We start from the raw sequence: 139,087 nt of genomic DNA, 5'->3' as shown, positions 1-139,087 counted from the left end.
CATCAAAACTTGGCCATCATGCCGGGATTTCACCACGCGTTCTCGTGGCCAACAACCGATAGCCGTAACAGACGGCGGGGAGAAGAGCCAATGCCTCTGGTATTTTGACCATCGTTTTCTCTTTTAGCGTAATGACTCGGCCTTTTGCCAGTTTATTTTGTTCTTGTTTTCGCCTTGCTAATTGTTGGCACTTTGTTTTAATCTTTTTCATGTCTCTTTTGCCGTTTTTTCATGCAGGCGCCATTACTTCTCGTCGTTCGCTTTTGTTGCCTATTGGTGTCATCTGCTCTTCGCGTTGCTTGCTGTTGTTTGCGCGCGCAGGGGACGAGAGAGGTGCTCATGCTTCTGATTCCTCACTTTTTATGTGCTTTTTCGGCGGCGGTGAGAACACGTGTCACACTTCTTTGAGATGATTGTAGTGTATATCCTGGAGAAATCTCTCAATGTAGGTGGTCGGCCGCATCACGGGATCTTGGGTACAGGATATATATTATGCTGATTTGACGAATCAATACAGAGTTCGTAGTCAGCGCCCGCTCTGAGGTATGTGTTTCCTTTGTGTCCTCGTCTGGTTGCGATGGGTCAACATTTCTAAGCAATGAACCAACTAGCCCAGACCAGAATCCTCATTCATTGTGTGGCTCCGCGATTATGGTTGGGAGTCCAACGTCTCGCAATGCTTTGCGTGCGCCAACAAGTAGGAGAGAGATAGACAGATGGGGTTGTTGAAAAAGGTTGGCTCGTGGCCTAACGGAGGGCTGGGTGTGATACACTATGGAAGCCTCGCTTGGCAACCTACACAGTGAGTCATGTGCTTTTTTCGCGCCACTTTGCGGCCGAACCCAGTTCTCACAGTCACCGTCCTGGGGTGAGGCTTTCCACGCACTGTCTCAGCGCCTCGCACTGCCACACGAGATGCTGCGAACTCGGGGTCACTTCAAAGCCACACGCGTAGCACTTCACTGCCGGCGGAGAATGCGGGTTGGCATGGACGTTGCGTTGCCGTTGCCACTTCCGAAACGCCACTATGTCATCTGTCACGGCGTAGACATCACTTGCCAAGGAGGATGACACAGCGCCAGAAAAGGAGCTAAGGCGCCTAGGACGTGTAAGCAGACTGCACAATTTGCTACTAACATCTGGTTGGAAGCCGACGTGCTACACTAAAAGCGGTTACGCTAAAGACGCTGGAAACGCTGTGACAAACTAACACACACCCAGTTCTCTTTTATGCGCGGCCTCTACCTGCCGTCTTTACCACGTATCACATTTTCTGCAGACATTCGTAAAGAGACGAAACGAAAACGCATACAAATTTCCGTAAATCGAAGAGTTATCGAAAAAATTCGAACAAAAAATTGCAACGAGAGAGAGAATGATGAACGGAAAGGCAGGGAGGATAAATGGGCTACGCCCAGTATATTACCCTACGAACTTCGCTACTCTATACAAGGCAGCGAAGAAGTGAAGATCTTCAAAGCTTAGGAAACTTTGGGAGCCTGGATAATGAGCCTGCTTGTGACGTGGCCCAGGTACCCAGGCTGCGGGGTAGCGGCTAAGTACCTGGCGGTGTTGCGCTAGCTTGCTAAATTTCTCCTTTTTGTTTGTGCCTGCTTGCTCCTGTTCCAGGGTGATTGGGCGCGGGACGACAGCTTAATGTCTACTTTTACTCCCGGCCAGGAGTTTTCCCCTTGGTCGGCATCTCTTCCTCAAGACCAGCTCCCAATTGATCTCTTTTTCTGCAGTGGTGTTTCAAGCATTCCGGTCGCTTTAGTGCCTTCCGATGCAGGCGCTATTCGACTGAACAACCCGGAGGCAGTACAGGCGGCTCTTCAATCCACATCGAAGCACTTCATGCGCACTACTGATGTCCGGCAGTTCGGCAGGGGTGGTAATTTGTGCAGGTCACCGGATAAGGACTGTATTGAATACCTGAAGTGTACGTCCTTCGCCGACCAACCGGTGAGCGCATTCATTCCGCCTCATCTCGAGTGTTCCAAGGGCTTGGTACGAGGGGTCGACTCTCGACTGACCCCTTTGGAAACGCTTCAGAACCTCTCGCCTGCAGGAGTGATTGCTGTCCATCGATGCAGCAGGCTGGTTGACGGAGTAAAAATTCCTACGGAGTCCGTCATTGCAATATTTGCAGGAATACTCTGCCCTTCAGAGATTATGGTGTAGCCATTGGTATTTCGAGTCGATGTCTTTAACTCTCCGCCCCTTCAGTTTCAAAACTGCTGGCGATTTGGCCACAGCGGCAAAACCTGCAAATCGGTCTTACGCTGCTGTGCTTGTGGGGAAGGTCATTGCAGAGAGGAATGTCCCGAACAGCAAGAGAAATGTTGATTGTGTAGTGGTGCTCACCCTGCTGATTCGCTTGACTGTCCTGCACAAGCACAAGAAGTTCAGGTGCTCTATCTTATAGACAAGCGCAGATGCACGTGGAGAGAAGCTTTTGCCGCAGTCAAGGAGAGAGCCCCAGGCTACACTAGTGTGGTCGCCAAATGCCAACCCATAATGGATGCCAGTTGGTCCCAGGCTATTGCAGCGGCAGTTGAGAAAGCTGTGGCAAATGCAATGGATCGCATTATGGAAACCGTTTCCACGTGCATTTCGCAGGTAATAGCTACCCAGATGACCAATATGCTACAGGTGCCCAACGCTCCGCTCTTGCCTTCTTTGGCTTCGGAAGCTGCTCCTCCTTCTGTGGTAATCAATTCCGCTCTACAGGGCCAAAAACAATGTGAGCAATAAAAGACCTTTCAGGCCTCTCCTCCGAACAGCGTTATAGACGCATCCTCTATAGACTGTGTGGGTCTCCTTTTAATATTGCAGGTCCATCTTGCCCCTAGTCAAACACAAAGAAAAGTAACCCAAGTCAAGATCCTAAGACCAGGATTCTAGAAAAGGCAGTCGCGGCTGCGCACTCCCGCCAAGATAGGGTTCTTAAGTGTACTCCAGTGGAATTGCTGATCTATATTCTCAGCTGCAACAGATTTAAATTTCCTATGCAATCAGCTTCTACCAGATTTAGTTGCATTACAGGAAACATGGTTAACTACAAATTTCAATCATCATCTCAAGAATTACCGTCCGTTGTGGCTTCACCGGTCATCACGAGGGGGAAGGTTGTTAGTGCTCATCTCTACAAAGTTTTGCCAGAGGGCATGCATTTCTTTCCAATATGTGGACAATGAAAGTGAAATCCCTGCCGTTGACCTCAGTGTCCCAGGTCAACAGCCCTTTACGGTTTCTAATGCATATTTCCCGTCTGGTGCGCATATTTCGCGACTCGGCCCCTTGACTCAGTCATGTCTAGTAGCCGTTCTCAGGTTTTATTACTTGGTGAGACTTCAATTCGCACCATGTGACGTGGGGGTTTAGAACAGACAGCTTTGGTTCTAGACTATTTTATTGGGCCTCTGACAACAACTTGATCTGCAACTATTCCGGATTGCCTACATTTGTTCGGAGTCAATGCCGCTCTGCCTTGGATTTAACTTTTTCCTCCCCAGGAGTCTCTGTTATGTCTTGGGCGCCTGTTGACTGTGCAACAAACAGTGATCATCTACCGATTTGTTTCAAGTTTGTGTGTAAATTAACTCTTCCTGAGCAGCATCAGCGCACGTTAATAAATTACAGTTGCTTTAAAGACACTCTAAAATCAGCTCTCCAAATCACTTCAGACCCTTGCGCTGAGACAAGTGCCGAAAGCAAGGCTACAGATCTATGTTCAGTATTGGACCATGCAAGGCAAAAGTCTGAATTTTTGGTTAATAGAACCAATGGTGCAATCGCGTACAATTGGTGAAATGCTGAGTGCACGCGTGCATATAGACGACGGAAAGCATCTTGGAAGAAACTTGTCATCAATCATTGCCCAGAAAATTGGTTGGATTATAAGTATGTTCCAGCAACATTTAAGCGTACTGTCGCCCGTGCACAGGAGGAGTATAATGCAAATCATTATGATTTCCTTTCGCAATCAGGAAATAAATGAGCTTTGTTTAATATCATGAGGCGCAACAAGGTTATTCCATGAGATGTCAACATTGAATCCTTCGTTCAGTCCCCTGCTGACGTCGCAAAGGCCTTAGAGGATATTGCGTGTGGCCTAGAGCTTCGCTTTACATCTGCTCTACTCTCTCCTCCTATATTCACATGCACCTCAAGTGATTTCTCTGAGGTCTCTATGCCTGAGCTGTCGCAAATTGTTCTGCGCTTATCCCCAGTGGCTCCTGGCCCCGATAAGGTAACTTCATCTATGATCAAAATTTTGTTCAATGAATGTCGTGGAGACCTGTTGGCTCTAGTTAACCATTCTATTAAAGGTCCTTGGATACCGCATGAGTGGCGTCTTGCTGAAATAGTTCCATTGCTTAAAAAGCAAGGGGAGGGCTTAACTTTAGAAAACATGCGCTCTATTTCATTAACATCGAACCAAGTGAAATTGGTGGAAAGGGTTCTTCTCAGCCGTGTCATGTCATTCATTTCGGAAAATGCTCTCTTGAATCCGTGTCAAATTTGTTTCAGGCCGGGTTGTTCAATTGTGTGTGCTCAAACTGACCTAGAGAGTCGTTTAAATTAGAACGCAATAGAAAACAGTTTGCTGCACTTGTCACATTGGATAGAAGTAAGGTATACGACAGCGTTGAGCACTCGACTCTGTTACTCAGATTACAGGAACTCAACTTCCCAAGCTATTTTCTAGTCTGGATTTCTGCTTTTTTGGAAAATAGAGAATTTTATTGCTGCCAAAATGGTGTTTCCTCAAGGAGATTTCAACAGACAAGAGCTGTACAGCAATGATCAGTTCTCTCACCTGTACTTTTTACCATTTTTCTGAGCTCAATTGCATGCATCCAAAATGTGAAAACTTCTATGTACGCCAACGATATTGCATTTTTCCATAAGCAGGTGACATTCACACTCTTTATCCAACCCTGCAAAATTACCTCAATGTTCTTGACAACTGGTTATGAAGAATTTATCTGTCCCTCAATGTGAAGAAATGCGCATTGTTAGTATTTATCTGTCTGGTCCATAGAAATAACATAATTCCTCAAGTTCAGACAGTGATGTATCTCGGAGTAATATACGACTCTACTCTATCCTGGCGGCCACACATTGAGCAAGTTTCTGCAAAAGGAGTTCGGACCATTGGCATCCTGCGCAGGCTTTGTAGTGCTAGGTCAGGCAGCGTATTTGCCCATCCTAGTCGATACACGCATAGCCTCAACCCAGGCTTCCCTACGCTGTCACGTGACATTTTATGTTTAAATGTTTTACTGCAAGCGCCATGCTAATATAATAATTAAGCGAGAAATACATTTAGTAATTGCACATATGAACTAAAAGTGCAAAAGCCTTCAAAGAAATTGTGACGTTGCCCATGACGACGCTCGCGCATATGAACGCTACAAAATGTAAATGGCGACGCCCAGGAAGGAGGACTTACGCGGTGAGCTCTTACAAGAATGACAGTACGAGAAGTCGAGTTATTGCGCCGAGGGAACTCTACTAATTGCGGGCCTAACGTTGCCGCAATATACATCCTGCATATTCAGCAAGGTCACTGCTGTGCTAGGTTTTAATGCATGGAAAGCATTTAACACTTTCATTTTCGCTTACGCAGTGTGCGTATTTACATTCCCCTACATTTTACCAGCCGAACGCCGTTCGACCATGGGGCTCGATGATAAAAAGAACAGCGTGTTAGACAAAAAGATAGCCCCAAGAGAGTCAATAAAAGTGTGTATTGACAATGCTTGGTGCGTTCGCATGGCAGCACAGCACAGCACACTGAGCATTCATTCTACGCTGCAGGGTATTGCGGACGTGGTATAGTCTGGAAGCTTGTATTTATCACTCTGCTTTTTAAATTGATCCTCCTTTCACCTAGCGCCTCAAGAATTGCTGGTGCAGTCGTATAACTACCAAGGAGAGCTGTACAGTTCTCACATAAGCTTCAAATAAAAATTTTTGCTGGTCCCTTCCTGAAGCTTCCGTGAAAGCGGCATAGCTTTCCTTAGAACACATTGGACCGCACTGCTTGTATGTCCTCCCCTCAGGGTGTCAAGGTCTTCAAGGCAGCACAACGCTCCCAGCTTTTCCCCTGACATAATTCATACACTGTACTTACATATGGTGTTCTTTACACTCTTCCATTAATATTTTCCACTACGTTTATTATGCGTACCAGGGTTCCATACGGAACTGCCCAATATGATCCTTGCTGCATGTGTCACTGTGTTAGTTAATACAGTCACATAGTGTCATGTTTCCAACAAGTAGTATCCACGTCATGCGTGAGTGTGACATTCGAAGTTGCAATGCCTTACTGCTGCACCTGCTAGGATACCTCTGTAGCTCGAGGGTCAATTCCTAGTTAGATATCTGTTGGGACAACTGTTGTCAGTGTCGGTTCATTATGCGGGCTGAAAAGCGCTGTCGGAGTTCCCACATCACTGAATAGCCTTATGAGGTAGTTAGTGACTTGCCATCATTTTGAGCTTTCCAGCATTCTGTGCAAGCAGCGTGCACTAGCACCAAGGCCAATCCATGGCTGTGTGCTAAACACCATAGCCTTTCTTACATGCCTGAAAATAAAACATAATACAATGACAAAGAAACACCTCACATTAATGTGAGCACGCGTGGAGCATTGATCGACTGCCAAAGGAATGACCACCAGATGCACGTTTTATCAAGAAAACAGCAAGCAACACAGCAGAGACAGGATATAACAATGAAAGGAGAAAGAAGGGTGTTGAAGAACTAATTGGTTATGCCATCTGCTTCTGCTTCAAGCGTAGTAGTTTGTTAGAACCCAGGTTAGTTTTTTCAATCAGTCCAGAATTTTCCTTTCCCCCTTTCAGAGTTGCCAGTTATAAAGTAAATTTGCAGTGTAAACACTGGATGTAATCTTAAGGAAGCCTTTTGTATAAAATCGACATGAATTGAGGTAATGTGCAAAATAAGGCAGAGCACTATGATAAACGCCAACGAAAATGCCAGTTAGCTCAGTTTGTAGAGAAACTCTTGTGATGAGACGGACGGTGGTCCAGTGTTCGAACCTGGACCAGGACGAATTTTCAACTGCGAAGTTTCTGTTGAAGCTGTGTACCTTTTCTTTGTAGCTGTAAGGCTAAGCTTGTGTAGATGATAATGGGTAATCACTCCCTTATTATAAACCTATTCCATCTTGGGGGATTCCCCTAAACTTAGGAGCTGAAAACACAAAGAATTAAGGGTAGTAAATGGCTGGAGAATTGTGCACTGCATACACAATAGTTACAACTTGAGTTGCTTTTAATAGTGTCATTGAGAACCAGGAATAGAAAATTCCATGATGTGGATAAAAAAAAGCAGGAAAATTCAAAGGCATTTCACTGCAGATTGCAAAAAAGCACTACATTGCTTATACTATGCCATTTTAAATTACCTTTTATAGGTTTATTGCTAGTGGAAGTAAAGTAGTGGAAGTAAAGGTTCCTATGTGATGGACTAGGAATTTATTCCTCCACGTAAATGGCCACATCGCAGCTAAGTAAGCTCAAAGACCACATGTGTGGCATGGTGCTAACATTAGTGTGCCTTATTACCCTGAATAATTTCACACGGACGCGAACTGCACAACAAACGGCTACGGCATACAGCAATATTGAGAAGATCCGAGCATTATACTGTGCTGCACGAGTGCAGCAGCCGAGCAGCATACGAGCCCCGCCGCGGTGGCTCAGTGGTTAGGGCGCTCGACTACTGATCCGGAGTTCCCGGGTTCGAACCCGACCGCGGCGGCTGCGTTTTTATGGAGGAAAAACGCTAAGGCGCCCGTGTGCTGTGCGATGTCAGTGCACGTTAAAGATCCCCAGGTGGTCGAAATTATTCCGGAGCCCTCCACTACGGCACCTCTTCTTCCTTTCTTCTTTCACTCCCTCCTTTATCCCTTCCCTTACGGCGCGGTTCAGGTGTCCAACGATATATGAGACATATACTGAGCCATTTCCTTTCTCCCAAAAAACCAACCAACCAACCAGCATACGATTGCCCCAAAGTACATGAACACACACACCAGACCTGACGTGGTCAAAAGGTCACGGTGCAGTGATGTTTAAGGTAAAATTAGATTCATGGAATAGTGACACCAACCAGAATATAATAATTATAATAAGTTCTAATTTGGCACAAATGAGGATGATTCAAAGAAAAGTTTCTTTAACACACTGGGATGGTGTATGGCAGGCTATTCGAACCCATAGCATCAGCCCATATACTCTTGCACCCACCTTACAAACGGTTTTCTAGAATCACACCATCATAATGACATTGAACAGTGATCCGGCCTCGCGACCTTCACCTTCTACAGGTTTGAACATGTTGAAAACAGGCGGAGATACAGGCTCGGTGGCATGCTGAGGACATGCAAAGAAAGACAGCCGTCAACAAACAGACAGATCAGGCAACGCCGTTGCAAAACGCAATTGGCTATAAGAGGTGGGACAGTGGTTTATATCGTTTGGGAACAAGAACTACCAACAGGACTTTCAGACGCATGGAAAGGGGACAACAAATTAAAGTGATCATGCTGAGTACACCTTACAGCTCACGTCAGAGTAGTTAACCGCTCATGCAGCAGTCCTTTTCTTCCCTAAACTTGCAGTCTACACAACTACCACCGACAAAGGACACGGCTGACAAGATAGGGATGGCATCGACATTTACGAAACTGGAGTTATTGGCTGCTACAGAAGAAGCAAGTGGGAGAACTACAGCAGCACATGGCTGTTTTCCTCAGGACGTCCCTAAGAACTTAGAAGGAGACACTATTGATGGCCTTCTGGGTGTAATAAATGAGGTTTGGGAAGTAGAGGAAATTCCACTAGACTGGAAACTATCAGTCGTGGTCCCAATACAAAACACTGCAAAACGTCCCACAAGCAAATTATAATTATGGCTCATCTTGGCTGTGCACCGATCATAGTGGTTGGAAAACGAGCAAAAATACCGTGCAGAACAAACTGGGTTCCTATCGAGCCTAGGCACAGAAACTGATTTGGCTATACTGATTGAGGAAATCATTTTGCGTCGCATTATAGACACCTTGTGTGCACTGTGGCAGCTACGAAAGTATTGAAGGCATACGAAAATGTGTCACATGCTAAGATCTTTGAGACCGTGAAAGATGTGGGTCTTCTCTACAGGTCATCTAGGTAGTACATAACCTGCTTAAGGAAAGGGCATTATCGAGCTAAATGGACAAGAAATCGGTAATAGGCCTGAACTAGAGTGCCACAAGGTTCAGTTTTAAACCTCTTACTTTTGAACATGACGTTTATACTATTGGCATGAAAATGAGTTGAAATGCCACAGGTTCAGTTCATGAATTATGCAGACGATGTCACAATTTAGTTTAACCATAAGCATCTTGAGATACAAAACCTGCATCTACAAAAGGCCTTAAAGACACAGGAAGAGTATGACCGCTAAGCAGGCCTGGAAGCCACCACAAAAGTAAAGTTACATTCATGCGGCTAACAAAAATGAATAAAAGCAATTGACAACTAAAAGATTTCGAAATGAAGCACTACAAGAGGCAGACGTGCTGACAGTCCCTGGGCTAGACATTCATAAGTATGGCAAAGGAACACAATGGCGCCATAAGATGTAAATGGCCACAGCGATTTCTGTACACTTGACCAAACGCATATTGCCTAGGGAAGCAGGAGCCTGAACAGAGATGGCTAGCTGTTTTGTACGATCGGTGTTTCAACCCTGGATACTATATCAGGCTCAGTTATAATGACTAAGGGGACAGTGGGTGGCATTGGAAACAATAAACAAGAATGAAATGCAAGCCATCATGGCCTTGCCGAAAATTACCCATCCCAATGCTCCAGAAATATGCACAGCTTAACACATTGGCTGAACTAGTTGAACAGCTAGAGGCAGCAAGAAATATAAAGCGAAAGGACGTTATACCAATAGCGTTCGCGTACAATGAGGTGACAGTTCAAACAGTGATGATGGCAGACCCCCCTCTACCTCATCCATGGGAATACATGACCATAACGACGGACAAGACAAGTAAATGTTGTCACAAAGAGAAGCCAACAACCCGACCTCTGGTTGATGTATGTCCGGGAACATGCATAGCATATAAGGATGTGCTGGTCATAGAAGAAGGAGGTAGATCAGTTTGTTCGTTGCAATAGCAATGTCGTCACAATAAGGGCACTGCAATTTTTGGTCACTCCTTGACGTTATCCACCAATTCGACGGCTTCCAGCGGATGTTTGGCTTACATGGCTTTAACATCCCAAAGTGGCTTAGGCTATGAAGGATGCTGTAGTGAAAGGCTCTAGAAATTCCGACCACCTGGGGTTCTTTAGCATGCACTGACATCGCACAGTACACGGGCTTCTAGAATTTCACCTCCATCGAAATTCGACCGCCGCGGCTGGGAACGAACCCGCGTCTTTCGAGTCAGCAGCCGAGCGTCATAACCACTGAGCCACCGCAGCGGCTGAATGAGGTAGAACAGCACTTACTAGCCCAACGCACACACAGCCGAACATGCATTGCAAATACATATCGGGCCATCCAGACCCACTTATCATAGAGCTCTCTCAGCGTGAAATGCTGTGAAGGCCATGAATAACATAGTGCCTATAACAGAAGCCCACGTTTACGTAGACTCCTTAGCGGCCTTAAAACAACTAAAAAGAGTGACGAGTACACTAAGCGTAACTCACAAGATACGTGCTCTCAATAAGCAAACAAAGAAATGCATCCAGGTGCTGAGGTGATGACAATGTTGACCAGAGGACAGCAGACACAGTTACACACCAAGTCCCGAACACTAATGAATTCCCTGCCAGCTTCCCTTTTAATGCAAGAGCATTAAGGCTCCCGTTCTGCAGAAAATCAGGTGGCGGCATTGTGAGTGAAAAATCCCCGGAGAAGAAGCCTAGGCGGGCCACCTAATTCACGTGACCGTGTGGTGTCATCACAATCGGCCCAGTGAATTGTGAGCAAACTGACCACATGGCAGGTGGCAGTTAATGATTGGTTGTTTGGGAAGAGCATCCTGGGTCGCACAAGCCCCGCCGGTGCAGCACTTGCCATCATAGGGCTGTTTGTCCGTGTGTTGAGTGCTTTCTTCCCTATGTGAATGTCTTTTTTTGTGCTGCAGTTATATCCAAGCTAAGAAACCAACTTACCCGAAAGCTCATTTTACTAAATCACCAGGAGTGGTATGAGGACCCCCAGGGATCTATGAACGTAAAGTAGAGAACGAGCAATTCCGCATATATCAGCATTAACCCATTTACGCTATTGCATCACACCCTTAAGACGCAATTTTTTGATGCCCGCTCTGTTATTCCCATCTTAACATCCCTTATAAGGAAAGGTACATGTGCAGTGATTCCTGTGTGCACTTTCTTCCTCCCTAACAACTTAGAAAGATCAGAGAAGGTGTCCCTTAGAAGGATAACGGCTGGGGCAGCGCTTCCCCTGCCCCGAAGTGTTCCACGCCACCCGCAGAGGTGGATATTATCCACTTGCTGTGGACCTGTGCAAGGACAAGGGCTTCAAGGATGCATATATTACAGGACGTGCGACTTACAGCCACAAATAATAATAATTGGTTTTTTGGGGAAAGGAAATGGCGCAGTATCTGTCTCATATATCGTTGGACACCTGAACCGCGCCGTAAGGGAAGGGATAAGGAAAGGAGTGAAAGTAGGAAGAAGGAGGTGCCGTAGTGGAGGGCTCCGGAATAATTTCGACCACCTGGGGATCTTTAACGTGCACTGACATCGCACAGCACACGGGCGCCTTAGCATTTTTCCTCCATAAAAATGCAGCCGCCGCGGTCGGGTTCGAGCCCAGGAACTCCGGATCAGTAGTCGAGCACCCTAACCACTAAGCCACCGCGGTGGGGCACAGCCACAAAGGAGAAAGAGTTCTTCAAGTGGCTGACGGACAATAATAAGAGCTGGAGCCTGCTCAGGATCCTGAATGAAAATAGCCTACACGACTTTTATGGTACACAGACTGCCAAAATTATGCATTATGGTAAGTGTTCGAATAAAAGAAATGCCAACAGTGATATGACGTTCTTCAGTTACCATCAATGCTGTGCTTCCACCACTGTCAATGTTTTGAGTTTTGAATGCTCGTTTTGTGCCAAGTTGCGGAGGTAAAGTTAGCAGTTATGATTACAGTGGTCAAGCGTTAATGAGTCGAAGCTTTTAGTCATTTCCATCACAGTTTCATACACCTTATAGTTATTAATTAGCATGATATGCACGCCTAGCAATCCTACTGGGCCAAGTTTCAATCGATTTCATCTTAGCCTGCAGCAATGCCAACAGTTTTTTTAATTATAATACCCTCAGGGTCAAAATACACAGCAGAGTGAGGGGACTGCCTTAAATCGGGTTAGTATTTTGAAATCTCACTGGGCATGACCGTAATACGCTATGAAGATTATTTCTACCATGGCAGGTCCCGGAGAGGCAGAAGCTTTTCATTCAAACCGTCAGTTCGTTTACGTTTGTCAATGTCCGTCAATCGCACCGCCACACAACACTACGAGAAAGACGTTTATTCGCTCGCTGTGAACTAAAATTTCCGCAGGTACAGAAAATGCATCGCTTACGAAGCGTCTTATTTTCTAGCGGCTGTACGCTAGACTCACCTTGGCGGTGCGATGCATTCCGTTTTCCGTTTGCACATATAGCAATGCGAGTCATCGCCCAACCTTCACGATTACATCCATGGTATACGTCGTCGTCGACTTACGCTGACTCCAATCAGCTCCACCCCGATAAGATTTACAAACCGAAAGAGAATAAGCTGCAACATTGTCATTCGTCTGCCACAGACAGTACATTTACAACGGCTGCAGTGAAAGTCTCCGCTTCCTTCCAACACGTCGAAAGCATGCTCGCTTCTGCACAGCTTGGCTCCTTCTTCTTATTCCCACGCGGGGGGATTGGCCAAGGTGTAGTTGAATAAACAAAGAAGTTTCCAGAGAAGATGACGACAAAATTGTAGCACCAATCATGAATTTTGAAAAATCAATGAATAAAAATAACAGAACAATATTGACAGTTAAATAACAGACAGCATTTTGGTGGAAAAAAGAAGAGCTCGTAGAACTTTAAAATGATTAGCACATCAACCTACCAGTTGCAATTATGTAATCGTGGAGAAACCCACAAATAGAACCCAATGCAAATCCCTTGGCGTTCACACCAAACGATAATAATACTGGCAAAGATAAAGGGAGCCCTAACCTGGAGAGAGGGACCTCCAGGTAAATCTTCTCTGAAGTGCGAACTTTGGGCAGTAGAGGAGAAAATGGTCTAAAGATTCAACTTTCCCACATGCGTCACATAGGTTTGTCGGTTTCAACCCACACCTGCATAGATATAAATTCAAACTTGGAATCCTGCACCGCAACCGCGTCATTGTTACCTCACACAGCCTGGATTTACACGAACGGACGTCCCAATTATATGCTAAGTGCTGATAGTGGTATTTAGTAAAGGATCTCGTAACCTGACTGATATATGTAGGAACCGCTGAAACCTGGAAATCGCCAGCAGGCTGAAATTCGGGACGGGATGTGTCACTGACCCGTCAAGAGCCGACCTTGCTAAGTAATCAGCCACCTCATCTGAATGAATACCTGCATGGCCAGGAACCCAGACAAAACGGACCACCTTCAAAGTGCATGGGACAAAAAATCGCAGGATACGGCTCAAAAAATCTTCTTGTGAAGTGTCAACGAAGACTAACACTGACAAACAATCAGCGGGAATAATAACATGAGACACATGGCATGGAATTTTGTGAAGGGCCATTCCAAGAGCCAAAAGTTCCGCAAGAATATAGGAATATAATCTGGGATGCGGACCGAATAGCTCCATGCCAAATCCTGCGAAAAGATGCCAACTGCAGCTTTTTGGCAGTTGACGGAGGCATCGGTAGCAAGCACCGTATGATGGGGGTATTCCTCTATGTGATCCGAGAGAATACCGTTTAAAATGTTTGCGGGCATGTGTTTCGCATGAGATGGGAAGATGTGGTCGAAATGGAATTCCACTGCTGCCGGCGTGTCATCAACCCACTGCAAAGAACTGAGATCAACACCAATCGGTGTTAAAAGGTTCTGCGTTAACATAATTTGTGGCATTTGATACCGGGGCCAATGATGAGAAAAGAATAAGGCCGGCTGAGACACAAAGATAGGAGTACTGATATCAGTCACTGGGTCCATAGACCTGAGGAAAGTTCGCACCGTGAGTATTTGAAAACCGGAAGTTAGGTCAGGGATACGGGCTTCCAGATAAAGCAGGACGTTTGAAACTGATTTTGGGATACCAAGGCAGAGGCGGAGAGCGCGCCTTTCCAGTAAGATTAAGGGTTGAATCTAGTAGCTTGCGCTACCAGAGAACAGAATGCAACCAAATTCAAGTATAGGTCTTACGTAGGCTTTGTATAGTAACAATAACGTGTCGCGGCGCATCCCAAACTTTGTATTGGCGATTCTTGCCTGCCGGCCTAGAGCGCGTTCTCCTTTAAACGCATTGTTCTTTATATTAAGGCTCCAATCTATTGCTGGGTGACAAGTAACACCCAGATATTTTACGGATTCCACTTGTGGAATCTGGAGAGAGCGATGGACTAATGAAATGTGCAGAGGCCTGTCTGGAGGAAATACCAAAACTCCGCATTTGTCTACATTCGGGGATAAATTAATACCCTGCAACCATACTCCAAGAATATCCAAATATCACTGCAGAATGTGGTAAAGGGAGTGGATATCTCTGGCCGAGGCGAAAAAAGCTATGTCATCTGCACACACAAAAACTGTTATATCAGGACGAATGGGAATGCCACTGACCAAAATATTAAAAAGCAGAGGGGATAGCACCGATCCTTGCGGCACACCTCTTGATTGATAATATGCATTTGAACATAGGGTTCCCTCGGCGCAGTAAAAGAATCTGTCCTTCAGAAATTCAGATATCCACGCATAAATGTAGGTTGGAGGATGTAACTGAGCGAGTCCGTTAAGTAAAATAGTATGCTCTACACTGTCAAAGGCCTTTGCTACATCAAGAGTGACCAAAGCTGAAACTTCTGCGTAGCGAGAGCCGGATTCTGCTCTCTAGATCCACATGCGCGGACCATATAGAGCATCCACGACGAAAGCCAATCTGGGCTGAGCTGAGACCGTTGATGTCATGAACATGTTTTGTGAGGCGACTGTGCACTATTCTTTCTATTAATTTGACTAAATTTGAAGTCAGCACAATTGGCCGAATATTATCTAAGACGTATCCTTTTCCTACATCTTTCATTAATAAAATAATTTTCGCCGTCTTCCAAATGCTTGGAATCCGTGCATTTTCCAGAGAAGCATTGACCATATCTAAGAGGGCGCTTGTAAACTCCTGGGCTAAAATTTTAATAATACCAAAAGTGACACCATCTGGTCCAGGAGCTGCAGGATGCAACCTTGCCAGGACTGAGAGGAGCTCTGATGCGTCAACCTCGGTATAATCCGAAGAGGGTGAAAATGTGCACAAAGGGACGTTTCTCTGCGTCTAAAAGCGTAACGCCAATCCCTGAGCAATACACTCCAGGCTCTCCTGAGCCTTTTTTGGTGATAACACTGTTGAACTAGTGAGAAGAGGGACGGCATAACTCTTGTTACATTCCATGAATCTATACAGGGCTTTCCGATGACGAGGATTTGAAAGATATGTGTTTAAATTTTGGTTGTACTCCACCTTGGCTTTTGCAAGTGTTCTTTTCAAAAATGCAGAGAAGAATTTGTAATTTAATCAATTAGCCGGACTCTGGTTGCAGGACAGCCTCTTCCAGGCCGCTTTTCTGCGACGATAGGCCTTCTCACATTCTTCTGTCCACCAAGGAGACGGCTGTTTATTAGAGGCTGCTGCGGGCACAGCGAATATTGAGTGGTCTATTGCATTTTGCAAAAATGAAACCGTCTGCTGAGCTCTGTCATCCCGGCTTGTATTAACTATAGAGGCAAGTGAGGCGGACATCAGATTTTTTAAAATATTGTGGTTGACAAATTTATGGGTTACACAACTAGTTTTAAGAGGAGATAACCAGATAGTGAAAGTTATAGGAAAGTGATCACTAGACGTACCCGAATCCTCTGTCGACCAGTCACATCTAGCCTACCTGCTGATAATGTTAAGTCAATGGCTGAGCGAGCAACCCCTCGCATAAAGGTTATTTCTCTAGAATTGCAGCAGCGTACAGCACTTGCAGACAGCCACGACCAGAGAAGCTGGCCACAGGAATCAGTACGACTGCCCCAGTCACTATGGTGAGAATTAAAATCTCCTGCGATGACTGCACTGTTCGTGCCAGTCACCAAGCTGTCTAAACAGTCTGTCCTGTGTACACCTAAAGGAAAATAGACATTAGCAATTGTAATATCAGCACAATGCGGAAATTAAATTTTGATCGCTAAAAGCTCGCAGTCAGGGAGAAGAATTTTCTTCGAGATAGATGCCTGATGACATAAATTTTTAGATAGCATGGTTACCAATCCACCTCCCCTGCCAACATTTCGATGTGACCTGAAAGCTCGAAAGTTTCTCATTGAAAATGATTTATACGGTGATAACCACGTTTCTTGTAAAAGTACAATATCAGGCTTATGCTTGTGAATAAGTATGTCTAGATCTGGAAGAGAAGACAACAAAACGGAACGGCAATTCCATTGGAACACTTTGATACCTGCCATGATTATTGACCAATTGAAGTTGCCTAAACCGCCTTTTTAAGGATATCAACATGGGGATGAAGTTTGTGTGGTCCCTTTTTAGCCTTCATCTGTGGAGAACTAGAATTATATGGTGATGAGGAAGCACGGCGCTTCTGCGTAGGGCACGACATTTCGACATCTGTTGTGCAGATGTCACTGCGACATTCACTGCTAGGTACAGAGATATTAGGTGGGACCTGGGGAGCATCAGAAGGTGATGTAGAGCGGCTAGCACTAGCTGCAGAAGCTGAAACAGATGCAGACGTTGCTGCCAGGACGGGTGTTGATGGTGACGCAGACTGAACTGCAACAAACTGAACCAACGCCTCAGAGAAAGTGTTTAGCATTCGCTCAACCACATTATTAAGAGCTTTTTATACTATGGTCACAATTGAGGCAGTCAAGTTGGACTCAATGTCCCCAACAGAAGCGCGCACACGACTAGCATATGAATCTTTTGTCCTGTTAAGAACAGCGTAAGCATCGGCTCTTGAGCACCGCTTCTCTTTGATAATGTCCAACAAGCTACGCTCTTCACTACGTTTTGCGCAGTTGGCATCATCAGCTGAGTGACTGTTGCTGCAGAGGCAACAATGAGGCTGCTCTGAGGTGCAGTTATCAGCAGAATGACCTTTTCCACATAAACGGCAGCGGGCCTCCGACTTGCATGCTTTTCCGCTATGCCCGAACCGCCAACAGTTGGCGTATTGAAGAGAGCGGGGTTCTAGAGGGTCCACACGGTATACAATCGGCCAGATTTTTAGTTCAGCAGGGCAGGAAGAGCCAGCGAAAGTTGTTATTACTGACTCAGTAGCAACACGCGAGCCGTTTACCTCTCTACTGCAGCGGTAGACTGAAAGGACCCCAACGCCTGCATCCTGAAATTCCTGTAGAATTTCTTGCGGGGACGATGCTCGGTCGACACCTCATACGATACCCGTGACACATGCAAGCTGTTCGGGAATGAATGCTTTCACCGGCAGCGAGCTGAAAATTTTGCACTTAAGCAAGTCTGCAACACAAGCGATGTCCGAGGACTTGCACACAATTCCTCGACGGAAAATTTTGCACTTAAGCAAGTCTGCAACACAAGCGATGTCCGAGGACTTGCACACAATTCCTCGACGGCCAAATGGACGCACTTCAGAGATCTGCAGGTATTGGGCAGTCAATGATCTTAGTTCCTGTTGAATTAGTTTGGGCGTTTTCATTTTGATCGCACCCTGACCGATTGGGACGATAGCCACGGGAATCGCATCAATGCCATTTTTGTGGAAGGACTCAAGTGGCAGGCTTTGGGCTGGCAAGCTGGCAAACCAAGCTGCCGACCCTCCACCGGGGGGGTCTACGACATCTCTCAGCAAAACGCACTCTCAGGTTCACATGAACTGCGTCTTAACCTACGCCTTGGCCAAAACCCCCCAACGCAGTACGGGCTCACCAAGGATGAACAAGCCGGAACCACCAGAAGATGCAGAAAACAGCAGCGGCCAGCAAGAACACGTCAGCACCTCATTCGTCAGCACGCTTCTTCCCCTTTTTTTCTTTTTTTCCTTCCCGTTGGCTCCTTAATTTTGGCACTTCCAAAAAAAGCCAGCACTGTCAGCGCGTCGAAAACACGACCACAACGTAACACCTGCACACATAAACGAAACGGACACGCGCAAACTGCATAGTCGCGTTCGACGCTTCAATGTTTGTAAACAAACATAGGATTGGATTGGATTGGATTTTGGGGCTTATCTTTCTATAACGGGCGAACCTTACATCAAAGTCCTAGCCAACTTTGAGACGCTACGGCGCAGTCTGTCCCGCCGTGTCGTCACCACCACCTATCATTTGAGCCTATTGCAATTTTCAAGGCGGCGTTTTGTTATTTCGACCGCCGTGGCCTTTGAAACGGCTTCTTGCTCGTTCACCTCGCCGTCGGCCGCGCTGCCCTCTGTCGGCTGACCTGAGTCGAAAGGGTGCTGATGATGATCGCAGCCCCAAAGCGCTTGCGGTATATTCGGCGCGGCGTTTGAAAAGGTTTGCGCCGGTGCAGCCGACGCAAGCCGACGCAATTTTTTATTTCGCTTAAATTGCTTTTTTTTAATAACAATGATCTCCCAGCATTTTTAGATATTTATATCATCAACAGCAACCGCACACTACAATGCAAAGGACAAAGGCCCTCTGAATATATTTATGCGTTCAATCTGCACACAATTAAACAATGTCTAAAATAAAATCTCTACTCCCACTGGCAAGAAAGAAGTTAAAAATATACTTCAAAGATCACAAAGTATTACTCTCTACTCTATAAAACAGCAAGTGCTAACGAAACCGAAACAAAATTTGGCGCGCTGCGCAAACCGAGTACAAAGAGGTGTGGCGAATAGATTGAGGTTCTGGCCCTTTTGGGTTGTGTACTCGGCGAGCAAGGAAGGTATTTCCACGTGGTCTTGACAACAGCTGTCGCAAGTTGTGCCAAAATCTTCGTTTGTGAACTGAGCCGCCGAATCCACTGCTGCTGTGCAGCGCGACGCATGGAAGTGCGGGGCTAATCTGCTTGCGCGTCGTCGCAAGCTCTTGCTGCAAACAGCCAGATTTTTTGAAAGGTTATAGTGTGACCAATAGCAAGATGCCGGGAAGTATTACATTCAAGTGCCAAGAGGACGTCGAGTCACCTACCGCTGATGTAAAGGTGCTGCGCTGCAACTTGCCCGACGCGGCGGCAGCAGAGGAGTGGATGCGTAATCACAGTTGTTTGAGGATCGCACGAGATCGTCAAAGAACTCAGCCAAGATCAAAACCTGATTCCTTCTGATGCCATCGGTTTCTCCGTAGACGTTGAGGAGCTTTAATACTCCGTACCGCACGATGAATTGCTTAGATCAGTGAGACAGTTGATTGAAGAGACGGGAGATGTGTCTTTTCGTAATTTATCAGGTGTCTGCAGTTATAACTTTTTAACGCTTTTAGAATTTTATCTTCAAACAACGGCCATCAATTTTAATGATCGTTTTTATACCCAAAAGGCTGGCATTTGCATTGGTTCATCAGTAGCTCCCATACTTTGTGACATCTATCTTAGTTTTGTTGATAAGCGCGTTAACAATTCACTAAGGGGCCTTCATGTTAAAAGAATTTTTAGATATGTCGATGATTACTTGGTGATTCTTGACAATTCGCATATTTCATCCTTTGACGACGCAGTTGCAGAAATTATCACTGCTTTTAAAGCTGCAGCAAGAGGTTTAAAATTCACGTACCAACTTCCCTGCGCTCACGACATGCAGTTTTTAGACCTCAGAATTACTTTCAGCAGGAACCACATATGTTGGAAATATAACCCTAGGTCACTAAAGTCCCTTCTCCCTTTTAACAGCCCTCATTCAAAGATAATTAAACGCGGAATCGCCATGAACTGTATCAATGCTGCCCTAGAAAAAACTTGCCCGCATCAAATGACCGATAGTGTCAATCAGCAAGTCGAGCGGCTACGCATGTCCGGCTTTTCTGATGATGGTATTTCAGCTGTCTGTGAGACAGCTGCCACCATGCAAGCTGAGACACCATGCAAGCTGTCAAAAATTTGCCCAATGATAACGAGAAAGAAGAAGGCGCCGTGCAGTATTAAGCACGTCACAAAGTTCACAAGATGTGTAACGAAGGTGGTTTATAGCATTCCTCCTACGTGTAAAAAAGTGTACATTGGCCAAACAGCGCGTTGTTTTAATGAAAGAGCGCTAGAACACTTCAATCTTGTAAAAGATTGTATCAGCGGCCATCTTGCCGTACACTGCCGGTCGTGCAAATGCAAACCTGTGTTTAAGAAGGCGTAGTTTCTGGGTCACGCCAAGGACAAGCTTCAGCGTGAAATTATCAAAGCCTTTTTTTATTAGGAAAGCCGGTGACAATTGCGTCAGCACGCCTTCACTGCTGGAGAATGAAATGGCTTTTTTGGATGATTGTGATTAGGTTTCACCTCATGATAACTGAATGTATTTAAACGTCGAGCTTTTTCAAATAAAATCAGTTGGAAGTGCAGCACAGTCCTGTCTTGTTTGTTCCTTGTCTTCTGTGTGCGTTTTATTCATGCTGCGAAACTTGTCTCCATTATGTAATCACAGCACTGACACCAACACAGCATGGGTAGTGGACAACGTCCGAACAAAGTGCACAAGGTAAGGCATGTTCTGTCCTGTCGTGCACGTGCAAGTGCGCCAGTAGTAAAACGGAGCGCACACGGGAAAATTGCCCTGCTCCGTCCGGACCGCTCATACGGCCGATGTGCCACAAGCTTTTTTTCTCGACTCCCATCAATTTTGGTGCAGTTGCACGTGGCGCACATCTAAGGAATGATATATGCACGGACTGTGCCATGGAGAGAAATGAAAAACTGCCTCTGGTGTTTTATTTGCTTAATTGACTTTTCCCACGGATACACAACAATTTAAGACTCAAGTATATCACAACAGGAATTAGATTACTGGAGAGGTTACCGAGGTAAAATTCTCACACAATTACAATTGCAGGTAAAAGGGAAGCATTGTCTCCAAACAAGATTTCACGTGACTCTCACCACATCTTGAATGCGAGAGCTAGCAGAAACTCTCTGATATGTAAGGCAATCAGGAACAAGGAGGAGTACTTGTTACTAGAGCTGAGACAATTGACTGCACGCACCCGAAAACTTTATTCGAAAAACCATTCGTCACCAAAAATCTCACAAGCTCCCAGAACTCAGCAAATGAACCCAAACCCACCACAAAAACACGTCAGTACCCTTTCTTACTGTCAGAGGTACCAGCAAGATCACCACACTATTCTAAAAAAAAAAGGCTTGTCAGTCACCCGCAAACCAACAAACACTTTGTCGCATTCCCTCACTCTAACTATAAAGACCACCCACAAATAGAAAGAGCTGTAGGTGTTGTCTAAAAAACTACACACTTAATGATGTGAAAGTCGGGCTGGCGTGTTTTAATGTGCAGTAATGAAACGAGGTTACCGCTTATAAACATGGGACATATGCGCCAAAATTGCTTGTCACACTTCCTGACGAGATACCACTAGCTGCCTTTCCCATGCGTTACAATTCGACAAACCGAGATAGTGCTTTCGCTGGAAGGGTTGTCATAGCAAACGAATGAGTGCCATAGGTATGAACACGAGGTATGCAGTATATATTGGAAGGGTAAAATAGAATATTGTGTGATGTCATGCTGTCATCGCTGGAAGCACAGAGTGGGTCATGTTGTTACAGTCAACAGAGTTTCACGGGAACGCCTACTTGCAATTAAAGGGACAGAGGTGAACCCAACATTTGGTGAACCCCTTCCAATTTTTGTTCATGTTAAAAATGATTTTCTGTGCTTTGTGGCTACGATGATATTTGTGCAGTAGTAGATACATAATAATTGCTGAGGATACTGAATTTAAAAGTGTAGCTTTTTTTTCAGTCATTTGATTCAAACTATATACTGATGCCCACTTTTAGGGAGTCTGGCAATAATTTATCAGGGGAGGAGTAGCCTTGTTTCAAAGTCATATTACAAAAAAAATGGGGGGAGCACCACACTATTGCAGTCTGCTTTCAAAGACAGCTGGAGGCACTGATACCTATATTTCATTTTTTTTAACTTTTACAGCTTATCAAAGCTCACTTTTCAGCAAAAGTACTTTTTTTTTGTCAACAGAATGCGCTAATTCTTTGATACAGGCTTTCCATTTGTCCTCAGTTCCCTTTCAGCAATGCAATTTTGCATTTGCAAGATGTAATTCCACAAAGTGTGGCGGTGCCACCATTCCCACCACAACAAATCAGTATCGCAACGCAACCTCAGGTGCCCAGCAAAAGTGGACATAAAAATAAAGAAGGTAAATCAGAACACAAAAAGAAACGATCTCTTCCTCTGGAGGGAGACACCTCTTCCTGCCGTCATCAAGCTATCGTACAGCCATAATCACAGCACTGAATCGGCAGATGCGCTGAGATCGCTGCACCCAAGCCCAGAAACAAAGGCAGAGTTTCTGGCCTTTTTTGAAGCTGGCATGTCACCATGCGATGCCATCCGCCACCACGAATGTCTGCTTGCGGATAAACCAAACGGGCCAATGCTTCTCGCAAGCGGGATGACAAACCCTAGCAAGAACTCTGTCTACCATTGGCATGGCAACCGGAGCACTGAGAAGTACGGCCCACACACAAACCCAGTTATAAAGCTGGAAGAAATGACTACAAGTTACGCAGCCCTGGGTAAGCACCCTGTTCGCTGATTACTTACACGTACGTGTTCAACAGTGCTGCCTAAGCTTTTTCGCCACTGTTCTCCAGAAAATCATTTCAACAAGTAGCTGGTGCCTACACGGTACTGTATTAAGTGCAAGGCAATTTTGGTACGGACGGGTTAATAAGGTGCTCTGGAATGGGACAATTTTTTGGGGGGGTTCATTTGAATCATGTATTTTTCGGAATTTTTTTGGTCGAAAAGATGGTGTACAGTGTGGTTTTCCGATGTAAACTTTTTCACTTGGGAGGGGGGAGAGGGCGTCACCCTCTTAAATCTGCACCAGCATTTTGTCCTTATGATCACTAACATCATGACTCACCCTTACAGAAACCAATTAACAGAGGTAAAAGACAGGACATAAAAAACAGGTCTTGTAGAGCTGTTATTTAGTGTCTGACCTTGCCTGCCAAATTGGCCCAAACCACCACACTTCTCACAGTAACTGACTGCTTCTCAACGTTCATATTGTGGGCAAAAGTTGTTGCTAGAGATGCTGACAACAAAAAATGTTGCAGGACTAGTTGGCGATGCATATTTTCTGAAAAATTAATTAAGCGCTACTCTTGCCATGTCTTGCTGTGTGCGCATGTGAAAAGAGTAGCACTGAATTATACTTCTAGAAAAGGAGCTGACAAGCTCTTGGCAGCTGCTGACCACCCAGAATACAGCACGAAGGAAACCAGGAGCATAGTTAAAGAATTCTAGAAAGGCTGCAAAGTAGACAGAAACAGAGAACACAGAGGAGTGGTATAATTGCATTGTAAGCTGGTGATATGGTGGGAGCAGAACAGCCAACATTACGACAATATGGTCAGAAAATAAGGTTCTCAGCAGATGCAAGACGATTGAGTGCAACGTTACCAGTGAGCACTGACATAAAAAATTAAGTGCTCGTGCAGCAAGTCTTATTTAAAATGCCAAAGATGTCATTTGCATCGTTTAATGCTACTCACAAGCTGTGCGACTGTCTCATCTTAAGACTATTGGTAAGCAATGAGGGAAATAAATGCAAACAATGTGTATTGCATAAAAGATGTTTTGCTTCAAATGCTAACCATCAGATGTCACAGAAAGCACCTTGGGTGCAATCCACACGGATTATAATTTACCTAGAATCATTCTCCATATATCATCAATCTCATTCGGTCAAGTTGAAACTTAATGATGATGATGATGATGATAGTAATGATGGTATCTTACCAGTACTCACCGACGGGGCAGAAACGAGGAGGCTTACGAAAAGAGTTCGGCTTAAGTTAAGGACAAGTTTGCTTAGTTCGGTATATTTCATTGGCAACAGGGTGAAAAAAAACATAACAGAACAAATGAACTCGAGACTGCACTTTTATTCTCTTAGCTGTTTTCAACAATATTCATGCATGCTCCTCTGGAAATTGTGCTACTAAAAATATCGAGAAGCAGTGAAATGTGGATTCCTACGCAAAGAAACACAAGTTCACCTCGTCATGCATAGCTTTTTACTCTTTTCTTAAAAAGCAAACAAAGTGATAGTTGTCTTCGCAGAAATTTTGCATTGCGTTTCATAGTATTGTTACGTGCTTTGCACGCACGGGGGTTTATTCAAAGAGGGGACCGGTCGAAGCAGGATGGAAGCAGGAAGCCTAGCAGCGTCCTTCAGCTCTCTCTTTTTCTTCCTCTTTCTCCGCGGGTCAGTCCTTCATCTTCTGCTTCTTCCGTCGAGTGGTTTAGTGGTGACCGTGCAGCGTTATTCCGTGGTGTCGGTGGTGAACCTTTGGTTCCACTTGGTGTGTGTGCTTCGGATGTTGTTATTGGTGGTCTAACGTTTAGAACAGAATTCGCAGTGCTACCACGGTCAACGCATGATGTGATTCTTGGGATTGATTTTCTGCAAGAGTGTGGTGCAACTTTAGACTGTCGTACGGGAGAAGTTGCTTTGAATTCTTCGTTACTTTCAGCTCTTGTGGATAACTCGACACCGGATTTTGGAGCATTTGCGGTGGAAGAAGATACTATTGTACCAGCTTTCTCTGCAGCATTCGTGCGGGTTTCCTCTATTCACAATCAGTGCGAATCTTTTGAAGCTGTGGTAGAGCCTACGACACTCGCCTGCTCTAAGAGTATCGTCGTGCCTCGTTGCGTCGTTCCCGTGGTGAGAGGCCGTACCGAGCTGTGGACAGTGAACCACTCTGAAGAGCCAGCTGTGTTGCCCCGGGGCCTCAAACTCGCCCGTTTCGAGGAAGGTGTGTCAGGTTTCGTCGCGGCGTTAACCAACTCTGTCAGTGAGCAGCACGTGAAAAGAGATATGGAGACCCAAGTTAAGGCTATGATTAATCAGGCTCTTTCCCCAACCGAGCGTCGCACTCTAGTGGAACTCCTTCTGAAACACGTGTTCGTGTTCGACTTTGCCAAAGACGATTCAACACCACCGCCTACCAGTCGTATTCATCACACGATCAACACCGGCTCCGCACCTCCTATACGCCAGAAGCCCTATCGAGTCTCAGCCACTGAACGTAAGTTAATAGATGACCAAGTTCAAGAGATGCTAAAGCGAGGCATAATTCGAGAATCCTCCAGTCCTTGGGCGGCTCCAGTTATCCTTGTTAAGAAAAAAGATGGCACATGGAGGTTCTGTGTTGACTACCGTCGCTTAAATACGGCCACGAAGAAGGACGTCTACCCGCTTCCACGTATAGATGACGCAATTGATTGTCTGCACTCCGCTTCATACTTTTCTTCTATTGATTTGAGATCCGGCTACTGGCAAATCCCCGTGCACGCTGCAGATAGGGAAAAAACGGCATTCATTACACCAGACGGACTTTACGAGTTCAACGTTATGCCTTTCGGATTATGTAATGCACCTGCAACATTCGAGCGGTTCATGGATACAATCCTGCGTGGCCTCAAGTGGCAAATTTGTTTATGTTATCTGGACGACGTTGTAATTTTTGGCAAAACGTTTAGTGAGCACAACCGCCGTCTGGATATTGTGCTTGATTGCATGGAACGAGCTGGCCTTATCCTCAATTCCAAGAAATGTCATTTTGGGAACCGTGAAACAATTGTTCTTGGTCATTTAGTTGATAAAGAAGGTGTTCGACCAGATCCAAAGAAAATTGAAGCTGTCAAAAGTTTTACGGTGCCTCAATCAGTGAAAGAGCTGCAGAGTTTTTTAGGGCTCTGCTCGTACTTTCGACGCTTTATAGCTAGGTTTGCGGACATCGCTTACCCACTCACGTGTTTGCTGCATAAAGATGCACCGTTCAATTGGACCAGCGAATGTGACGCAGCTTTCCGGCATCTGAAATTTCTTTTGACCTCGGGCCCCATCCTACGCCACTTCTGCCCATCTGCACCAATTGAAGTGCACACTTATGCAAGTGGTATCGGTATCGGCGCTGTACTTATACAACGCCATGGTCACGATCAGCACGTGGTAGCATATGCCAGCCGTTCGTTGAGTAAGAGCGAAAGAAATTACACGGTTACTGAGCAAGAATGTCTCGCCGTTGTTTTCGCTGTACAGCGCTTCCGCTCTTATCTGTACGGGAATGCTTTCACCGTCGTGACCGACCACCACTCGCTTTGCTGGCTAGTGAGTCTTCGTGACCCCTGTGGCCGGCTTGCTCGATGGGCTTTGCGCCTACAAGAATTTAATTTCACTGTTGTGCATAAAAGCGGCCGTAAACACTCAGATGCCGATTGTCTTTCCCGTTTGCCGCTTCTAACGACTGAGGACGACGCAGACAACTTTGATGAATACTTGTCGTCACTTTCACAAGCCTTCCCCGATCTTCAAGTTTTTCGAACTGAGCAACGCAAGGACCAAACATTAACCTCTTTGTTTGATGCCGCTCAAGATTCTGTAAAGAATACTTTTTGCGTTCCCGACGGTTTGCTTTATAAGAAGAATTTCGCTTCTGGAGGAGCACGCATGCTTCTTGTCGTACCCGAAAGCCTACGCATCACAGTTCTTGAAATGATGCACGACGACGCCACGTCTGGGCACTTGGGAGTGACACGCACACTCCACCGCACACAACAACGATTTTACTGGCCTAACATGCGTTCAACCATCCAGCACTATGTAGCCAGCTGTGTGCAATGCCAGCGCTTTCAGCTGCCGACTTCAAGTCCACCGGGCAAATTGCGGCCAATCACATCTCCAACAGCCCCGTTTGAGCAAGTTGGCATTGACCTCCTTGGACCTTTCCCACGATCCTCTAAAGGAAATCGATGGATTCTTGTGTGCGTAGACCACTTAACCCGTTATTGTGAGACAGCCGCGATACCAGTTGCTACTGCGTCTGAAGTATCTAACTTCTTACTTCGATTCGTCATTCTTCGCACGGCCCTCCTGCAGTTCTCATTAGCGACCGTGGACGTCAATTTACAGCGGACGTTGTTGAAGAACTCCTCCGCCTCAGCAGCTGCAGTTTTCGCCACTCCACGCCATATCATCCCCAAACGAACGGTGTGGTAGAACGCACTAATCGTACGCTCACCACCATGCTTGCCATGTACGTCGCTGCAGATCATAAGGACTGGGATGGCGTACTCCCGTTCATCACTCATGCGTACAACACCGCGCAACATGAGACAACTGGCTACAGCCCCTTTTACCTGCTCTATGCTCGCTCGCCCCGCTGCGGCCTTGACACCATGCTACCATTTTTCATCCACGATGAACCTTCTCTTGCGACCACACTCTGCAGAGCTGAAGAAGCTCGCCAGCTTGCCCGCGTTCGAATTTTATCTTCGCAAGAGCGTTCCAAGAACCGCTACGACGTCCAACACCAAGAAGTTTCTTATTTTCCTGGTGACATTGTGTGGTTGTGGACCCCTCTACGCAAGCGTGGTCTGTGTCAGAAACTGCTATCCCACTACACTGGACCATTTGTTGTGTTGGAGTGCATAAGTGACGTTAATTACGTTATAGCACGACTAACTGCTAGTGGTCGACGGTCACGCCAATCTCAGGTGGTGCATGTAGCTCGCCTCAAGCGATTCCATCCCAGACGGTCTGTTTAACTCGCCCGACGGGCATCGTCTGCGAGGAGGGAAATGTAACGTGCTTCCACAGAACCTCGACGGAAGAAGCAGAAGATGAAGGACTGACCCGCGGAGAAAGAGGAAGAAAAAGAGAGAGCTGAAGGACGCTGCTAGGCTTCCTGCTTCCATCCTGCTTCGACCGGTCCCCTCTTTGAATAAATTTGAATAAACCCCCGTGCGTGCAAAGCACGTAACAGTATGATACCTGAACATTTCAAATAAGATAATGTGTGCACTGATTATGCAGGCATTGATGTCCACACGACAACGAAAGACGACTACTGGGCAGTGGTCATCGCAACACCAATTATGCGTCGAATGCAGGACATGGGTTCGGCGCAAAGCATAATTTTTGTGGGCTCCACGGCGTCTTGCGATTCGACCAAAACCACAATCACAGTGCTGCTGGCACCAACAAAGGCAGGTGCAGTGCCGATTGTAGTACTCCTCCACAGTGCCCAGAACACTGAAGGCTACAGCCTGGCCTTCTCTCTACTGAAGCAGCACTATCCATCATGCTTCGGAAACAGAAAGGTATGATAATGTGCAGAACTAAATAGAATGCTTGTGCTTCTTCGAGTGACATGCTTCTTACAAGAATGACCTAGCTCTGTGTTGGTAAACTACTTTTGAGAACAACATATTTGCATGGTCTTTCGGTTTGGTTTGGCTTATGGGGTTTAACGTCCCAAAGCAACTCAGGCTATGAGAGACGCCGTAGTGAAGGACTTCGGAAATTTCGACCACCTGGGGTTCTTTAACGTGCACTGACATCGCACAGCACACGGGCCTCTAGAATTTCGCCTCCATCGAAATTCGACCACCGCGGCCGGGATCGAACCCGCGTCTTTCGGGCCAGCAGCCTAGCGCCATAACCACTCAGCCACCGCGGCAGCCTTCATTTTTTCTTTGGTCGTACTAGTCAGACAGCAAGTCCACAGATTTTAAATAGACTGAAGGCTGAATTTTTAAGGCCAATTTTTGTTGTGCACAACAGAAAACTTAGCGTCCAAAGTGCCTGATTCCACAATGGTTTTGTAACAGAGAGCGGAGAAGATTTTTAGCAAGAATTTTTCCAGTGGATGGGCCCATTTTTATGTATCCCGGCGCTAAAAACCATGGTCAGCAAACACAATAGCAATTCCACACTGTCAAAAGTGATGCACAGAAACAAATATTGTTGTAACCACCAGACAGTATTAGACATCTTTAGTACAGAGTAGCGTCTTAGTTTAGACACCCAGAACTATCACAAAACAGTGCCATATGCCTCGTTAACGACAGTTTTTAGCCTTTATTACGGTGTCATCTAGTAACAAAATCTCAAAGTCCTTCATTAGCAACGCGAAGGAAGAATTGCTTTTCATCAAACGCTGTATTGAAGAGAGTGCAAATTACAATAAAATATGACAAACGTTGCTGAAAGGAAAACACTCTGCACTTCAAAATTCTATAACTTTAGACAAGGTGGTCTCAAGTATACAACACATTTAATGCACAAAATTCATGCTTTTTTCACAGGGCATGTTCTGTCTGTGTGCAGTGCTATTAACGGACACATAATGGTCTGCAGCGTGTGTTTATAAATGTTCAGTATATATGCGGCACCCTTCATTTTGATTTTATTTTTTCCCACATTGGACAGGTAAAAATTGGCCGATATTCTTTTTCCTTGAATTCGGATAGAAATCAGTTTATGCAGCGAAATGTTCCATAACTTCGGATTTTTTAGGATATTTTCTGCTGCAAGACAATTCACCATTTGGACATAACATGGTGTATTATTGGTAATTATTATCACAAACAATATGGAACTGAAAGTTACAGTAAAAATTTCACTAGTCAGATTTTTTTGCTCATTTATTACAATTAGAATTTATTACCATTCCCATAGTGGCACTTCCAGATTCATGTAAGGCCTGCCTCCTTCTGTACAGTGCTAAAACAGTAATTCAACATTGCTGAAACCATGTTTAACCCGTAAGAGACCTGAGCAGGATGTCAGTGTCGTTAGTATTTTTGCAATGATGGCAGTAAGATGCCTGGCTAGTATTTATGTTTTGGATGCTGACTTGGGCGTCTTTTCTAACTTGTCCTCAAATTAAGCGGAACCATGAATAAAGAGTATTGAAAAAGGTTTTCAGACTGCAGAAAATTGAAGAATAATATCTAGAATAAGTGCAAGATATCTGCTAATTTTCCTGCGGTGTCTTCAGTTTTGTGCGCTAGAAAACTATGTTCGCTGAAAGATGCAGTGTGAGGTAGAAATCGAATTAAGTCCAATTTTTAAGGAATTTGTTTAGAGTGCAAGAGTAAGGTGAAATTGATTTTACCTAAAAATGAAGGGCCTTATGTATTTGTGACCCGACATACCATATCATACAGTGTGTACATAGTTGCATAGGAAGGTGGAAGATTTAGTTGATGAAATAGATACCCGAGATAGACACGTGCTCCTATAATATTTTCATAACAAAAACTGAAGAGGAAACCTCTGGTAACTGCTGAGCAAAACCAAAACTGCACTCTTGAGCTGGGTGATGCAGAAGGAGGCTATTAGAAGGAGGCTACGAAGAGAGGGAAGGTGCATGCATTTCTACAGAAGTCTCGTCCAGTAATTATGGATGTGACATCATGTTTCCTTTTTAAGTTTAATTTGCAAGAAAATGGATCTCAGAGTGGTTCCTCAGTAGAAGCTTTTTCTTTGATCGACTACATCAATATCCTGATCCGCTCCCCTTAATTCATAGATACAAAAGGTTAGTGTTTATGACACTAGCAATCCCTGTGTCTCAACTAATATGAGAGCAGCTGTTGTGATGACAGTGCACATGCTTACAGTGTCATGTTCACTGCTGAACTTCAAGCCTTGCATATGTAGAATAAAAACTTGGTATGGTTCTGTCATCTAAAGTAAAAAAAAGCTTTAGATGTACACAATAAAGGCTTGTTTTACCGCACACAGCGTTTTTGTGCTTGGAGATAAGGTGGCAACATTCCTTTTTTGAGTCAACAAAGCACTGGCAGTGAACTTTGTGTGTGACATGCAAGTTGGGGGGAATTTCTGATCTTTTGGTACATGTATTTTACAGGCCCCGGCTGTGTTCATGACGGACAATTCCCGGCCAGAAAAGGACGCCCTTCATGCAACGTGGCCATCAGCGCACCAGCTGTTATGTCATTTTCATGTTCTGCAAGCAGAGTGGCGCTGGCTGACGTCGACACCAAGCAATGTGACCAATGACAAGCGCCAACAGTTCGTGGCAGCTTTCCAGAAGGTATGGAAGTTTTGCACAAGGTAGTAGTTATCAAGGTATCATGCTTGGAATACGGATTTGTACTTTATGTTTAACACTGCACACATCAAGCCATGCAGTCTGTTTGGAAAATAATGTATACTTAGGAGCTGGACTTTTTGGTTTAAGCCGAGGAAAAAACCGATAAAAGCACGCTAATATCAGTTTTCGAAATTCCATTTTAACCGAAAGAGGTCAGTATTTCCTATCTGTAATGCCTCAACAGCCCTGATAGCAACAAAATCAATAAATAAATAAATAAATAAATAAATAAATAAATAAATAAATATTTCTGGCATGCAAGCCATGGCTCGTTTAATGTGGGTTACATTCAGTCAAAGTTAAAAATAACCAAGCAGGGAAGTCAGGGGCATGATGCGACGATGGCACTGCTGGATAAGCAGCGCAGTTTTGTGATTTGAGGTACTGCTCTGCTAGCTTACACGCCTCTGCAGACCTGGAAGCATCATCTCTTCGCCATCTTCTAGCTAAGCATTCTTTGTTCACTATCATCACCTGCTTAGAGAAGTTAGCTAAGCATTCGGTCAGTTAGTCAGTAAGGTAGGTCAGCCAGTCCTTGGCTACTCTAGTGAGTACATCCTGACCATACAGAACAAACATGCACACTAACAGGGAGCCATACGAGTGCTCTCATGGGATGCACAGTGGACAGTAACCTTTAGCTATATATATATAATTTATACGGACTTTATATTCAAGAAGTCTGCGGTGGGGATAGGGTTGCCGCAGCTGGCACAGGAACGGGTGAACAGGAGATATATGGGAGAGGTCTTTGTCCTGCAGTGGGCGTAGTCAGGCTGATGATCATGATGGTGCAGAGTTCACCTCTTCAACATGGCGACAGTTATAATTATTCGCAATCTGATTTCAGGTTCTCTATGCAGTCAGCAAGGATGAGCTCGAGGCAGCCAAAGAGGAACTTGTGACCACCTGCCACGAGAGCTACATCAAGCGAGTTCCACGTTCCTTGATCAGGAGGAGGAGTGGGTGCTTTTCCATCGTCAGGGCATTGTCACAAGGGGGCATAATATAAACAATTTCTCGGAAGCCTCTACAAGAATACTAAAGGACATTGTCCTGAGCAGGACCAAGGCATACAATGCTGTGGCCCTTGTCGAAAGCATCACGACAACATGGGAGAAGTACTTTGAAACAAAACTTCTCCGGCATGCCCACCAAAGACAAAATCTACATCGAACCACTTGTGAGCAGTTCCAGAAGTTCCAGCAGTTCCAGCTCCAGAAAATGCCAGAAGTGCCGAAAGAAGACATCACTCCAAAAGGAGAGAATCTCTTCTCCGTTCCAAGTTCTTATAGAACTCACTACTATGAAGTCAATGCTGATGTTGGTCTGTGCAGCTGTTGGGCAGGCAGCCAAGATGCTTTCTGCAAGCATCAAGCAGTTGTGCTAAAGGCCTTTGGTGGCGTTTTCCCAAACAGCCCGCAGCTGACAACTGCAGACTGCATTCTTCTGGCACAGCTGGCACTTGGAGACAGATGCCCTCCCCAAGCCTTCTTTGCATGCCTGCAAACAGCCCAGCAAGTAGAAATGCCCCCTCCTCCTATCAAAGCAGCAGATGATCACGATTACAGCCAAAACAGCCAAGCGTGCACATCCAGTGACCAGCTTCTGATGGAGGGGGAGCAAGACCATTGCGAGGCGCCAGAATCACAAGACGAAGCTGGTGTTGTCAGTGGCCAGCTTTTATCAGGAGCGGCTCCATGCAGCACAACTCATGAGGTATATTGGGGTACTTTTTACACCTCATACAATGCTTGCATCACATGTGGCAAGTGAGACATGCGAAATGCAATGATGAAAAGGCTTGCATGCTTGAAAATGGTACCACAGCAGTGGCCTAGTGGTTTGTGGATCCACCTCGCATGCGAGAGGTGCGGGGTTCGAGCATCAGTGCCATCGGGCAGCCACCGGTTATACAGCGCATACAAGTTTGGGTGAAATGCTTAAGAAATGGGTTTTTGACCCCACCTTGACATGGTGAAAACACCTTATGCCAGGGCGCTCTTTAGCCAAAGCCGTCCTTGAGCCGTAAAAATTCATCATCATCACTTTGAAAACGTTAGGTGCCTTTTATACAAATCACAAAGGTTAATACTTCGTGATAATGTCCCTTGTTGGTACAGCTAAATATGTAAGCACTGAATGAGTATTCAGTTCTATTCAAATATTAAGCAGAAATGTGAGGAGGCATGCAAGGCCCTGGAGCAGGCTGTACGCAAGGTCCACGCATTAGCCAATTGGAGCCCTTCTTATCTGTCGCTGGTGAATGACTTGGCTGCTGGAGTGAAAAGTGTCAGTACCAGCAGCGGTGCATACGCACTGATGCTTCGGCTAAAGGCAGCAGCTCGAGTGAACAGGAGAAGTGGCAGAAAGTTAAAGGTTCAGCCAACAAGCCTGGCACGCCGGCGACCTGGACCCACAAGAGGTTCAAGGCGTGTCCCTGCTGGTCGGCCACCCAAAACAGCAGCAAGCAAGAAGGCGAAACGTGGCCACGCATTAAGCAGAAATGTGCACGACAATGTGTCGAGTGTAAGGCTACATTAGATGGATACTTCAGTATGTGACGTGCTGCATAATTTGTCGCACTGACAAAGACACATGTAGCACGATAAGACAACACACATTGTGCATTTTTCATCTTAACTTACTTAAATGGTGCAATGCTTAATTTTTATGTTCAGGAAGACAAGCACGGAAAGAAAACGGATGACACACACACTTTTGTGCACAGTGTGCGAGTCTTATTTTATTTTAGTTCGCATTCTTCCAGGAAAAAAATTCAGTAGTTCCCCATTTACCAAAGATAAGGTGGCTTATGTTTATGGGGGTTTAACGTCCCGAAGCGACTCAGACTATGAGGGACGCCGTAGTGAAGTGCTCCAGAAATTTTGACCACCTGGGGTTCTTTAATGTGCACTAACATCACACAGTACACGGGCCTCTAGAATTTAATAAAATAAATCAATACAATTTAGTCTCCATCTAAATTCGACCGCTGCGGCCGGGATCAAACCCACGTCTTTCAGGTCAGTAGCCGAGCACCATAACCACTAAGTCAGCATGCCGGACAACAGCTAAGATGAAGAATACACAATGTGTGTTGCCTGCACTCATGCTGTATGTGTGTTCTTCACTGCAACAAATTATGCAGCACACCATTTACAGACGTCAATATCAAAACCAACTTGCTCCGCTGAACCTTCCTTCCACCGAATCCTTCCATGATGACATTACCTCGGACAAGATTTTCACCGAAGAGTACAGTACAAGACATACAAGGGCTGACAAGCCATTACTATGCACAGCCTACGCACTTCGTAACATCTGGTGGAGGTGCTGGGTGGCCTTCCATGTACCCGACACCCCCTTCAAGCCGTGACGCCAGCACTCTGCGCTTCACACCCGAGGACGAGCCAGCAGCTCACTGAGCCAGCCGACGTCTCCAGGGAGAGCAGCCTGAGTTCGGGACCCTGCCGAACCACACCAGACAGCGAAAAGACGCTGCTACGAGCACCGGAACCTCGCCGAAGATATCGACATCAATCATACTCTAACAGCTGCGGGCGCTGCAAACTTTCAATGGATACCTAGCCGAAGACCCTGAAGAATGGTTGGACTAATTGAGCGCATGGCATCATTCAACATCATTCAGCATCTCTAACAAGTGGGATGATGGTGCAAAAATTTGACACGTATTTTTCTCACTGAGGGCTCAGCAAGTACATGGTACGAAAACCACGAGTCGTCCCCAACGGCATGAGAGCTATTCAAAAAGGAACATTTGAAAGCATTCACCACTGTCGTGAGGAAAGAAAGAGCCGATCGACTCCTCGAGTCCTGGATCCAGCTTCAGAATGAGCTCCCCACTCAAGAATGGGCGCGGCGCTGCAGGAGTACGAGCGCCTAACTGATGCCCCCCCCCCCCCCCCCTCCCCTACGGACCCTGCCCGCCCTGGCCAGCTGCCTCGGAGATACAGCGAGACATCGTCGGCATCGCGGGAAAGCGGAGCACACCCCTCTGCGCTGTGCAGCAGCTGACCAGAGCCGTCATACACGAGGAACTCCGGGACTACCTCCTCGTGTATACAGACGGCTCAGTGGTCAGAGACAGCTGCTCCCTCGCAGCGGCGGCCACCATCCCCGCCCTGCGGCTGCACAGCCAGACGCACGCAGCATTCCTGGGCTCGTCCACCACCGCAGAACTGCTCGGACTGCAGCTCGGGGTGGACCTGTTGCTCACAATCTCCCCCCCGCCACCCAGGAGTGCTCTGCTGTGTGACTCCCGCTCCGCCCTCACCCGCCTGCAGTGCAACGGCCGTGGCACACCACTCGTGCGAGCCATCCGCTCCGGCATCGCGCGGCTCGCGCAACAAGGATGCGTTGTGCGGGCCCAGTGGGTGCCAGGCCACTGCGGCATTGCGGGCAACGAAGAGGCCGACAATCTCGCGACCGCCGCACACCAGCTGCCAGCCAGTGACCACCCCCTCTCGCTGGAGGATGTGCGTGCGGTGATCCAGGAACATCTCCGACAGCAGCACCCGGACCCGCGCATCGCCGGAGGTGAGCGCATACCCAGCCTCAACGGCTGCCGTGCCCTTTCGCGGCAGCAACGCGCAATGATCCTCCGCGCGCGCGTTGGTTGCGTGTGGCCCGAGGTACGACGGGTGCGACACGGAATCGCGACGAGTGATGTGTGTGATGGATGCGGTGCAGTGGAGACAATGGAGCACCTATTCCTACGCTGCACCGCGTTCGCTGACGCTCGTCGCGATATGCTCGCGGCCTACAGAGCGCTGGGCATCTTCCCGGACTCGCTCGAGACGCTCCTGTGGCCGCAAGGCAGTGCGCGCACCCGCGAGCGAACCTTGGTGAGCCTCTGTGTATTTCTCGAACAGGCGGGCTTGACGTCCCGCCTGTTCTGCGCCAGGTAGTACAGTGCTGTGACTGAACGCTTCGTGTGTGCTACCTCGGACGCTCTAACAGCTGGGCGCCCCACACCAGCTGTTGTGTGCAAAGTGCGGCGCGCGTGTGACCATTGACTGCCGAGTTTCCCGTCATCAGCACACGCGCGCCGCGAAGACAACTGACTTTTTGACTGTTTGTGTAAATAATGTATATAGTATATTTATTTTGCATTTAAAGTGTTCACTTTTAAAGTTTTTATGCAGTGTACATCTATTTTATGTAGTGTACTATTTACCTCCCCCCATGTCTTTCTTCTGTCCCCTCACCTCTTTTATTTCATTTCTCCCACCTGCCTGCTATCCTTTCTTTCCGCTGCCCCAGCTCAGGTGCCGCCGCACGTGATGGCAGATGCCGGGGCTAGCAAAAATCTTTTACCTTCCTTTTATGTTATTTTAAATAAACCACTACTACTACTACTACGTCTGCGGTTACGTCGAAGAGATGAAGCGCCTCTTTCGCCGCGCCAACCCTGCGATGACTGAGGAAAAGAAAGTTCAGTTTTTAATGCGCGGCGTAAAAGAAGAACTCTTTGGCAGCCTCGTCTGCCAGCCGCCAAAAACAGTCGACGAATTCATGCAAGAAGCCTGCACGATCGAGAAGACCCTCAACGCCCGGGCTCGGCAGTACAACCGCCCTTCTTCTGTCTGTGCAATGAGTCCGGACACGACGACCACCAACAGCGACAGCTTGCGGAAAGTTATCCGCGAAATCGTCCACAAGGAGCTAAGACGACAGCTGCCATCCTCCAAACAGGGTCCACCTGCTTCAAAGGAGCGGAGCTGAGACGACCGTGACCGAAAGGAACAGAAGCGTTTTTTTTTATTATGAAGATGAAGCGCAGCTGCGTGAGAGGCGTAGCTTCACGCGAACTTGCAAATGATGATGACATCTTCATCTGTCGACGAAGAAGTTCCCGCATCCTGCCCGGCCCAAAACGATACTAGGTAACCTCCGAGCGGTACAGGAGCTGGACGGGACGATTGACTATAGTCCTCGATGGTGATAGATCGCACCCACAGTGAAAGTCTTCAATTCTTGCAAGGAACCAGAGATGTCTCGGATGTTGTTGTTCACCAAGAACCACTATTGTCCCAGGCTTCAACAGGTCGGGGTGCTTCACATGGTTTGTTGCAAAGTTTCTGAGCGCTCAGGTAGTACTCCTTTGCCCGTCGTGGCCAAAAACTTGCAGCTGGTCTTCCCGCTCTTGCCAAAGCCTTATCAGTTTGCCTGAAAAATTCGGTAGATATGACGCAAGAAAGGGCGGAAGCGCCGTCCGCCTTCGACCCACTAAAAACAGGCCGGCGACAGCGGATAAGGCTCATCAACGTCACTAAAGGCGCATATCAGGGGCCGAGAATTGATTATCGCCTCAATTTCGGTGAGAACCAAGCTCTGTTCAGTATGACTGGTTAGATGCCTGCCCAACATTTTTTTAGAGACGTTTTCACTGGTCATATGAGTATTTCGTAGCATCTGCTCCACCAGGGAGCATTTGGGCAGTTCAACTTCCATCGAACGTTATGAGCTACGAAGTATGCGTGAACATCAATATGTTGAATTATCCCCCACAGTTTCTTTTAGCGCTTTAGCCTATCTCACGAACATTCGTGCATTGTCGTTGTACATTGTGTCACAGGGCCCACGTTGAGAAACTAAACTTAGCATGGCGTACAGGAAGTTCTCTAATGTCATATCTCCTCTCCAACAAGTTCCAAATGTACAGCTCTTGTTACGGCACATGTAAATAGCGTGAAGTACACGCTCTCATGGCCATCATGCTTGATGTACAAAGGTCCAACAAAGTCGACTCCTGTCTCAAGGAAAGGGGAAGACTTGTTGATTAGTGCCTACAAATATGGCACACAAGCGACTTTTGCCAAGCGTGCAAGGAGGGTTTGGTGGTTTTAAGCAAACTGGCCAAAACTAATGCCAACTTGGGTCCAAAGCTCGAACCTATTTTTACTGCAGTACAATGATAATTACATTTCTTTGAAAAAGAGCATCACAACCACCATATCAAAGCACAGTAAAGAATGCCCAGAAGTTGTTGTGTCTTGTATAAGCAAAATATCAAATATGCTGTAATTCTGTTCGTGTTTGTTTAAAACGAAAATAATGCTGCTCGCTGCCAGGGGCTAAGTTGCTGCTGTACTTTTTGTAAATATTTATAAATACGCCATCCTTCACGTAACATCATTAGGTAAAGGTGTGGCGTAACCTTATGAAACATGTAACTGTTCACTGCCTACCTCAATGCATGAAGATACCACACGAGCAAGAACACCTTCCGCATATGATCCATGCCAGTCATGGATCACCCTTTGCCACCTCTGTGTTCTTAAGACATCTTGCAGCACGGCCGATGTAAACGTGCCAGATTGCAAAAACACTTTCCGCATATGATTTATACCAGCGATGGATTACTTTTCCACCTCTGTGATATTAAGACACCTTGCAGCACGGACGATGTAAACGTACCAGATTGTATCAGCCTGTATGAATGTCTGAATGCACATAATAGACGGGACCCAATCGTCATGCTCACCATCACCATCTTCTACTGCAAAGATGTGCAGGTTTTGTAAGGCACTCACAAGCCTCAACTGATCACCTGGAACAGATTCGCAGGGAAACTCTGCGACCTCTCTGGAAAGACCATTAGTTAGCAGCTTGCTTCCAAGAGTGACCTTTGCACCTTGCACTTCCACCAACAATGTTATGTAAAGAACGGTGTTTTTACAAGTATTTACAAGCAACAAAACAAGCACACTGCCAACTGAGCACCTAGCAGTGAGTAGTGCAGAGCACGAGGACAGTCTTTGTTGTCTTTGTTTACCTTGTACTTGAGGCACTGTTTTCATAGGTGACAAGGTAATGACTATACTTTGTGTTACTTTTCTTTTTTTTTGGTTGCAGCCACATTAACAATATGACACACTGTGTCATGAGCAGTGTGACTCAAAGCATGTCATGCTGGATTACTGTTGTTGAGCTTCATTTGTGATGACCACTTCCTGTATCACTTTTTACTTGCAAGCGATCTACTTTCAGTGACACATTCCCGTCAGGCACTAGTATTCTGTCAACATAGCTACAACTCATAAGACAAAGAGTAATTGAGAGTTAGCGTACGCACTGTTCACTTCGTTTTGTCCCTGTTTCTCAAGAGCTACAAGATTCGTCATGTCTAACAGGGATAAGTGGTGTATATTAGCCTTTTCTGCTTTGAACTGTCATTCCAGGTTTTGTTAAATGCCTTGTGCCCAATAGTCTGCAATACATCAAGGAAGGAAGGTAAAAAATTATGACTTCCATTGCTAAACTAAACTGGTGTTGCTATTTCTCGTCACCACATTTCAAGTACTTCTTTTACGCCCCCTTTTCTTTAACTTCACTGCTGGACTGTCTCGCATTTTCTTGAGAACTTTCTGTTCATTGCCTTACCCTCCAAGACACTGAATTATGTTGCGGCTTATAGTGTACTATTACTATCATGTGCTGTGGCAATTCGTAAAGCTTGCAAAGGGTGACTGACATCAGTAATAACCCTGCAACAAATACTGCTAAGTGCCAACCTTTGCCTTTGTTCTTCTGACATTAAACCCACGTTGCTGACGACATGAATGTTTACCTTCCTTCACGTCCTAGCAAGCGTTTGCTAGTAAATGTTTGGTTTATGGGGGTTTAACGTCCCAAAGCGACTCAGGCTATGAGAGACGCCGTAGTGAAAGGCTCCGGAAATTTCGACCACCTGGGGTTCTTTAACGTGCACTGACATCGCACAGCACACGGGCCTCTAGAATTTCGCCTCCATCGAAACTCGACCACCGCGGCCGGGGTCGAACCAGCATCTTTCAGGCCAGCAGCCGAGCGCCATAACCGCTCAGCCACAGCGGCGCTGGTAAATGTCTTCAACATGGCCCACCTCAGCAGCAGTGCTATTCACCTATTATATCTGCAGCAAAATGATTTTGGAATGCAAAACGTGCTCTGCAATTAGAAAGATAGATATTCTTTATTCAGACAACAAGGTCTCTTGTGCAGGGGCAAAAGGCAGATGTGATCTACCTGACGGGGCCCAAGCAACCGTCGCACAGCTCAGAATAGGCAGCAAAAGAAACAAGAACTTCATGCACTTATTACATTCTAGAGTGCTTTCTGGCAACACTTTCTGCTGCTGCAGCATTTGCTCCCTTTTGTGCTCTTTTTTTATTTGCGTTGTAACAAATAAATCTGCCAATCTTTACTTTCACGTTTAATTTTGCAGTCGCACAGTGCTCCATGTGGTCTTCGATGTCTTTTGCGTTCTCACAAATAAATCTCAGAAATGGGGTGCTTGTTTTTATTTGCATTTATGTGGCCTTCTGTGGCATAGAATGAAAGAGACATGGAAACAGTTGCCAAAGCAATACTGGTGGTTGCATTTCATTGCTTTCATATTTGGTCACACATGTGGAATACAGCACACAGCTAGCCATATGCTAAATAGCTCGCTCTAGCCTTGCATTGCACTGGAGCTGCTTTTGCAGAAAGCAGCCATGCTAAGTTTTTACAAAGTGACGCCTTGTCATTGTAAGCACGTGTAACTGACAATATTTATAAATTCCTGCGTGGCAATTACAGCAACAAAAAAAAATTGACGCGGCTAACATTTTACCTTCCCCTTGAGCTTGTCTGCATTTGCTCATTATGGATAGTAGGCATTACCTACAAACAGTACATAGCACTTTCAAGTTTCAACTAAATTTTTATTTTTATATTATTTAGAGTAAGTTAGAGGGATGTTTTTACGACACTAGAGAACGTAAACGGCGATCCAGATGAATTAAGGGGCTCAGTCCTTGATAAGGTACAGTAACTATCATCCGTTATCCCAACGCCAAGATCACAAATACGTGCATTGTATTAGCGAAAATGTAGATATTAAGCGCCCCTCCATTGCATCAAAAACTAGCAAAGCAGTACGCTTGCTGTTATGCAGCTACGTCAGGCTCGCGAGCGGGACTTTTCACGGAGCAATAAGTCCAATTCTCGTACTGTGATTCTTGCAGGAGCTCACCTGTTCATGTCTTGTAGTCAGTAACAAGGGTAACTAGAACAACTTTGAAGAGAGAGTGCGCAAACATGGGCAGCGAGATAGCCGCCCAGATGGGCACTCTGCTGTTATGCAGGCATTCTTGAGGCAGCGTCAGGCTCGCGAGTTAATGCGGGTAACTCTTAGCACAACTTTGAAAAGAGACGGCGTAAACTCGGTGCGAGGTAGCCGCCCTGATGGGCACTCTGTGGACGCCGCCATTTTTATTTCGTGTGCGCTCGGTCACTGGCTCGGCAACGTGACCCTACCATGACCATTTCTTTCAAAACTGCCATTTTGGCTCATAATGTGCAATTACTAAACGGATTTCTCGCTTGGTTATTATACTATTGGCGGCGCTTGCAGCAAAACATTTAAACATAAAATGTCACGTGAAAGCGTATGGAAGCCTGGGTTGAGGCTATGCGTGTATCGACTAGGATGGGAAAATACGCGGTCAGGCATGAGAAGGCATACACTTCTGATGATTTATGAAATGTACGTCCACCCAATTTTGGTGTTCGGGTGCGTTTTATTCTCAGGAGCTTCCGCCTATAAACTTCGCCCTCTTATGCTCTTGGAGCGTGAGGCACTGCGCCTCTGTCTAGGGCTTCCAAAATATGTCGCCAATGCTGCTCTGCACCTTGAGGCGGAAATCCCATCGTTATCAGCTAGGTTTCGCCTTTTAACAGTTCAAATATTTTTAAAATTGTGCGAATCACCTCTTCACGCCTCCAGCATAAATTTCTTGGTCAACCTTCCGCCTTTTTTAGTGTCGGCTGGTCTCGTTTTCGTACTCCGCAGATATGTTACGTGCAGTCCCTCTTTGATCCCATAAAGATTCATTTCACAGATGCCCGCCAATTGTATAACAACTCATCGTCAGTCCAGGTTGAATCCGATGACATTTTCCCATCGAATGCAAAGCTGCAGCCCTTTCCGCTTCTTCAAGGCTCTGGCTTCTTCTGCCAACCTGTGCATATACAGTTGCGGTGAGGTTAGGCAGCTACACAATATTTCAGGAATTTGCTGCCTCGGTTTTTACATCATTTCCCGAATATCAGCATCTTCTGCATCCTTGGAGTAGCAAAGACTGGCGCTCGCGCAGACTAGAGGTATCTTTCACGCGTTTGCGTTGCCAGGTTCCCCTTCTAAATTTCTACCTTCACAGATCTGGCCTCGCGGCTTCCCAGTTGTGCCCTTTTTGTGCCGAACCTGAGACAATAGATCACTTCCTCCTGTTCTGGCGTCGTTTCTCTATTTGAGGAAGCGTCTTTTGCAAATTCCATTTCATCAAATGGGTTTGCCTGTGTCCTACGCGGTTGTTCTTTTCATTGGCGCTTCTTTGCTTGGACGAAGCGACAGGAGTGTGCGCTCTGCTGTGCAAAATTTCCTTCAAGAAAAACAGCGACTCCCATTCTAATTTTTTTCCCGCCCTCAGTCAGTACGACATTGAAACATTACAGGCATTGTATACTATTATGCACATTAAGCCAATGTCCCGTCCTTGATCTCTAAGTTAACAGGACCCATGTCCTTGCGTCTTCAAATCTATCAGCCTACATACAATTACCACTCCTTTTCCCGTCAAAACTTTCCTGTATCCAACAATTAACCGCCTGTGTCTTGACCACTCCCCCGCAGTGGGTATGTGCCATCAATGTCTGAGGCCTACCTACCTACCTAAATGCACTGGAGTTTTTGAACAGAGCACTTCGGTGCTTGGTCACAAAGGCTGCGGTCAAAAAATTTTTCCTTCCCGTTCACGAGCCCTCTTTAACTAGTGCTATCTTATTAGTTCACAACATCGTTCAGAACTTCGTGGGGACAGCTGGAAAACCGCACCGCGCTGTTATGCGTGAAAAAAGACATCTAAGGCAAGAGATTCACACGCCTCGAGTTGGACACAATAAACTTTAAGTCGCATCGCGGAATAGCGCTAGGTATATTTCATTGATTTCTTGGAAATGGCCGCTGCCACCTCATCAGGCCCAGCTTAGTCTTCGGTGTGACACCCGGTCTAGAGGTTTAACTTGGTGGGACATGTACAAAAAATTAACTGCCGTTGCGTCTTAGCTCCGAAAACAGGTTCGTTATAAGCGGGCTGTTGTGAAGTCAGCGTAGGTTGTAGTGATCACTTCATTGTCGGCCGACCAGCACCAATAAATATTTCCTGCTACGACGATCAATATTCTCCGTAAAAGTGGCGGTGAAGGATATAATGCCCATCTAGAGTCGTATGTTTCATTCGGCCTTCTTACAAGTAAAGAGCAGTTTGGCCGAGTAGGCCAAGCCCGAAGTGATCACCATACTGAGTGTGACTGTTCATGCGCAGGGCAGTCGCAGAACTCAGCCGGGCGGAATCATTGTTACGCTTGCTTCACGACCGTCTTCTGTTTTTTCCGTATTTTGACGCGCTGAATTTCTTCGTAAAGTTTATAAATTTTTGTCATTCTGTAGATAGAGCGTCACCTCACTTGTCAACACCGCTTAGAACAGAAAACTTCCCTAAACATTTCTTCTTGCAGCATAGACCTATGTTTCACATTGCGCTGCCGAACTATGCCTCGACAGCGTGGTTTGGATTGTTTTAATATCAACGCATAAACTCAGTTTGCCTTGGACACGGAGGGCAAAGGCCGCACGTGCACCAGCGGAGCCTCGTTTGAGCTGCTTGAGTCCGGTGAATACACCTTGTAGGTGTGGTACACGCTGCCCAGGATAGAGATCTGCAAACCAGAGAGCGCAGGAAAATGTGAATGACACGCTTTGAAATTGCACTGCACAGACGCTGGCTAAAAACGGTTCTGTATTCTTAAAGTAACAGTATAATTTCAGGTCTGTCCGTTTCCCTCAGGAAGGTTTCCAGACCCATCATATAGTGTGGTTCGAAAAAGCGTGCTTGTAGATAATGGCAGCAGAGCATATAATTACTCCATGTATATATACAGAGACTAAAACTGGAAGAAGCAGAAATTAATTAACAAAAGAACAAACTTTGCGCAGCTTTACTCATCGACCTGACGGGTTAGAGCCTAAGTAGAACCGCGTTACATGCTAAGCATGAAGCCCCAGCTCAGACTGAGCTGGACTCCGTTAGTTCAGTCATCAGAATTCCGGCATGCACACAAGTCCATCAAAAAATGCCAGCCAGTAAGAGGAAGCCGCCACCACGACCCTTCACTCATCGTGTTTTAAATGGCAGCAGCACGAGGTGCGTGTTAAAAACACCGTTTACCTCATCTTTCATCCTGTCGCGCGCTGGTAAATGCCCCTTTCCAGACTTTTCAGGCTTCCCGCCTTTCCAATTGCTGTACGATTGAGCCACTTGACTCGGAAGGTATAAAGCGTCGATTGTGTCGCCTGCGGAGACTGTATGTACCCGAAGACGAAACTAACAAACCAGCTGAGCGCGTCGCTCAGGCCGATGAAGAGCGGGCGAGCGCTATTGGGCGTTAAATACCGAAATCGGCGAGGGGCGCTGAGCGGCCAGCTCAGCACGAAAAATGTAAGCGGGTGGTAGCGGCAGCACGAAAAGCACCAAAAGCAGCAAAGGAATGCAAGTGCGCTGTCCAGCTATAGGAACAGCGGCTGACTGGGAAGGTCCTCAAGCCGCGAAGGCAGACATGGAGACCACGCATGCACTCTACCTAACTCGTAGAAGAGAAACGGCCGAAGACTGGAGACGTTCAGCAGTCCATAAGCGTGGCCACCACCCGAGGGCGGCTATTAGCATTTATGAGTGGTCTTAAAGTGCTCTGAGCACCTCCAGCAATGAATTCCACGAGACAGGCTGCACATGTTTATGAAGATTCCTAATACTATTACGCCATGGGAAGGAGACTTCCATATATACCATTGCCCAGAAAACCGAGACGTTCGCGCCAATTCCCACCTGCAGCGGCAGGAGGAAAACCAGCTACAACTTAGTATCGTTGCAGTGGCAAAGGTATCGAGCTGAAAAAACCTAATCCCTTAGCAGGATTCGAGCCACCGCCGGCGATGACAAAGCAGCTGCGTTTCTCGATGACTCAGAGAATTCGGCCACCGCCACAGTCAGGCGCGCTGCGTGCCTATCAATGATTTATTAATTTTTAAACATATCAAGTCTCCTTCAATCGCCAAATGCGCTAAAGCAGTTGAAAACGAAACTAACTAGAGTTCCTTCTCCTGGCTGGACCACAGCAAGATTCACTTTTGGTCAGCGATCACGGATAGTTTTAGACATCGTCATCAGCGTCTAGAGTTTGAATCAAATGGTGGGAACAGCATTATTCATAATAACTGTAATTTTTGAGTAATAAATGCGTCTACTGCTGCTAAGAACAAAAATGTGATTGAGCTGTCCTCAGTGTCTATTTAAGGACAGGATTCATGATCAGGTCATCCACGCAGTTGTGCGTATGCCTGAGATGGACGCTGGAGCTGATTACAGCGCAGCGCCCACACCTGTCCAACGTGGCCACCACACCTCGATTCCTTCGGAAGGTGCTGGAGAACCTCTTCGTAGAGTTGAGTTCTCGGTGTTCATCAGCACACATAGAAAACGCGCGCCACGTCTTGTTTTGACCAACAATACTTTCTTGGGCGCAATAAAGGTGCCTCGAAAATATTTTAGTTAGCATGCGCCTGAAGACTATATACCAATGCGAAGCAGCCGATTTAGCGGCGGTCGGGTAGCTGCGCGTGCGGCGCCCGCCTGTGTCGCGGCCTTTTGATTCCTCAGGAAGTTACCTTCGAGCAGTGTTAACAGCAGTCATGTGACTACCTTGGGGGTCGCAGTCAGCACTCCGGTGCCTCTGAACCTCACTTCGTACGACTCAGCACGCGTTTCCCCGTTCGCGTGTCCATGCTATACCCGGGAAGGCGGTGCTAAGCAAGTGCAGTGAAATCAATACTAGGCATAAGCATCTGTGACAGAGGTGGCAGATATAGTCCAAAATTATCACGAAATTAACGCCAGCACCGTAGAACTGCTGTATCCATATATAAGCGCCGTCCTAATTGTCGCGCCTTGTCCTTCGTGCACTTGTGCTATCCATACTGCAGGAACACTAACTTACCCGGGCATAGAACCCTTCGCATAAAACGGCCGGCTGATGTTACTTTGTGATAATACACCGTTCGCTCTACGCGTCAGCCGGAAACCGCTTAAGTATTCGCTCATACGTTGTTAGCTGTGTTCACTATAGACATTACTTCTTTACTGCGCACATACAAAAGCGGTGATGTTCATAAAGTTCACGTACAGTGAGCTCTGCAAACTGAATTCTCACGCTGACGACCGGCCGGGAGCACGTCTCTATTGCTTTAGCTGTGAACTTTCAGTCAAATACTCTCAGTGGAACTAAGTACAACAAGGAAAATTGTATTTAGTTGCCGGTCAGTCAAAGGCAACATTTCTTTATCATGCTACTTTGCACGCGCTTTGCGTCGTATGAGAAGGCGAATCGCACCTTCCGCATGACAAAAAATAAGTGGTTGCTTTTGCACCTTCTGTTCCAAAAGCTTGTGTCTGGGTTGAGAGCTGAACGGGTGCTCTCAGCAAACTGCTCATGCACATATAGTGCACACAGAGTGATCAGTGTGTGGTACTCATGCTGCTAAACCTCTGCAGTTTAGGCCAGCTGCTTACCATGGCGCACACTTTGAAATTCACCAAGCCAGTGCGTGAACACTTGCTGCTGCTTGTTTTCCCAACTATATACTATGCTTGCTACGTACGCCTGTTGCGTTTTCGGAACTGCAGTTTTCGCAACGTACGCTAACGCTTGGCGTTACCCTACATGCCTGCTGTGCTAAGAAACACTCAGCTTCGCACCTACTGAATCTCTCATCACTGCCACTTGTCTCTATAGCGCCAGAGCTGACTATCATCACATCTTTCTGAATTGTTCGAAGAACTCAAGCCCCGTGGCAAGGATGAGAATATTAGGAGCGGTGGGAAGCTGCTCTGCGCAGCTCGTTGTCGGAGTTAGAGCTTCGGACAGTGGGCTGGGCCCGGACGGTCGGAAAGGACTGGCCCATCTAGAGCCGCCCGAGGACCCGTCCTCATCCTGCTTCCTCCCCCCCCCCCCCCGCCTCCCTTACCTGATTCTCTCATGAATCAACAAAGGTGTTTACCTACCTCTTGGAATTGCGCTGGGGCTGATACGCTCCAACATAGTGCGACTATGTATGCTGCTAGTTTGTAAAATGGCACATATTTTTTTTTCTTTCCGTGCTGACTGCAGTCGCATGACCCATTTTTTTGAAGCTACGCGGCGAAAAAGGTAGCCGCGTCTGCGACGCTCAACTTGGCTGGCCTCACCTGAAACGGTCGTCAGGGCTAGGCAGAGCGCATAGAAATGCACCTCTTTCCCGCGGAAGCTAAAGTCCACTTGCAAGGGCAAGACTCACCCGCAGTGCTGTCGCCACGAACATAAAGGGTGGGGAGGCTCGAAACGCTTCGTTTGCGTCATACTGCAAAAGAGGAATGGGTGAAGCTTGAAATCACTCGTTGCGGTACGCAGCAGGAAAACAGTAATATACCCTACAGTAGGAAGCAACTTAATAAAGAACAGCAGTTGTTAACATTGGGTCACACTCCGCGTCGTACTGTATTACACCGCTGTCCAATCACATTCCTACACGAAATCAACTTTCTAATGTTTGGCTATATTAAACAAGCCAGGTATCAGAATTCCAGAGCTTATAACTTTTTTCTCCTGAATAGCTTCTTGTTTAGGTGACAGGAGAAATTTTAACTTAGGACTACGTTTTTGTCGTGGAGGAATTCTGTGCACCGGTCCTAAATGTGGGCGGAGCTGCACTGCAGACTTACGTTGTATCCGACAATAGCATTTCCATGCAGGCTACAAAACAGTAAAAAAACACAAGACATGTTGTAATATTGCAGTTAAAAGCACAGAAAGCAGGTCGTTGTCGGCGGCTACGCTCCTCCTCCGCCGCCCCATCCCCTCTTGTCTTACTGGTACAGGTAACTCGAGGGCATACAGTATACAGTAAACCTCTGGAAATGTTAGCTACCAGTTAATATGGGGGGGGGGGGGGGGAATCTGTTGGCAGTATATCAAGAAAGTAAACAAGTGTATACGGCACCTACCAAACTAACCTTTCTTTTAGTCGACAACGTGCACAGATCTTTCTCAGAGCTCAGCTCATCCTGAAGCGCTACTAAGGTGCAAGGGGAGCGAATTGCAACGCACCGCAGTGTTTACAACCGAATATGTTACCCTGTTCCAGGCTACTGACCTCGTGCTGTTTTCTTCCCGCTCACCAAAGCGTAGCCTTAAAACTACGCCCCAACAGAGGCTGCGTTAGGCCGAACGGGCCATTTTTAGCGCTCTCTGCCACACGTGGCTCTGCATCGCCTTCCTGGGCGAAAACGTGCGCATCACTTTCATAAGCACGTTTACGCGCCATATGCGGCTGCGCGTCACAGTGAAAGTAAACAAAGCCCAAAACGTCCACAGAACTCCACAGGCATGATCGCGAAAAGCCTTGAGGACAGCGCGCTGAACCAGCGCTGAAACCTGCTTTCGAGCCTGTCTGGACATCCTCTGAACACCGCTCGGTACGAGGCCTAAATCATGTGAAGACCCAGCACTGCAGTCCGTCCGGAATTCTCCAGAGGAGCCAGAACAGCACGGACCTCCTGCTGACGTCTGGTAATTCCCGTCAAGCGATATGCGACGCGACTCTTCTAGAAAAAGCTAAGGATGTGTTGTCGCACTGCCGGTAAATGCAGTGTGCGTCATGGTCATGGGGCCATTCACCCTAGCGATACTGTAGTGGCGTCCCACGCAATATCGAACAAAGGGTGGCTGGTCGACCTCTTAAATTTATTTGACATTTTTGTACATTGTTTCATGATGACTGGAAAGAAGAGATCCGCAATCGGTTTTGCCCCCCCCAAATTATCTTCGAAGCACCCGAAATTATGAACAGAGGCTTGCGCCACGGGACCTACGTTCTAGGGTTAGCGTGCATTTCTTAATGACGGCAACTCATGGGGAGCTGTCGCCTTGCTTATCAAGTGGCATCAGGACTGCGCTTATGCCTATCAGGCTGCAATACAAAAATTTAGGCTCTTTTGGTCCCCGCGGCAGCCTCGCCCATCACGGGACCGCAAAGGCGCTGAAACCACGAGGCGGAATGAAAGCATCGCCAATGATGTTTAGGTTCTCCTCGATGTTCTCTGTTCTGGCGCCAAGCTCACCCTCAGCGTGCCGACAACGGAAGCTATAAGCATTCCATGCTTAAAAAAGTTCTCTGAAAAATATGCCGGTCGCACAGTCAAGGTGACGTATCGGGAAACTCAGCTGAAGAAAGGCGCTCCTTGTGCGCGCAGTCGATCGAAAGCTTTCGGCAATCCTCGGCATCATCTACGACACCCCGGGAACGTTGTCAAATCTCGCTCTCCTCCCATCAATGTTCGGAAAATAGGAGATTAAAAAAATGGCTGTGGTTAAACCTGGAGTGACGCGATAGCTACATCTGGCCGAGTGGAACTCGCTCAGTCGAATCACAAAATCTTTCGCCGCTCCGTTTCGCTGGGCGTTCCTTTTTCATCTTCGTCCCGCTTGACGCGGCGCATGCACACAGCTGGTGCAGCTAGGTTTCGCTGGATCGCCGCGCCGCCGGCAGCAGCTGCTCCGCACCACGTGACCAACCACGTGACCAGGGGTGGCCACGCTGAAGGCTCGAAGAGGTGGCGTAATGTATTACAAAATTTGCTGTTGTGATTCTTTGGATAATCTTTTATATTTACTCAATAGAATGTAATGTTTCTATTAGATCTGTATGGAATTTTTGTGCAGAGTTTCAATAACTAATTGGCCACCGCGTTGTTATAGAAACACAGCTAATGTCCTTTAAAAGAAACACTGTAATGACTTGCTTTAGAAACTCCTTGGAGAGTCTGTTTATAAACCCTTTTGAGTACACTGGTTTCATTGTAATGTGCTCCTTTTGGATCTTTATATAATTTGGGTACAGTGTTTCTATAACTAATTGGCCACCGCATGTTTATAGGAATACGGCTAGTGTCCTTTAAAAGAAATTCTCTAATGACTTGCTTTAGAAACTCCTTGAGAAATTGTTTAGACACCGTTTTGAGTGAACTGCTTTTATTATAATGTGCTGCTTTTGAATGTGTATAGAATTTGGGTACAGTGTTTCAATAACTAATTGCCCATCGCATTGTTATAGGGACACGGCTAATATCCTTTATAAGAAACACCATAACAACTCTATTTTGAAACTAGTTAAAGGAATTTTATTTCAATCCATTTGAATGCATTCATTTCATTGCAATGTGATCTATTTGTTTCTGCATAAGATTTGAGTAATGAGTTCCAATAACGAAATGGCCGTCATATTACTACAGAGCTCAGCTAGTGGGTTTCAAGAGATGCACTGTAATGACTTTTCAGAAAGCTCTTCGGGAGTTATTTAGGAATGATCTTTCACACTCTTTTTGTTGCAGCGTGTTGCTTTAGAATCTGCAAAAAAATTCTGTAAGCCATTTGGCCACAGCATTGCTATGGAATGGGGTTACACATTGATCTCTATTTCCTGGTGGGAAGGAAAACAGCCCATAAGTGCATGATGTAACAACTGTTAATGCTGTAAGCATGCAAGAAATACACAGCAACAACACGCCATATGCAATCAAGTAACTTTATTTCACTTAGCAAGTTTTACAGTAACTTATGGATTTAAAGATTGCAGCCCCTAGAGGGCCTTAGTAATTTGCAACAATTATGATGAAAATTGGGAGGAGGTGTGGCACATGAGCAGTATCAGCACATTTTATTTTGGGAAAATTAATTTTAGATTAAAATTATTTTCCAAGCCACATGTGCAACAAAGATCACATCTGAAAGCGAGCATGTTTTCATGAAAAAAAACAGCGGAGTACCGACTCAAATACTGCCTAGTGTTCCCCCTTGAATACCTCTTAGTATAAGCCTGCCTTAATTTCGATACATTTATGCCCTACATAAGATGCAAATACTAGTTGGAGCCACAGCATAAGGCTAGCTGCATGTTCATTCTATGAGAATTAAGTTAAAAAGCATTATGTGCCTTTATGTAGCATTCTGAAAGGATATCACTTAAAGCTGTCCAAGGACTGTGAGCATAATAAAGAAGTGAACATGATCAAGGAATCAATTGTTTTGAAGAGAAAATGCGAGATCTGTGCAGTCTTAAACTGACCTGTTAATGAAAGAATATAGACACTTAATTTTGGTGGCATGTTTTCTTCTCTACAATGATGCAGAAGACACTACTATGCATGAATCACCAGGTGGTATAATTTATAAGTGAATTTTTCTGTCATGCTGTTTCTGTTTTGACAGCTGAACAATGAATGTGACGTTAAACTGCTTATAGCCTTCTGCACCTAAGGAATGAAAAAACAGCATATCGCTGACATTTGTTGTCATTCCGGCTGTTGAGACCGGCTGCCTTTAGCATCGCATTGAATTAAAATGACAAAGAAACGATTATGTCGCAGTTTCTGTATGTCTCCCGTAACCTATAAGCATACTTTGATGTCACTGTCATTGTTCGGATGTTGAACCCAAAACAGCATGAGAAAAATAGGCGATTATCAATTATTTAGCGGTCTTACCAGAATACCACATGGTATTATACATGGAATTATTGTATCCATGTATAATAATGCCTTATGCATCATTACATAGCAGAAAACATTCCCTCATACCTTAGGTGTCTGTACTCCATTAAGCAGCAGGAATAAGAGCAATACACAAAATACAAGAATGAGCAAAAGAAAGAGTACAATATTCATTTCTACTCTACATGATTGAAAATCATCTCATGAGAATGCAAATTTCAAGGAGTGCTTAATATCTGATTCTGAGCAGTAATGAGCCAGTTAACCCTCATGCATATTACTGTTTACAAAAGCGTGCGCATTGGTTGGCATTTCAGTTCCGACTGGTTCGCACTGCCTCCTAATAACCACAAAAAATTGTACACTAAATCCGTGACTCTGCCCAACAAAAGGACTGGTTTCTTTTATTGCCTATATGTCACTTGTCTTTTCCTGCACTGCTTTGCATGTACAGCTTGGTCCACCCATATGGGATAGAGAGCGATTAGAATAGGATGCTGTAGAGTTGGCTGTTCGACAGTCCTTACTGTGAATAAGCTGTGAATGTCATCTGTTACAGTCCCCTTTCTTCACTCAACTGCTGCTGCCAACATGCAAATAATTTTGCACCTATGCACATGCTTTCCCGAGCTGTGTTTAAGTGTTGCCTGGATTCACAATAGGCAGGTTGCTTCTAACAATCTAAGATCATCAAAAGCAGGCTGCCAAATTCAAGGTATGATGTGCTGTAGTAATAAAGTGAACAAAAATAAAAATAAGAAAAGCCATATCCGGTTTAGAGGAGAAAACCAATCTGTTTCATGTTCGTTGCATTCTTTTATAGTAAATAGTAAGGAGGATAAACGCGCTGGGATAATAAAAACCAACTCAAAGCCTACACTTGACACATGCAAACGCTTTATGTGAGGTTTGTCTTTCTAACCATGCTTGTGTAAACATATTTAGTTTGTAATTCAGATGTTTTCATTGATTGCATTATTCTGAAAATAAAAATTGGCCACAGGAGGCAGTTCATGCGGCACTTCCAGCTACTCTTTAGTTGTGATCTTCATTGTGCATATCCCGCAGTAAAATACTTCAATTGCATAGACACCAGTATTTTTATCATAAATTGTACTGATCACTTGCAGTAAACCGATGATGTGACCTGGCTGCCAGATTATGAGGTGCGTTGTTCTTGTCTGTGCCGAGATGAGGAGGTATCAGGTAGGCGCCACCCATGCTTGCCAGTCTGAAGTACCCAGATGTCTGCGTATAGGCCAAAGAAAAAAAAATCTGTCAGTGAGACCGAGCACGCAACTGCTTTCACACTAATGCAAACACAAGCAACAATCAGATCAGTATGTTTAAGCAGCAGCACTCTGGTAATATAGCTTTGAAAAGATTGCTAGCAGCACAATACAGAGAGTACGACTTCAAAATAAATGCAATGTACCCTTAGAAAAGAACTGTAAACACCATCCAGCTCTAACTGATACCCCTGCCATATTGAACTATTTCATGACAATGAATAGTACCATTACATTAGCCTTTAACAATACTCTTCTGATACATAAAATATTTATTGCCGTTATAATGCATGACATTGAAAATCACTTGTTTTTAGAGAATTAATTCACCTTCTGTGTTTTACAAGTGACCGTTTAATTGTAGTAAGAAAATTATGGCCGGTGAAAGCTGTGAGAACAGCTGTCACTCAACCTCCATAGCTCATAGGCAGCACAGAGCATCTACATCTGGGTCTCTCAGACTGGTGCCTCAAACACAGTAATTGCACTTACTAAACATCTGACAAGAAAGTGATGCCATCGACTCCGTTTGTTAGGGAGGTGAGCACTTCAACAATTCATAAATGCTGCTTCATTTAGAAAACACGCTTTCATGCTCCAATAATGCTGAGTTAATACTGCTGAAATAGTTGTAAAAAGATAATAGATGTATTAACAATGTCAAATTACTTTTCAAACTGCTAACACGTATAATCCTTTACCTGCATTTAAATAACTCCATTCAGTTAAAGGCATATTAAAAACTCACGATATCCTAGCACTCTCATAGTGAGATGAATAAAGCATTGGTTCAGTTGCTGCAGAAAAGGAATGAAATTACAGCCAGGTGAATAAATCAGCGCCAATACCACAGACATGACAAAACACAATGTAAAATAGTAAGCTTTTCACAGCACGACACTACAACGCGAGTGGAAGCTCCAATTACACATCTCGGCGAAATTTAAGCGCCAGTACCTCTCTCATTGAACAACTCAGTCGAAAGTGCACATGTCACCATTGAATACATAAAGTCCTTTGAAAAAAAATTATTTAAAGCACACTCGAAAATAACATTATGTGCAGTTTGCAATAGTACAGCCCAATGCGTGCAATTACAAAAACGAAAGCGTTCCCAGCACAGTGCGGCGACACGTTGTAAGGTGTAAAGGTGTGTTACTATTTTTTTCTTTGTAGAGGTTCATTACTGGAGCAGTTCGAAGTATGCTTGAAATGCCAAAAAGTAAACCAATCAACCAATTCCAGTGCCCACAAAATGCTTAATGCTCTCTGTGAGCGAACAACGCCGGAAATGAATTCAGAAAAGTTATTTTCGTGGCAAAAGTCATCGGCAACATTTCTTGTGCATTTGACGTGCGAAACCCAGACAGCTGTAGCTACATCGTCATTCCACTTCCGGGCACTGAACGGCTGCGCACTGTGCGCATTTGTAACGTGAAATATGCAGGCCATGTTTTGTTGAGCTTGGAATTGTACCCTGCACACACACACACACAAATACAAGCACGAAAAACTAAACGCCGAGAACCACTGCCACTGGGAAGCATACGTCGTTCCAACAGAGTGCTTTCCACGCGTCGGTCTTAATTGATTGTAATAAGGAGGACAGATATACCATGAGATCAAAAACATGCAACTACACTCCATATCGCAACTTCTTCGCTGGCCGTGTGGCGGGCTCGCGGTCACGTGAGAACAGCACACTTGGGGAAGCCGTTGCGTCGAACTCGAACTTCTACTGCACTCCGAAGAAGTTGTCAGAGAACCCCCACCAGCATTTACAGCACTTCACGCACCCCACCAAACATTTTGAAAGAAAATTTCAAGGACTCTACTCACATTCTTAAGCAATCCCGCCAGGTGGTTCCTTCTTCCACGTTGTTGCCGGCGTTGTCACGGCGTGGTGCAAGGCGCAATACGACGTCTTCCGATATCTCGAGAACAACTTCAGGCGCTTCAGAAGGTCTTTAGAAGCGCACAAGTGGCACACTAACTTTTTCGCACATTCAGAGAACCACAGCACGAAAAGGCCACGCAAGGCGCAACACGAAACGCAGCGTTACTAGACAAAAAGCAACGCCCTAAATGCAACGCAGCAACAAAAAGAGCATGGCGCCGCAACCTGCCGCAGCTATGGACCTTAGAAATAGTTCCTAGTCTGTCGTTCGTGTGGAGACAAGCGATTGCGGGTCGGTAGGCTGGAAACGCTGATTGGCCCAAAAAAAGTGACGTCACGCCTCTAACGTCATGGTCACGTGACTTTTATAGACGTCATGTCCGGTTGGGGACAGACACATTTTCCCTAGAGTTTTCTCAGAATTCCCCACGTTTGTGACAGCGTGCGCGGATTAAAGAAGCGCATCTTTACCTCCACCCCACCCAGTTCGACCACATTGCCGAGCGGGGTGCAGTTGAAGAACCCTTGCCTAAATGCTCCCGCCATTCACGTTTACCCCCCGCCTCCCCCCCCACGACACTTTCCCGAACTCGGATGTTTTGTCGCCTTCTTTATTTTTATTTTTTGTGTTTGCATGCACAGTGCACATGTCTCTGCTTAAGCAAACTGCGCCGCTGATTCCACATTGACTATTCCTGCCGAAGAGGCTCCAGGGAAGTGTCCTGCCATGTCTGCGCTTTATTCTGTTTTTTTTTTTACTCGTTTTGGCCAGGGGCACGCGAGTACACGCATCTCCGCGAATCCGCCACCGTCTGTTTCTGTACTCGCCGCCGCTCTGCCGTGAGGGGCGACCATTCGCCCCTCCCTAGGGTGCCTCGATGCGCGCCCGCTCTCCGCTGAGGGTGGAGCCACTCTTTGAAGGGGTCGCCGCCGCCAAAACCGGTTCTCGGGAGGCGCCGCTGCCATTTTCTTGCATTCCGCTCCCGCGTCCCGTCGACTGCCCACGCTAGACACGGAAAGCGGCATTCTTCACAGTCTTTTTGCAGAATGCCTGGGTGCTGCGTTCCCCAGTGCACTAACAGCGCTAAAAATGGCTGGAGAATGTTTTCGTTTCCTAGAGACAAAAAACGACGTCTTCTATGGACTGTGAAAGTGAAGCGGGACAAGTGGCAGCCGACGAACTACTCTTGCATATGCAGCGTAAGTACCCGACTTCTCAGCAGTGCTAAATTTATTTCGAGGCTCGTGTCAGCTTGTCTTTGAGTCTGTTTCTGATGACCATATTTACGATTTCGTGTTCCTGTCGGAGGCGTCATGTCATGCTTTTGCAGGTTTCTGATATTTGATCGCTGCAAACGGTCGTAGTCTCTTAGAGCTTGGGGGGCGATATGGAACCTCTGGCGCATTTACGTTTCCGTTCATTTCACGTGGCAATAAGACTCAGCCTTCTAAAATTATTACGATCTTTGTCAGCCACGAATCTTGAGCAGCAGTGCATCACGCTTACTTCACAAAAAGCCCTCGCTGCCCGCTTAATTTTGGCAGGCGCATACCTGTATAGCAGTATGAAAAGGGAATCCCGGAGTGCAGAATAGCATGGGACGCGTTTTAGGCTTGTGTTTGTCCACATTGCATCAAATTCAGATCTTTTATACTTTTGTTCAGTGCGAAAATTGTTATTCATGACATTTATTCTAGCTTATATGTCATGGAAGTAGCGCATGGAAATAAAAAAAAACGGAGTAGTGTGAAGTACATCTCTATTTTGTAAATGTGTGCGGATGTGAGCCCATATGCGTGCCGGCGTGCGTTTGTTTGATTTTCTTGATTTATCGTAATTTAATCTTATTTTTCGGGGAATAAGGCATTTATATTAGCAAAAAAAATTTTTCATGCAGGCTCACTTTGAAGAATCATGTTTTGAGCAAAACCGGGCAGATGGATGGAAAAAGCTGAAACCTAATGCTGTACCAACGGTTTTCTCATTCAGGGGTAGGTATTTCCCGTTTGATTCGCTGCCTGATTCTGTATAAGTGCATACATTCGTTACTAAAAAAAGTGGTGGCATTTGAGCCGCTTGCCCGGTATGGGTCACTTATTTCGCCTTTAACAGGTTATGTGTGCATGCATGCATGTCTTCTCGCACGCTCATCAAGAAGCCTCCCACTTATTCAATTCTACTGTCGATCGGCTCACGCAGCAGCCTTCATCTCAAACGCCCACTTAACCCATTCTTACTTGAAAAGGCAGAATCGGTCGCCTTCTCTAATTAATACAAATGGAATTAACCAAGACGGCATTGTAATTAATACAGGGAGCGGGGAACAAGTGAAGTACTTATGTGCACCTTTTGGCCCCTACCCTTAGAATTTTTTGTGCAAAACTAAAGACTGAAAAATAAAATGCCGAGACGCTGGTCATGCCTTGTTTTCGCTTTGCTCTTTATCTTGATTTTCCATATCCCGTGATTCCCGCATTTTTCCTTTACATAGTGCTCAGTTTGATCATTGGTTTGTACATCCTCCTGCTTCCAGTTGCTCCAAGGAACCGAAAGCCACCTTGAGACAGAACGCAGCTTGTGCCCATATCCGCCAATGAAGAGGTGAACAACCCCGCTGAAGGACTTCACATCGCATCAGAGGCAGATTTGCTCCCCGATTCAACCGAAATGGTGTCCCGAGATACGTCATCGGTCAATCTCCAAGTCGACAGCTTAGATGTAGAATCTTCGAACGTCGGAAGTCCAAGCTCGACAGATGAAACACCTACAGCTAGTGGGACACAAACCGATTGTGCTGAGTTGAGAAAGCAGTTGGTAGACATGGAAAGGAAATACGCCACGCTTCAAGAACATCACACAATTGCTAACAAGACAATCCAAACGCTCAAAAAGCAAGTTCAAAAGCATGAAAGCATGGCTGATAATTTCGCAAAAAATACACGGTTCTTGAATGCAGACCAAATTTCCGCTATTTCTAAAAATAGCACTCAGGGTCACACGTGGTCTGCGGAGACGGTTAAGCAAGGGTTGCAAATTAAGTTTGCTTGCGGAACGACAGGATATGAGACATTGAGGAAGTTGGGTTACCCTCTTCCGTCCAGCAGGACGTTGGCACGGAGGATCCAGGGACTGAGGTTCCTTCCAGGCATTCTTCAAGAAGTTTTTGATGTCATGAAGTGCAAGACTGACACAATGGAAAACGTGGAAAAAGACTGTGTGCTGTTTCTAGACGAGATGGAAATTGCTACAGCATTTGAACTGGATCGAGGTGAAGACGTTCTCCTTGGAAGTATAACACTTCCTTCGAAGCCAGAGGAGCCCGCCAATCACGCTTTGGTGTTCATGCTGGGAGGAATCAATCAGCGGTGGAAGCAGGTCATCGGCTATGAATTCACTGGCCAACACGTGGAAGGTGCCGTGCTTAAAGACTATGTACTCGACATCATTCGGCGCTGTGGCCAGATTTCCCTCAGAGTCCGTGCTGTCACATGTGACATGGGATCAGCAAATCGAGCGATGTGGCGAGAATTAGGATTTTCAAGCCACAGAAATTCTACCACAGTGTGCTCAATACCGCATCCATGCTTGGACGGGAAAGAGCTTTTTTTCACTGCTGATGCAGCACATGTGTTGAAGAACCTACGAGGGCAACTTTTAAGCTCGAAAGTGTTTGCACTGAGCGATGCCACCGTGCTCGACAACAACCTCCCGTCACCAAACGTGAAACTGGAGCACGTCCAGGCAGTGGTGGACTACGACGCAGAGAGGGAACTTAAAGTAGCCCCTGCCCTATCGGAAGTTCATGTCAGCTCCGGCCACTTTACAAAAATGAAGGTAGGAGTAGCTCTTCAATTCTTCAGAGAGGCGGCACCGGCTATCCGATTTTTGGTGAAAGAATGGCTGCTTGACCCATCTGCCGAAACGACAGCATGGTTCTTCGATCTGGTGTCAAAGTGGTATGCCCTGATGTCATCACGCCATCCCACTTTAGCTTTAAGCCACCGAAATATGGAGAAATATTACGCTGCTCTGAAAACCTTGCGCCTTGCAGCAGAAACTATACAAGGGATGAATATGGGCGCCACCTCTCAGTGGAAACCATCCCAAGCTGGGCTGCTTATTTCCACGACAGTTGTCCTTCGCCTCCAAGAAGTTTTTCTGGGCAATGAACGCTACGAGTTTTTCTTAACAAGCAGGCTACTTCAAGACTGCCTCGAAAATCTTTTTTCAGTAGTACGCCTAAGGAAGCCAGTGCCGACGGCATATGATTTAAAATGTGCTCTGAGGCTTAATAGTGTGAGCCAATTTCTACACACGCCACGAACAACAAGCTATGAGCTTGATGATCGAGAGTACCTCGTCGATCTCCTTTCTCAAGCAAAGAAGCAGCACTCAGAAAATTTGCCTGAAGAAATAGATGACTCTGAGATTTTGTTTATCGAAGAACTGACGTCAACGGAATGTTCCATTTTGTACTACCTGGGAGGGTTCATCCTGAAAAGCGTCTTAAAGTCTGTGTCTTGCTCCCAGTGCAAAGATGCTCTCATCGGAACAGCTTGTAATGAATATGCCTCTTTGACAATTCTGAAGGAGTATGTGAGGGATGGAGGAAACTTGATTTATCCTAGCAGTGAAGTGATGCGCACTCTCAAGAACTACGAGGAGTACTTCACAGGCGCTGCCGCGTGGTGCACTAACAAAATACACACGATGAAGTCCCCGCTGAAATCGCTCACTGAATACTTTGCAAAGATAGACCGACCATGCCTGAACACATGTGCAGATCACAAGGAAGCAATAGGAAAAATGCTGATAGCCGCCTACACAAGACTGCGGCTACGTATACATCTACGTCAGTACCCAGCCACACGTGCTGGTGGTCACGGAAGTAAAACTTGTGCTGGTGTTTCTCTTCCTTGAAGACGCTGTAATAAGTGTGAACTTTTCGTGTGCATGCACATAAGCGTGAGAAAAATTAAAGCGTAAGACACACAAGTTGCATTACGCTTGCATTGAATCGTCTTTTGTAATCATTTTGTAGATATTGTACTTGTGCATTAAGGCATTAAATGATTGTTCTTGCGTGCGCCTAGGTTTTTATGTTTTGACTGCAAAATGTTTTTGCCACCATTGCATAATAGTGTAAGTTAACGTAAGTATGTCATGCGTTCGTACTTGAATATGCAGCTGTTCACTTGGCGCACTTCACCCTCTTTCCGCTATATCCACAAGTAAGCGCAATGATAGCAACTCCGTGGCGCCGGTATTCCAACGACGACGATCAGCTGCCCGCCGTGATCACCTATAGCAAAACAAAGAAAGATATCCGCTATACTTTCGCTAATCGTCTCGAAATAGCGAATGCATCACCGAATCTTTACTCTTACTTTTCATCTAAACTATAAAATGAATGATTTTCAAAAGTAAAGTCAAATTCAAGCTCCCAATGCAAGCGGGGCCACCTCTATCTAGGCGCGCCACGCAGCAAACGAGCGTCTCGCGACCAGCGGAAGCAAGAAAATGGCGGTCGCGCTAGCAGACGACGCGGTTGTCCTCACCCTAAGCGGAGAGCGGGCGCGCATCGAGGCACCCTACCCCTCCCGGCTTCTCTACGCTCCCAGCGGCTTTTCGGTGGAGAGGGTGCGACAGCGCGTATTCTTTTTCTATTTATTACTCTTTCTCCCTTTTCCAGTATTTTTCTTTTCTGTCCATCTTCTTTCCAGCACCCGATTGCTTATTGCTATTTTCATGTGGCGGACATGTGTGCCAATTACAACTCCTCAAGAACGGGAGGAAGATCGCTGTAACTTCAGTCTTGAGAAAGGACAGGCTCTGTCCGAAATGTCGACTCCAAATAAATCTGTCTAAATGAAGCGTCTCTCAACTTTGCATATATATATTTAGTTACCCTTGATGTAGTGTCTCTGTACACAAACATACCGCATGATGATGGCATCCTATTCTGGTCGCATCCTATGGAAAACACAAAAACGATGATGCTCCTAGCCAAGGTACCATCGCTGCACTTACTGACCTGGTCCTCAAGCTCCACTTTTTTTAATTCAACAACTCCTTTTACCTACAAACGAGTGGTACCGCTATGGGAACGAAAATGGCCCCAAACTATGCCAACATATATATGCATAGCATTGAATCGGAGTTTATCCGCTCGTACCCAACAAAAACGGCTTTTTACAAACGCTTCCTAGACAACATATTCATGGTATGGACGAAAACAGAGGACCAATTCATCCAGTTTATTTCAGCATTTAACAACGTACGTCCAAACATCTGTTTCACACACCCTTACTCCACCAGTCAAATTAATTTCTTGGACGTCTCAATTCGAATGGAGAAGGGTACCTTAATCACCAGTGTCTATAGAAAGCCCACGGATAGGCAACAGTACCTTCATTAGAAGAGCTGCCACCCACGCCACTGCAAAACTTCAACTCCATATTCCCAAGCCATCAGATTTAAACGGATCTGCTCACGACCAGAAGACTTCGAAAAAAATTCTAGACGTATGCGGGAGGTTCTGAGGGACCAATGCTATCCGGCCTCCATTATTGATGATGCCGTTACGAAAGCGGAAGCAACAGATCGTAATGAAATGTTTGGGGATCCCCCATTAGCAACCGCAAATGAACACCGCTTTAATCTCGTCTTAACCTTCGCAAACAACCTTCCTAATGTCAACAAAACTCTAAATAAAAACATTTCAACATAATCGAACAAAACGATCGACTGTCAAAAATTTTTCCAACAGTTCTACAGGTTACCTACAGACTACCAAAAAACATGCAGAATTATGTAATTCACTCTACTGTCAATAAGTAAAACCCTGTGGTTTGCCTACCTTGCAGGAAGAATCGCTGTCAAGTTTGCCAGCACATGCGGACAACAACACTAGCTCAAAGCACACACTCTAACTTCAAACACTCCAGCCGTGAAAACTTGAACTGTGACAGTAGTAACGTAGTATGCATGCTCGAGTGTGGCGATTGTCAGATGCAATACATTGGCCAAACCGAGAATTCCTTCCGAATTAGATTCAACAGCCACCGCGCGCACACCAGATCTCTTTCTCTCCTCCCCCTGTCGAAACATCTTTCCCAGGAAGGTCACGAGTTTCACAAACTAAAAGTTACGCTGCTACAGAGCGGCTTCCAAAATACCCGTGAGCGTGAGCAACGAGAGTCATACTTTATATATCAGTTTAATACTGTACAGGCCGGTATAAATGAAAACCCTGGTACTCTCTCCACACTTCAGAGATCATAGTCCTAGCCCTACTGAAATTCACAGCACCCGGACTGCATCGCCTGAGGTCATGCCAATTTGCGTGCTTGCTTCCACATGCCGCCCTTCTCCTCCCCCTGCCAGTCTTTCTTGCTCATGACCAGAGAAAACAGTTATGAGAGCAAAGCATATTGCCTATTCCCCCCCCTCAACTTTTTATATTTTTATATATTTTATTTATTTCTTTTTTCATGCTTTGCAAATAATAGAGCGTGATGCTCCATATAGGGCAGTAACCAATTGCAATAACGCACACTTGGGCGATTTCGCGCCTTCGTTCCCCATTTTTTTTCTGTTACTCTCCCCTCTCTCTCAGTTTTTAGGAAGGAGCCCTCTTTTTGTCTCCGCGACGGAAGGCGGGCGGAGGCACCTTCGACGCATCTTCGCGTTTCGTAACTTCACTTAATTGAGGTCTCCTTCGTTTTAAAATTGCGCTCGTGGCGGGAGGCGTTCCGGAACGACGCTGACCTCCGACGCCGCGCGATTGCAGAAGCATCTATAGCTTTGCGCCGGGATGCAGGAAACTCAGGCGCCAGACGCCTCTAAGATAGGTAGAAAACAGTGCCTTCCACTGGTTCCATGGTATTGGTGGCTGATCCGGGGTTTTCAGGAATGTACGAGGGGGCGTAAGATCCCGTGAAACTCATAGTAAAGGTTTACCTCGTTGGCACGTTGTTGTATTGTAGATGCAAGATCGAACGACACACCGGAGCGAGCGATGTCATGCTGACGCCAAGTTTCCTCCGACCCCCCTCTACTTTTCCTGCGTCACGTATACGCGGTGTCAAGCAACATGCATGTGTGACTGAAACTGAAACTCTGAAGAAGAGAAACTGAAAGTAAGAGAATTGAATTTGAAAATAAGAGAAGAGAAACTGAAACTGCCGCACAGTTCATTACCTGATGGACACAACAGTATCACGTATTGCTTAACGTCTTCATAAAACCACTGATTGTTCGTCTATAACATTAGCAGCATTAGCATATGTTTGCTATTAATGACACCCAGGTAATGAACATGATTTACCAACTTAAGTAGTGTTGGTTCTGGTGTAACAAACGAATAATTTATAGACATGCATTTGTGTATACGCCAGAAATTAAATTGTGAAGCAAGCCTTGAAACTGCCTACCTGGTGGACACAACAGTATCACGTATTACTTAACGTCTTCATAAAACCACTGTTTGTTCGTCTATAACATTAGCAGCATTTTCATATGTTTGCTATTAATGACACCCAGGTAATGAACATGATTTACCAACTTAAGTAGTGTTGGTTCTCGTGTAACGCACGAATAATTTATAGACATGCCTTTGTGTATACGCCAGAAATTAAGTTGTGTAGCTTTTGTGAAGTTGTGACGTTGTGAAGTTGTGAAGTTTTTGGCTATTGGTTTGGTTCTTCTCAAAATTCCCAGACATGTAGCACGGGTTCTTATTCTTGCAGACTGCCTTTCAGTTTTAGGCTCTCTCCAAAACTCCGGAAAATCTTTATTGAATCGGCCGCTTAGGTTTTTTGTTCCGTGCACAGTGCGTGAGATCCGCTTTGTCCGGGTACCTGCAGGCATTCGGGTGTCTATTTTAACGAGGTGGCTGATTTATTGGCAAGGTCAGCTCTCAGCGCTCCTGTAATTTTAATCTATCCCGTCCCTCACCTCATTCTGTTGGAAACTTCACGTTTCCAGTGGTTCCAACATATTTCAGCCAGCTTGAGTGATCTGTTGCTCAATAGCGTGAATTTTCACCACTTAAAGTACCCATGGGATGTCCGGTGGTGTAAATCAAGGCGTTTTGAGGTGTCAATGACGCTTCTGCGATGCAGAATCCCTCACTTAAATTTGTACTTACGCAGATACGGGTTCCCTGCGACAAACCTTTGTGTCTCATGTGGGCAAGTTGAAACATTAGACCATTTTCTCCTCTCTTGCCGGCGGTTGTTCAAGGAAATCAGTATTTGGAGGTCCCTCTTCCAGTCTCTTCCAGTTCTTCTCTCGTTCGGTGCGAGCGCCAAGGAATTCCCGTTAAGCAGTGTTTGTGGCTACCTTCATGATTACATAAGTGCAACTGATCGGTTACCTTGTTAGCTGTATACAAAATTCTGTCTCATGTCCGAAATGCTTGGTTCTATTCCTGGTAATTCATATTTCTTAAATTTATTTGAATTTTCCTATCTTTATCTTGATTCAGTCTTCTACGCCGCCGCCTCACGTCTTTATTCCCGTGCAAATACTTCATTGGCAAATCTCCACTGTACCTTGGCCAATCCCCCTGCGTGGGTATGTGCCATATTTACTGAGGTGAAGAAGAAGAGTGTGGACTACAAATACTATCTGTACTTGTGCTCTATGTGTTTTTTTTTGTCTGTTTGCAATGTAAGCCATTACTAGGTGGAAAGGCATGCACGTAATGGACATACCCTGTGCACATGAATGCGGAGAGCTGGCCATGGTTGTCCAAGCATTGCCAACAAAGCAACGGGACCTTCAAGAAACAGGATAGGGTTGTGACCCCTCACATGCAATGATTTTCATACAATTTGAAAATGCGGCAATTTACAGCAGTCCCGTGGTTATATTGTTGCAAAACAAGCCAGCTCATTTAGGCGGAAACATTTTTAGAGGCTGCCAAAAAGGAACATGTCAAAAAGTTACACATAGCATCCTGTTTCATTGATGTTGTTTATATGTGTGGTAAACGATATGAACAAGCATCTCTTTGTTGGTTAACTGCATGCTTTGCTATCCACGCACTGTCATGCAGTACATACACAATCACAGTTCAGTGACTGCAGAGCGGTCTGCAACCAGTAACTTGCAACTATACTATGCAGCAAGCTTCTTTGCACGGTATTTGTTATATTTATCGAACGATGAGATGGAATTGGTATGGCTATTTCTACAGAGTGCATTTCCTAAAGACTCCTTTCTGCCATACTGTACTTTTTACCCAAAAAGCATCCTACAGAGTCATTTAAATTGCTACGTATAAAGATGTTTGTAGCAGGTGTGTGAGCCCGAACAAAAAAAATGTTTTAATTTTCCTTAATTCTTCAGTATTCCTGATTATCACGACATGGGCATCTATATGTTGGTACAACATTTTCAGGCATTACAACTGATGTACCGATGTGTTTGGTACTAATTCATCTTCAGACCTTTCATGTCTGTTGGGTAAAAAAAAATACGAAATAATAGTTGGCTGCATTAGTTTTCACTGAGATAACTAGCATCACACAGCATGCTCTTGAAATTCCTCTAGCTGTCTGTAATTGGCTTCATTGTATAGCTTCATCCTTGTTTAATTTAAACTGTGCACACTGCTCTTTTCACCGCACATGGCGACATGGCACGCGGAGCCCCGTGGGAATGGGCGAGGAGGATTCAGAGGTCGGCTGCTACTTCCCTGGAATCCAAACACAGCTATAGGCACCTGCAAGTCACGGTTAATTTCGGAAAGGCAGCTTTCCGCGCTTCCTTTCGTCGTCTTGTCCGTCGTGCGTCGCGTGTCGCGGCGAACCCGACAAAGGGGAGGCCATCAACCCCCTTCCCCTCCCCCTCCCCTCCTGAAGCAGAGGAAAGATCCCACAAATAGTTTCCTAGAGAGGTCCTTTTTTTCCCTGCGGTGAACGAGGGGTCAAACGACAGGCCCAAGCAGTGTGAGGCAACGTTCTCTGTTCATTCTAGAGACGCAAGCTTACACTGCAAAATGAAACCTTGTCTTTCTCTTCCAAATGCGATTTCATTTCATTTTTACAAAATGCAAGTTACATACTACAGAGATGCAAGGGCTAAAAGCTGCTAAAAAGCAGCTTGACTGGGCCCAAGCGCCTCTGAAATGGTAGTACACGACAAACGCACTTCAAGCAAAAAAAATGTTTACATATACGTATAATAAGCATTAAAAAAAGTTTACGTGCTCTTAACGCAGCGCTATCCACGTTCTTTTATTGATGACGCCATAAGCAGAGCTTCAAATCTGAACCGTAGTCTAATACTCCAGGGGCACCGAAGAGATAACCGAAATGATTACACTACAAACCTTATTCTCACATTTAACAGTAACGCACCGAACATAAACAGAATTCTTAATAAACACTTTAATATTCTCCAGCAAAGTCGACTATCGAAAATATTTACATGCGCACCCCGCGTGATTTACAGGCGTGCCAAAAACATTCAGAACCATCTAGTCCACTCCAAGGAACTCCAAGCCCCAAAATATGGATGCCAGCCCTGTGGTAAAGGTCGCTGCAAAGTTTGCAAGCACATGAAGACTACGTGTTCCGCAACTAGTACGAGGTCAGTTTTCCAGCATTCAATCAACGGCAAGTTTGACTGCGACTCATCAAACATTATTTACCTCCTTGAATGCACTGTGTGTAACCAGCAATACATAGGAGAGACAAACACTGCATTCCGCATTCGATTTAACAACCACCGAGCACTCACCAAGTCTCTCCCCAATCTTCCCCTATCCAAGCATGTAAACTCAGAAGGACACCCATTTGACCAACTAAAAGTAACAATTATTCAAAGGGGCTTCAAAAACAGGCGAGAACGTGAACAACGTGAATTCTATTTATCCACAAGTTTAATACTATTCAAGAATGTCTTCAACGAAAAGCCTGGCATCCTTTCTTTTATTCACGACCTCCAAACAAAATAATACTGCACCTCTCGTTAATTGGTTAGTTAGTTATATTGATTTTAATGGCGCAAAAGCAACTTAGGCTATGGTGCGCCAAACACACGGTTAGAGCTTTTGTTAAAGGTTACGTTTTTTATATCTAAAGTTTGTATAAAACATTGGCTTCTCTGAGAAATTTAAAAATGCTAGAAAAATCAACCAGTGCTTGATCTCCTAAAAGTAACATGGGGTGTAGTGGGATGTATTCATTGTACAATGTTGTGAAATATTTTTTCCTCAGTTGTTCCAGTTTTTTGCATACAATTAAAATGTGGTTTACCGTGAGTTCATCGCCACACATTTCGCAGAGAGGTTTGCCTTTTTTTGTCAGTAAGAAGTTGTGAGTAAGGTGTGTGTGTCCAATGCGTAGTCGACACAAAATAACTTCTATGAAACGCTCCTGATGTGTACATGATCTCCATTCTCCCAAAACAGGTTTTATAGAATGTAGTTTGTTGTTGGTTTGTTCGTCCCATGCAATCTGCCACTTATTCCTGAGTTTACTGTGCAGTAATTTAGAAAAATCCCTCTGTGGTATGTTAACTTGTTTTATATGGCCAATTCTAGCTTGTGCTGCGCAAGCATCTGCTCTCTCATTACCTAAAATTCCAACATGGCTAGGGACCCAGCAGAATATAATGTTATGTTTTTGCTTTGTAATTTTAACTATGTTATGTATGATTTTTCCTATTATGGGTTCAGCAGCGTTTGTAGAATGCAGCGCTTTTAGCATACTGAGTGAATCGGTGTAAATGATGCTATTTTTTATGTTTTGTTTTACTATTTGTTCTACAGCTACAAAGATGGCATAACACTCCGCAGTAAATACCGATGCATACTGTGGCAATCGTATCATTTTTTAATTTGTTTCTTGAATTACTGCACTTCCGACATGACTTTCTGTTTTTGAGCCATCAGTGTAAAATTCGGTGTAAGTGTCATATTTTTCTTGTAGTGCAAAGAACTCTTGCAGTATGTGCTCGTGTGGTATTTTCTCTTTGTTTAAGTGTGTCAATGTGAAGTCACACACTGAAGGAAGGCTGTACCATGGTGGTAGATATTCATGTCTTTGTGCAATATTAGGTAGGGCGTCCAGCACTGCTAAGTCTTCACATTTATCTTCAAAGCGCATTATTAGTGGCCTGATAAAATTTGGTTTATTATTGAATAATCTCCTAGATGGGCACTTGGTAACAATGGGATAGCAGAGATGTTTAGGGAGAGAACGGGTTTTTAGGATGTACATGCATGTTAGTGTGACTCTTCTATCCTCTAGTGTGGGCTCATTAGCTTCAACGTAAAGACTCTTTACCGGGGATGTTCTATAAGCTCCAGTTGATAGGCGCAAACCAAGATTATGAACAGGGTCCAGTCGTTTCAAGTAGGATGTTCTTGCCGAACCATATACCACACACCCGTAGTCCAGCTTGGAGCGCACCAAAGAGCGATATATTTGCAATAGGCATGCTCTATCGGACCCCCATCGTTTTCGCGAGAGTACCTTTAATACATTGAGGGCTTGGGATGCTTTCTTTTTCAGGTTGTTAATGTGTGACAGAAATGTAAGTTTCTTGTCAAAAGTGACGCCTAAAAATTTATGTTCCTGTTTGACTGGCAGTGTGGTTTGATTCAAGCACAGATTGGGATAGACCTGTAGGCCTCGTCGTAATGAGAATAAAACAGCTACTGTTTTTTGAGGGGAGAACTTGAATCCATTTTTCTCTGCCCAAGCAGCCAGTTATTTAGTGTGATTTGTATTTGTCTCTCGCAGGACAGTATGTTGGAAGAAGTGTATGCTATCTGTATGTCATCTACATAAACTGAATACATTACGGACTTAGGTATTACTTTGGCCAAGGAATTCATTTTTACTATAAAGAGTGTCGTACTTAAAATGCATCCCTGGGGTACGCCATTCTCTTGGGCGAATGTCGTTGACAGAGTTGCTCCCAGACGGACTCTGAATGTGCGGTTAGTCAGGAAGTCGTTCAAGCAGTTCAGCATCCTGCCGCGGATCCCTAGATCTGCTAGGTCATGGAGGATGCCGAACTTCCACGCGGTATCATATGCCTTCTCCAAATCGAAGAAGACACCGATACAGTGCTGTTTGTGGATGAACGCCTCTCGGATGGTGTTTTCTAGGCGGACAAGGTGATCAGTGGTCGAGCATGCTTTCTTAAATCCACATTGATGTAAATCTAAGAGTCGACGAGATTCAAGTGTGAAGGTCAGTCTAATGTTTACTATGCTTTCGAAAGATTTAGCGATGCAGCTGGTGAGGGCTATCGGTCTGTAATTGTTAGGACTTGTTGGTTGTTTTCCGGTTTTCAGAAAAGGTACTATTATTGCTCTCTTCCACTCCTCAGGTATATTCCCAGTTGTCCATATTTTGTTAAAGAAGTTCAACAATGCCTGCACGGCAGCCTCAGAGAGATGGGCGAGCATAGCGTAATGCACATTATCTGGGCCTGTTGCTGTCTTTTTACCACAAGATAATGCCCTGATCAATTCCTGGAGTGTGATGGGTTGATTGTAGTCCTCGTGCATACCTGCTGCAAATGGAAGTTTTTGTTTTTCTGCTATTGCTTTGTACTTCTGGAACGTGTTTGTGTAATTGGACGAACTGGAAACTTCAGCAAAATGCTCACCTAGTATGTTGGCCTGTTCTTCTAATGATGTTTGTGTCCCGGGTGTAGTCAACAGAGGAAGTGTGAAAGGGGTATGGTCACTACTGAATCTTCGAACTTTTTCCCACATTTTTTTTGAGGTTATTGAGCTGTTTATAGAGGACACATATTTCTGCCACGAGGATTTCTCGGCATTTCTCCGAACGAATCGCGCTCTGGCCTTGGCCCTCTTAAAGGCAATCAAGTTCTCCGCTGTGGGATACCGACGCAGAGAGCCCCAAGCTTTATTTTGTTGTTTTTTTGCCAATGTGCATTCTTGTGTCCACCATACTTTATGTTTTTTGTGTACGAGTCCTGTTGTTTGTGGTATGGCTAGTGTAGCGGCCGATATTATGCATGTAGTAAATTTTCCATTAATTTCGTCTATGCTGAGATCTTCACAAAATTCTTTTTCTAGTGTGGCACTTGCTGTAAAAAGTGACCAGTCGGCGAGGTGAAGTTTCCAGCGCCGTGGTCTTGTGGGGATGACTGCAGTAGACGATGAGAGGCTGATGATAATAGGTAGGTGATCACTTCCCAGAGGGTCATTTAAAACATCCCATTTAAAATCTGTAAAAAGCGATGGTGATGCGAAAGCTAAATCGAGAAAGCTCATTTTTGCCGAGCTTGGGCAACAATAAGTTGCTTTTCCTGTATTCAAAAGACAGATGTTATTTGAGAGGATAAAATCTTCGATTGTTTGCCCTCTAGAGTCGCAGCGCTCGCTTCCCCAAAAAGGGGAGTGAGCGTTAAAATCCCCAACTACCAGATATGGCTCTGGAAGTTCATCTATCAATTCTTCTAGATCATGGACTGTTAATGTAAAATGTGGAGGAATGTATACGGAACAGATTGTTAGTGTTTTATAGCTGACGATGCTGACTGCAACCGCCTCTAGTTTTGTATTGAGCTTTATTTCTCGAGCAGGGACGCCGCTTTGGACGACAATTGCGACGCCTCCTGAGAGTCGATTTGCCTGCTCGCGATCGCGTCTAAAAGTTTGATAATGTTTCAGGATATGCACATGTTGTGGACCAAGATTGGTCTCCTGAAGACATAAAACTATGGGTAACATTGACCCTAAAATATGTGTTATGTCACTATAATTCCGCATAAGTCCTCTACAATTCCATTGAATTAAAAAAGCCATGCTTGTGTTTGTAAAAGAAAATGAAAGGAGATTAACTTATGAGGTGGGCCCGTTATGAGGGGCCTGTCTTTTTTTCGCCCAAGAGAGCTGTTCCGCCGCTGTAATGGAGGCGGAGTGGGTGTTGTATCCATCACCTCAACAGAGGTGCTGGAGGACCGCGCAGCCGCGGTTGTGTTAGTTTCAGGCCTCTCCCGACGGGGGGAGGTCCTGTGGGATGCCGACCCATGGACCGGCGGTCCCTGCTTTGGCAGTGACAGGGCAGCTTTCGCTGACCCTGCCTGGGGCGTGGATGGCCCAGCCATAGGCTCGGTGGGAGCGGCCTTGGCAGGTGCCGGAGTGCTGTGCGGTGCTACGCCCCTGCGCACCACATCAGCGAAGTTTTGTTTTGCTGTGAAGGAGAATGTGTTTGTAAGCGCAAAACGCCTTCTCGCTTCTTTAAAAGAAATGTTTTCTTTGGTCTTTATGGTGATAATTTCTTTTTCTTTCTTCCAGGACGGACACGCCCTGGAGTATGCAGCATGTTCTCCTTCACAGTTTGGACAGCACAGGGCTGCGTCACATACATCAGACCGGTGATCCTTAGAGGCACATTTTGCGCAAGTTTTACGACCGCGGCAGCTCTGTGAGCCGTGGCCGAACCTTTGGCAGTTGAAACACCTGCGAGGGTTTGGTATGTATGGTCGTACGTTGATTTTCAAATATCCCACGTCGATTGTGTCGGGCAGGGTGCTGGTGTTGAACGTCAGGATCATGTGTTTTGTGTCTATTTCCTTGTTGTCCTTCCGGATTTTGATTCGGTGGACATCTATGACGTCTTGGTCGATGAGCCCTTCGAGCATTTCTTTTTCAGTTATGTGAAGAAAATCATTTTCCGATATTACGCCTCGGACAGTGTTTAGTGAGCGATGAGGAGTCACGGAGATCGGGATTTCCCCTATGGACGTTAGGTTGGAGAGCTTAGAATGTTGGACATTGTCACACATTTCGAGCAATAAGTCGCCGCTGGCCATTTTTGACAGCTTATAGCCAATGCCTAGGGTTTCAGTCAAGCACTTTGACACAAGGAAGGGGGATATTATTCTTGCCTGTTTATCTTGTTGTTCACTGTGGATCACATGATATTTGGGGAAAGTTACTTTTCTTTTTTGAAAGAAGTTGTCTGCCTCGTTCCGCCCTCTTTTGAGAGAGCGATCGGGTTTTGAAAGTTGGGGAGCCATAAAAAAACTTTGTTTTTCGGTCATGGTGCCAGCCACCCACCACGGAGTCCAACAAGGGGACGGGACAGGAACTTGATAGCAAGTCCTGCCCACGCCAGCTGTACACCTCAACTATAACCAAATATGACGCAACTCAGGGTAGTTGGTCACACAAGGTTAACCCTCGCCGCCAGGAAAAAAGGAAAAACCAAGAAGTGAGTAGGATACAGGAGAGTTTTGAGACAGAGATAGGAAAGTTAAAGATGAAGAGGAGGATAGGAAAAGGCGACTGCCGATTCCCCCCGGTCGGGTCAGGCCGGAGGTGCCGTCTGCAGGAAGCTGGGGCCAAAGTGGTGTGTTGCTTCCGCCAAGGGGCCTTAAGGGTCCGAACGCTCGGCATCGGCTCAACCACCAGGATCCCCTTTTCCCCGGACACGGCGATGCCACGCACGGCGAGGCGCGGGTGCTCGGGTCCGTGGTGATGCACAGTTCACCATCATCCCCTTGCGGAGATGTCCCTGCGGATGCTCGGGAACCCGCGGTGTCGCCACTCACCGTCGCGACGCCTGCAAACTGCAGGCGCCCCCCTACGGGGTTCTCGTTAATTGGATAACTCAGATATACCCTTTATAACTCCTAGTGTATATCCCAGGCAATCATACCCCTCCTTACTTACACTATCCTGCCTCGTGCAGTATTAATAAGCTTTGACGTTCTTTCCTTACTTTTTTTCCGACAATTTGAAATCTTTGTACACAGCTAGCCCAGCCCTCCTCCACTACAACCAAGTATTCCCGACGAAGTCGGTTCAACGAGCCGCCCAGGGAGAGGGGTGCACCGTTCAGTGAAACCCAGACCCCCTGAGTAAGTTCTTACACATGTGCTCGTTAACGTAGCCCACTCCTTCTTTAACGTTCTAGCCCTCGGCTCACGGGAAATTAGTGAGACCCCCCAAAAGGCGCCTGGTTTGGCCTGTTCGTCGCTGCCAGTGTCATTTGCGCAGCGGCGCCTCTTTGGCCACGCATCTGCAGCGGCGCCTATCTTTGTGTTTGTGCATTTTGTTTGTGTCTTGTTTGCACGTTTTGCTTTCGTACGCCTGTGGTTGCCGCGCTGCCCATGTCCCCCGCACCGTCTTCCTCTCCCTTTCTCTCGTTTCGCCATCTCCTTTTTTTACCCCGTCCTTCCTTACTAGAATAGTTCCCCCCCCTTTTTTTTCTTTTCTTTCTATTTTTTGCTTCCTCCCCCAATTTTGTCCCTGTCTGCTCCCCACACCCCTATCTTTATTTTTTACTTTTTTGTTCAATTTTTTGAACTGCAATTAAAACAATGAGCATGTATGTTCACTAACAATAGTTTACAGACGCATGAAAACAAAGAGAAGACCCGAGAAAAATAAAGAGAAAAGAAACACTCAATAGGCATACATGGAACCGGCAGACAACAAAGGAACATTAAATGCAACCTGGCTATATATTAACAAAATACATTTTTAACTCGCTTGGTTTAACACTATCCAAAACATTGTGCTTATTAGGAGTGGTCGGTAAATTGTGTTCAAGCGTTTGTAGTTTATAATTAATTCGAAAACATGGAATATACCAGAGATCGGTATTTCAGGTGTAGAGTCGATTCGAAGCGGTCCTTAAATGTGTAATACGTATTAAGAAATCTCTATAAGCAGGAGAAGAATGGTAAAAGAACCTCAAAATGCGAATAACATATATATGTTCAAAACGAATGATGTTATAACTTCTAAAAGCAGTTTGCGTTGGAGAGACAGATAAGGTTTGCAATGTAAGGATCATTTTCTTCTGCAGAACCTGTATTTTTATCACATTTGTTTTTGTGGTGTTGCCCAAACAGAGTTACGTAACCGAAAAGAGCATGATAAATTTGAATTTTCACGTGAGTGGGAAGGAGCCATCGACTTCGTGTTAGAACACCTGCTACTGAAGAGAGCTTTTTGCAAATATTTTCCACATGTCGATCCCACCTGAGATGCGACGAGAAAGTAACTTCAGGGATTTTGTGGCTGTCTACAATTTGAATTTCTTGACCTGCGTATTTAGGAGCGCGTTGTAGTTCGACTGGCTTGTTCCTTGCACGGAAAATCATTACCTTAGTCTTTGTAGGGTTTATTTGTAGGCAATTAGAAGAGGACCAGTTCTCTAGTTTCGTAAGGATTACGTTGCACTCTTCAATTAACTTGTTTATGTCGTGACCAGGGATTAGTAAACTGCTATCATCGGCGTATATAATAAATTTCGCTTTGTCATAAATATGACCAATGTCATTTATATAGATGTTAAAAAGCATCGGGCCCAGAATGCTGCCTTGAGGCACACCATTTCGTACCGCCAGAAAAAAAGACTGATGGTTGTGGTTATAGACAGATTGTTTTCGATTTTGCAGGTATGATTTCATGAGGTCTAAAGGTGTTCCACGAACTCCGTTTTGAGAAAGTTTATGAGTTAAAATTTGATGGTTTAGGGAATGGAAAGCCTTACTAAAATCAATGAAGAGTCCGACAGTGAGAATACCTGCTTCATTGTTTTGCAGGATACATTCCTTAAGTGATAACAAAGCCGTTTCCGTCGACTTTCCCCTTCGGAAGCCAAATTGAGCATCAGACAGGATTTGTTTTGCATTAAAAAAGTTCACTACGCGGGAAAAGATTACTTTTTCCAAGCCCTTTGAAAAGACTGGAATCACAGATATTGGTTTATAATTGGACACTACATCTTTGTCTCCCCCTTTAAACACAACTGTCACTCTTGCTTTCTTCATTTATTCCGGGTAAACTCCCGTTTCAATTAACAAATTGAAGATGTATGCAAGCACAGGTGCAATATATGATAGTACATATTTGACTGGTTTTATCTGAATATTGTCTACATCTAAGGCTTTGCTATTATTCAAATTCATAAAGGTCTCGTTGGTGGGCTCAAGGAAAAGGCTTTCGAAAGGGCTACAAGATGAAGGAACTTCAGGTAGATGCATCATAGGTAAATGGGTGGTTAAAAAATTGCTGTTTAAATGGCCAGCAAGAGCCTGACCGGATAATTCAGAGCCTCGTTCTCAACCGGATGTGGGGTCGCCGCGCCTCTCTCGGCCTGTCCCTAGAGTGCCTCGGGAATCGCTAGGGCCGGCCGGCCGGCCGCCGGGCGTGCGTGGTCTGCGGGCATTCTCTTCGTGAGCGTAGGGGGCGGCGCGCGCATTTCGGAAGCTGTCCAGGTATGGCTTTTTTTTTTTTGCGTGGTGCGCTCGTCGGCGCAGCCACCTGAAATTTCTGTACAGTTCTTGCTTCCACGATATTGCGACGATCCCCAAAAGGCGCTGACCCGCGAGAAATCGCCAGCGACATAAAGGTACGCATTTTATCTCAAATTTCGCTTCATGAAGTGCTGTACCGCTTACCTACATGCCTTGCGCATTCCAGGACCTCGTTTTCCTGCTGCAGGAGCACGTCGTGCTGGTGTTCAAAATTTTGCAACTCCATTACGACGACCCACATAAGGTGCGGTTTGAGGACCGCCGGCGTCGCCATCTGAACCGCCGTCTGACAGCCACGATGAAGCGCTTGTCGGGCGTGCACGTTCTCAATCACGAGGTAAGGGTTGAACAACGTTTTCGCAAGTTTTCTCGTGCAGAACTCGCCAAATTGCGGCGCTTGTAACGTAACTTTTTTTGCAGCATCGTTTCCTGGATGCTTCTGGCGAGCCGATGCTGCCCTTATTTGCCGCGGACCGATACCACGTGGCGAGACGCCAGGGCATCGACCCCAGTGCGCCTTTGTTCCTTTGCAGTGGCAAGTCCAGGGTAAAAGTGGCCACGATAATTCTGCCACTACAATCTGCCCTTTAGGATCGCTATCAGCTGTAACGGCAAGTCCAGAAGTTCCGACTCGCGCATTGTGGAAATCGCGCCTGGCCTAAGTGTCCAGCATTCACCCAGTGCAGTGCAGCTTTGTTTAATTCCTTAGAGACTTCTCGCGCTTTGTCGAAATCGACGGCAGCCGTGAAAATTTACATATTAGACTTCGCTACACCATTATCCCAGCGCAGCGTGCCTTTGTTTCTTTGCGTCGGCAAGCGTTAGAAGCGCGCGCCGTCTCGCGCTTTGTCCAAGTCGGATCTAAAACTCGCGCTAGGCCTCGTTGCCTGCTTGACAAAGTGCACGGCTTTGTTCCTTTCAAAGACAAGCCTCTGTCACTACAGTTGGCGGCCTTAATTTTTATGATCGCTGTCAGCTTCAACAGCAAGTCCAAGAAAAGTTATGACGATCGCGCGGTGTGGAAATCGGCGGTAGAGACAAAAAACTCGTGCTTGTAGCTGCAGACTTACCCAGCTCCAGTGCGCCTTTGTTTATTTCCGTAGCGACTACCCGCGCTTTGTAGAAATCGACGCCAGCCGTGAAATTTTACATATTAGACCTCGCTACAGCATTAGCGCAGAGCGCCTTCGTTTCTTTGCGTTCTAACTTGTTTGCTCGTTACTTTTGTTCTTTTCAGTCGTTTCCTGAATCTGTCCAAAGAGCCGGGCTAGGTGGGTGATTATTCGCCGTCAGTGGAACCACATGGCGATCGCACTGCATACAGCACGACTTTGGTCCATGTGTTTTTTAAATAAAAAAATCAGATGTCGAAGGTCGTGCCCGAGGATTGCTTCGACAGCTGGGGCAAAACCATGGGGTCCGCACACGCTGTGTCGTCGCTGCCAAGTGAAGAGGCACAAAACGGCTGTCAACCTTAATAAAGGCCCTTCTCGGGGCCGCCTCAGTGTTTCCTGGCAGATCACACGCTTTCCACCCTGTGCACGTGTTCTCCTCATTTCCAATTAAATAGGTCCTTCAATCCCTGCAGAAGGCTTGAATTAGGAACTGCTAATATCAAGATGGTACTTGAGAAACAATAGCGGCTACAATAACAAAGATGAAGAGGGGCTGGAGTTACACGCAAATAAAAAAAGGTTGGAGGTACCCAGATAGGCTGAAATGGTTTTGGGCGGGAGTCCTAGTTATTCTATATAGGACTCAAATAATGCATATTCAGCGTTTATCAAGGTTTTTGTAGAAATATATAAAGAACATTAAGCAGTCTAAACGAATAAGAGAACCATGGATCACGCCAGAGCTCAGAAGAATGATAAAGAGCAAAAACAAGTACCATGCCTTTTTAAATAATCGCTCTCTTGAATCTCTTATTAAAAAAAGACAAGAAATAATCTAAATGCTGAGCTTAAGCTTGCTAAGACTGTGTATCATCAAAAACTGTTCTCTGATGTTAGAATGAAAACTTCAGACACTGTGTGGAAAGTTGTAGATAACTTGTTACGTCGCAATACAAAAAATGCGCCAGCTCAACGAATAATCTATAAGGGCTCTGAATTATCCGGTCAGGCTCTTGCTGGCCATTTAAACAGCAATTTTTTAACCACCCATTTACCTATGATGCATCAACCTGAAGTTCCTTCATCTTGTAGCCCTTTCGAAAGCCTTTTCCTTGAGCCCACCAATGAGACCTTTATGAATTTGAATAATAGCAAAGCCTTAGATGTAGACAATATTCAGATAAAACCAGTCAAATATGTACTATCATATATTGCACCTGTGCTTGCATACATCTTCAATTTGTTATTTGAAACGGGAATTTACCCGGAATAAATGAAGAAAGCAAGAGTGACAGTTGTGTTTAAAGGGGGAGACAAAGATGTAGTGTCCAATTGTAAACCAATATTTGTGATTCCAGTCATTTCAAAGGGCTTGGAAAAAGTAATCTTTTCCCGTGTAGTGAACTTTTTTAATGCAAAACAAATCCTGTCGGATGCTCAATTTGGCTTCCGAAGGGGAAAGTCGACGGAAACGGCTTTGTTATCACTTAAGGAATGTATCCTGCAAAACAATGAAGCAGGTATTCTCACTGTCGGACTCTTCATTGATTTTAGTAAGGCTTTCCATTCCCTAAACCATCAAATTTTAACTCATAAACTTTCTCAAAACGGAGTTCGTGGAACACCTTTAGACCTCATGAAATCATACCTGCAAAATCGAAAACAATCTGTCTATAACCACAACCATCAGTCTTTTTTTCTGGCGGTACGAAATGGTGTGCCTCAAGGCAGCATTCTGGGCCCGATGCTTTTTAACATCTATATAAATGACATTGGTCATATTTATGACAAAGCGAAATTTATTATATACGCCGATGATAGCAGTTTACTAATCCCTGGTCACGACATAAACAAGTTAATTGAAGAGTGCAACGTAATCCTTACGAAACTAGAGAACTGGTCCTCTTCTAATTGCCTACAAATAAACCCTACAAAGACTAAGGTAATGATTTTCCGTGCAAGGAACAAGCCAGTCGAACTACAACGCGCTCCTAAATACGCAGGTCAAGAAATTCAAATTGTAGACAGCCACAAAATCCCTGAAGTTACTTTCTCGTCGCATCTCAGGTGGGATCGACATGTGGAAAATATTTGCAAAAAGCTCTCTTCAGTAGCAGGTGTTCTAACACGAAGTCGATGGCTCCTTCCCACTCACGTGAAAATTCAAATTTATCATGCTCTTTTCGGTTACGTAACTCTGTTTGGGCAACACCACAAAAACAAATGTGATAAAAATACAGGTTCTGCAGAAGAAAATGATCCTTACATTGCAAACCTTCCTTATCTGTCTCTCCAACGCAAACTGCTTTTAGAAATTATAACATCATTCGTTTTGAACATATATATGTTTTTCGCATTTTGAGGTTCTTTTACCATTCTTCTCCTGCTTATAGAGATTTCTTAATACGTACTACACATTTAAGGACCGCTTCGAATCGACTCTACACCTGAAATACCGATCTCTGGTATATTCCATGTTTTCGAATTAATTATAAACTACAAACGCTTGAACACAATTTACCGACCACTCCTAATAAGCACAATGTTTTTGGATAGTGTTAAACCAAGCGAGTTAAAAATGTATTTTGTTAATATATAGCCAGGTTGCATTTAATGTTCCTTTGTTGTCTGCCGGTGCCATGTATGCCTATTGAGTGTTTCTTTTCTCTTTATTTTTCTCGGGTCTTCTCTTTGTTTTCATGCGTCTGTAAACTATTGTTAGTGAACATACATGCTCATTGTTTTAATTGCAGTTCAAAAAATTGAACAAAAAAGTAAAAAAATAAAGATAGGGGTGTGGGGAGCAGACAGGGACAAAATTGGGGGAGGAAGCAAAAAATAGAAAGAAAAGAAAAAAAAGGGGGGGGGAAACTATTCTAGTAAGGAAGGACGGGGTAAAAAAAGGAGATGGCGAAACGAGAGAAAGGGAGAGGAAGACGGTGCGGGGGACATGGGCGAGGGATCGTTGGCACCTCCACCACTTGTAATAAGAACACAGCACACTACTAATACAGCACACACAGCACACCACACCACAGCACAGTAATAAGAGCACAGCACAGTAATAAGCACAGCGTCACGAACAACCAGCGGAACCATCCAGGCACAGATCAGAGACCGCGTTCAGTCCAGAGAACGCACGAGCTTCGGAGTGTTCGGCGCTTGTCGTAGTCTTCTTCGTTGAGCGCCAGCGTCTGAACATTCTAAAGCCCGTGTCCAGTCTTACAACAATGTCTTCTGATATCACTCATTTTAGGTTATTTGAATATGCATACATTACCATTCATCTCTGTTGTCACTTTTCTCTTAACTTTGCTATGGCCTGTTCAGAAGTGGACGCTCTTCTTTTATAAACTGGTAATGAAACAACCAAATCTCTGCCGATCAGCAAAAAACTAAGCGTCTGTTTTTGTAGCTCTCACGAAAAGCTAAAGATTGTGCCACCTTATGCCAGATTTGCCAGATTTATGCAAAATGCTTCAGTTGCCTGCAAGGTGGTTCGCCAGGGCATTCCTTACTGCTACTCCTGACGGCTCTAATCGGCTACTCGTGTATACTGGTTGGGGACGCCTTTCGTTTGCACTTTTCACCGCACTCAGCCATCCTGCATCACACCCATCACTGAATTGCTCGCAGACATTGTGTAGCACACAAGCAGCTCGGACCACAATGTTCACATTGTGAATACTGCACTCAAGGCCTTTCAACAGCATTCTGAAGTGTGCCTTAACACGTCCAAACGCATTTTCTACGACACGTCTGGCACTTGACAGATGGTAGTTGAAGGTCTGTGCGGGCGACCCAGCAGTTCCAGAAAAGGAGTAGGGCTTCATTACATTCCTCTGCAGGGCGAACGCTTGGTCAGCAAGAAGCACTGGGCCAACTTGCACCCCTTGAATTGTCCTGGTTTCTAATTGAAACAGGTCACTGTCTAAAATACGCGGAAGTCGTGAGGTTTGAAACACTGCAGAGTCATTATTTTTGCCAGGACTCCCACTGTTGGTGTACAAAAACTTGCACTTGTGGTCAACCACAGCGAGGAGGATGATGCTGTACCACCCTTTATAGTTAAAATAATCTGCCGCCTCTTCCTTTGGAGGGCACACCTCGATGTGGCAGCCATCCAGGGCACCAACACCTTGAGGAAAGCCACAAACTGCAGCGAACTGGCGCATGTGCTCCTGCAATTCATGCAACTTCGGGAAACACACAAGTTGAGCTTCCAAGTTGTTCACAATTACGGCGCAGAACTCGCGAAATATCATGTTCACAGAGGCAGGGCTCACGCCAAAAAGGTTTGCTACAGTCCGCTCTTCAGCTGACGTTGCGAGGCGGTAAAGGCCAATCGCCACGCGTTTTTCCAGAACGATTGCCTTTCGCATGCTGGTGTCTTGCCGACGCATGTTCTCGCAAACGCCCACAATATAGTGAAATGTGGGGCGGTTCATTCTGAAATTATCGCGGAAGCCGCTGTCCGGAAGATGGGGCAGCGTCGTCTCGTACCACGAATTTGGGCGTGGATACATCCATAACGCTCGCTGCCGCGTGCATTGAAGAACCGCCGCCAACAAAAGGCGTTTCGATCGCCTGCGATGACGCCTACTTTTCGCTTCCAGCATGTCGATTTCGGCGCTCAGAGCAAGCCGCTGCATGCGGAGACGTTGAAGTGCTGCCTGATGCGCCGCAAACACAGCCCAAAACTCAACGTCGGCGTCGTCCCCACCGTCCGCCACAGGCTCGCGTGAAGCCATCGCAGCCTGAATGCTGAATGTCGACACACTCACAATACACGATATTGCACACACAGAACGTAAGCAGGCAATTAGACGCCGCACGTGACTGCACTGATCACGTACACGAGGTGCGCTTGCAATCAAAAGAGGCACAATGCTCCCACGACGGTTCCCAGCACAGTAGTGGCTACAAGTGGCTATTATGCCGGCTAAAAAGTCAGCTAAAACCATCGTTTGTAGACTTCTTTTTGCTTTTCGTTAATGTCCGCCACATGCGTAACCAAAGCTCTGCCCCGCAGGGGGTAGTGCGATAAACAACCTTTTTTTTCTTTCATTTATCCTTTTTAAAGTAACCGTATTTAATAATACACTGGTATACGTGCAGTCACAAATTCGCAATGGAGGTGATCACATGGTGGTTTCCGTCACACTAACCGACATGCCTAAACCGCGTGTAAGCGCGGCCAACTACGGTTTGCGCTAACCATAGTTAAGTCCTATAACCACAGTTAAGCTTAACCATGGTTAAGGCTGCCCGTGTAAAGAGGGTATTACTGTTAAATGTGAGAATAAGGTTTGTAGTGTAATCATTTCGGTTATCTCTTCGGTGCCCCTGGAGTATTAGACTACGGTTCAGATTTGAAGCTCTGCTTATGGCGTCATCAATAAAAGAACGTGGATAGCGCTGCGTTAAGAGCACGTAAACTTTTTTTAATGCTTTTTATACGTATATGTAAACATTTTATTTGCTTGAAGTGCGTTTGTCGTGTACTACCATTTCAGAGGCGCTTGGGCCCAGTCAAGCTGCTTTTTAGCAGCTTTTAGCCCTTGCATCTCTGTAGTATGTAACTTGCATTTTGTAAAAATGAAATGAAATTGCATTTGGAAGAGAAAGACAAGGTTTCATTTTGCAGTGTAAGCTTGCGTCTCTAGAATGAACAGAGAACGTTGCCTCACACTGCTTGGGCCTGTCGTTTGACCCCTCGTTCACCGCAGGGAAAAAAAGGACCTCTCTAGGAAACTATTTGTGCGATCTTTCCTCTGCTTCAGGAGGGGAGGGGGAGGGGAAGGGGGTTGATGGCCTCCCCTTTGTCGGGTTCGCCGCGACACGCGACGCACGACGGACAAGACGACGAAAGGAAGCGCGGAAAGCTGCCTTTCCGAAATTAACCGTGACTTGCAGGTGCCTATAGCTGTGTTTGGATTCCAGGGAAGTAGCAGCCGACCTCTGAATCCTCCTCGCCCATTCCCACGGGGCTCCGCGTGCCATGTCGCCATGTGCGGTGAAAAGAGCAGTGTGCAGAGTTTAAATTAAACAAGTATGAAGCTATACAATGAAGCCAATTACAGACAGCTAGAGGAATTTCAAGAGCATGCTGTGTGATGCTAGTTATCTCAGTGAAAACTAATGCAGCCAACTATTATTTCGTATTTCATTTTTACCCAACAGACATGAAAGGTCTGAAGATGAATTAGTACCAAACACATCGGTACATCAGTTGTAATGCCTGAAAAAAGTTGTACCAACATATAGATGCCCGTGTCGTGATAATCAGGAATACTGAATAATTAAGGAAAATTAAAACATTTTTTTCGTTCGGGCTCACACACCTGCTACAAACACCTTTATACGTAGCAATCTAAATGACTCTGTAGGATGCTTTTTGGGTAAAAAGTACAGTATGCAGAAAGGAGTCTTTAGGAAATGCACTGTGTAGAAATAGCCATACCAATTCCATCTCATCGTTCGATAAATATAACAAATACCGTGCAAAGAAGCTTGCTGCATAGTATAGTTGCAAGTTACTGGTTGCAGACCGCTCTGCAGTCACTGAACTGTGATTGTGTATGTACTGCATGACAGTGCGTGGATAGCAAAGCATGCAGTTAACCAACAAAGAGATGCTTGTTCATATCGTTTACCACACATATAAACAACATCAATGAAACAGGATGCTATGTGTAACTTTTTGACATGTTCCTTTTTGGCAGCCTCTAAAAATGTTTCCGCCTAAATGAGCTGGCTTGTTTTGCAACAATATAACCACGGGACTGCTGTAAATTGCCGCATTTTCAAATTGTATGAAAATCATTGCATGTGAGGGGTCACAACCCTATCCTGTTTCTTGAAGGTCCCGTTGCTTTGTTGGCAATGCTTGGACAACCATGGCCAGCTTTCCGCATTCATGTGCACAGGGTATGTCCATTACGTGCATGTCTTTCCACCTAGTAATGGCTTACATTGCAAACAGACAAAAAACACATAGAGCACAAGTACAGATAGTATTTGTAGTCCACGCTCTTCTTCTTCACCTCAGTAAATATGGCACATACCCACGCAGGGGGATTGGCCAAGGTACAGTGGAGATTTGCCAATGAAGTATTTGCACGGGAAAAAAGACGTGAGGCGGCGGCGTAGAAGACTGAATCATGATAAAGATAGGAAAATTCAATTAAATTTAAGAAATATGAATTACCAGGAATAGAACCAAGCATTTCGGACATGAGACAGAATTTTGTATACAGCTAACAAGGTAACCGATCAGTTGCACTTATGTAATCATGAAGGTAGCCACAAACACTGCTTAACGGGAATTCCTTGGCGCTCGCACCGAACGAGACAAGAACTGGAAGAGACTGGAAGAGGGACCTCCAAATACTGATTTCCTTGAACAACCGCCGGCAAGAGAGGAGAAAATGGTCTAATGTTTCAACTTGCCCACATGAGACACAAAGGTTTGTCGCAGGGAACCCGTATCTGCGTAAGTACAAATTTAAGTGAGGGATTCTGCATCGCAGAAGCGTCATTGACACCTCAAAACGCCTTGATTTACACCACCGGACATCCCATGGGTACTTTAAGTGGTGAAAATTCACGCTATTGAGCAACAGATCACTCAAGCTGGCTGAAATATGTTGGAACCACTGGAAACGTGAAGTTTCCAACAGAATGAGGTGAGGGACGGGATAGATTAAAAAAACAGGAGCGCTGAGAGCTGACCTTGCCAATAAATCAGCCACCTCGTTAAAATAGACACCCGAATGCCTGCAGGTACCCGGACAAAGCGGATCTCACGCACTGTGCACGGAACAAAAAACCTAAGCGGCCGATTCAATAAAGATTTTCCGGAGTTTTGGAGAGAGCCTAAAACTGAAAGGCAGTCTGCAAGAATAAGAACCCGTGCTACATGTCTGGGAATTTTGAGAAGAACCAAACCAATAGCCAAAAACTTCACAACTTCACAACGTCACAACTTCACAAAAGCTACACAACTTAATTTCTGGCGTATACACAAAGGCATGTCTATAAATTATTCGTGCGTTACACGAGAACCAACACTACTTAAGTTGGTAAATCATGTTCATTACCTGGGTGTCATTAATAGCAAACATATGATAATGCTGCTAATGTTATAGACGAACAAACAGCGGTTTTATGAAGACGTTAAGTAATACGTGATACTGTTGTGTCCATCAGGTAGGCAGTTTCAAGGCTTGCTTCACAATTTAATTTCTGGCGTATACACAAAGGCATGTCTATAAATTATTCGTGCGTTACACCAGAACCAACACTACTTAAGTTGGTAAATCATGTTCATTACCTGGGTGTCATTAATAGCAAACATATGCTAATGCTGCTAATGTTATAGACGAACAAACAGTGGTTTTATGAAGACGTTAAGCAATACGTGATACTGTTGTGTCCATCAGGTAATGAACTGTGCGGCAGTTTCAGTTTCTCTTCTCTTATTTTCAAATTCAATTCTCTTACTTTCAGTTTCTCTTCTTCAGAGTTTCAGTTTCAGTCACACATGCATGTTGCTTGACACCGCGTATACGTGACGCAGGAAAAGTAGAGGGGGGTCGGAGGAAACTTGGCGTCAGCATGACATCGCTCGCTCCGGTGTGTCGTTCGATCTTGCATCTACAATACAACAACGTGCCAACGAGGTAAACCTTTACTATGAGTTTCACGGGATCTTACGCCCCCTCGTACATTCCTGAAAACCCCGGATCAGCCACCAATACAATGGAACCAGTGGAAGGCACTGTTTTCTACCTACTTAGAGGCGTCTGGCGCCTGAGTTTCCTGCATCCCGGCGCAAAGCTATAGATGCTTCTGCAATCGCGCGGCGTCGGAGGTCAGCGTCGTTCCGGAACGCCTCCCGCCACGAGCGCAATTTTAAAACGAAGGAGACCTCAATTAAGTGAAGTTACGAAACGCGAAGATGCGTCGAAGGTGCCTCCGCCCGCCTTCCGTCGCGGAGACAAAAAGAGGGCTCCTTCCTAAAAACTGAGAGAGATGGGAGAGTAACAGAAAGAAAATGGGGAACGAAGGCGCGAAATCACCCAAGTGTGCGTTATTGCAATGGGTTACAGCCCTATATGGAGCATCACGCTCTATTATCTGCAAAGCAGGAAAAAAGAAATAAATAAAATATATAAAAATATAAAAAGTTGAGGGGGGGGGGAATAGGCAATATGCTTTGCTCTCATAACTGTTTTCTCTGGTCATGAGCAAGAAAGACTGGCAGGGGGAGGAGAAGGGCGGCATGTGGAAGCAAGCACGCAAATTGGCATGACCTCAGGCGATGCAGTCCGGGTGCTGTGAATTTCAGTAGGTCTAGGACTATGATCTCTGAAGTGTGGAGAGGGTACCAGGGTTTTCATTTATACCGGCCTGCACAGTATTAAACTGATATATAAAGTATGACTCTCGTTGCTCACGCTCACGAGCATTTTGGGAGCCGCTCTGTAGCAGCGTAACTTTTAGTTTGTGAAACTCGTGACCTTCCTGGGAAAGATGTTTCGACAGGGGGAGGAGAGAGAGATCTGGTGTGCGCGCGGTGGTTGTTGAATCTAATTCGGTAGGAATTCTCGGTTTGGCCAATGTATTGCATCTGACAATCGCCACACTCGAGCATGCATACTACGTTACTACTGTCACAGTTCAAGTTTTGACGGATGGAGTGTTTGAAGTTAGAGTGTGTGCTTTGAGCTAGTGTTGTTGTCCGCATGTGCTGGCAAACTTGACAGCGATTCTTCCTGCAAGGTAGGCAAACCACAGGGTTTTACTTATTGACAGTAGAGTGAACTACATAATTCTGCATGTTTTTTGGTAGTCTGTAGGTAACCTGTAGAACTGTTGGAAAAATTTTTGACAGTCGATCGTTTTGTTCGATTATGTTGAAATGTTTTTATTTAGAGTTTTGTTGACATTAGGAAGGTTGTTTGCGAAGGTTAAGACGAGATTAGAGCGGTGTTCATTTGCGGTTGCTAATGGGGGATCCCCAAACATTTCATTACGATCTGTTGCTTCCGCTTTCGTAACGGCATCATCAATAATGGAGGCCGGATAGCATTGGTCCCTCAGAACCTCCCGCATACGTCTAGAATTTTTTTCGAAGTCTTCTGGTCGTGAGCAGATCCGTTTTAATCTGATGGCTTGGGAATATGGAATTGAAGTTTTGCAGTGGCGTGGGTGGCAGCTCTTCTAATGAAGGTACTGTTGCCTATCCGTGGGCTTTCTATAGACACTGGTGATTAAGGTACCCTTCTCCATTCGAATTGAGACGTCCAAGAAATTAATTTGACTGGTGGAGTAAGGGTGTGTGAAACAGATGTTTGGATGTACGTTGTTAAATGCTAAAATAAACTGGATGAATTGGTCCTCTGTTTTCGTCCATACCATGAATATGTTGTCTAGGAAGCGTTTGTAAAAAGCCGTTTTTGTTGGGTATGAGCGGATAAACTCCGATTCAATGCTATGCATATATATGTTGGCATAGTTTGGGGCCATTTTCGTTCCCATAGCGGTACCACTCGTTTGTAGGTAAAAGGAGTTGTTGAATTCAAAAAAGTGGAGCTTGAGGACCAGATCAGTAAGTGCAGCGATGGTACTTTGGCTAGAAGCATCATCGTTTTTGTGTTTTCTATAGGATGCGACCAGAATCGGATGCCATCATCATGCGGTATGTTTGTGTACAGAGACACTACATCAAGGGGAACTAAATATATATATATGCAAAGTTGAGAGACGCTTCATTTAGACATATTTATTTGGAGTCGACATTTCGGACAGAGCCTGTCCTTTCTCAAGACTGAAGTTACAGCGATCTTCCTCCCGTTCTTGAGGAGTTGTAATTGGCACACATGTCCGCCACATGAAAATAGCAACAAGCAATCGGGTGCTGGAAAGAAGATGGACAGAAAAGAAAAATACTAGAAAAGGGAGAAAGAGTAACAAATAGAAAAAGAATACGCGCTGTCGCACCCTCTCCACCGAAAAGCCGCTGGGAGCGTGCAGAAAAGAAAGAGAAAGAATAAAGGAAAACGAGGACCGGGAGGTGGGTGGTGGTGGTGGTGAAAACATTTATTACGGATGAATAGGAGGTATGTTTGGATCAGCCCGTAAGGGACCGATCCGTACAAGCACTAGGTGGAGGTCCCTAGTATGGGATCCCAGTGGCGGTTGCCGCCGCCCGGGCGCGCCCGACTAAGGCTTGTTGGGCCTGTAAGTTGTGGCAGCCGAGCAGGGTCGCCTCCCAGTCCTCCCGGGTTGGGTTGGGGATGGGGGGAATAGCGGGGTTGGAGGGGCAGGCCCAAACCATGTGATAGGTGTCAGGGGACACTGCACTACAGTGTGGGCAGCTGCCACTAAAGGAGGGGTCAAAATGTTTTAGCGCTGCCGGGCACAGCAATGTATTGGTGAGAAGGCGGAGAAGGAGCCGCTCATCCGCCTTCTTCAGGCCTTTACATGGACTAGGGTAAAGGCGATGACAATTTTGATATGTTGTAATATCTTTGAATGTATAGACCGGATTAAAATCGGGTTCCTGACCGGATGGGGAGGAGAAAACAGCCCGGTGAGAGAGCGCGCGGGCGGCTGCGTCTGCTGCCTCGTTTCCTGCCAACCCCTGATGAGCAGGGGCCCATATGAGGTAACGGTGTGCGGGGTCCGTATCCCGTATGCAATTTTGGTATATTCGATAGGCTAGGAAGGGAGTGCAGCCTTGTTCGACGTTCCGACAGGCCCCTCGCGAGTCGGTGATTATGTATTTTGAATTGGAATGTGAGGCCGCGAGAGCAATCGCCACCTCTTCTGCTTGTGTTACACAGCGGGCTCTGAAAGTTAGGCCGTTAACTGTGTTGCTGTTGTGAACTACCGCGGCCGTGTACCATCCCCCGTGGTGAGGGCCGGAGGCGTCCACGTAGTAGACACCTGTTTTGTTGCCATAATATCGGGCTAGCGCTTCCGCTCGTGCCAGGCGCCGACCATTATGGTGTTCGTGTGACATGTTTGCTGGAAGAGGCCGCACGTGGAGGGCACGTCTCCACAGTTCCGGGATGCGAAACCTGTCTTCCATTGGAGGGGTGTGTTGGATATGGAGTCGAGCAAGAAGGCGGCGACCCGACTCCGTTAGCGACTGGTTTGTAAGGTGCGCCTCCCGGAAAGTGTTCACCACCCCAAGAGCCATAAGCCGGCTGTTTGAAGTAGTGATGGGGAGGTCAAGGGCACGTTTAACAATTTTGCGAAGGATGACCTCAAGGGCGTCCTCCTCTTGTTTCCGTAGGTGGAGATAAGGAGTCGAATAGAGAATTCGACTAGTTACGAAGGCGTTTGCCAGCCGCAAGGCATCCTTACTTCGTAACCCTCCGCGTTTGTTGGAAACCCGGCGGACCATGCGGCCCACCTGGTCCCCCACCTTACGGAGTTTGGCCAATGTAGTGTCTGGCCGCCTGTGTTTGTGGATGTAGAGTCCGAGTACCCGTATCTCATCACTTTCGCGTATGGGACCGCTCTCAAGAGAGAGAGATATTTTAGTTGTGCACTTCTGTGAGGGGCGGAGGTGCACAAATTCCGATTTTTGAGGGGAACATTGAAGACCGCAGCGGCGGGCGTAGCGGTCTACTATCGTCGCCGCTGTTTGCAGGCTGGTTTCAATGTCTCCTGTGCTGCCCTGTGTGGCCCACAGAGTGATGTCATCGGCGTACAGGGCGTGCTGCACGCCGGCGACACCACTCAGCTGGGCCGGCAGGTGCATCATGGCCAGATTAAAGAGCAGCGGGGAAAGTACCGCGCCTTGAGGGGTTCCCCGCGTGCCGAGTAGGTAAGGACCATGGTCTCTATCTTGAATTCGAATGTAGGATTGACGATCCATTAAAAATTGGCTTATGTATTGGAATGTGTTGAGGCCACAGTCGGTGTGACTTAGGTTAGTGAGTATGATCTCATGTGTTACATTGTCAAATGCCCCTTTAAGATCCAGGGCGAGTACTACCCGGTCATTATGGGGGCATTGGAGGGGCTCAAGGACTTCCCGATTGAGTTGCAGGAGGACATCCTGTGCGGATCTGTGTGGGCGGAATCCGAACATGGTACTCGCAAAGACTTGTTTGTGTTCAAGATGTGTAGATAACCGATCCCGCACCATCGTCTCCATTAGTTTGCCCACACATGAGGTGAGAGAGATGGGGCGGAGGTTATCTGTGTCAATTGGTTTGCCAGCTTTAGGAATAAAAGTCACCAAAGCCGTTTTCCATTCGATTGGCAGGGGGGTGTCCCCGCGCCAAATCGCATTGACGTATTCCAGGAGGGACTGGTATGCCAAGTCGGGCAGGTTCGTCAAAAGCTTGACGGTGACCTTATCCCGTCCTGGCGCAGTGCCCCGTTTCATTTTGGCGAGAGCCGCCCGCAGATCATGGAGCTGGAAAGGTTGATCCAGCTCCGTGTTCTCTCTGCCTGCATAAGAGTACGCAGATCCACGGGGGTCTTGGGCTGTACACAGATACTGGTACCGAAGTTTCTGTGCCAGTTGAGTCGTGTTGCCAGGAAAATGGTGCATGGCTCGCTGCAAATGTTTTTGTGTTTCGGTTCGTGTTTGGGTTGGGTCGAGTAGGGCTCGAAAGAGACGCCAAGTGTTTCGGCTGGACATTTGTCGCGCGGCCGTGTTGCATCTATCTACCCAGTTGGAGTCGGCGAGTTGGGCCGCGTACTCTGCCGCTTTCTGGGTAAGCTCGGCAATTCGAGCTTTAAGCTTTCTGTTGTGTTTCTGGCGTCGCCAACGGCGGACGAGGCTGCGACGGGCTTCCCAGAGGTGTAGAAGGTGGTTATCCACGTCCGTGACCGCCTCTGAGAGCTGGATGTGTGTTTCATGCGAGGAAAGGTGTGCCAGCAGCTGTTGGGACCATGCTGTGTAGCCTTGCGCGGAAATGGGTGTATTATCAAGTGAGTTAAAATTTTGCCTGAATTTCGTCCAATCTGGGATATGGGCTTGTGTTCTGGGACGCTTGAGGGGGCGTGTGCGTAGTGTAGTGTTAATGATGCAGTGGTCGCTACCGAGGGTCTCCTCGGTGTTGAGCCAGTCTGCGTGTTGTATGTTGCGAGTGAAGGTTAAGTCCGGACACGTATCCCGTGTCACGGAATTTCCTAGCCGGGCTGGGTGGACAGGGTCCGTGTGGAGGGTGAGGCCCAACGTGGACGCAAGCTCCGCCAGCTTACGCCCGCGTGACTCCTCCTTGCGATACCCCCATTGCTGACTGGGAGCGTTAAAGTCGCCCACAATAAGCAGGGGATCGCGGCCCGCTACTCTTAGCTCGCGGCTAAAGAGGTCCGCAAAAGTCACTCGCTTTAGTTTGGGAGAGCAGTACACGTTGAGTATATGCAACGGTGGGTCCCTGCGGCGGACTGGTAGGAGGGTCACCATTACATAAGAGTACTCTAGTGGGTGGTCGAGATCCACTAGATTTGCTGTGTAGTCTTTGTGGACAAAAAGACAAGACGCGGGATCCTGTTGGAACGTCGTGTAATTTGAAATTGTGGCGCCCACGCCTGGCTCTTGGAGGGCAACCACGGCTGGTAAGGACTCGAAATTTTCAAGGTAGAGGCGGAAATTGGCCCGCTTAGTGCGGTCCTTAAAGCCTCTACAGTTCCACTGTGTTATTGAAGTTGACATGGCCGAATTGGAGATGGCGGAATTCCTTTGATTAAGGTGTCTCGCCATGATTTAAAATTCTTGGGGGGGAGGAGGAGGGATTGGCTGCCTCAGAGCCAGCTACTTGCGCCATCAAGGGGGTGATGACGGAAGGAGCGGGGCAGTTGTCCTCATTGTCCGAATCAATAATCAGACGGGTGAATTTTGAAGGGCGGGATACGTCCCTAATGTGTCCCGTCCGACGGAGGAGGCGGGGGTGGTCCGAGATGTGTTTTGAGACCACCGCGGGGACGGCAGATTTGACCTTTGTCAAGATCTGGTCCATGGCGGTCTCGATCATATATCGCAATTTAGAGGTTAAGCGCTCCTCCATCGCAGAGATGGCTGTCACGAGGGCAGGCGAGATCTCCGCGTCGCTCTCCATTGCGTCCGAGTTCTGCGGGCTCTGTGCGGCGGACGCCAATTTTGATTCTGAAATTTGAATTTTGTAGAGCAAAAGCTCATTCTGTGCCCGGAGCACGTCTATCTGTTTTTTGTATTCCGCGTCGAGTGCGGAGACGGTTACGGGGGAGGGTGAGGGATGGGAGGAAGAGGAGGCGATCTCAGCCCAGCTGCTCACCTGTTTCTGGTGTTGAGGCGCTGATGCCCGGGCGTCGGCAGCGCCAATTGTCTTGAGGGCCGGGAAGTGGCCAGTGTCTCTGCCGCTGGGCGGTGGAGGCGCCGTCTTCTTCCCGGGCGCTGGTTTCACCGACGGTGAAGAAGGTGACGATGTCTTGTGGTCGGTGCCGTGAGCACCACGCGGCGTTCCGCCACCGACACCTGGTTTTGAATGACTTGGCTACTTGCCAGGTCGCTGGTTTTTTGGCACCTCTGGGCGCTTAGCCTTGGGGCCATGCACCTTGAGCTGCCGGAATTTTCCCGTGCAGTCGCGGGAGTTGGTAGCGTGGGCTTGCCCAGAGACTGCACAGGACAGACTGCATTCATGCTGCGCCTTGACTCCGTCGACGGTCGGCGCCGTTTGGCCACACAGGCCGCACTTTTCATCCGGGCAGGGGCAGGTGTCTGCTCGGTGGCCCACAGTGCCGCACCGCACGCAGGCCGGAATGGTTCTCTTGTACGGACGCACAAGGGTCACCTCAGAGTTGTAATGCACATATCACGGCACCACTTTTCCCACGAAAGTGAGCGACGCGACGTCGGATTTGCCAAGCTTGCGGATATCGGCAAGCTCTCCAGCACGCCACTGGATCTTGTTTTGGAGGGACTCACTGGTCTCGTGCTTGGCCACGGTGATGACGCCGCGGCACACGTCTCCAGTGAGTTTCAACTGGCCGTACATGGAGAGCTGGCCCTTCGGTTATGTTAGTTGAAAATCCCGCAGAAGCTTGTCCGCGACGTGCGGCTCTCTGGTGCCTGCGACGATCAGGTTTTGCTCCGATGTGGGGAGCAGGCTGAGGGATGCTGCGGCCTTGGCGCCCAGGTAGTCCGCGAACGCTGCTCCCAGCTCGCCATGTTGGTAGACATCCCTGAGAGCGACGGTCACCCGGGGCTTCAGTATGATGACGATGTCTTCTGGATGAAGACGCGGCAGTGGCTTTGGTTTCCAAGAGGGTCCGGTCTTAGACTGGGCCCCTCCGTGAAGCGCTGCAGCGCGCGCAGCAGCGCTGAGCAGTGTTGAGCGGCCTGCCGACGTGGCGTCCGCTTTCTTGGAGGCGGCGTCCCGCTTGCGGGAGCGGCGTTCCACTAATTTGAAGAGCCTGGGGTTCTCGATGGGCGCAGAATCCGGACTCTCAGGCGTTGGAGCTGAAGGAACCTCGGACCAGGCCATGGCGTCCGGGTCGTAGCCGCGTTGTACTTTTTGGGCAGCCATCTTGACACGGGTGGGCGACTCACTCACGGCCGAGCGTCAGCGTAGGCGTTAGGCCTAGCGCCGTCGCCACAAAACGCAAGTGAGGATCGGCCCTAAAATGCGTAAATGTTGCCCCACCTGTGTGTGAGTGGTGTCCACAGGTAGCTGTCGACTTCGCGAACACAGACGCGGCTGTGTTGACGGGGTTCCGGCCGAGGAACCGTGGCTCCAGCCAAAAGTTGGTGGAGACGATGCGCTGTATGTCCACTCGCTTCGCGCGCTCACAGCGCCACCACCGGGAGGGGAGAATGGTCGCCCCTCAAGGCAGAGCGACGGCGAGTACAGAAACAGACGGTGGCGGATTCGCGGAGATGCGTGTACTCGCGTGCCCCTGGCCAAAACTAGTAAAAAAAAACAGAATAAAGCGCAGACATGGCAGGACACTTCCCTGGAGCCTCTTCGACAGGAATAGTCAATGTGGAATCAGCGGCGCAGTTTGCTTAAGTAGAGACATGTGCACTGTGCATGCAAACACAAAAAATAAAAATAAAGAAGGCGACAAAACATCCGAGTTCGGGAAAGTGTCGTGGGGGGGGGGGGAGGTGGGGGTAAACGTGAATGGCGGGAGCATTTAGGCAAGGGTTCTTCAACTGCACCCCGCTCGGCAAAGTGGTCGAACTGGGTGGGGTGGAGGTAAAGATGCGCTTCTTTATCCCGCGCACGCTGTCACAAACGTGGGGAATTCTGAGAAAACTCTAGGGAAAATGTGTCTGTCCCCAACCGGACATGACGTCTATAAAAATCACTTGACCATGACGTTAAAGGCGTGACGTCACTTTTTTTTGGCCAATCAGCGTTTCCAGCCTACCGACCCGCAATCGCTTGCGTCTCAGCTATCCATGTTGGGAATTGGACTGGATTGGCTTCGACTGGCTTTTTGTTTTGCCGCGGCACCTGGCGGGAGTTTCGGTTTCCGTCGGAGCCGGTTGCTGTTGGGAGCGAAAATTCGTGTAACGCGGCAGGGCTCATAATTAGGAGCAGTGGTGGCATACCATTGGGCCTGTTTCCTGTAGCGGCCGCCAGTCTCAACTACATATTTCCTGAGCTGGAAAGGAATGTGCTAGGTGTGTCCATTATAAGCCGCTCCACAATAGCTTCTCGGGCTTGCTTGAGGAAATTGTCAGTGTTGGCTTCGCGTCTAGCCACAGATGTGCTTGACAAGCCTGTGGAAATTCCTGCCACGCGGTAATTTGGCATCGATGTGCTTAATGTGCCTGATCCCTACAGAATAAGTCTTGAGAACGAGACTACATGTTCTCGCTTGGGGCCGGGGCATGCTGGGACGACGCGGGAATTTGCGGGGCATGGCCCTTAATTTGCAAAACTCCCAAAGTCAGCTTCTCTTTACAGCGGAAGGGATCTTTACCATTCAGGCCCAACCTGTTTTAGGGGCAGATCGGGTGCATCTGTAAAGAAATGCATTGTCAAAAAATGTCGTGCGCCTTTCGTGCACGCGTTTCTTGTTTGTGTTGTTGCGGCGATAAAGGGATTAGGCGAAGCTCTGCCAAGACATTTATGCGCAGGTGAAATTCACCCTCAACCCGTTGCAATCGCGACGGAATGGTGAAACGTAGCTTTGCCAGTCCTCAGCGCTGCACCGAACTCCTGCCCCTAGGACGGTCCGCGAAGCCGTGGTAGAAGTGTTTTTGCTGTGCAGGAAACGTGACTTGCGGAGTTTTGGAACTGTTCTGTTAATGCTGCACCGAATTATTGTCCTGCAGTGCGTCATGTGCTTGGTCGACAAACACCGTTCGTGGTAGAACACGTGCGCAATGTTTATGCTATACACAGGATGTTACGGGAAAAATTGAGGCACATTTTTTTGACGAAGGAAAAATAGAAATAACTTATGCAGACACAAATCAACACGAGCTCGAAAAATGGTGAATGTAGTAACTTCGGCGGTGAACAAGGCTACCCCTATTCGCGCTCATTAGTCAGTAGTGAGAGCTGATCATATTTGGCCGTTCATCGAGGGAAAATATTCGTTTACAGATATTTGTATGCTTTGTTTATCCCGTTTCCGAAGATTTCAAGCGATCGGAATGGCGATGAGGTTGTTTTTTACCCAATAAAGGAAACGAATACATATATGAGCCGCTGAGTCCTGCCGAATTCTTTCTCGGGGTCAGTGGTTGGTTCAGCGGTGCCTTTTTAAAATGTAATGCTATATGTTTGCATTGAATTATCTCCAGCGTGCTCAAGTGCACTTTGGTTTAAAATTTTACTTCGTTTTTACCGCGAACGGAGGGAACTGTTACACTGAACACAGTGAACAATCTCTTTAAAAATTGGCTCATAAAGACGTTTTACCGAGAGAATTCAACAGATGACTACGAATGGGGAGAAATCATTCAGCGAAGGTACGAAACAAGACTTATAAAACAGACTCACTATGAAGTCTTACGGAGACAGTTCTATTGAATTTGTTTTGAGTGCGAACGGAGCAAGTTCATATAGCGAAGGAACAAAACAAGCTCTATAAAATTTGAGTCATTATAGTATTACGGAGGCAATTCTATCGAAATTGTTTTGACTCGGAACAGAAAGAGTTCATATAGCGAAGGCACGAACAAGTTCTATGAAATTAGACTCATTTTGAAGTCTTAGGAAACATGTTCTTTAGACTATGTTTTGACTCAGAACAGAGAGAGTTCGTAAAAAACGGCACAAAACAAGGTCTATAAAATTCGACTCAATATAAAGTCTTAGAGAGGAAATTCTATTGAATTTGTTTCGACTGCGAACGGAGCGAGTTCATATAGCGAAGGCACAAAACAAGCTCTATAAAATTATACTCATTTTGAAGTCTTACGGAGCTTGTTCTATAGAATCTGTTTTGACTCCGAACAGAGAGCGTTTATATAGCAAAGGCTCAAAACAAGCTCTATAAAATCCGACTCATTATGATATCTTACAGAGGCAATTTTGTAGAATTTCTTTTGACTGCGAACGGAGTGCGTTCGTATAGGGAAGGCACTAAACAAGCTCTATAAAATTTGGCTCATTATTAAGTCTTACAGAGGCAATTATATAGAATTTGTTTTGACTGAGAACTGAGCGAGTTCGTATAGTGAAGGCACAAAACAAATTCTATAAAATTTGGCTCATTGTAAAGTCTTACAGAGGCAATTCTATAGACTTTGTTTTGACTGCGAACGGAGCTAGTTCGTATAGCGAAGGCACAAAACAAGTGCTATAAAATTTGGCTCATTATGAACACTTACTTAGCCAATTCTATAGAATCCCTGTTGACTGCGTACAGAGCTATATTTTCTACTATGGTCTCGTTAAAGATTAAATCGAATACTCAAGAGCAGGCTCGATAGGCAGCAGGTTCCTATAGAGATCCTTTAAAATCATTATGCTCCCTATGAAAGTTCAAAAGAAACTCGATATTCATTTTTGTAAGGGATCGCTACAAAAGCTCGCGCCTGAAGCATCGATGTATCTAATCAGCAAGCCCAGGAAATCGAAAGAAAATCACGGCGTTTGGTACAGGCCGGATCCTTTCACCAGGCATAAGATAAGCCGTGAGTGCGTATCTGTGGCACGTGGGTACTAGACGAAGGTTTGGTTTGGTTTAGCGGGGTTTAACGTCCCAAAGCGACTCATGCTGTGAGAGACGCCGTAGTGAAGGGCTCCGGAAATTTCGACCACCTGGGGTTCTTTAACGTGCACTGACATCGCACAGTACACGGGCCTCTTGAATTTCGCCTCCATCGAAATTCGACCGCCGCGGCCGGGATCGAACCCGCGTCTTTCGGGCCGGCAGCCGAGCGCCGTAACCACTCAGCCACCACGGCGGCTACTAGACGAAGGATCAATTGGAATATTTCAAAGTCGTAACGAAAGGTTGGAGTGAACAGTTAAGCTCCTCCTTAAGTGCACGACTCCATAGCGAAGTAGGTTAGGCTTTCCATTCAGAGCAGTTTGACACATTTGAACGCATTTTTCATTTTTTCACTTGTTTCAATAATTAATTGATCAATTACGCGCTGTAAAGTTTCTTAATTAGCATCATGAAACATTAGCTTTTCATTCTGACCATTTTGACACCCCTTTTTTAAGTTTTGCATTCTTTCATTTCTTTGATTAATCAATTAGACACATTGATTTTATTAACTCGTCATCACCTATCACACACTAATCAATCATCAATCGCTAGAACTAAAAATTACCGTGATGCGATTTTTTTACGCAGCCCCCCGATTATAGGTCGCCGGTTAAAATCCCCGCCGCGAGCTAGGCTCCAACTTAAGTATGTTCATGCTGCACTAAACGCTAAACGTATGAAACCATTCCAAATATTCTGCGGCAAACGGTTTGCATGATACGACCTTTTTTTTTTTACGCAGCTCCCGATTATTTCCGATACGAACGAATAAACACGACCGAACGGGCTGTATACGCCGTCGCGTAAAAACAATTTATTTGGGGGCTGCAGTTCGACTGATTCGACAACGCAGAATGCCTTCATTCGTGCTCACTTAGTTTCTTCCACGCAGACCGGGCTGAGCGTGCAACGCAGAATTCACAACGACCTCAACATATATACAGAATTCACTTCACAGTAACCGTGCGCAATTCGTTGCCCGTCATTAGCAGCACGTGAGCATTATGGACTGCAGGCACACATTCAACCGAAATAAATCTGACCGGAAGGAGACGACCAGGTATGCATGTGTCTAAATGCTAACGAAAGAGGGTATGGGTTAGTGATCCGCACCATCAAGCTCGAAAAGCAGCCCCATGGCTCCAAGGCGATAAAATTCATAAATGTCACGTTAGACCAAAAATGAATGTACTAAAGCTGGTAGTTCTTATCGTTCAATCACAATTTTTTCACGGCGCATATATTGCCATAAATATGAACATCATTAGCTCACCTGCTCTAGACTTTCCCGCCTTTACGTGTACACTGGGCAAATTTGCTATTTTAAAAATGAAACGGCATTGCAGCAGGGCATCTTTTGCATTGATATGTCCTATTGCAACGACGGCAATAAGGTGTGCGGTGGGTAGTTGTCCTCTGGCAGTTCGCCTTAGATAATCGGAGCTGAAAACCCTTGGCGTTATTGGCAGCTAACTCAGAACACCGCTATACCCGCCACGCTGGCTCAGTGGCTTTTGCGCTTGGCTGCTGATCCATAGGTTGCGATTTCGATTCCGGCAGCAACGACCAAATTTTGATGCAGGCGAAATACAAAAACGGCCGAGTGCTGTGCGATGTCAGCGCATGTTTAAAAACTCCAGGTGGTCTAAATTAATCCGGGGGCCTCCACTATGGCGGCCCTCTTAGCCCATTGGTCGCTTCGGGATGTTGGATTCCAGAATATTGTCACGTAGTGGTGACGGCAGTCGAAGCAGCTATGAAGACGGACCAAAGGGTCTTCTAAAAGAAAACTGTTTATTGGGCTGACTTGCACCCAAAATGGACTGAATCACTCGGCGGCGGCGAAGCGAAAAGCGTGCTCGGCGGTCGTCGAACAGAATGCCCGCCGCTGTCGGCCGTGCTCATTTTAAATCTGATAGCGAACTTTCGAGATAAAGCGTGCAAAGTTACTAGAACATTCCGGAACAACGTAGAATCAGTTCTGCCTGGCTGCGATCATTGCAGATAAATCTAGTCGCGTCTTGCGTTGCAAAGAAAGCGATAAGGTGGTGTGGCGGCAGATTTGAAAAACGAACAAACACTGCAAATATTCTCGGCATTACTCCCCACTCAAAGAAGCATCGACCCGATGCATTAAAGCAAATAATGCGTCTATTAAGAGAAAAAAAAAACGGATTTTGCGAAAATAGAGCATGGAAATGCAGCGGCCTTTAGCGCGCAAATACGGCTTCAGACGGACTACATGGACAACTTCTGGTTGTACGCGGCGTCGCTGGGATGCAGTCATTGCGTCAGGGATGACTTCATAATCCAGTTCACCTAGCCGACGAGAAACCTTGTACGGGCCGAAATAGCGGCGCAAAAGCTTTTCACTCAATCCACGGCGGCGAATGGACGTCCACACCGAGACTTGGTCTCCTGGCTTGTATTCCGCGTTGCTTCTTCGTAGGTTGTAGCGTCTGGCTTCGGACCGCTGCTGATCTTTGATCCGTAATCGGGCAAGCCTTCGAGCTTCTTCCGCGCGTTGAAGGTAGGCGGCAACGTCGATGTTCCCTTCTTCTGTAACGTTGGGCAGCATGGCGTCTAGCGTGGTCGTGGCCTCCCTGCCATGGACGAGTCTAAAAGGCGTCATCTGGGTGGTCTCCTGCACTGCGGTGTTGTAGGCGAAGACGGCGTAAGGCAGGATGACATCCCAGGTTTTGTGTGCGGCATCGACATACATGGCGAGCATATCGGCGATGGTTTTGTTCAGGCGCTCGGTCAGTCCGTTGGTCTGCGGATGGTATGCAGTTGTCCTCTGGTGGCTGGTTTGGCTGTTACGCAGGATGGCTTGCGTTAGTTCCGCCGTGAATGCTGTTCCTCTGTCCGTGATGAGCACATCGGGGACGCCGTGCCGAAGAAGAATGCACTCCACGAAAAATTTGGCGACTTCTGCTCCTGTTCCGTTTGGTAGGGCTATCGCCTCGGCGTAGTGGGTCAGGTAGTCGGTCGCTATGATGATCCACTTATTTCCAGATGTTGACGTTGGAAAAGGGCCAAGCAAGTCCATGCCGATCTGCTGAAAGGGCCTTGAGGGAGGTTCAATGTGGTTCAGAAATCCTACTGGGCGTGTGGGAGGAGTCTTTCGTCGCTGACAATCTCGGCAGGTTTGCACATAGTGTGCGACATCGGCAGACAGTCGGGGCCAGTAATACTTGTCTTGAATGCGGCGGAGGGTGCGAGTAAACCCGAGATGTCCAGCTGTCGGCTCGTCGTGTGAATCCTGTAGAACTTCTTCGCGGAGACAAGTAGGTACAACAAGGAGGTAGGCTGTTTTGTTCGCTGTAAAGTTCTTCACAAGGACCTCATTCTGCCCACAGAAGGAAGACAGTCCTCGCTTGAATGAAGCGGGGGGTGAAGAAACCTTGCCTTCCAGGTACCCGATGAGGCCTTTTAGGTCGGGGTCCGAGCGTTGCTGCTGAGCAAAAGAGCTGGGGCTGATGGGTCCCAGGAAGGCGTCCTCATCGTCGTCCGGCGGCGGTGCATCTACAGGGGCTCGTGAGAGGCAATCGGCGTAAGAGTGCTTGCGTCCGGACTTGTAAACGACGGTGACGTCAACCTCCTGGAGACGCAGACTCCATCGAGCGAGTCGGCCAGAAGAGGGGTCCTTCAAACTGGCAAGCAAGCAGAGCGCGTGGGGGTCGCTGACCACCTTGAACGGCCGTCCGTAGAGGTAGGGGCGGAATTTCGCCGTAGCCCAGATGATGGCAAGGCACTCCTTCTCAGTTGTCGAAAAGATAGCCTCGGCCTTGGAAAGGGAACGGCTAGCGTATGCGATGACTTTCTCCAGCCTGTCACTTTTTTGGACGAGGACGGCGCCTAGTCCCACGCTGCTTGCGTCGGTATGAACTTCAGTATCGGCGTTTTCATCAAAATGCGCAAGGATCGGTGGGGACTGTAAACGACGCTGAAGTTCCTTGAAGGCTTCTGCTTGCGGCGCTTCCCATTTAAACGGCACGTCTGCGTTCGTCAGTTGGGTCATGGGCTCGGCGATGCGCGAAAAGTTTTTCACAAATCGTAGGTAATATGCGCACAGTCCGAGAAATCTGCGCACTGCTTTCTTATCAGCCGGCGGTGGAAACTGTTCAATAGCAGCTGTTTTCTGCGGGTCTGGGCGTACTCCTTCCTTGTTAATGATGTGGCCTAGAAACAGCACCTCTAAGTAGGCAAAGTGGCATTTCTCTGCTTTCAAGGTTAGGCCAGACGACTTGATTGCGTCTAGTACTGTTCGAAGTATTTTGAGGTGCTTTTCAAAGTTCTAGGCGAAGACAACGACGTCATCTAAATATACCAGACAAATTTGCCACTTCAGGCCTGCCAGCACTACATCCATTACTCGCCGAAACGTCGCTGGTGCGGAACAGAGACCAAATGGCATCACCTTGAACTCAAACAGCCCATCCGGAGTGATGAATGCTGTCTTCTCGCGATCTCTTTCGTCGACCTCAATTTGCCAGTAGCCGCTATTGAGGTCCATCGATGAGAAATACTTGGCGTTGCAGAGGCGGTCCAGTGTGTCGTCAAGGCGGGGGAGGGGGTAGACGTCCTTCTTTGTTATGTTTTTCAAGCGGCGGTAATCGATGCAGAATCGAAGTGAGCCGTCTTTCTTTCTCACTAGAACAAATGGTGCCGCCCATGGGCTGTTTGAAGGCTGGATGACGTCGTCGCGAAGCATTTCTTCGACTTGGTCCCGGATGGCTTGTCGTTCTCGCGGTGACACACGGTAGGGGCTTTGACGGAGAGGTCAGACGTGTTGATCCGTTATAATGCGATGCTTGGCAATTGGCGTCTGTCGCACCTTAGGCGATGTCGAAAAACACTCACTGTAGCTTTGAAGCACGTTGCGGATCTGGTCTTGTCTGTTCCGGTAGAGGGCTGGGTTGATGTCGAAAGTGGGCGAGTTCTCTTGGTCAGGCGAATCTTCTGCGGAGGGGTCGGAGAGGGCGAAGGAGTCTCGTACTTCAGATATTTCGTCGAAGAAAGCAATCGTCGTTCCTCTGTTAATGTGCCGATATTCTTCGCTGATGTTAGTCAGCAGTACTTCGGCCTGGCCATTGCGGAAATGTGCGATGCCTCTTGCGATGCCGATTCCTCGGTCTAGAAGCAACTGCATGTTCCCCTCCATGATGGCTTCAGCGTTAATGGCTTTCGTGGCGCCTACGGTCACGATAACGCTTGATCGGGGTGGGACGCTCACTTCTTCCTCCAGGACACTCAGGGCAACGTGATTTTCCCCAGTTTTCATCGAAGCGATGGCTTTGTCCGTCGAAAGCATGATCTGATTGAATCGGAGGTCGATGACCGCCTGATGCTGATTAAGAAAATCCATGCCCAAGATCACTTCGCGGGAGCATTGCGGTAGTACAACAAAGGTGGCAGGATAGGTATGTCCTTTGACAGTCACTCGCGCTGTGCATCGTCCTGATGGCGTAATGAGGTGGCCCCCTGCGGTGCGAATTTGTGGGCCGTCCCAAGCCGTTGTGACTTTTCTCAGCTGCGCAGCGAATATCCATTCATCACCGAGTAATCGGCTCCTGTGTCGACTAGAGCGGTAACCTTCCGGCCGTCGATAGTCATTTCTAAGACGGAGGTCCTGGCTCTTGCATTGCATGTCGCTCTTGGCGTCGGGTCACGGCTTCGTCGCGTATGCGAGTTGCGGGTGGGGCGTGTGGTCGAAGCTCTTCTGGGTGGCGGCTTCGTTTTCAAGCAGCCGGCATGGTGGCCGGGGTTCTCAATGTGTGCGGCGTCGGCGCAGTGAGTGGCGGTTCTTCATGCGGCGTCGCGGGTGCAGCGTCTTCATGGGGCGTGGTCGGTAGAGGATCTTTGGCGTTTCGCTCTTGAGCAAGCTCACCTCCAGAGGTTGCTGCCTTTAGTTTCCCCTACGGGGGCTGGGAGACCTTCCTCGTACCGCGGCTGCGTAGCTGCGGCGTGCCGACGCAAAGCGTGAGTTTGACGGCGATGGTGAGCGCGAAAAGCGGTTCGGCGTGTATTCTTCTCGACGCAGGTACTCGTCGATTTCCTGCGGACGTTGTCCGAAGCGTGGTCGTGGGGCGTTAACGGCAAATGCTCGAAGACTGATACGTCGGTACGGGCAGTGACGAAGAATATGGCTGGCCTCACCGCAATGGAAGCACAACGGCCGGTTGTCGGAAGTCCTCCAGGCGTCGCATTTCCTGGGGCTTAAGCGTCGCTTATAGGCTGGGTGGACGGGGGCTGGGAGGCGGCGTTGTGGAACAAGTGGCTCATCTCGGGGAGGACGTGTGGGTTGTCGTTGGGGCTGAGCAGTCCTTACTGCATCGGCGTAGGTCATGGCCTGGGGTTCTGTGGCCGTCTTGGTGCCAAGTGCCTGTTGCACTTCTTCCCGTACCACGTCCATCAGAGTCGCTGCTTGTGGCGGTGGGGAGGATGGCAGTAATCGGCGTAGCTCCTCTCGGACGATTTCGCGGATAACTTCCCGCAAGCTGTCGCTGGTGGTGGCCGGCGTGTCCGAACGGATTGCACAGGCAGAGGAAGGGCGGTTGTACTGCCGTGCTCGGACGTCGAGGGTCTTCTCAATCGTGCAGGCTTCTTGCATGAATTCCCCGACCGTTTTTGGCGGCTGGCGGACGAGGCTGCCAAAGAGTTGTTCTTTTACGCCGCGCATTAAAAACTGAACTTTCTTTTCCTCGGTCATCCCGGGGTCGGCGCGGCGAAATAGGCGCTTCATCTCCTCGACGTAACCGCGGACGGGCTCATTCGGAAGCTGGATCCTGGACTCGAGGAGTCGTTCGGCTCTTTCCTTCCTCACGACACTGGTGAATACCTTTAATAGTTCTCTCTTGAATAGCTCCCATGTCGTAAGGGACGACTCATAGTTCTCGTACCACGTGCGTGCGGAGCCATCAAATGAGAAGAACACGTGTCCAATTTTGGCCGCATCATCTCACTTGTTGAATGACGCCACGCGCTCAAATTGATCCAACCATTCTTCAGGGTCTTCGCCTAGGGATCCATTGAAAGTTGGCGGCAACCGCGGCTGCTGTAGTATGATCGGTGTCGACATCTTCGGCGAGATTGCGGTGCTCGTAGCAGCGTCCTTTCGCTGTCTGGTGCGGTCCGGCAGTGCTGGCTCGTCCTCGGGTGCGAAGCGCTGAGGGCTGGCTTCATGACTTGAAGGGGGCGTTCGGAACATGTAAGGCCACCCCGCACCTCCACCAGATGTCACGTAGTGGTGACGGCAGTCGAAGCAGCGATGAAGACGGACGAAAGGGTGTTCTAAAAGAAAACTGTTTATTGGGCTGACTTGCACCCAAAATGGAGAATCAGCTCTGCCTGGCTGCTATCATTCGAGACAAATCTAGTCGCGTTTTGCGTTGCAAAGAAAACGATAAGGTGGTGTGGCGGCAGATTACAAAAACGAACAAACACTGCAAATATTCGCGGCAATATATTGCAGGCATGAAAGATCCCCTTCTACTCATGCCTATTGAATACGCTTCAAATCAAGTCTTGGATGAAGAAATAGTGTCAGTCATGTCGTCATGCGTTACAAAACGCCACCTATAGCCTTCTACTGCCATAGACGAGGCATCGCAAAAGGTTGTGGAATACGTAACATGGTGGCTCCCGAAAGAGACCTTGACACCTGAAGTCCTTCCCTACTTCAACGTGCCAGAACTCTCTCAGCTTGCTCCGAGAGAGATTGCAACCCCTATGCAATCCCCAATATGCTGAAAGCTACGCTTGTGAGCTTTGCTCACGGAAAACACCCTGACACTAGAATAACTAAGCAAAGGCTGCGCGACCTCTATTGGTAGCCTCGGATGGACAACAAGCTGAAAAATTTGTCACTTTGACATTTGTCAGAGACTTGATAAGTCTGCTAAGCCATTGTTCGCGCCATTGCAACCCATGACATTCCCACATGTACCATGGCAGAAGCTCGGGAGGGACATTGTGGACCGTTTAAATACGCACCTTCAAACTGCAGATGCATAATCTCACCGACTGATTGGCAGGTTATTGTGGCAGTTTCATGAGAGAGCGTTGGATACGGTTTTCGACCTGCTGATAGAGGTTTTCAGCTGCGAGGGCTTGCCGCATGTAATCGTAACGGACAACGGACCACAGTTCAAGTCCCAAATGACGTAGAAGGTCTCCTACATTTCGAGAAGGCGACCTCGTTCGGGCGAGGATTATCATAGCTAGAAGCAAAGCATCGCTTTCATTAATGGAAGTTAGTTCAAAATAGTCTGAAAGAGAGGCCGTAATTCCTTTCTGCTAAGTGACGGCCGCTGCTGGAATACATCTAAATTAGTTCGCCTGCCAGGAAACAGGCCTGGTTCTTCCCCCAAACAATAACGCAACTACTGTTACAGTTCTCATCGAGCTAGCACCAGCCGAAACAACAACTACATCCATGCCACATCTCTCCTCCTCCAGCGGTTGAGGCTAACAGTGTAACTCCTGCTCAAGGCAACCACAAATGACAAGCGCTTTGTGGAAGTGCAAGAGAGCGTCGTCCACTCGACAGACTCAAGTACTAACCTGAATGTGTTGGTTCTCGCTCGTACTGCGCTTTAACGTGCGTTTCGTTCTTTTTTTGTCAAGCAGGAGGTGAAGTTGCATCCAGCTGAAGTTTCAGTTTATTTTCTCCCATGGCCTGTAGTATCCTCATCAGCAATTCTATCTCTTGTCCGGAACCCACATTATCTGCCTGAATAAAGAGTCTGCCCTGAGCGGCCGTCTCCGCCTGCTAGTTCCCTCTGTCCGCGTACCGGACACCACATTAGCAATGGCGTTCTTGAACGTTGCTGGTGGAAAAAAAAAACTTGTACGCACTGTGAATGGCTGTAATAACGGCTGGAAACAACGAAAACATGCATAAAATGCCAGGTAATGCCTACTACTTGACCCAAAATTTTCTTCATCAAAAGAGGAGCAGTAATCAATGTGCCTCTAATGCTTGCGACATCGCAAACGCAATGTTACCCGTAAAAAAACGCCGGAACTGAAATCACGGAAAACACATACTGCAAAACCGGTTTGGGCAGAAATGTAATGTCGTACGGCCTCCAAACTTGGTGCAGATGATAAGGACGGAGAGAAAAGCCTGCATTAAACATTTAATAAGATTATTTGAACCTCTAAATACAACCGTAGTTGTTCTCCTAGTATTCATAACGGAAACCAGACTGGCGCGTTTTCCGGCTGTCAAAAATCTTGACTCATGCAGCTTCATTTCATTGGGAAATAATGATTTCATAATTCCAAACTTTGGTATCATGCAGCAGCTCCGCATTCGCCGTGCGCCATGACACATTCGCTCAGTTTGCAACTTGCGTTCCAGCAGCCACTCGTACGGACGGATTTTCCTTTCTGGCTAACAAAACTGCACGCTCTCAACAAAGGTTACCTGTAATTTGTTTTTATGTCACTGTTGCCTATTGCATGTTGTAGTAAAGGTGACCTCAGTTTGCCTCGCTGCTCACTTAAATACAGCTAACTGACACGAGCATAACTGCGAGTTAATTCATAATTGTAATGCAGACAGAACGGCGCTGCACAGACTATTACGGACGCAGATAAATAGAAATACACATATAGAGTACGGAGTGTTTCGCCATGTACAGCTTTCTTGGACAAGCATTTTGAATATTGGAATATTGAAACGTATTATTATGGAAATATTGAAGGTAATTGTTCATTCTACCCGTGAGTAGCAACATGTTTCTTTTACAGTTTTTCCATCGCTCGCAACAAGTAGTTAAAACTGCCTTAGAAAACCAATGGGGAACGTTTTTGACTAAACAAAAACGTCAGTAGCAAACAGATGCTAGCCTATCGAGTGGACATCTGTGGATATATTGATTGGCATTGTGAAATCTTTCAATATGTGGAAAACTTGCGTTCATAAGCTCTTTCCCGTTGAAAAATGATTTTTTCCAGAATTGCTGGGTATGCATCTAGCGCTTGATCCAGCATTTCCCTTACCTTGGTGAGCACGGCGATAAAGAAAACTCCCATTATGACGAAGTCGGCCGCAAAGTGAAATGCGTTCCAGTACACGAATGTGCGAAGTGCCTTGTAAGGATTCTGAAATTTCAAGAAGGTCACAAACCATTAACTTAAATGGCAATCATGGCAGAAAAAAGGCACCGGCGAGCATGCCATGCTATGCGAGATATTTCATTAGGATGATAGGTTGCACAATGCGCTTTTCCATTGATCGCCTTCTCGTTGCGTGTTAGAATTTGACCTTGCTGTCGTTTTTTTCTTCTTTCCGCTGCTGCGTGAGCTTCTAGTGGGTGGTCACGTAGTGTTTTCAGGTTTCTTGGAGGCTGAGTGCATTTTTTGGAGAGAGGGGGTTAGTGGGCGGCGCCTGGAGGTGCACCCACTGGTGGATGTTCCGCAGGAGACACCTTCGGGGCCCAGAGGGTGCCCCGAGGTTCCCCAATCCACTACGAACCTCAAAGGGCGCTGAGAGTCGGAGGCTTAAAACACATAGAGAGCTCGTTTGCCACCGAAAGAGCTCTGTGCTGATAACACAGTAAAACGCCTTTTTTGCTGTTCAATTGGAAACAGCGGTCAAAACAGCGCGTCGGTCTGTAATAACCTGGTAATGTGGAGTATCTCTCTAAAAGATGCTCTGTAACTGCTGTTAGTGGCGCTGTGGTCGGCAGAGGCATATTTGTGTGCGATTCTCGTGTAGTCGCAAGATGTTTGAAGATGATTGATTTAAGCGTAATCAAGTATGGACGCCGCTAGGCATGCAGAAGATAGAATGTGCAAGAATGAATCTTTAAAAATTTAAGATAGTGGTATTCGAGCTTAGTAAAAACAGATGGTTGCCTAACTCGAAAGATAGGCAGATACATAATTTGAGGCTAATGAAGCTCATTACCGGGCTGTCCACGCCGCGAAAGAATGTGCAACTTATGCCTAGGAGAGGTTTAAGGAACTCAGTACAGAACACATTAAACAAAAATACGTATTTCAAATGAAACTAAGTAACAGTGCTCCGCCGTATTGCTCGGGGATAAAAGAGTAGCCAGACGTAGTTTCCTTTCCAGATGTGTCGTCATGCGCCACCCACTCAGCCGTTGAAAGTAAGCTTCCAACCGCGAAGGTTTATTATCCTTGTTCGTCGCGACGCTAATCTGTTGCCTAGTTTATAGCGTCCTTACAACGGCTGTTTTTACAAGTGCTTTGAAGGAAGTGGGGCGTATACTGCCTGAGTGCACACTACACTCTGAGTATAGGCTTATGTCTCAAGCCGTGCTGTCTCAAAGCCTTTTCTAGTTAAATGCTTGATTCGAGCACGGCATCAACCCTTTAGCTGGTTTTCTTCGCGGTTGTCCCAACAAAGCCCGCACAACCTATCGCGAACAAACAGTTAACCACGAAATGTACTCTGTGCTGATGGCGTTCATTTATGCCTATAAAACGGGTGTGCGCTTTTAACACCTCTCATGTTATGAAAGAGTACGATTTCTGTGTACAGAGACAAGCAGTGTTAAAAAGAACACGGAAGCGCGTGGATCTGCGGACCGATCATATGCGCCTGCGGCTCTTCTAAAAATTGAAGTTGCGCCCCGTCACGTTTCCTCCATGTAGTTTCCTCCAGCACGCACCGAAGTACCGTCAGGCGCGACTACCGTTTTTGAAAATTGAAGCCTTTGTCTTATTGTTCGCCGCTGTTCTTAAAATTGGAGGCATTCCGCGTCGCGAGTTGCCCCGTAAGGCTGCAAGCACGCTACCAGCAGGCACTGTATGTCCAGCATTCTGAGACAAGAAGTTTGAATATTGGAATGTTGTAAGGTGCTGTTCTATAAATATCGAAGGTAATAGCCCATTCCTCCGTTGCGTAGCAAAACAATTCTTTTAATTTTTTTCCATCGCTCGTATCGAGTAGTTAAGACTGCCATAGAAAACCAGTGGGGAATGTTTTTGACTATAGCAAAAACGTTAATAGCCAGAAAATGCAAGCTTGTCGACCTGCAGATATGTTGACTGTTACTGTGAAATGTTACAATATATTAAAAAAATGCGCTCATAAACTGTTTCCTGTTGAAAAAAGCTTTTATGCAGAAATGCCGGGAATGCTTCGAGCTCGCCTGTTCCCTTTTTTTATTTCTAGCGGCTTAATAATGTACTGAAGCTATATGCGTCGGGACATGCGGCCTGCACCTGATGTCTAATAAAAGGTCTACACATTAAATTTGACCCTGTCTTTTCGTGCATCAGAGCCTTACTACCGGAGGCTTATGTCGGCCTTCACGACTATCATCGCCGACTCTCACTGAAAGCGAATGCACGTGCCAAAGCTATAGTAAACTCTTCGCTCTCACTTCCGTCCACATTTAGAGCAAGCGGTGAACAAATATGAGCGCTCGTAATGCACTCTTCAGATAGAGACCGTACCGACTTCACGGTCAGGAGAAGAACCAAGTCCGCGCCAACAGCCAGCGCAGAAATCACGATGTAAGCAACGGCGAAAGCCCGAGTGGTGGTGACATCTGCGAAGAAACGCCGCGTGTTCCAAGAGGAGGCAGATGCGTGGATTGGCGCCGCTGAATCTTTCTGCGCACAACGGCCTCCGCGCATTGCTAGCTTCGATTATTCGCAGTAACATGTGAGAGGGAACAAACGTAAAGTTGGTTTTCATTGCCCTATTTGCAGCTGACGAACGATTTACTCGAAGCTAATTTCCCATCGTCGACAGCAAGGAACGCGTAACCCCTCTGCAATCACTAAAGATTCCACGAAAACTCGACTACACTGTCAATTCTTTCGCTCCGGTTTTACTGTCGGTCCCTTTCCAAGATGACTGCATTAAATACCGATCTACGCGAAGGAGGGAACCACGTACAAAAACATTGGAAAGTACACCTCAGCTCCACCTTAAGGGTAAGACGCGATAGCTTTGGTCAGTGCCCATATGTGCGGAATTAGTCAATCTCGATTTTCATAAGCAGCGTTTACATAAATGCGACAGAAGTCGACTCCAGACAACTTTTTGAGGGAAAGTGCAGAAGCGTTGAGGAAGAGAGTAGAGGATGAGTCACGCCTTTCCTTCTCAAAACTTGCAGTTTCCCTCAAAAAGCTGACTTGAGTCGACTTCTGTCGCATTCATGTAACCGAGGCTATAGATACCCTGGAATCCTCATACCACTCCTGGCGCAGTTGAGCAGCGCTTAAGCGATGCGTCACTGCTTTGCGACGGCAGGTGTTCCCAGCGGTGGGGACTGTGCGAGACAGGTTGCCCTTCCCAAGCAACCTCTCGCGACCAATCATTAATTCAACGGCCACCTGCCACGGCGTAAAGTTTGCTCACAATCCGATGGGCAGCTTGTGATGACGCCACAATGTCACGCGACACAGGTGGTCCACCTATAGGTTTCTTTTCCAGGGATATTCCACATCCTCTCCCTCTGCCTGTCGGACACTCCCCCGCGGGGCCTAGAGAACCTCTAGACCTGGGAGGACTGGGAGACCCTGCGGCGCTAGGCGGACCCGGCCGTGCAGACCATCGCCATCGGCCAGGCTGCCAGTGTTATGGCCCTTAAGAACATAAACACTTGAGTGCAGTTCAGAGTGCAGTTGAGTCCAAAGCGGGGTTCAGAACCGTGCTCCAATTTACTTTGTAATAATAAAGTTTTCTCTCTCTCGCTCTCTTCGCTCACAACGCCGACGACGACGGATTTCCTGCAGAATGGGAGCCTTAACACCATCGCATTAAAGTGGGCCAGACGCTTCCCTAGGAGACAGCAAACGATTGCCACACCCATCGTTAGTTAGCATGGAGATAAATACGCCGATTTCGCGGAAAGACGGGTCTCTCTCATCATGGACTAACGAGCAGCCCGCTTCTATGCCCGTGGTCACCACCCTTACCCGCGAGTCGTGGGAAGAGCGAAGACTACATTAATTATCCCGTTTTTTTTTCTGCGGTTATAATACAATTCTAGACAGTGCCTTTCCTTTTTTTGCGTGTGGTTAATAGTTTGTAACGAGCTCTGTCTCTGCTGGTTCACCCGAACCCTTCGTGGCTGCAAATTGTTGCTCCATGGGTGGGGGTATACAGGCTGTGTACAAGTGTCGTCTGTGCGTGGCTAGCGCAGATACATACCTTCGCTACCAGCTGCGGTTGTCTTCCCCATGTTTTTTATCCTAGCATGTCGCTAGGATCGGCGACATGCTTTCTTTAGTGTGAAGTGAATTTTGCCGAAGCATGTTGGATCTATTCGACGCGCTGACCACATTGGTAAAATCATTTTGTGGAGAGGTTCTTCCACACAAAAAAAACGTAGACAGCCCAGAGGGAGCGTAATGCCAAGCGCGAAGCGAGTGAGTACGGAAGCCTCGTAGGTGGTTCGAGTTCCTTGAGTGTGTTGCCGCCGACAAACGCTTGACATATGCAGGGAAGGTTTACTTGAACGTGCTGGGACGCGCAGGGAAGCAGGGAGCCCGAGACTGGAAGAGGACGAACTACTAGTCCCTAGTGACCCTAGCATGCCCGAGGTGACAAAACACTATTCCCTAGTGGCCCTGGCATGCCCAAGGCTTGCCAAGTCCCAGGTAATATAGTTCTGGCGAATGACAGCGCCCCTAGAGTGGTTAGTGGAGTGGCAATGTACTTTCTCTTGTGTGTCTCCTTTCTTTAACTCTGGGTTTCGTTTCAGTACGCTGAGTGCCCGCGAGCCACGGGTGCAGCAACGATTTCGCTACGGTACCGCACCTCGGCACCGGACTCTTCGCCATTGTCCGATACGGTGGGCGCCGACCGCTCAGTAGCGGTTCGATTCAGTAAGCGCAGTAGGACCATTCCACATAGCTGATGTCTCTGACGAATGCATATATGCATGCCCATTCAGTCTTTATCTTAATTCATCGTTCGTTATGAGTGCGTCTGTAAGGCCTAAGGCTTTTCGGAGAAGTAAAAAAATCGTGGCATGACCAGGTGTACAGTGACGCAGAGGTGGCGCACATTGCTACCCCCTCCTCCTTGTAACGTCGCAGGATCTAAAAATATCATTCAAATGAAGAAAGTGTCTTTTACTAGAGAAAATAGCATTTGAACACACTCCCGTCCCGCTAGTAGCGAGTATGACATTGCGCCACACGAGCGGTGCAGACACCGTTCCATTTTTCGCTGCCCGCATTAAAGGCATGCGGAAAGCGTTTCGGCAAGCATGCTGATTTAGTGAAGCCCTGCTGAGCTGTGCACCTCGTTTTGCTGCTGTCTGGTCCAGTAGAGATCTCTTTGGCGCATCCATTCGGGACAGCCATGGCAGACCAGTCAGCTGCCATTTTCTGCTGCTGCTTCCTTGGCGGTAAGGCGCAACCGTCGTGTCGACTTACGCACGACTGCTGCAGAGTTCTGGTCTGCTGTTTCCAACTGTGCCTCGCATCGTGTGGCCTGCGGTAACATTGACGCAACCTTCGGTGCGCCACGAAGATCGGCGTCAGCCTGCCGTCGGATATCAGCACCGGCGCAATGGAACTGAGCATTCGTCGCCGCGACTTGAGGTGCAAGCCTTGCCTCAAGCTCACGGAGCAAGGCTACACCGCCTCTGTAGCGTGTTCTCACAGGCACTGCAAAGATCATAGATAGGGGGAGGTGGAGAGTCGACAGGTTAACTTTTGTGGTAGCTGTGCTTCCCCGCACAGCCATCCCACACCAGCCACCGTCATTCCTTGTTTAGCTACACTCTAGCTGGCAAGGGAAGGCGCCAGTGTCGGCGTAGCGAGGGTCACGTACGGTGCAGTCACCACGCCGACACAGCGGGAAAGGCGATCTTTGGCCTTGTTCTCGGGTAACTCGAGGCGCGGCTCCACTCTTCGCGAGCAAGCGGAATACAGCCTCGCGGGAGTGGATCTCGCGAGCTCACTGGGAGCATAGGTGTTGCCCTGCCCAAGCCCGAGCGAACGTTCACTCGTAACTTAATATACCGAGACGGGCATCTTTGACTCAGTAGGGTAGCTCTTCCAAGGAACATCTCGTCTTTCGCCAGCCGGATTTCATTGTTTGAGCATCAAAATGCGGAATTTGTGTGCCGCACATTGTCGTATCCCTTCCTGACAGCTCGGCCCGCCGTGGTTGACTTGCCCGCAGTTGCGGTCGAAATAACGGGGCGAGGTGGCAGCCGGGGTGTCAGACTCGGACGTGCGGAGAATAAACGAATGCATTACTTCTCCAACAATTAGAACCCCACTACTGACAAAGGCAAAGATTGTATTTGGAGAAAGCCCGCTCTTCGCGTTATTTTTATTCGGGGGGGGGGGGGGGGTATCTTTACAAAATTCGGGGTAGAGCTGGTCTAGTACAAAGAGGCAAAATCTTCGTCGGGCGTCCCTATTTCAGAAAAAACATATATCACACCGCAGCCACTGCTGAACGAACGTGCGACTAGAAGCACAAAGCAACAGCACAGACGACGCAAACTTGACATACAACCGCCCTCGCATAAAGATGGAAAACAAATAAGTATTGTTGCAGTACTCGAGTGTCCAGAGAGTTGTAGAATAGGGGTGCCCTATCGCTTTCAGTGCGCATCATCTCATCTGCCCACTGAGGTCATCGGGATAGCGGGCGCTCTGTGAGGTGTGTCGCCCTAATCGCTTGCGAGCTGCTGCGAGCAACTATTTTTTAAAATTATTTCGAAGTTATATGCGCCATGCAGAGCTTTCAAATTTGGCTCAAAAACCTACAAAGGCCACCTCTACATATCTATTTCACTAGAATATGCGCACCGAAATCATTTCAGGGTCCCTTGAATGGTAGAGATAGGGTGTTATGAAATAAACCGCACTGATCCTTCCTTTTTTCTACCAATAAAGTTAGAAAGAAAAACTTGGTGCATAGGGGATCACCCGTTCCCAACCCTCAAACCTCTGCCTCCCAAAGCTGCCTCTAAATCCGTCCCGTATCAGGAGGCTTTGTTATTTTCAAAGGACTCGACTTACCAATTGCCTTGGAGTACGTGGGAAAAGGTTTCAGGGTGATGGAAAAGTCTCGGTTTTCGACCAGACTGTACACACACTCGGCGATTGTAGCCGTGTTGAAAATCTGGACGCGGAAAAGAGGCGCACGATCTCATGTTAGAATATACTGAATGACGTGGCGAAGTAATTGCATACGAATGCACTTCTCGATTTGTAGGCGAATGGCTTGAAGGAACTATAGATGATCTGTAAGCGAACGGAGCCAAGCTGTTCGCCTAGACTGCACACTTCGAACTGTTCTCTTTGTGCCGCTCATCATGTTCTGTCCAGCCTTCGCATGAATGTTGAATATGTGCTCTTACCCAAGCGAAATACCCAAGCGAGAGCCTTTTCTATTGATGCGCCTTCTGTATTAGTGTGTGCGACGCTTCACTAGTTAAGGAACCGAACCGACGGCCCCTGAAGCAAGTAGTTTTAAATAATATCAAAGCAGCCCAATCATCTGTAATGGATGCTTGTGGGCTTCTTCCCGTGTCCAAATGGTTTGAGGTCACGAATGCGCAATACATGTGACGTGTTTCTGAAGCGCGCTTGGTAAGCTACTCCCACCATTTTTTGGCGATAAGTCTGCCAAGGGCATTCTAGGTGACGACAGTAGTGCTGATCTGACAGAAGTGTGTGGAAGGATTCGAGGAAACGTAGGAATGTGGCACAGAAGGCGTTAAGCAAAGTTGAGAATAACGGAGCTTACTATATGGACATGGTGCTGCCGGGCCGGGATAGATCTAAGAGGTCTAGTTTCCTTCCTTCGGGCTAGCGAATGCTGCTGCGTTTCACTCTCGCGAGACTTTCGAGTGCTTGAGCGGTGTACCCTACTGCTTTCTAGGTACCTGTACGCCCAATTTCATTTGGTGGTAAGTTAAAAATTTGGGACAATACTGGAGAATTGTGACGCATTAGACACAAGGAAACAAAGTATTCTTACCACGCAAAATGCGGCGATAGCAAGCAGCCACTTCGTGGGCACGACGGTGAAGACTATCGGTACCTGCGTGAATGTGTCACGTGGAGGAGATTCGTCGCTGCAGTGAAACCGTCGTTAATTGCTGTTGTAAATGAGTCACGCGAAATGGCCGGGAGTGTGGCTGTTAGTTCCAATACCGGGAATTCGGGACGAACTAGTGCTCCTAGTTCCGCTGGCAGCCGCCACGAAGAGCTGGGCTTTGGACAATCGAAGATAACGCGTTGACGTTACTGTGACGTCAGAAAGAAAGAGGGTGACCGAATGGCTGTAGAACAGAGCGTGATAGGCCGCTAGGTTTAGAGGCAGTGGCTGGGCGCTGTCCTCAAGTCCTAGTAAAGCAGGTAAGCACATTGCCACCGTTCTGCTGTGACGCATTCCTGGTATGTATAGAGTAAAATACTTCAGTAAACGGCGCCCACAATAATTTTAGAGCAAAAAGTTTCTTTCAGTGTCATTCTAGCTGAAGATGACATTTTAGGCATGCGGCTTCCGTGCTAAATCGCTGGCCAAAGACGTAAAGAACATAGAACCGCGGTAGGTTTAAAAAGGGCAGCAATACGATTCTTATTATGCAGGCAGTTATATCAATAATATAATAATAAGGATGACTATACTCTGCAGGCAGCCGGCAGAATAGCCCGTACTTAAAATTTCTGACAGTTCCCAATTTTGGCTGGCTATGAACCTGCGACTATATACAGAAGCACTCGAGCAGAAATCGTCTATAGGTGCGATCACATGACAAGATATTTGATCTAACGCGTCTCAGGATGCGACCTAAAAGGTAACACACACTCAATGGTAAATGGTCTCCAGGACTGGAAATCGATTTAGAGCGAGAGGTTTAAGCAGCGTTTTCGTCCTCGAAAAATGTCAGAATGCAACCTATAAGTTGACACGCTCTCAGGGAACAGGAATATTGATTCGTACTCTTTTGTTTTACCATACAAAAAAGCTGAAAAAATTCACTCTGGGATGGTGATTCGATCTGCTGCCTCCAGCATTTTAATAGCAGCGCTAATCCATTTTTCCAAAAAGGCAATCGCAAATACCGCAGTGCGTGTAAGTTGCGTGGGTTTGGAGACTGGAGAGGAAAACACCGCGCCCGACATGATGCTTGTTGCAGTAGAGACTGTTGCCTTCTGCTTGCATAAATGAGCACTGCGTTCCTGTAGAGCAGACAGAACTTTACCTTTCGCCTTAAGGCGAAGGAAGCCTACTCACCACAATCATGCCGCAACGTGACTACAATCGTAATCTTCTCTTCAAAGGAAAAGCAGGCCATATGGCTGCACCTCTTGCGGAGCTTCAGCTTCTTTTTCTACTTCAAGCACTGTTAACAGCACAGCATAAATACTACTGATGTCTACTTCAGAAGCATAGTGGTAGAAAAACAAGTAGCGGGTGGTCAGAATATTGAGGTAAAAAGGGGGCAAGAAAGAGGCAGAATATAAGAGTGTGAGAAATTATAACGAGAATTATGATCGGGCAACGAAACGCGCAACACGGAAGCACGAAAAGCGATGTAAGAATAAATCAAAGATCCACTGTTTCCTTAGTTTCAGTATGAGTGCGTGTATGGCAAAAGGGTGATTCCAGTGCCCACCTTAGGAGCTCTGCAGCAGCACTGCCGACACCTCCACTATCAGGCGCTTCGAGAAGTGTATGAAGCGTTCTGTCTGAAAGGAGGACAGAAAGTGCAAAGAAAGAGACCGATATCCCTTGAGCAGCTCTGACCACTAAGCCGCCTGTAAGGCATCGGCTAAGGCATGCGCGCCTGTAAGAGCGGGAGTAGGCACCACCGTAACCTCTTTTCCGCCAAACAAGGCTACGGAGCAGTCCATGGATTTGCAGCGTTTGGCCAGCGCCATCATGTTGATAATCGTCACATTACGTTCATTGCAGGACAAAGATCCACTGATCTCCAATTACCGCTGTCCTGGTCGCGGGCCATTGCTGCAAATCCCAGCGAATTTCCGGCCCTTAATTACTCCCCTCACATTTGTCCTCCTGTTTTTCTTTCTTTGAATGCCATTCTGTATAAGGTCGTTAACAGCATTGTCGTAATTGTAGTTGCAAGGTTTCTTCCCTGTAAGTCTTCGAATTAAAAATTTATAGAGAGTAATGGCACAATGAAGCTGTTTTAAGCTTCCCTTTCGAAAGATATCTGTACACTGATGTTCATAATTTAAAGTGTCTGCTAAATGCGAAAGCATTAGATTGTTCATCGACACAAAAACCCGGCGTTGCCTAAAAAGTGGCGGAGTTAAAAAATTCGTGATTGGTTGATACGGCGTGACGTCATGAAAAGCGGGAAGATTTATTTATTTATTTATTTATACACAGTACCTACAGCGCCCTCATTGGGGCAATATTGTAGGGGGGAAACATCATAAATAAGAACAAACATCTAGTACATAATAAATTAGGCAAATGATGCGGTCTACACAGAAAATACAATAAACCCATGCACACGGAAGCAAAAACAAACAAACAAACAAAATAAAAACCATTGTAGAAAGGCAAACATACCCTAAACACACACATACACACACACAAAAAAAGATACATTTTAAAATACAGCACTGCTTAAAACATAATACACTCGGACAAGAATTATTGCACTTATATTGACAGGTGGCTTTGCAAATCGGTCAGAAACGATGTAGGAGGAGCGGTAGCGACCCGCGAAGGGAGACAGTTCCAATCATGCACTGTTCGTGAGAAAAAACTATATTTGAATACGTTTATACGGCAATTGTACTCGCGCACCTTAAGTGGGTGGTCAGTGCGGGCGGAAATGTAGCTGGGTTCACTAATGTATTTCTCTTTTGGAATTCCAGTTTTATTATTAAGCACATTATAAAAGAAAGAGAGTCTCAAATATTTGCGCCTGTTTTCAAGTAATGGCCATCCCAACTTCTCGCGCAAACCAGAAGAACTTTTTTGGAAATTGTAATCGGCGGACACAAACCTAGCAGCCCATTTCTGGACGCGCTCCAGCTCCTCAATATTCAGTTTTGTATGCGGGTCCCAAACCGCGGAAGCATACTCAAGTATCGGACGTACAGTAGACATGTATAATGTCTCCTTCAGCGTAAGGGGAGCGTCCTTAAAGTTACGTCTGAGAAAGTTTAATGTGCGACTGGCTTTAGCAGATATGTAATTTACGTGTGTATTCCATGATAGGTCAGTAGAAAAAAAGACTCCCAAGTACTTATAAGTTGAAACTGCGGATAATTCAGTGCTACCAAGGAAATAGTCAGTTTGGAGGAATTGTTTCTTTTTTGTAAACCGGACCAGATTACATTTGGAGATGTTTAGCGCCATATTCCAGTTGTTGCACCAAGAGAATACAGAGTTGAGGTCATGCTGTAGTGAAATTGCATCTGCTTCAGAAGAAATATTGCGGTAGATACAACAGTCATCAGCATAAAGTCTGATTATACTTGAAATGTTACTAGTGAGGTCATTTATAAAAATGAGAAATAGAAGAGGGCCCAAAACCGACCCCTGCGGAACACCTGAAGTTACACCCACACTTTCCGAGCTGACACCGTCGATAACCACGCACTGTCTCCTTTCCGCAAGATACGCCTCGATCCAGGATAAGAGTGAGGTAGGAATATTTAATTTTGAAAGCTTCTGTAACAATAGGTTGTGAGCAACTAAATCGAACGCTTTTCGAAAATCTAAAAATATACAATCTACCTGACCGGCGGAGTTTAAGGAAACAGAAATGTCATGTGTGAATTCCACGAGCTGCGTTTCACATGAGAAGCCGGACCTAAATCCATGTTGTGTCGAACAGAAAAAACTATTGTTTTGTAGATGGCTAATTAACTGAGTATAAATGACATGTTCCAGTGTTTTGCACGACACGCTCGTCAGCGATATGGGCCTATAGTTACATGTTTTAGTTTTATCACCACTCTTATGAATCGGAACGACATTGGCACTTCTCCAGTCAAGGGGCAAAGAAGAATTCTCTAACGATTTCTGAAATAATGCAACGAGATACGGGGCAACTGAAGCTGCACAATTTTTCAAAACGTAATTGGAAATGTTGTCAGGCCCTGGTGCTGATGTAACTTTAATTTTCTGTAATAAAAGCATGATCCCCCGGTCAGAAATTTCTACGTCATTCATTCTGGTCAGGGTGCTGGAAGATTGAAAGTCAGTATGTGTATTAATGGGATCGGAAAACACCGATTGGAAATAAAGATTGAAACTTCTCGCTTTACCTTTTGAATCCCATCCAAAATCAGTTGCGTCTAGTATATCAGGCGCAGAGACCCTGCTGTTTCTCTTATTTTTAACATATTTCCAGACTGCCTTTGGGTTTGTATTTAGTTGTTGGCCTAGTGTGCTGAAGTATGCCCTTTTCGCTTTACGGATTTCTTTCGATAAGTTCTTAGTTTGCTTTTTCATCTCGGAGTACAAAGTTAGTGCGGGCGTATCACAATATCTGCGAAAGAGCCGTTTCCGCCGGTTGATCATTGCCCGCAACTGTCTATTCATCCAATGCATATCGTCACGACGCTTGGCTGAAATCAAGCGGGATGGGATGAAAGTCTGCGTCAGTGACAAAATTTTAGTTTTAAACAAGTTCCAGAAGGAATCAATATTCAGGGATGGCTGATGTGAAAGAAACTCAGGAAAAAATGCGTCGAGTTCCTGTGATAGCGAAGCATAATCCCCTTTTTCATAAAAAGACATAAAAGACGAAATGACAGTGAGTAATAGTCACTGCTAGTACTTACCGCTTCCACCACAAGGGTAGAAGGCAAGCGCGAGCATACATAATAAATACGACAGAGCGCCGGAACAATTTATGTAGATGCGGCAGAATACAAACATACGTATGCCTTTACAATAGCGGCTGTGAACGTGAACGGTGACCACATCGTGTCGGCAACGATGAAAACCGAATCCTCTGAAATGCCAGAAGAGGTAGCTATAGCCCTCGTCCCAGCGCATACCGAAGAGAGCGCCATTCTCAGCGACTCCAAAATGGCTATGAATACTTTCGCAAAGGGCTAATTGCAAACACCTCCCTTAAAATCCTTATCGCCGCCAAATTCTCACCAAATTACTTCTAACCGTTATGGCTCCCAGCCTATTCGTGGAATCTGGGGAACGAGGCCGTCCACAAAAAAGCGCGAGGTTTCGTCGACTGGGCAGTGGATGAGTTTGGCTTCCTGAATTTCACCAAAGACCCCATGATCACGTATCACGATCTAACCAATAATTTTAAACTAGAGAGGACAACTTTCCCTTCGCCCTCCGCACAAAATCCCGACTAAAGAGCAAGAGGTTACGTGGCGTCATCTACAGACGAGGTCGATACGTACCCCATCAATCATCGGGCACATTTATCCTGATCATTACAGCCCGAACTATTAACATTGCGGCCAACGAGCCAACTACGATCATATCCTATGAATTGAAAAATAGAGCCACCTCCGGGTGACGTAGTTACCGATCCTTCTCTCGAGCGGTGGGTGGCCGAGCGGGATAGCTCTGACCCCAGAACGTAATTCCTGGCGATGGAGTGGGCTGCAAAGTCGTCAAGGGTTATGTACTCTCGAGCCCTTAACGGTAGCTCTTAGCACCAAAGTCTTTCCGACGAATAAAATGTGCTACAATCAGTGAGTACTAGTACTTACATCTCTACCAAATTTAAGAGAACATCATAGAGTCAAAACAGAATTGTAATAAAGGCATTTGAATGCCATGAGACTACAAGCACGACCGGCGCCTTTGCAGTTCGGGCATTACGCAGTACCGTTTCCTATGTGTATACTCTTAGAATGCCGTACGCGCTTGCCCGGTGATGCGGTTTCGGATTCAAGACTGCGTGACTCCCCAAACTGTCGCACAAGAAAGGGGGCAGTTACGTTCGAATATGCGTGAGATGTAACACTGAGCTGCTGGTCGTTGAGTCAGCCCCAAACGGGAGTCGAAACGTCGACCAACAAATGCAAGGGTGCCCATGGGAACATGTCGTTTCCGTATGGGAAGCTCGTTGGTCTTCCGTATCTACCGCTCATAGATGATATAGACAAGTTCACTCCCGGCCTACTTCCTATACCTCACGGCATATATGACTACCTGTTTCTCCTTTCCCACACAGTTTGATATCCCTTTAATTGTATTCAGAATTGACTTTGAAGCCAACAGTTGCGTTTGGGTTAGGACTTAAAGCATGAACCACAATTTATGCCCTAAATTAGAAGAAAAATCTCTTCAGTAACGCCAAGATTAGGCGGTCTAGATAATTCACATTCATCCCAGCCTAACTACCTGAATACCTCTAGTGTGCATGCCATTATAACAACCGAGATGTCATTTGCTCCAGCCTGGCCCGCTTTCTGCTGGACATTCTCTCTGTCGTCTTGTGGACGACTAATGGTTGTTGTGCAGTCTTAGAGACTATACCTAATAGCTTTAGGTACGACTCTTCTACATCAGCCGCCGCAGCCGTATTTCGATGACGGTGAAGTGCGTGACTTGCTCGCGTGCTCTGCGATATAAGTGAGTCATAGAAACCAAGGTGGTCGAAAATAATCCACCGCCCTCTCTACCCTTTGGGTAGATGCCGGACGTTAAATGCCGCATACTACAAAACACAAGCTTCACAACCTGCTTGAACACTGCTTGCATGAGAACTGCCATTTATACTGAATCAAACCGTACAAAGAAGCGCGGTTACACCCGTCCTCTATGACATCCACGAAGCGAAGTGCACACATAGGCTATTTATATTCCGCGCCTATACAATGATGGTATGCGGCAACGCGACGGTGATCACAGCCGCGTTGCTGGATTTAGAAATACTGGTTACATCTTAATTAAGCCTGCGTGGAAGCAGATGATTTCTAGCGGCTCATATTATGAATTTCTCAGGTTACTCCACACTTAGCCACCTGTCCTCCGTGGCACTAAGCAACAGCTCACTGGTTGAGAGGTAGCCTCCTGAAGAACTATCTGCGCCAAAATTAGCCTTGCGGGAGCAAGGGAACAGCAACCTGGGTCTCGTAAGCCGCACCGCAGGATGTGTTTGAAACAGCCGCCTGCCGGGCCAGTGGCGCAGCGCTTTATCGCTGCACCACTGCCCTGGGAGAGATAATCACTGCAAGGAAATGAGTACTTTGCGCTCGAGATCTGTAATGCTATCACATAGTACTCTTAAGGGTAGGTTAGGTGTCGTTCAAGTTTTTCGCTGCCCTGTTCTCCAATCATTCTTTACCTCCGTTCTGTAAAGAACCCCAAACCGACTCCCATGTATACGTCCCGAGGCCATTCTGATTTGCCAGACTACGGACGTTCTTACCAAAGAACTATGTACACAGTGCAGATTACATGCAAACAGCTTTCGCAAGAAACGGGACGAGAGAAGGACACACCATGAGCGCTACTAGAAACAAAGGTTTTATTGCAAGGAGGCATTAAATATCAAGGTTGCCTACGCATAAACAAACACAAAATATTTAACCGCAACCGCGGTAGTCAAAAGTTAGATTACATGGTTCCGGATCATCGTTGACACTGACAGGAGTGACCCTTACGATGACAAAACCCTGGGAATGAGCTGCATTCTGTCCATTTTTCAAGGTCAAACATGAAAGTTACGAGGAGACGGTACTTTTTTCGACAGCAGCGCTCCAAGGAGCAAAAGCTGGTGCGCTTTACGCGTATAAAGGGAAGCTTCGACATTTACAGGCAGCCAGGGCCATGGCCTGCAAAACACCGCTCAGCGTCAAGCTCTGCCTCCAGTAGACGCTGTAAGTAATCAGCATCGGCCGTTTCAAAGCACTTACTCCTACTTTAATTGAATATATACATGTCTAACATTACTCAACTAAATATTCTATCAAATACTGTATTTTCTTAGTTTTGTTCTCATTTCCGCTAAGTCGAATTGAGGTCTGTTGTCAGCCAAACCAGAATCAAGCGCATGATGCCTTGCGGAGGATTTCCTCAAATCACAAGACCAAGGGATCCGGCGTTCAGTGGTCGCTGAATGCAGGCTGCAGGAAAAGGATGGCGGGCTGCACCTTCATTGCTGAAGCTTTGCCAACACTGCTTTCGTACGGGTCGTGAATCCGAACGGCGTGGCAGCGCACAGTACGTCCGTCTGCTTGTACACATTGAAGAAGCGTACCTCCGTTTGCGGGTCCATGTCATACCGCTCGATGATGAAAATGACAAACGACGGGCGGGTCCGTTGCAGCTGCCTCTCAGTTAGGTAGTCCTGCATAAAAGGGCATTGGTTTACCTATCCGAAATGCTTCTCTTAAGCCCTTTCTGAGACCAGGCCATTTTTAAGACACCGCCTGTTGGCGTGTCTTCTCACAGTCATACACAGCACGCTCTGTTCAGTGTGATGTGCACCATATTCTCTTATTTTATGACAACGACAAACGTGCATCCCACGGCTAGTGTGGCGGGCTGGTTCTTGTGCGCGAGGTTTCTTATATAACCATTTATTACGGAAACAAAAGCAAAAATTCTTTCACGGTGCTCAAATTAGTGACGCCGCTTTACGTTGTACGAGACGCTGCGTACGAAGTAGTGTCACTGTTGTTATGGCTCTTCTCTAATATTGTTACGTGGTGGCAAGCCAAGGAAGGCACGACATGATGACAGAATGAAGATATGATTTAATGGCTCAAGGGCCTAGCGCGAGCACTCCGTCCCGCGCCACTGCCCTCTTCTTCGTCTTCATAACATGACCCCGGTCCTCCGAGCGATCGTCCCGATCGATTGCTTGAGTTACGAGTGATGAGGTGACGGTAAGGATGATCAGGAAGGATAGAAGAAGATGAAAGGCTTGCCACAAAGATGAAGCAGATGATCTGGTGGACGGTTGCCCCCGGAGCTTCAGGTCCAGCGGTCGGTCACCCACTGCCGAAGGTCAAGGGTTGAGGGATCGCCGCACAGCCTGGGCGGGGGTGCCGTCTTGGTTCGGGTCATAGTCGGGTCATCGTACGTCAGGTCCTGGTCGTCGTGTCTTGTGTTCGGGGCTGGGGACGGGGCGGGGGAAAGCGGCTGGTCGGTTCTGGTCATTTCGAGCTGGGGTTGAGCCGGGCGGCGGGGCCCAGGTCCCCTCGGCCGACGACGAAGGCGAGCAGAAGGCGGCGATGCTCCGGGGACTAGGATGACGATCAGTACCCAGCACCTCACACCAAATGTTACGTGGTGGCAAGCCAAGGAAGGCACGACATGATGACAGAATGAAGATATGATTTAATGGCTCAAGGGCCTAGCGCGAGCACTCCGTCCCGCGCCACTGCACTCTTCTTCGTCTTCATAACAATATAATATGCCGCGGCGACCCTTCACTCCCCGTAATAAACACCTGGTACCACGCTTTTCAGTCTACGTATAGTCGATGCTTGCGACATTTTTTTTCCCCGTGAAATACTTGAAACATACATGTATACACTCACTGATCATACCGAAAGATGCCCCAGAGCAAGACACTGCAATGGGATATCTTATTATTAAATGGGCAAACAATGACCATTGTTAGCAACAGCAACTGCGATATAATGAGTTTAGGCATATTAGGTAAATATTATGAAATATTCGAATTAAGATTCTGCTATGGTATTGTAAGCAGGCGAGCCTTAAACTAGCGCCGAAACGGGTCACCGACATGGGCGCGGGAAGAGGCGCCTCGTAAACCGATCCTAGCGGGAGAGACTGGCTCTCTCCTTGAAAAGCCGAGCAGCGTCTATCGACTTTCACCTTCCCTGTTTCTCCGACTTGCAGCTAGGTGCCGCTGAGAAGGCGCTCGCGGTGTCTGTCGCCTCCGCTCCTTTGGAGAACCGTAGCAGATACATACTGAACCATAAAAGAGATACGGTTTGGATTATGGGGGTTTAAGGTCCCAAACCGACTCAGGCTATGAGGGACGCCGCAGTAAAGGGCTTCGGAAATTTCGACCACCTGGGGTTCTTTAACGTGCACTGACATTGCACAGCATACAGGCCTCTTGAATTTCGCCTCCATCGAAATTCGACCGCCGCGGCCAGGATCGAACCTGCGTATTTCGGGTCAGCAGCCGAGCGCCATAACCACTGATCCACCGCGGCGGCATTATAAAATGATACAACTGAGAAAGCAAAACACAGCCGAACAAGTAAAAACCAACAACAAACGAGCTGTAAACGTAGCAAACTAGCAGTTAGAAAAAACATATTAAGTTGTCGTTGAAATGACGATAGAGAAGGAGGAGGTATTTTGATATCGATTTTAATTAGTTTCAAACCGTTGATTAATGGATATCCAACTGTTTTCACTCCGAACTTGGTGCGAACGTTTCGAGGCAAAAATTATTCTGACGGGAAAAGTTCATAACATTTGGGTTAGGAATATCTTCCATAAGTATGAATTGCAAAAGATTATGATAATTAACTGCCCTGTAACTAATACACAACAATGGTTTTTTGGTTTTATAGAGCTTAACGTCCGAAAGCCACAGAGGCTACGAGGGACGCCACAGTAGAGGGGCTCCAGATAATTTCGACAACCTGAAGTTATTCAACGTGCACTGACATCACACAGTACGTGGGCCTCTAGCATTTCGCCTCCTTCAAAATGCGACCGCCATGGCCGGGATCGAACCCCCGTCTTTTGGTCCAGTAGCCGAGCACCATGACCACTTAACCACTGGGGCGGCGTTAAATATACAATATTGAATTTAATGAGATCATTAGAAGTGAGTATGTCAGGGTCGTGATATAAACGGGATGTAGGCATGTGCCAATTCGATGTAAGAATCCGGACTGCTTTATTCTGAACAAGTGGGAACGACGGTAAATGGTAACGGTATGTCACGCTGCAAAAAGTTATGCAATAATTTAGATGGCTATGGATGAACGCATTCAGTCAGAGTGATTAAAGTAAGCAAGGTTCACATTTAAAAAACGAAATTTTCTTGAGCCGCTTGGCCACACTCTAAGCTTGGCCTTAACAGCACAACTCGAGGAGAAAGAAGGGTATTTAATTGCAGAGTGAGAGACACCTTATTCGCACCACAGACATTCCTTGCGTGTGAACAGCATGTAATATGCAGTACAGTCATATGGGATGGTTAGTGATGGAAGATGTTTCAATACTAGACAATCATATCAGAAGGTCATTGCGAAGCAGCTAGGTGGATTTTGATTTATTCATATAATCAGTTGACAAGAAAGCAAACATCAAAGGCTATGAAGAGGATCGTCGGCACATTATACTAGCCAGCCACCAGTTTCAGGCTCTAATAGATGTGAGCAAAGCACCACTTCAACACTTATGAGGCATTTATTGCGAACGATTAAGGACAACATGTGATACGAGCTCCCGACCAAAGCATTAGCTCACTACTGTGGATTTTCAACGTGACGCAGCAGACATTGTTTCTGTAGGCTTAGTATACTCTGTAGTATACTGCTCTGTTAGTTTTCTGTTCTCCGTTTTGCTCACTCTGGCTTTTCGCAGTAAAGTCTTTTGATTCTTTCTGTCTGGTTGGGATGTTCCTGCGTTACTCCACGAGAGAGCTTGTTTGTTTACTAGATTGACAGCGTTCCTGAGTTGCGTCGTTCAGGAAACACTGTCTCAAATTAAGCACGGAATGCTTCTAGCTTCCATTGTCGCGTTGTGCATTGCGCACAGTGTGCTTCATCAACTAATACTAACTATCAAGTTAATATTAGTGCTTTGAGCTATGCGTATGAAAAAGTTGAAGACGCGCATAACTGGCTCCCTAGGTCAATGAACAGTCAATCGCGCTTTCAGGTACGTTGCGGTGGTGTCCACCTGCAAAGAACTGCGCTTTCGCACAATATTTCATGCTTAGCAATGCCAAACCCATTTTCCAGCCATTTTTTCTGAAAGTTTCGTCAGAATGGTATCGAGCAGAAAAAGACCTTCAGTCACGAGTACGATTTGAACCGACGACGGAGCAAACAGACTATAGCTTCGTTCCGTAGGTGGGGGGGTGAAGGGTTAAAAAGCTTTATTTAGAGAGGGTTAACATAATCAATGGTTCGACGAAAGTTCGTCTGGTCAGGCAATGTATTAAAGAAAAAGGAATGTGGTCACTGACCATGTCATGAAATTCAAAGACATTTCTGGACCTCGTACGGGTTCCTTGATCACTGAGCGGGACAAGAACTTGTCGCGACTTTTATACGTAACTCGTGGCGCAAGGAGCGTGCGTAGATGGGTGGCATGGTTCCTTGCACCCGGTTCATGGTAACTGGTGTCGATTGGATGATTAGAGATTCCATCAGCCGCCGAGATGACACGTTCCTTTCCTTCGCGATAACAGTGGCGTGGTCCCAGTCATTCGTATGAGTATGCTCTTGCACACGCTCGGCAATGGCGTTCGTCGTGTGATTATTATTTCTTACGTCACGTTTGTGGTCGTTAAGCCTTCTGAGGAACTTTCCTGTTTCGCCAACGTAAACCTGGGGGCAATCAGCACATGGGATCTGGTAGATGGCACCTGGAAATGCTTCAATCGGCAGTTTATCTTCCACGTTCAGGAGCTTATCTTTCACGTTCACGTTCTTTAGAGAGGGTTACTGGGAGACCGGTCCTCGAGGGTGCGGACCTCAATCCTTGACTCCGATAGCTACAGCTATTATTGCGGGCCCGCGCGATCAGCTGCTTTTGACAACCAGACTAGAGCTGGACAGAGCAGCTTCTCATGAAGATGTGGTGGGATGGTGCCTATCCGGTTCCCGGTGGTGTTTTGGGCACTCCCACGCGGAGTGGTATAGCGTGGGTTGGGTGCTATAGCATGGTCGCGTTGCGTGCATAACTGGTAGCCTCTCGCGCTGTGCTTAGGATATTGTCATCTCTATTATCTTTCCTCCGTTTCTTCAGAAGTGGGAAGGCAGTCGAGTACACTGTCGCTCGCTATTAAAAGCTAAGAAAAGAAAGTGGATGACGACGGAGGCTCCAAGACTCGACTGCGGCTACCACCGTCTATGAGCCGTCCTAGAATGCGCTATGCCTATTCTGTCATGCATTTCATGCCTAGACACGCTCTCAACGACGAAGCAGACTGAATTTTTTCAAGTCAGATAGGCAACGTGCAACACGCACAGGCCTACGAAATCACCGACAAATCTGTTGTCCTGCAGAACACGTGCAAAAGCTCCATGAAAGCGTAGATTCTAGCGCAAATAAGTTTTCGTCAATCTTTTTTGTGTGAGAAAAGGTATTGGCTTTATGGGTGATACGAGTATTACTTAGTTGTGCTTGATTGATTTAAATACCTACATGGCTTCTTTATGAAAGAACTTGGTCAGCAATCATTCGCCGTGTGAAAGGGTTCTGCCAATAGGTCAGCTAGCACTGCGGCCGCTTGCGGTCTCATGGACGCCGGAACATCTTGTATTGGTCTGGTTCTGACCGGATATCAAATTTAAAGCTGGCCTTTTTGGCTTGTGCAGAATTTATGAAAACAGCTGGCAATATCTATGTTGATAGACGGGAAGATCTGGCGGTTTGATGCCCTGGAGACCGGACTGTGCATTAACTACAGTGTACATAAAAACATCATGTCAGTAAAGAAACAGTCCGCCTCCCCCATCAGATCAAAACTGCATAATATCCAGTTAAAACTATGGGCGATCACTAATTAAGAAATTGTCTGTACGTAAAAATGTCGAAAAATATATTCATGCCGGCAGTACATTATAGCAAGTTTAAGACATATACATGAAAAAGCCTGTACTGATCGCTAGATAAAAGCACGAGCTATATAAAAGCACTGACCTAAAGAGCCAGTTATGCGCTTTTCCTTTCCTCAAAATCAAATGTCTATACCTTCCGCTGATTTTGAGGAAAGCCAAGGCGCATAACAGCCTGAATTTGTAGATGGACGCCACTGCCTATTCAGAGCTCAATTGAGGCGGCCACTGAACCAGTGAGCCAGTTACACTTTCTACTCAAAAAGTTACACATGTTCATACATACAGAGGCACACATCGCTGAACCCGGGAAATGCGGCTAGAAGTGCTTTCACAATAAAACGGGGGACCATAAATGCTGTCGACTCTGAAACCTGTATCATTTCAAGCGCCTAAAGAAAATTCCAAATGTTCTTTCGTCAGAAGCGTTTTGGGGAGCGCCTAACGGTATCACTGCCGGGTTTGTTTAGAAATAGAAAAATATTTACGGTCGATTTTAGTACTTAGGCCAAATGCGAATAATTGCGCTAGAAGTTCGGTCTTCGCTTCGGTGCCGGTCTTTGTTCAGATCTAGTGTTCAGGGATGGAAGTTGCTTGGATAGCAATAATGGGTTATTGCCCATATTTGTGGCTAATAAGAAGGTTTTGATATAGTAGTAGGTTCTTGCGCCACAGTTGATACCTGCGAGGCTTTGCAGGATATATTTATGCAGAACGTTATTGAACGCTCCTTTCAAATCAAGTGCCAGGATGTCCCTTGTCTGTGACTTGGGAGGCGTCACTATAAACTTCGGTGGAATAAAATCAGATCCCATCACTCTAGGCCCGAGAGGAACTCCGCAAGGGGCGGTACTGTCATCCCTCTTGTTCAATTTGGCTATGAAAGACCTACCAGACGTTCTTTCCGAAATCCCGGGAATCAAACACACATTGTATGCTAATGAAGTCAGGTGCAACTTGCGGAGGAACGCCGAGATCGAGGAGTGTCTTCAAGCTGCAGCGGACACAGTGGACCGGTAGGCCAGGGAGAGAGGCCTCCAGTGTGCGCCGGAAAAGTCCGAGTTGCTCATCCTGAAGAACCCGGGGACACCCCTGGCGCAGAACATCCTGGTGTATATAGACAACCACTCAGTACCGAAGTCCACGGAGATCAAGATCCTAGGGCAGTATACCCCGCAGAGGCGACAGAACACCGCCACTTCATATGGAGAAGCTTACAACATCCATCGAGCAAATCTTCCGGATGATGCATCGTATCAGAAATAAGCACCATGGCAAGAAGGGAAGGGACGCGATCCGCTTAGTGCCAGCTTTTGTGATCTCTCGGATAATGTACGGGACGGCATTCCTTAACCTTTCCGGGTCGGAAATTGAAAAGTTGGAGACACTAATCAGGAAACCCTACAAGACGGCACTGGGGCTACCAAACTGCACGCCAACGGCAAAACTCATGACTCTAGGAGTACCTAATACCCTCAAGGAGATGTGGAAAGCACAATGGCTTTCACAACTCAATAGGCTCGCGCTCACAAAACCAGGCAGAGATCTGCTCGAAAAGATCCATATTAATCTGCCCTACACGATAGACCGAGGGGAAAAGATACCACGCGATGTAAGGAGACGAATCAACGTGTACCCCATTCCGCGGAACATGCATCCCGCATATAACATCGAAAGGAGAAAAGCAAGATGGGAAGCCCTGCAGAAGAAATGGGACGAGCAACCTAACACCCTTTGCATGGACGCCGCAGGACCAAAGAATGAAGTGATGACTATTGTGGTCTCAGCGCCTTCAAGATCGATAGTGGACTGCGCCTCGATGAAAACATACAACCCCACTCACGCAGAGGAAGCAGCTATTGCATTAGCTGTAGCATCTAACCCCAACGCCGTTGTGCTCACTGATTCCTAGAACGCCTGTCGCAACTTCAATAACGGATTAATTCACAGGTCAGGGTTCTCATTGCTGATTAAGCAGCCACCCAGCCAATCCTGGGCTAGGCTGCAGCGGCACCGGCGTCATGTTAAATCGATGCTTACTCTTCATGCAGGTATGTTACTATTCTGACGCTGAGTGCGTCCGGTCTGATGATCGATACTTGCTGCTGTACCCTTGCCCACGTACTCTTGTGTCCTGCTGCGTACACGCGCTTTATTGCGCAAGTCATCTCCTCCTGAGTGGTGACGTCGAACTCAATCCAGGCCCCCCATCAAAGTCAGCGAACTCCAGTAAAAGCAATGCATCTGGTACCAGACCTTTAACCCGGTCTGTGAGTGGTTCCAGTCTCACTCTCGTGGAGGCTGACGATGCGAGTTCTTCCGCTGTAAATCTTGACAGCGAAATCTCTTCGAATCCTTCGGTGTCTGACATGTTTTCTAGAATACTAGCAGGGCAGAATCAGCTGGCCCGTGACATCGCCGACATTAAGCAATCTTTTGCTTGTCGCTTCGATGCTTCGGAGTCACGCGTGGCTGCCTTAGAGTCTTTGCCCCCGCCTGAAAATTCCAATCTAATTTCTGATTTACACACTGAAATTAGCTCTTTAAATTCCAGAGTAACACAGCTGGTGCAAAAGAATGATGGCCTTGAAAACCGCTCTCGAAGAAATAACATTATAATACACAGCGTTTCAGAAGACCCGAATGAAACCGCTGACACATTGTTGGATAGCATCTCATCTGTATTTACTGATAAATTGAAGATTAGCTGTCCCAGTATTGAGCGCTTCCACAGGCTCGGCGCAGCTCGCAGAGGTTATACTCGTCCAGTTATCCTAAATCTTTTTAGCTTCAACGACAGAAGTGCGGTTTTTAAAAACGTCTCTAAACTCAAGGGCTCTGCCTTCTTCATTACAGAAGATTTTTCTGCAAGGGTTAGGTCCATTCGGAAAAAAATATGGGACGCATCAGTGTCTTTTCGTGACAACGGTTCTATCGTGAGGTTAAGTTTCGATCATGCCTTCATTGACAAGGTTCGTTACAATTGGGATGAAAGTTCTAGCTCGTTGGTAAAAGCATACAATGATCCTGCTTGTTCTGCGCCTGTGTCCTTGACTGCCGCATCATCGACTCCCTGACTTAGCTCTGGCCGTCCTGATAAGCTAGTTGTTCTAAATATTAACGCTCGCAACATTGTTAAAAAACTTCCAGATTTACTGTCCCTCATTTCTGCTCACTCCCCCCATATTATTGGCATAACGGAGACTTGGCTGCATAGTGGAATTTATGACTCCGAATTCACCCCACCAGGTTTTGTTACTGTGCGCTTAGACAGAAGTTGCAGTATCGGCGGCGGTGTGGCATTGCTTATCAGATCGGATTTACGATTCTCAGTTTTGCCTTCTCCCCCTGATACAGAATCCTTGTGGTGCAAAGTTTATCTAAACAATTATAGTATTCTAATCAGTGTTATTTATCGTCCACCTGGTTCTTCCGTTGATGTCCTTCACGCTGTCGCAAATTTCATGACCAAGATCAACATTACTTCATCAAGATTTATCTGTTTGGGAGACTTCAACACTCCTGGCATCCACTGGCCATCGTTGTCTGCATTTGGTCGTGACATTACAATTTGTAAAGAACTAATAAAGATTTCCTTATTGTGTGGACTAACGCAGGTTGTTTCTAGTGCTACTAGGCTGAATTCCATCCTCGACTTAGTTTTTCTAAACTCTACTTTGGCCTAAAATGAGTTCTCTTGTGAAGTAATTGATGGGCTCTCGGACCATAAAGGCGTGTTAGTTTCACTCTCTTGTCCAGTCTCCAAATCACCCTATTTGTTTACTACTTTTCCTGACTTCACTCGTGCTGACGACCATTCCATTATTGAGGTTTTAGCTGATCGTTTCGATACATTCTCTGCTTTCTCAGCAAGCCACGACGTAAATTTTCTTACTAATTACTTTGAATGTCTTGTCAAGGATTGTGTCCAACGCTTTGTTCCTATTAAAACTAAGAAAAGAAATACTAATTTTCCTTGGATGACTCGAGACATTTTGCATTTATCTCGTCGCCTTCGTAGGCTAAGGCGTTCGAGAAGAAGCAACGATCCCATAACCTTAGACAGATTTCACAAGAAAAAAAAAGAACTTAATCTTAAGTTGCGCATGGCCAAGGATTTCTTTTTTCGTGTCCACCTGCGCGATCTGTTAAGAACTAACCCCCGAAAATTTTGGTCATCCATCTTACCTCGTGACACTTCATCCACTTCGTTCAGATTAGATAATGACGTCATCAGTGAGCCTGCTGTAATATCTGATGCTTTCAACAAATATTTTAACTCGGTGTTCGTTCCGGATAACAACGTCATTCCGCCACTCACTAATATAATTTCTTCTCCAGCAATCAGTGATGCTGTCATAAACACTGATGGCATCCTAAATCTTGTATTAAACCTCGACGTTAAGAAATGTACCGGCCCAGATGGAATACATAATGCGTTCCTGGTTCGTTACTCCATGTGGTCTTCGAAATATCTGACCATGATATTCAACAAGTCCTTATCATCCGCTACAGTTCCTTCTTCTTGGAAATTAGCCAAAGTGCTCCCTCTTTTCAAATCTGGTGATAGACAGTGCTTGTCGAACTACAGACCGATTTCATTGACATCACAGTCATGCAAAATGTTGGAACACATCATTCATAAACACATCATGCTTTTTCTTGAATCCAATAATTTGCTATCTAACTTTCAGCATGGGTTTAGGCGCGGTTTTAGTACGGTAACACAATTAACAGAATTTGCTCATGATATATTACATAACCTCGATGTCGGTAACCAAGTTGATGCCATTTTTATAGACTTCTCGAAAGCATTCGATACTGTTCTACATTCCAAGCTTCTTGCTAAACTAAATGCTATACTAAACAATCCTCACTTGGTTGATTGGATTTCTAGCTTTCTCTCATCTCGTTCCCAGTTCGTATCCTATAATTCTCATTCTACTGCTATTGATGTAACGTCAGGTGTGCCTCAAGGCTCCGTCCTTGGACCACTACTCTTTTTAATATATATAAATGACTTGCCGCATAACATTTCTTCTAACATTCGTCTTTACGCTGATGACTGCGTTTTATACGAAGTAATTAATGGCCCTAATGATCATCGTCACCTCCAAGAGTCATTTGCTATGTTTTGTAGTTGGTGTAGTACCTGGCAAATGAGAATTAATTTCGACAAAACCGTCCTCATGTCTTTTTGTAACAAATCTTCCGTTTCCCATTTTAGTTACTCTTTTAATGGCCGTGTGGTGGATAGGGTCTCGCAGTACAAATATCTTGGTGTCATATTCACGCATAACATGTCTTGGTCTAAACACATTGATTACGTATGTAATAAAGCACTAAAAAAACTAGGTTATCTACGACGCATGCTACCCAATTCACCAAAAGACACAAAGCTACTGTTGTATAAATCTCTAATCCGCCCTGTTCTTAATTACGCAGCTGTAGTGTGGAACCCGTACAAGCAATTCGAAATTAACATGTTAGAAGCAGTCCAGAAGAAAGCTGTGCGTTTTATATGTCATCGTTATGATCGCGATTTCTCACCCTCTTCTACACTTCTCTCATTGAATTTAACCACGCTGTCTGTCCGTCGCCACACTGAATCATTAAAATTCTTACATTGTGTCGTCAATTCCTCAGTAAGGCTGTCAGCTAACCACTACATTAACTTTGCACCATTATCATCTACAAGAAGTCATCACGAGCTTAATTTGATACCGTATTTTGCGCATGCTAATTTGTTCAAATTCAGTTTTTTTCCCCGTTCAATAGAAGCCTGGAATTCTCTACCCGGGTCCATTCGTTCCTGTCCATTTCAAAACTTTGTAACTGCCGTTGAAGACGCATAATAGCTGTGTATTCTTACCCGGTCGTTAACAGTTCCTTTGTTGTTTGATATTTCATTTGTGATTTTAACTTTTTGTAGTGCTCACTTTGTACATTTTGCTGCATTTTGTTTCCTTGCATTTTTGTGTTTTCCCACTCCTGCCATAGCGCATATAATTGCGCTGCAGTATGTATAAATAAATAAATAAATAAATAAATAAATAAATAAATAAATAAATAAATAAATAAAATAAAATAAAATCTGGTTTCCCGATCACCTGAAACTACCAGAAACGAAGCTGCTCACAGGCATTCCCGAGCTCTTCTATACCGGGCTTCTCCCCCGGATGACCATGAAGGGTGCTGCGACCTAATAGCTTTAGCAGTGTATGCTGACAATATCACGCCATGAAGAAGAGCCAGGAAGGAGTGCCCAACACCACATAAATCCCTCAATAAGGTAGAAGAGAACACAATTGGGAGACTACAAACCGACACATACCCAACGCCAGCTAAGTTACACCAGTGGTACACTTTATTATACTCCGGCAGTGCCCACACTGTGGAGAGGCAGCTAGCCTCTACCACATGGTGTGGGCATGCCAGTTTAGTCCCGTAGTTGACCCCATTCCAAACCCCTCAGAGGAGCAGTGGGAGGCTATTCTGCTCAGCGATGATCATGAGCGTCACCACTGGCTGGTGGGGAGGGCCAGCGCAGCACCATTAACCAGTGGACTACCGGACTAGGCGGCCCACCCACATGTACGCATATTCAGTAAATAAAGATGTTTTCAATCAATCCATCTATGCGGAGTTTGTAATTGTCTACATTCATGGATCCCTTGGAGTCTTCCAAACACTCCAGGCGCAGTGGTGCAGCGGTCAAGCGATGAACCACTGCCCCTTTTTTTTTTCAAGTGTTGCAATCGGTGAGACTTGGGTTGTTTGGCTTGGGTTGCGACCCAGGTTGCTCTTCCCGAACAGACTCTCACGATCAATTCATCTGCTGCCTGACAGGATGAGCAGGTTGCGCGGTATAAATACATACATACAGCCGAAGCAATCAGCATGGTATATAAGCGCACATCAGGAGCCACAACATTCGGGCATGGCACCGCGCAAGCGACGATGCACTCACCGCCGCTTGTTTTCCAGGGTAGTTAGTTACCTGAAGTCTGCATCTTGTATTAGGAGCAGCAATTACTGCCTATTCGCGGTATCTTGCCCACCAGAGCTCCTTGATGTGTCCAAGCGGTTGTATGGTCTGCCAAGTTGTTTGTGGGTGTCATTATCTGAGGTACTTCTGATGGCCTCGGGTGATGTTGAGTGTAATCCCGGTCCCATGACGAAGGTTGAATCTGAGGCATTTGCCCTGGTCTTAGAAAAAGCTGGATGAAGGATACGCATCGTTACTCGAAACAACCCGAAAGCTGGAAGAAGGTCGAGCTGTTTTACTTGAAGAATTGAAATCTTGCAGAGAGAGGGAGGATACCGCAGAGAACGCAATTAGGCACTTGATTGAAAGGGTGGCTGTGCTTGAGGCGCGCGAGACTGAGGAAAGCGAGACACAAATTGCGACAGAAAAGGCCTGACAAAGTGAAGTTACCCTTTTGAATGAGCGGGTCACGACGCTGTAAACATCTTTGGCCAAGCAACGTTCAGGTGAAGCCAGCACATCTGAACAGGCTGATAGCTCTGTCTCGGAAAAACTGTCGTTAATTACATCTAGATGCTATGATGCAGATAACCGTTTGCGGCAATGCAGTCTTCTTCTTCTTTTTGGATTGGAAGCCGATTCTGAAGAGGATTGGGATGCTTCTGGACAAAAAATAATTGAGTTTCGTTCAGGTAAACTAGGGATAGGAACAACTGGTACACAGTTCGAACGCGTACACAGACTAGGGAACTATAGCAATGGTAAACAGAGACCAACTATAGCAAAGATGATGTTTTTTATGGATAAAGTGCACATTCTTTCAAGTGCACGTAAACTAAAGGGAAGTTCGTTTTCCATCGGCGAAGAGTTTTCGCACGAAACGAGACAGGCAAGAAACTTTATGAATTTGCCAAGGAGCTGTACAAGCCTTTCAAGCTGTCTTTTGGCAAGCAGTGTTGTGCCATACAACAGATAGCTAGCCAACAGTAAATGTCCAAATGCTGCCCTCGAGTGCAGTGCACGTCACAGTCAATCACAATCTTTTTCATATGCCAACATCCGAAGCCTGGTGCCAAACGCGATCTGCTTTCTTCCTTTCTAGACAATGGTGAATCGCACATCATTATTCTTACAGAAACTTGCTTCAACCCTAAGATTACAAACAACGAAATCATTCGTGGTGAACATTCATACAACATATGCAGGCATGATCGCATTGATAAAAAGGGTCGTGCCGTCCTTTTGGCATAAATAAAACAATTGCGTCATACCTAATTAACACTGATTCACATCTGGAAATTGTCTGGGGCGCCTGCCTACTATCTTACATCAGGAATTTGATAGGCGCTTGTTACCGCCCGCCAGATTTGTCATTATTTCGTTAAGGAATTGCATATCAGCATTACCAAAGCAACAAAGTGATGTCCTGCTCATAGCATCTATCTCATCGGATATTTTAATTATCCTTTAATCAGCTGGGCTCAACTATCATCACCTTGTCATATTTCAGCAGAATTTTGTAACCTGACGCTTTATTTCAACCTGTTTCGCGTTGTAAACCAACCTACACGCGACACTAATATATTAGATCTTGCATCGACAACAGTGCCGGAAGCGACAGGAGAATTAACTAAATTGGAGGGATTGAGCGATCATGATTAACTTCAGCTAAGCATTGACATCCCAGTTCCGTTCATGGGCTACTTGACGATGAAGATTCACGATTATAATCAGGATCATTTCACAGCTATCAACTAGAAACTAGAAACCAACTTTTATCATAAATTTCCACCTTCAAATAACAACCGATGCGTTGAAGGAAACTGGCTACCCTTTAGAGATAAGATTTCATCTTTGATCAGCCGGTATGTCCTTGTAGTCAAAATAACAGAAGATAAATCTAATCTCTGGTTTAAAAGACGGCTTAAACAACTAAGGAATAAGAAAAAGCGGCTATACCGAAAAAAAGAGTACTGCGCGAATGAGACACGACAGGAGGGCAGGAACAAAAACGACAACACAGGCGCTGACTTCCAACTGTTTATTCGAGACCTAAAGCAAACGCTATATAAGGAATGAACCTTGGCGTATAACGATCGCTGTCATTCACACAAAACCTGATTAAAATCTAGACCACATTGATCAAATTTTTAAGTTGCAGAAGGGCCGATAAACAACAGAGCACTCAGTCAGCATGGCCAAAGACACTCCACGTCAAGAAAACGTTTAAAAACAAGTAAGAAACCTAACAATCAACCTGAGTAAAGAGGGTGACAACTACGCGAAGTGGCAATGCAGGTGACCAAACAGACAACAAGAGTAAAAAACTATGCAAACGGGATAAAATCATGGCGCGACATAACGACAAACCGGCATGAGAGCGTGGAGAAAACGAAGAACGCGTGTAAAGGTGAAAAATTAAGACCAGGTAAAAGAGTGGGATGAGGTATGGAAGCCAACAAAGAACAAGTGTAAAGGTGAGCATACAACGAGATAAAACTACATTTCCAGCTGTGAGGCACATACATCTTAGGAAGCAAATTAGGACAGAAGGGGAATTATAGTTGTCCTTCTAAAAACGTAATTTCACTCAGTGAAAGCGAAATAGACGGATTGCTGACATATTTTCCCCTTTTTTACGATGTGATAGGCTTCGAGCAGCTCCCTTTCCGTCTTATCTCTTGATTTAAACAAAAATGTAGTGTTCCGCACAACTGGGCTGCAAGGCACTTTTTTCTTGCCCTTACCCTTCCCTTCACAGTTCTTACAATGCTGTGCCAGATGACCTCCCATATTGTTCTTTCCTGCCAAGTTATGTTCGCGTGCCTTTCATTAATACACCTACCAGTCTGCCCAATGTAAACTCTACCGCCTGTCAGGGGAATTTTGTAGACAAGGCCTGAATCGCATTTTGTGAACTACTTTTCGTGATTGGCACAGCATTGTGGCCTGGTTCCCTTTTCAGTCGACATCAGAGGGCAGACGCTGCTCAGCTAACTCGGTGCTGAAAAACCATCCTGACACGATATCAGTTCGCCACTTTTTTGATGTTGTGGGATACCCGGTGTATGTAGGGCATCACCTGCAGTGGCTTTTCCTTGTCATTTTCATTCTTTTTACGGCCTTTAATTGCTTCTGTAAAAGACTTTCACACGCTGCGGTGATGAGGTGAAGCGGATACCAGCTGCGCGGAAACGTTGAACTTGTTGGCTAAAGCTTTCTTTTATTTTGTGATTGCATGATTTTTCTAGGGCAACCTTTTTTCTGCAACGGACCAACTAGCCTGCAAGATCGTTCTATTTCGTCACATTTCTTCTGCCCTGGGCTCTGTTTTTGTGCGCAAACGAAGCGCGATGTTGTGTTGACGTGTGTGAACCTCATCGCTGTGGCCACCTGTCAGTCTCGTGTCCTGGCGTACTGCTTGAAGCGCAAGATAGTGCCGCCACAAGTAACAGTATTCTTCGGACAACTGGAACCAT

General features: G+C 46.4%; 1 protein-coding gene and 1 long non-coding RNA gene across 2 annotated transcripts; both read right to left on the bottom strand.

Annotated features, from left to right (window-relative positions):
• Positions 1-44,102: 44,102 nt before the first annotated feature.
• Positions 44,103-116,231, bottom strand: LOC144122959 (uncharacterized). The gene is made up of 7 exons (XM_077655905.1): positions 116,148-116,231; positions 114,885-114,947; positions 113,921-114,023; positions 109,376-109,470; positions 106,946-107,047; positions 47,917-47,979; positions 44,103-44,246 (listed from the first exon to the last, which is right to left on the bottom strand). Exons 1-7 carry the CDS (start codon positions 116,154-116,156, stop codon positions 44,127-44,129), a joined length of 555 nt encoding a protein of 184 aa, XP_077512031.1. The 5' UTR covers positions 116,157-116,231; the 3' UTR covers positions 44,103-44,126.
• Positions 51,188-55,619, bottom strand: LOC144122960 (uncharacterized). Its single transcript, XR_013312957.1, has 2 exons — positions 55,294-55,619; positions 51,188-53,413 (listed from the first exon to the last, which is right to left on the bottom strand). It is a non-coding gene; the product is annotated as an uncharacterized LOC144122960 (long non-coding RNA).
• Positions 116,232-139,087: the final 22,856 nt, after the last annotated feature.

Source organism: Amblyomma americanum, chromosome 3 (assembly GCF_052857255.1).
Source record: "Amblyomma americanum isolate KBUSLIRL-KWMA chromosome 3, ASM5285725v1, whole genome shotgun sequence".
NCBI classification, from domain to species: domain Eukaryota; kingdom Metazoa; phylum Arthropoda; class Arachnida; order Ixodida; family Ixodidae; genus Amblyomma; species Amblyomma americanum.
This window is presented reverse-complemented; position numbering and strand designations above follow the sequence as displayed.

Bases quoted from the DNA above. Each gene is read 5' to 3' on its own strand.
- LOC144122959 (XM_077655905.1), bottom strand. The intron at 109,471-113,920 runs GTAAGTCGAGTC...GTTTCTTCGCAG, and splicing joins CACGTACTCCAAGGCAATTG to ATGTCACCACCACTCGGGCT. The intron at 47,980-106,945 runs GTAAGGGAAATG...CCTCTTTTGCAG, and splicing joins TTATCGCCGTGCTCACCAAG to TATGACGCAAACGAAGCGTT.